At 46.4% G+C, this 144,179-nt stretch overlaps 1 protein-coding gene across 1 annotated transcript; it reads left to right on the top strand.

Annotated features, from left to right (window-relative positions):
- The first annotated feature begins 24,788 nt into the window (after positions 1-24,788).
- Positions 24,789-68,166, top strand: LOC141176149 (uncharacterized). Its single transcript, XM_073660146.1, has 7 exons — positions 24,789-24,849; positions 52,750-52,899; positions 53,030-53,209; positions 53,294-53,417; positions 53,501-53,598; positions 53,796-53,886; positions 63,660-68,166. Exons 2-7 carry the CDS (start codon positions 52,807-52,809, stop codon positions 64,994-64,996), a joined length of 1,923 nt encoding a protein of 640 aa, XP_073516247.1. The 5' UTR covers positions 24,789-24,849; positions 52,750-52,806; the 3' UTR covers positions 64,997-68,166.
- The last annotated feature ends 76,013 nt before the right edge of the window (positions 68,167-144,179 follow it).

Genomic DNA, 144,179 nt, shown 5'->3' on the forward strand with positions numbered 1-144,179 from the left:
TGAACACTCCTGGTTAAGTCTCCATCTCTTGGGTTGTTTGTACTGGATGAGATGTGGGTCTCATTTACACTGTTTCTACTGTAGTGAAATTGATTAGACTTTGCTGGCGTCTGCAGCTAATTTTTGGAAATGTGGGGAATCCTGAATGGGTCTCTATCCATTGGGTTGACTGTAGTGGAAGAGGTTTTGGTCTCCATGCATTTCTATAGTTATACTGTAGTGAAGTTGAGCATTTGGTGCAGATATTATTCTCCTCAAATGGGTACACAAACATGATAAACTCTAAATTGATTTTCAATAAACAACCATCAGCCGCCCCATCAAACACCTCTGCTGCTTCTTCCTCCTTCTCTGTTACCGTGCCAAGTTGTGTCACGCAGGTATCCGACAGAACCAGCTGTATACCCGCTGCAGTTAGGCTGAGTGACAGCCCGTCAGCTGTAAGTGAAGTGGACATGCCTGTTGTGTTTGTTTCCCTGAGCACACCACACGCTTCTCAATCCAATGTAACATCTCCGCCCGCACCTCACTCACGGTCTATCGGTTTGTCCGTTTCACAGTACTCTGCCCTCTCTCAGCACTGCAGCCAGCCCTCAATCCCGCTGTTGTGGTCACGTAAGAGATTGTTTCATCCTACACATGACAAAGCTAAGAGTTTGAACTCCACCATCTCCAATCTGTTGGCCACGGAAATGGTGGTCTTAGGCCCTATTTTTTTAAATGTAAATACTTCCGATTGAGTCTGCATCTCCTGGGTTGGCTGTAGTGGGACAAGTATGGGTCTGCGTTAAACTACTTGTAGTCTGATGATATTTTTGCCACTTCGGTGGTGTTAGGCCCTCATTTAGGGTAATGTGAACACTCCTGGTTAGGTCTTCATCTCCGTGGTTGTTAGAACTCTCCTGTTAGTTTTTTTCTATTTTGCTGGTCACATGACCTTTTTGCCTATTTAATCCTGCTCCGCCCTTCTGGCCTTGCTGGACTTCATTGTAATTTCTACTCTTAAGCTAGCCAGGTGCTTAGTTACCTTTCTCTGTCAGTTTAGCTTGGTCTTTTGACCTCTATGTTCTATGTTGTTTGTTTGTCTTTTTACTGCTACAATTTCTGCTAGGAGGTGTCCATCTTTCTCCCAGTCCCTAGTTCTTGTAGGGATCCCTCCCTCACATCTATAGGTCTTCGTTCAGACTAGCTGAGGACTTTAGCGGGTCTGATCGCAGGATCAGGTTCCCCGTTACATCGTAGGGATCTAGCGTAGTTCTATTGTAGGGACAGATCTCCTGTCTTTCCTTAGTGCTTGTAGCAAATCATAACAGTAAGTCCAGCCCAAAAATATCTCTAAGGAAAGACCTCCAGTTTCCATCATGGTGTCGGTTCAGGATTTGGCTCAACGCCTGCAGGGACTCTCTCTGGAGGTGGCCGAGCTCCAACAACATGTGAGTAGCTGTTCTGGAGCGCATTTTGTGGAGCCAAAGGTACGATTGCCGGATTTATTTTTTGGTGAACAGCAAGATTTTTTTTCCTTTAAAAATGCTTGTTTATTGTATTTTCGTTTGAGACCCAGATCCTCTGGTGATGAATCACAGCGCATAGGGTTCATAATGTCTCTTTTGCGCAAAGAACCTCAGGGATGGGCCTTTTCTCTCCAACCTAGTGATCCATGCTTTAGATCAGTGGATAGTTTTTTTTCTGCTTTGGGGTTGTTGTATGATGATCCTGATCATGTCTCATCAGCTGAGATGGAATTGAGATTTTTGAGGCAGGGATCAGGTAATGTGGAAAATTATTGTACTCACTTCCGTCGGTGGTCTGCTCAGGTGGGGTGGAACGATTCAGCTTTGAAAAGTTTGTTTCTTGCTGGGCTAGGTGAAAGGTTTAAGGATCTGCTGATTGCTTATCCTACACCTGGAAACTTGCAGAAGGCTATGCAATTAGCTATACGGGTGGACAGGAGACTGCGTGCAAGGGTTAATGAGAGTAAATCCTTTGCCATGTCAGCTCCGAGTCTTGAGAGGGTCTGTACTGACATTGGAGAGCCGATGGAGATTGGGGCGATGTCACCCCGCTCTCAGGAAAAAGACCGCAGGTTTTCTGAAGGTTTGTGCTGTTATTGCGGAAAATCTGACCATTTCATTAAGAACTGTGTGCTTCGTATGAACTAAGAAAAAAAAAAAGGTCAGTTACTCCCGTATAGCCTGTTTAAACACTAAGGGGGTATTTCTTTCTGCTACTACTGCAGCTCAAGAAGAATTAATTGAATTTCGGGTATTTGTGGATTGTGGTTCTACTCTGAATGTGATTGATGGGGGATTCTTGGAAAAACTTAAATTAAAACCCAAACCTTTCTCATCCCCTATTGCCGTGGTTTCTGTCGATGGCTCTCCCTTGAACTGTGTTACTCACAAGGTTTATTAATTTCCCCTCACTGTTAATGGTATTCACCAAGAAAATTTGGATTTGGTGGTATTAAATAATTTGCCTTCTCCAGTAGTTTTGGGGTTACCCTGGTTAAAATTGCACAATCCTGTACTGGATTGGTCTACTAATGAAATTAAGTCCTGGAGCCCTAAGTGTTAAGACAAGTGTTGTAACGGGCGCATTGCTGCTGTGGATAAAGGGGAATTACCTGTACCTATTCAGGATTTTTGGAAAGTTTTTTCTGAGGAGGAGTCGCAAATTTTGCCTCCCCATAGAGACTATGATTGTACCATTGAATTTGTCCCTGGAGCGACTCTTCCTAAAAGTCGTTTATTTAATCTTACTATTCCTGAGAGAAAGGCTTTGGAGGAATACATACAGACAAGCTTGGCCGCCGGTCATATCAGACCCTCTAAGTCACCTGTGGCTGTTGGATTTTTTTTTGTTAAAAAAAAAGGACGGCGGTTTACGTCCCTGTCTGGACTTTCGCGAGATTAATAAAATTACTGTACGCAATCCCTACCCACTGCCATTGATTCCTGATTTGTTTAACCAGTTAGTGGGGGCCAAGTGGTTCTCTAAAATTGATCTCCGGGGGGCATACAATTTGTTGCGCATGAAGGAGGGTGATGAATGGAAGACTGCTTTTAACACTCCTGTGGGTCATTTTGAGAATCTGGTTATGCCTTTTGGTCTTACCAATGCACCAGCATTTTTTCAGAATCTTATTAATGACATCCTTAGACCATTGATTGGCAAAAATGTGTTTGTGTATTTGGATGACATTTTGATTTATTCGCCTGATCTGGAGTGTCATTGGCGGAGCGTATGTGAGGTATTACAGTTATTAATTGACAATTCGCTTTTTGCTAAGCTAGAGAAATGCGAGTTCGCTGTACAGAGAATTAGTTTTTTGGGATACATTATCTCCAGCGAGGGTTTTGAAATGGACCCGGTGAAAGTTCAAGCTGTGCAGGAATGGCCTACGCCTATTGGTTTGAAATCGATACAGAGGTTTTTGGGTTTCGCCAATTATTACAGAAAATTCATTAAAAAATTTTCTATTATTGTTAAACCACTGACCGATCTCACCAGGAAAGGTGCTAATACGGTTCAGTGGACTACTGAGGCCATTGAAGCTTTTGTGTTTCTAAAGGAGAGGTTCAGCTCTCCCCCCATCCTTATGCAGCCTGATGTGACTAAGCCGTTTTTGGTTGAGGTTGATGCTTCTTCTGTGGGGGTCGGTGCGGTGTTGTCTCAGGAAATCAAGGATGGAGTACATCCCTGTGCCTTTTTTTCAAAAAATTTTTCTGAGACTGAACTTAATTACGATATTGGTAATCGGGAATTGCTGGCTATTAAACTCGCATTTGAACACTGGCGTCATCTCTTGGAAGGTGCTGAATTTCCCATTCAGGTTTTCACTGATCATAAAAATCTGATCTATCTTGATGCTGCCAAGCGCTTGAATGCCCGTCAGGCTAGGTGGGCACTTTTTTTTTCGCAGTTTAATTTTTCCGTTACTTACATCCCGGGTACCAAGAATGTTAAAGCTGATGCTTTGTCTCGCAGCTTTTCTCCCATGGTCGGTGCTGAGGAGGAGGAAGCATTTTACAAGAAGGTGTTGTGATTGCTGCATTGGACTCCGTTTTGGAAGATGAGATTCTTAAAGCACAGGAGAATGCCCCATCTAACACTCCCCATGGGAGGTTGTTTGTGTCTAGGACCTTTAGGAGAGATTTGTTTGTTGAGTGTCATGAGTCTCGGTTGGCAGGTCATCCAGGAATTTCTGAGACCAAGAGACTTATGGGTCGCAGTTTTTGGTGGCCTGGATGGCAGAAGGAAGTCATCAAGTGGGTGCGTCAATGTACTGTGTTTGCTAGATCTAAGTCTTCTCATACTCCTGCTGCGGGGTTGCTTTGCCCTCTGGAGGTTCCTAGTGCACCTTGGACACATCTGGCTATGGACTTTATTACTGACCTTCCCTCCTCTAAGGGTTTCACGGTCATCTGGGTGGTTGTGGACCTTTTTAGCAAGATGTATCACTTGGTTCCCTTCATCAAACTGCCCTGCGCTAAGACACTCGCTAAGGCTTTTGTTAAGGAAATTGTCAGACTCCATGATGTTCCTACTGACATTGTTTCTGATAGGGGACCTCAGTTCGTGGCTCGTTTTTGGCGTGCCTTTTGTGACAGGTTTGGGAGTTCAGTTGTCGTTTTCATCTGGATATCATCCTGAGTCTAATGGCCAGACAGAAAGGAAGAATCAGGATGTTGAGCAGTTCTTGCGTTGTTTTGTGGCAGACAATCGAGGGGTGGTCTGAGTTTCTGCCGCTTGCTGAATTTGCTCTTAACAACCATACATCCTCTTCTGCTGGATGTTCGCCTTTTTTTTGTTGTTCTGGGAGACATCCGTCTTTTGGGTCATTCTTCAAATTGGTATCGGCTGTGCCTGAGGAGGAGAGTTTTTCCGGTGATTTGGAGAGAGTTTGGACGGATGTGCGTGGTAATCTTCAGGAGGCTAACAAAAAATCTAAGAGGTACTTTGACAGGAAACGTCAAGAGGTTTTGCTTACGGTTGGTGACATGGTTTGGTTGTCCTCTAAGAATCTGCGGTTGAGGATTCCTTCTAAAAAATTGGGTCCCAAGTTTGTAGGGCCCTTTAAGGTGCTTCAGGTAGTTAACCAATCTGCTGTTAGGTTGGAGGTTCCCACCTCCTGGAAGATTAATCCGGTGTTTCATGTTTCTCTTTTGAAAAAAGCTGATGTATCAGATAGAGACGCCACTGCCACTGTTCCTCCGGTGGTGGAGGACGGGGAATATGAGATTTCCCGCATCCTTAATTCTAGACGGTATAGGGGGAGTTTGCAGTATCTCGTCGCTTGGAAGGGTTTCGGTCCAGAGTATAACTCATGGATGAGGGCGGATGATGTTTCTGCTTCCAGACTTGTCAGAGCGTTTCACAAGAGGTTTCCTGATAAGCCTGGGATCCTCATAGAAGAGGGGGTACTGTTAGAACTCTCCTGTTAGGTTTTTTCTATTTTGCTGGTCACATGACCTTTTTGCCTATTTAAGCCTGCTCCGCCCTTCTGGCCTTGCTGGACTTCATTGTAATTTCAATTTCTACTCTTAAGCTAGCCAGGTGCTTAGTTACCTTTCTCTGTCAGTTTAGCTTGGTCTTTTGACCTCTATGTTCTATGTTGTTTGTTTGTCTTTTTACTGCTACAATTTCTGCTAGGAGGTGTCCATCTTTCTCCCAGTCCCTAGTTCTTGTAGGGATCCCTCCCTCACATCTATAGGTCTTCGTTCAGACTAGCTGAGGACTTTAGCGGGTCTGATCGCAGGATCAGGTTCCCCGTTACATCGTAGGGATCTAGCGTAGTTCTAATGTAGGGACAGATCTCCTGTCTTTCCTTAGCGCTTGTAGCAGATCATAACAGTGGTTGGCTGTACTGGAAGAGGTGTGGGTCTTATTTACACTATTTCTACAGTAGTGAAATTGATGCCACTTTGCTGGCATCTGCCACTAATTTTTTTAAATCTGGGGAATCCTGATTGGGTCTCCATCTACTGGGCTGGTTGTAGTGGAACCTTCCTGTTCTGCAGTCTAAGTTGTGTAAGGTTGCGTACCAGTCCTTGCTGCGCTCCTCATACAGACTCTGCCTGCTGCGCTCCTCATACAGACTCTGCCTGCTGCGCTCCTCATACAGACTCTGCCTGCTGCGCTCCTCATACAGACTCTGCCTGCTGCGCTCCTCATACAGACTCTGCCTGCTGCGCTCCTCATACAGACTCTGCCTGCTGCACCATCTAGTCTGTCCTATTGGATCCAGCTGCTGCGTGTCCGTTGGTCTGTCCTGAAGTGGCACCTGGCGTTCATCGGGAGCCAAGTCTAACCTCACCATCAGATGCTCTAGTGAACAGTCTGGCGCTCGCTTGGTAACACCCCTCCAAGCTCTCTGGGGTCCGTGGCACAGTGGTTCTACAAACCACATCCGTGACAGTGCGACCTCGCAGGCGGGGTCCTCTCTCCTGTTGTACCAGTCGGTGACCCCTTTTAACATGTAAAGCGCAACTGAATAAATGTCGCTGTCACAGTAATAATAATTATAGTACTTATACTCTGGGTCAATTGATGGCACTTCCCTGGTTTTTACAACTAATTTGATGTGTTTTGGCAGCTTTTTGGTCCTGTTTCTAGGTGTTGTATATGCATTTTTTTGGTCCCCCCCCCATTGACTCCTATGGGATTCGGAAATGTTCGACAAACATTCAGTGAATAAATTTGGCGAATATCAATTTGTTCAGCGAACTTTTCCTAACCAAACATTGAAATGTTCGCTCATGCCTACTGTTGATGTGGCGGATATTTTAACAATTTTTGGCCTTCTTCTCAATATGGGTCTGATAAAAAAAACCATCATCAGATCATATTGGTCAACTGATGTCCTGTACGAAACCCCTATGTGCAGAGAGGTAATGGCCCGGCGACGACTTGAGAACATTCTGTGATTTCTACATTTCGCATAAAACGCAAATTGCCCCCCTCTCAATGACTCCAGCTATGACTTTACAAAATCAGGCCCCTGATGAATTACGTTAGCAATAAATTTTCCCAGACATATGCCTCCGAAAAAAATATCTTTATGGATGAGTCTCTGGTCCTTTTCAAGGGCAGGCTGCATTTCAAGAAGTACTTGCCGAATAAAAGGTCCCGATTCAGACTGAAAATATAAAAGCTGTGTGAAAGCGACAATGGCTACACATACAAATTCTGGGTGTATGAGGGAAAAGACACCCAGATTGTTCCTCTCGAATGCCTTCCCCCCTAAACGTAGCTGGGAAAATTGTCTGGCACCTGGTCCATCCCCTTTTAGATAAGGGCTACAACTTGTATGTAGATAACTACTATACAAGTGTACCCCTGTTCAGGTGCCGGTCTGCCAAAAAAAGTGGCTTGTGGAACCTTACGCCGGAACCAAAGAGCGTTGCCCAAGACTCTTGTCACCCAAAAATTAAAGGCAAATTAAATTAAGGCACTCTGTAATGAGGACATGCTGCTTGTCAAATTTCATGTTAAAAAAGATTTCCTCATGCTGTTATCAATACATGCTGACAGAAGCAGCCCTGTCTCTGTACGCGGGACAAGTTATACTATCCGGAAGCCCGTCTGCATACAGGACTACAATAAGTTCATGGGTGGTGTGGACCTTGTGGACCAGATGCTGCAGCTCTACAGGGCTGTTCACAAATCTCCCGTATGGTAAAAAAAAACTTGTGGTACACCTTGTCCAAGTGGCTTTATATACTGTAATTCTTTTGTACTATAAGGAAAAACTGGGAACAAAGGATCTTATCTTGAGTTCCAGGAAAAAGTGAGAAAACATTTGATAGTTCGAGACCAAGGGAGGCTGGGGGGAGAAACATCTAGCGAGGCCAGCAGAATAATTCCCAGTCAGCATTTTCCCTCACAAGTGCCACCAACAACCAAATAAGGCCGACTTAAAAAGAGATGCAGGGTGTGTTTATAAAGATGGAGTTAACAGGGAAACCATTTACCAGTGTGACACTTGTCCTGATCAGCCTGGCCTCTGCATTAGGGAATATTTCCTTCGCTATCAAACATCCCTAGAATAAGTGGATTTATTTTTTTTGTTTTTACCCTTGCCACCTTCTGTCATTTTCCCTCAATTCACTTTTTATTTCTTCATCACCCATTAATAAATTGGAGTACAAAAAAAAAAAAATGAAAAAGTTAATGAGCCAAAAAAAGAGAATGGACAGCACCTCCAAAAACATACGTTGATCTAATGCCTCTCGGCAAAAATATATAAAGCTGAACATGAGGTTCTTAGTTTAACATTCTGATCAGACTGTATGAAGCCCACTGCCACGTCACGTCAAACCTCGTAGTGGGTCCTAATATTTCCTGCCTGAACGGGAGTGGAGCCGTGTGCCAACAACAGCCACAGCGACCATGCACCAGCAGGGCGGGCGGCCTGGTGCCTCACAGCACCCATACTGCAAGACCGAGTCCCCATGACTCCAGGCCGCGCCGCCCCACGAACACAAAGCCACAGCAACAATGGACGACACACTGCACTAGCACCATATGAAAGGAGCATTGTGACTCACCTTCCACAAGCTCTCAAGTGAGAGCAAAAATAGGCTAGACCCTCTTTGCAGTCTCCTGCTAATTAAAATCTCCTGTGCCAAATGGGAGGAGTGCACATCCGAAAAAAAAGGACATCATGCACTGAGCCAAAAAAAGAGAATGGACAGCACCTCCAAAAATATACGTTGATCTAATGCCTCTCGGCAAAAATATATAAAACTGAACATGAGGTTCTTAGTTTAACATTCTGATCAGACTGTATGAAGCCCACTGCCACGTCACGGCAAACCTTGTAGTGAGTCCTAACATTTCCTGCCTGAACGGGAGCGGAGCCGTGTGCCAACCACCGCCACAGCGACCATGCACCAGCAGGATGGGCGGCCTGGTGCCTCACAGCACACATACTGCAAGACCGAGTCCCCATGACTCCAGGCCACGCCGCCCCACAAGCACACAACTATAGCAACAATGGCCAACACAGTGCACCAACACGACAAGAAACTGAGTACTGTACACTGATGAAGGTCATATGCGACCGAAACGTTTGTGTTTTGTACTGTAATTTACTTAATTAAAATCAAGTAAAAATATTTGAGTCTTCGAGTGCCGAGCTTTGTTATATATTGATATTTGGCTTGGTACCTTACCCGTGCACCAACCTATACCAGGGGTGCGATAGTTTATTTACTTCTACAGCAGTGACATCACCAATCACTGATGTCACTGCTGTAGAAGACAGCAATGTATACTGACAGGGTGTAAAATCACTCCTGTCAGTGTACATTGCTGCTGCAGGAGGTCACTGGGGTTCATTAGCTGAAGATCAGCTGATCAGCCCCAGTGAGCTCACCACCATGGGGACATTCTTGAGAGCACGCTCCCTGCAGTGTACCCCCAGCCGCCGGGAGGAGAACGTCGCTGGGGGGCATTGGGAGGACATCGGGGGCACCGGACAGGTGAGTATAGTGTTTTTTTTCTTCTTTTTTTTAACTGCTGGTGGTTCCCCGCTCGGCTGAGGAGAACTACTGCTCTTCTCAGCTGCACCGCTGACACTGTTATGAGCCTGAACGGCGGTCGGATGAGAGGAGTAGTAGTCCTCCCCAGCCAACCTGGGTACCACTCGCAGTGCGTTTCCGGAGCATTTTCCGCCCATTGGCTTTAATTGAAACGCAGCAAATCCGCCAGTATAAATTGCATACGTGCGGATTTGCTGCGTTTCAATTAAAGTCAATGGGCGCAAAATGATTCGGAAACTCTAGGCATAATGGTCATGCTGCGTTTTTTTACGCAAATGGTAATCCTGAGTGGATATTTCCGCATCATGTGCACAGCATATCAGGATTACCATTGCAATTGCTGTCAGAGTGTTTTTGATGCATTTTCGCACTAAAAAAACGCAGTAAAAACGCATTAAAAATGCTACGTGTGCACTTAACTTTAGTGTGTCAGCATCACATGGCACATCCGTCCCTCATATAGGGATTGATGTACAACTAGTCCCTTTTGTTACGAGAGTGGCAGTAGCCCTGGATGTTCTTCTATACAGTGAACGTGCTCACGTGTAACATTGTTACACTCCTTCATTTTGAAACATGTTGCCTTTCATTTCAATGCAATTTTTTCCAGCACTAATGAAATAACTGTGGTATGCTCTGTGAGTATAGTCATATTTACTGGCAAATGTGATGCTGGGGACATTGTACCCCATACAGTGCTGGCCAAAAGTATTGGCACCCTCGCTTCCGATAACCATCAATGAGTTTCTTACAATGCTCTGCTGGAATTGTAGACCATTCTTCTTTGGCAAACTGCTCCAGGTCCCTGATATTTGAAGGGTGCCTTCTCCAAACTGCCATTTTGAGATCTCTCCACAGGTGTTCTATGGGATTTAGGTCTGGACTCATTGCTGGCCACCTTAGAAGTCTCCAGTGCTTTCTCTAAAACCATTTTATAGTGCTTTTGGAAGTGTATTTTGGGTCATTGTCCTGCTGGAAGACCCATGACCTCTGAGGGAGACCCAGCTTTCTCACACTGGGCCCTACATTATGCTGCAAAATTTGTTGGTAGTCTTCAGACTTCATAATGCCATGCATACGGTCAAGCAGTCCAGTGCCAGAGGCAATAAAGCAACCCCAAAACATCAGGGAACCTCCGCCATGTTTGACTGTAGGGACCGTGTTCTTTTCTTTGAATGCCTCTTTTTTTTTCCTGTACACTCTATGTTGATGCTTTTTCCCAAAAAGCTCTACTTTTGTCTCATCTGACCAGAGAACATTCTTCCAAAACGTTTTAGGCTTTCTCAGGTAAGTTTTGGCAAACTCCAGCGTGGCTTTTTTATGTCTCGGGGTAAGAAGTGGGGTCTTCCTGTGTATCCTACCATACAGTCCCTTTTCATTCAGACGCCAATGGATAGTATGGGTTGACACTGTTGTACCCTCGGACAGCAGGGCAGCTTGAACTTGTTTGGATGTTAGTCGAGGTTCCTTATCCACCATCCGCACAATCTTGCGTTGAAATCTCTCGTCAATTTTTATTTTCCAACACATCTAGGGAGGTTAGCCACAGTGCCGTGGGCTTTAAACTTCTTGATGACACTGCGCACGGAAGACACAGGAACATTCAGGTCTTTGGAGATGGACTTGTAGCCTTGAGATTGCTCATGCTTCCTCACAATTTGGTTTCTCAAGTCCTCAGACAGTTTTTTGGTCTTCTTTCTTTTCTCCATGCTCAATGTGACACACACAAGGACACAGGTTGAGTCAACTTTAATCCATGTTAACTGGCTGCAAGTGTGATTTAGTTATTGCCAACACCTGTTAGGTGCCACAGGTAAGTTACAGGTGCTGTTAATTACACGAATTAGAGAAGCTTCACATGATTTTTCAAAGGGTGCCAATACTTTTGTCCACCCCCTTTTTTAGGTTTGGTGTGGAATTATATCCAATTTGGCTTTAGGACAATTCTTTTTGTGTTTTTTTCATTGAAGACAAATTAAATGAAGAGAATAATACCAAAGAATTTGTGATTGCAATCATTTTCAGGAAGAAACTGAGTATTATCTGACAGAATTGCAGGGGTGCCAATACTTTTGGCCAGCACTGTTTATATGAATTTATGACCTAAAAAGACTGGGTGCTCCATCCCTTTTGGGTCCGATCATTCAGTCAAACTATGCTAATGGGATTACGTTTGAGCACAAGAGGAATATGAATTTTGGAGTCTACTTTCTCACCTCTCACTACTATGTATTGAAAATTTGTCCTAAAAAATTACACTTTGTGAAAAAAAAATATATATATTTTTTTCACAGTTTTTGAAGTAAATCCTTTAACAAAATGTGGGTTCAAAACACTTATTATATCCAATGAATTCATAAGGTGGTGCAGTTTAGAAAATGGGGTCAATTGTGGAGTCTTTGCTGTTTTGGCATGTAAAGACCTCTATTTCAGCCAAATTTGTGTTCTAAAATTCAAATAGTGCTTCTTCCGTTTGCAGCCCTGCCGTTTGTCCAAACAGTGTGTTTTGACCACATGTGGAGTATTGCCACACTCAGAAGAAAGTGGGTAACAAACTGAGTGGTCCATTTTTTTCATGTTACCTCTTGCAAAAGTGTAAAAATTGGGGCTAACAAAACATTTTTGTGAAAAAATTGAAATATTTCTAGATGACGATCTAATATCACATTGTGTGCAGTACCTGTGGATTCAAAATGCTCACTATACCCCTGGATAAAAATGGTATCACTTATGGAGAGTTTCTTTTTTGCCAAATTTCCATTTTTTTTTCACAAATCAACTGAAATCATGTCGAAGAAATTTTACCACTGTCATGAAGTCCAATATGTCACGAAAAAACATTCTCAGAATCAGGGGCATCCGTTGAAGCATTCCAGAGTTATTACCTCATAAACAATGGTCAGAATTGAAAAAAATTGGCCTGGTCAATAATCTACAAAGTTGCTCGGTCCTTAAGGGGTTAAACGGAGTATAATTATTATTATTATTTATTATTATAGTGCCACTAATTCCATGGCGCTTTACATGTGAAAAAGGGTATACATAGCAAACAACGAGTACAATAATTTGAACAAACAAGAGTCACCGACTGGCACAGGAGGAGAAAGAACCCTGCCGGCAAGGGCTCACAATCTACAAGGGATGGGTGAGTACAGTAGGTGAGGGAATATTTGACACGTTCCCTAAAAATTTCTGGACTAGTATTGCAGTAATATCTGATACATATGACAACCACGGTTTTGGGTACTGGCCTTGTAGTATGGTATTGGTCAGCGACCAAATGTGAATAGTTTGGAACAACACACAACTGCCAGACTTTAAATGGAGTATAAAGTACGCCTCGTAAACACACAGCTTCGCTCCGTACACCTCGTACACACAAGGCTCTGCTACATACGCCTTGTACACGCACAGCTACGCACACCTCATACACGCATGGCTCCGTTCCGTACCCCTTGTACATGCTGTGACGCATCAGCTCTTGGGTAGGCGCAGGTTCACACAGGAATGCAGCCCGCAGGTTCAAAAACAAACTGGTGATTTATTAAATGTCCATAAACTAACCAGGAAAACAAAACATAACAGCCTTTTTTCTGGTACAATAAGGTATAACAGAACAAAACTCAAAATAACCAGTCCATATGCAGCACGGCAAGCTTGGTACTTCGGGGACACATACCTCCCGTCCACGACCTGTCCGGTAGCAATCTTACATACCTCCCCCTCTGCCCAAAGCCGGGGGCTTGGCACCTTCTGACACCATACAATAGACCCTTGACAGGGCATCAGCATTCCCATGTTGTTTCCCACACCTATGCTCTACCTGGAAACTAAAATCTTGTATGGCTAGAAACCATCTAGTTACTCGGGCATTGTTCCCCTTCTTTTCTCGCATCCACCTCAGTGGGGCATTGTCCGACACTAACTTGAATCTTCTACCTAACAGGTAATATCTCAGAGTGTCTAACGCCCACTTGATGGCTAAACATTCTTTTTCCACTATGGAGTAGTTCTTCTCGCATGTGGACAGTTTCTGACTGAGGTACATTATAGGGTGTTCCTCTCTGTTAATCTCCTGGGACAAGACTGCTCCCAGCCCGACATCCGATGCATCCGTCTGGACGACAAACTCTTTGGAGAAGTTGGGCACCACCAAAACTGGCTGTTTACAGAGGGCCAGTTTCAATTCCTGGAAGGCCGCTTCAGCTTCTGGAGACCACTTGGCCATAGCCGACTTCGTCCCTATGGCTGTCAGCGGGGCTGCTATCAGGGCAAAGTTAGGGACAAATCTTCGACAGTAGCCAACGATGCCTAGAAATGCCCTAACCTGCTTCTTCGAGAGGGGCTGTGGCCAGTTCAGGATCGCCTCGACCTTATTTATTTGTGGTTTTATTTCCCCTCTACCAACCACGTAGCCCAGATACTTGGCTTCCTCAATCCCCATGGCACATTTTTTCGGGTTGATGGTAAAGCCCGCCTTCCTTAGGGCGTCAAGTATGGCTTGAACTTTTCCAAGAATACTTTCCCAGTCCTGGCCGAATATGACGATGTCATCTAGGTAGGCCGCTGCATACTTTTTGTGGGGTGGTAAGATCTGGTCCATGGCTCTCTGGAAGGTGGCCGGAGCTCCCTGAATCCAAACGGCATCCTGACGTATTGATAACATCCATCTGGCATCGAGAAGGCCGTCTTCTCCTTGGCCTCTTTGGACAGGGTAATTTGCCAATATCCTTTAGTGAGGTCCAGGGTGGTGATGTATCGAGCGGGTCCTAGCCTTTCGATAAGCTCATCTACCCTAGGCATTGGGAAGGCGTCGAATTTCGAGACCTCATTCAGCTTCCTATAGTCATTGCAAAACTGCAATTCTCCATCTGGTTTCGGCACTAAGACTATAGGACTGGACCAGCCACTCTTGGACTCCTCAATGACTCCCAGGTTCAGCATCCGCTTCACTTCTTTCGAGATCATCTCTCTGTGGGTCTCTGGGCTCCGATATGGTTTTAGGGTGACATGAACATGAGGCTCTGTGAGTACTTCATGCTCTATGAACTGAGTAAGTCCTGGCAACTCCGAAAACAGGTCTTTATTTCGCTGTAGCAACTCTTTGCACTGTTGCTTTTGGGCACGTGACAGCGACTCTGCCACCATGACCGCTTTTACATCAGCGTCAGGCTCAGCCACTAAACACGAATCTTTCACGGGCTCCCTATCTCGCTATGGCTTAATCAAGTTGACGTGGTACACCTGGTAGGGCTTCCTTCTCCCTGGCTGGTGGACTTTATAGTTGATCTCATCAACCTTTTCAACTATTTCGTAGGGGCCCTGCCACTTCGCCAGGAATTTGCTATCCACTGTATGTACCAGCATCAGTACCTGATCCCCAGGGTTACCTTGCCGATCTCTTGTGCTTGGAGGAGGTGCTCTATCACGATGGGCATCACCCTGGCAATTTTCTCTTGCATTTGGGCCACATGTTCGATTACACTCCTGTAGGGTGTAGACTCCGCCTTCCAGGTCTCCTTTGCCACATCCAGGAGTCCTCGGGGTGTCAGCCATACAACAGTTCAAAAGGGGAAAATCCAGTAGAGGACTGTGGTACCTCTCTGATGGAGAAGAGAAGGTACAGAAGTAGGCAGTCCCAGTCTTGGCAGTCCTTCTCTACGACCTTCTTTAACATGGCCTTCAAGGTTTTGTTGAACCTTTCCACCAAGCCATCCGTCTGTGGATGGTAGACTGAGGTCCGTAGTGTGATTTGCAGAGTTTTGCACAACTCTCTTATCACCTTTGACATAAATGGGGTCCCTTGATCCATTAGGATCTCCTTAAGCAACCCCGTTTTAGAAAAAAATGGACCAACTCCCGGTCTATACACTTGGAGTAGGAGTTATGTAGCGGCACAGACTTCGGATACTGTGTCGCAAAGTCGAGTACCGCCAGGATATACTAATGCATTCTGGCGGACTTGACCAGGGGCCCCACCAGATCCATGGCTATGCGATCAAAAGGCACCTCAATGATAGGTAACAGCACTAAGGGGCTCCAGAGACGTGTCACCGGGGAGGTCAGCTGGCCGGTGGGACAGAACCTAGAATAATTTACAATTTCTCGGTGACAACTGGGACAATAGAACCTCTGGAGGATTCGTTCCTGTGTTTTTTCTATCCCCAGGTGACCACCTAAGACATGTGCATGGGCCATGTCTAACACCTTACACCTGTATGTTCACCAGCAACTGCTCGACAAGCTCCCCTCTCACCTTGGTGCCTCAGTATAACAAGTCTCCATTGACGGCAAAGTATGGGTATCTGGTGTCACCCCCAGCTCTTGAGCAACACCGTTAAGTACAGACATATTATCAAATGCCCCATTAAGAGTTAAATCCCTGAGTTGGGTAGTTCCAACCGCAATTCATCTGCCTCTTGGCACTTTGGACGAACGCCCAGTGAAGATTTAGTCCCCTTCTTTTGGGAGCCCCAGAAAGGTGACCTAACCCCTGCTTGACCACCCAGGGAACACTCTACCGCCCGATACCTCTCTACTAGGCCCACCAGGTCATCTGCATTTTGGGGATCTCCCTGGGCAACCCAGGACTGAATCGGCTTTGGCAGAGAGTGGATAAACCGATCCATGACCACTCTCTCAACCATCTGGACTGGGGAACTAGTCTCTGGCTGCAGCCACTTCTGTACCAGGTACATTTGTGACCAAGGAGGTTTGTCTCTGTGGAAGTCCCAGAGGTGGACTTGTTGTGCTCTGACTGCCAGGCTTAGGCCCAGCCGTGCCAGTATCTCCGCATTAATCTTGCTATACTCCTTAGCATGCTGCAGTGCCAGATCAAAATACGCCTTCTGTGGTTCCACGGTCATATATGGCACTAGAACCTCTGCCCACTGTTGCGGTGGTAGTCTCTCATGGTCACCACCCTCTCAAACACGGCTAGGAACGCCTCAACGTCATCCCCCGGAGTCATCTTTTGCAACGCCCTCTCACGTTTTTCCTCACTTGGGTCTCGTCGCTTCGGCCTGGAGGTGGTGCGGCTTCTCTGACATGGAAGGACCTCTGCCAGGAGCGTCATCTGTTCCTACTGCTGTCGCTGCTGCATCTATTGCTGTTGAAACTGGAACTGTTGTACTAACAATTTGTTAGTCTCCTGCTGAGCTTGCTGCTGATGCATATTCGCCTGCACCAGTTGCTTTATCAGCTCTGTTACGCTCGTGCCCGGACTGACTGGCGTGAGCGTGATTAGTGATCCCACTGTACCATGAACCGAGGAGTGCCTGGAGGGGCGTAACTAAGTATCAACCCGATCCGACCAAGGTCGCACGGCGGTTAACGACTCCATGAATCAAGGAGGAACCGAGCAGAGGGATCAGGTGCTACTCCAGGTCAGACCCCGGTCACAGCTGTTGACCCACACCGGGGAATGCAGGAACAGGCAGGTTAGGCTGGCATACAGACAAGTGGGTATTGGCCGGCACGGCTGGTATGCAGACAGGTGGGTACTGGTAAGCACGGCTGGTATGCAGACAGGAAACTACTGGCAAGCACGGCTGGAGTGCAGACAGGTAGGTACTAGCAGGTTGGAGCGCAGGCTGGATAGAGTCCAGTACAGACTGGGAGACAGGAACAGAGCCACAGATGCGGTAGACAAGCAGAGTAAAGTGAAACCGCCGGAGCGGAGGACAAGGCAGAGCAGAGCGGAACCGCAGGTGCGGTGGACAAGGCAGAGCAGAGCGAAACCGCCGGAGCGGTGGACAAGGCAGAGCAGAGAGGAACCGCCGGAGCGGAAGGCTAGGCAGAGCAGAGAGGAACCGCCGGACCGGTGGGCTAGGCAGAGCAGAGGGGAACTGCCAGAGCGATGAGCAAGCAGAGCAGAACTAAACCGCAGGTGCGGAGAACAAGGCAGAGAGGAGAGGAACCGCCGGAGCAGTGGGCTAGGCAGAGCAGAGGGGAACCGCCGGAGCGGTGAGCAAGCAGAGCAGAACTAAACCGCAGGTGCGGTGAACAAGGCAGAGCAGAGGGGAACCGCCGGAGCGGTGGGCTAGGCAGAGCAGAACAGAGCTGACGGTGCAGGCAGAGAGGACAGGGCTCTGTTCACATGGAACAGACTGAAAGATACAGGAAGATGGCTAGAACACAGGAGGTAGATACGGAGGAAGGGAAAAGGGACAAGCAGAACCAGATACACACAAGGTACTTACAATGAAGTAGTGAGTGGACACAAAACTCACAAACAGAAGTATAGAGACAACGAGTAGGAGTTAGGTGCTGGTTCAGACACTGCAGGAAAAGGGAGGGTATGGACATAGAGACAAAACAGGTAACAGGCTAAGAGACAGTTCAGACAGGAACTGATACTGCAACGAGTTACAGGAACGAGCCTGGGTATACGGCCCCCAGGGTGGCGGAAATGGACTAGAAGTCACAGATACAGGCAACAGGCCTGGGTATACAGCCCCCAGGGTGGCAGAACAGACTAGAAGTCAGAGATACAGGTAACAGGCCTGGGTATACAGCCCCCAGGGTGGCAGAACAGACTAGAAGTCAGAGATACAGGTAACAGGCCTGGGTATACGGCCCCCAGGGTGGCAGAAACAGACTAGATACAGGACAAGACCTGGCAATTCAGTTGCAAAGACAAACTGAGTGAAGGTGTTGCTCAGGCACCTCATTCTGGGTGGAGGGGGTTTAAATATCCTGTGACTCACAGCAATAGGCTGGAGACGCATTAGGGGTGCGCCCACAGCAGCTATAAGAATCAGGAAGTAACCGGGCCGCCGCCCTAAGCAGTCAGTCAAGAGACATGCACACAGCATGAATTGGAGCAAGGTTTGCAGGCTGGACTGATGGGTAAGATTGCGTTCTTGCATGGTTGGTGGTGGTGCACTATGCAAGCACGCCGCCAGGGATGTTACAGTACCCCCCCCTTTTACGCCCCCTCTTCTTCAGGCCTGCAAGGGTCTTCTGCAGAGAATTTGGAGGCCAATCCTTCTCTTCAAGAGGATTACCTCTTCTGTCCATTAGAGGAAACGAAACTGGTCTCATCATCTTGGTGACTAGGATGCTTCCTCCTATCAAGCCATCCTCAGCAACAGATGAAGTGGGTGAAGTACCAGGAACAGCACACTGGAAAGTCTCTCTCCATTTGTTATCAGGTAGCACCCTGGTGGATTCAGGAGACAACTGGAGGTCTTCCGCCTGGTTGGAGGGGTGCAGAAACTCGGGAGTAACCACCGCCTTGATGTACACTTTGCCAAGCTTACTGGAAGAAGTGGGCGGCGTACCAGGTACCGGGTGTAGGAAAGGATCTCTCCGTTTATCATGTAGCACCCCGGGGAATTCAGGAGACAACTGGAGGTTCTCCGCCTGGTTGGAGGGGTGCAGAAACTCGGGAGTAACCACCGCCTTGACGTACACTTTGCCAAGCTTACTGGAAGAAGTGGGCGGCGTACCAGGTACCGGGTGCAGGAAAGTCTCTCTCCATTTATCAGGTAGCACCCCGGGGAATTTAGGAAACAACTGGACGTCCTCCGCCTGGTTGGAGGGGTGCAGAGACTCAGGGGTAATCACCGCTTCAAGGTACACTTTGCCAGGCTTACTGGATGAAGTGGGTGAAGTACCAGGTACAGTATGTAGGAAAGTCTCTCTCCATTTGTTATCAGATAGCACCCCGGAGGATTCAGGAGGCAACTGGGGTTCCTCCACCTGGTTGGAGGGGTGCAGAGACTTGGAGGTAGCCACCGCCTTTATGGACTTGAGACCAGATTTATTAGAGATGGAGGGTCCTTGCTTTGGGACCATCTTCAATCTGGTTTCAGAGATGACATGTCTGTGAGGCGGAGCGGTACCTGAAGCCAGATCATTGGTACAATCGTCGAGACTGTGTGGGGACATCGCCTCCGCTTCTCTTCCTTCGGAGACTTCAGCGCACAGCGAGTCAGCGACTAGCAGATCTGGTGAAGAAGAAGAAGAAACTGCTGACTGTCCTGAAGATATGGGGACTGGACACCCCTTGTACCTTAGCAGTCCCCCAGAATACACCATGCAGGATCTCCAGACCTGAGCGGGCACTAGATCTCTTGGCTCTGGACGACCTGTGGGTAAGCCAGTCAGCACCTGGAATGTGAACTTCTTCATGTCTAATGCTCCAATCTGGAGCTTAATTTGTACAGACATCTTTTGACTGTTTCTGAGTAGGGCTCTTCCTTCTGCTGACAATGCCCAAACCGGCTTCTGGAGTTGTCGGACGGGAATCAGACACCGACTCTTCAAGGCTTTAAGCCCGAAACTTCCGGTTAACTGGATGCCTTCACTTGCCACGGAGACAGTCATGGTCATCTGTGGAGAGGAAACACTAACGCCAAGGGCAGCCTCTCCTACAGGCCTAATGTCTTGGGATTCTCCAACCTTAGCAGGACAAAGACCATCAGGGGGTCCCAAACAACCGCAGCGGGACCGCAATCCGATTTTGTGACTGAGTTCTGGCCTCAGCTTTGCCTGGCGAACATAGTCATCCTTCACGGACTCAGTGCAGATAGCTGCCTTTACAGGCTGGGAAACAGGAGGTCTTTGGGAGGACAGAACCTGGCGTGATGGTTTACCTCTACGCCTTGCACGTCTGGACTGCCTCTTGAGGTTGGGAAGAGAAGTATTCTGTGGAGCATAGTCATCCTGTGTGGATTCTGGGTGGGCAGCAGTCTCTTCAGGCTGGAGGACTGGTAGGCTACCTACACACATTACCCATCGGGGCTGCTCCGGGATATTGGGAAGGGAAGCTTTAGCAGAGGCTTCAGGATTAGGGTCATCAAAAACCATTAGAAAGGCCACCAGTAAGGCCTGCAAGTCGAAGACGATAGGATCCCATGCTTCCCATAGGAGGGTGATCCATTTCAAGGCATCACCCGCTAGATAGGACATAATAAATGCCACTTTAACCCGATCGATAGGAAAATAGTGAACATAGAACTTGAAATGCAGCATGCATTGCTCCACAAACGCACGGCTACGTTTTGGATCCCCATAGTACCGTGGTGGATCCGCAGGAACGAGTGCTGATAGATCCATTTGGGCTGGTGCGTAAATCGCCTGGGCCACAGTTTGAGAAAAAAAATTTTCTTGGTGCACGTATTTGCCAGACAAGGATTCAAAATGTCTCTTAGAGCGAAGGGCCGTGGGGCTCAACGGGAACCATTGCCTGAGCAAACTGTTACGCTCGCGCCCGGACTGACTGGCGTGAGCGTGATTAGTGATCCCACTGTACCATGAACCGAGGAGTGCCTGGAGGGGTGTAACTAAGTATCAACCCGATCTGACCAAGGTCGCATGGCGGCTAACGACTCCGTGAACCAAGGAGGAACCGAGCAGAGGGACCAGGTGCTACTCCAGGTCAGACCCCGGTCACAGCTGTTGACCCACACCGGAGAATACAGGAACAGGCAGGTTAGGCTGGCATACAGACAGGTGGGTATTGGCAGGCACGGCTGGTATGCAGACAGGTGGATATTGGTAAGCACGGCTAGTATGCAGACAAGAAACTACTGGCAAGCACGGCTGGAGTGCAGACAGGTAGGTACTAGCAGGTTGGAGCGCAGGCTGGATAGAGTCCAGTACAGACTGGGAGACAGGAACAGAGCCGCAGATGCGGTAGACAAGCAGAGTAAAGTGAAACCGCAGGCGCGGTGAGCAAGCCGAGCGGAGCAAAACCGCAGGTGTGGTGAACAAGGCAGAGCAGAGAGGAACCGCCGGAGCGGTAGGCTAGGCAGAGCAGAGAGGAACCGCCGGAGCGGTGGGCTAGGCAGAGCAGAGAGGAACCGCCGGAGCGGTGGGCTAGGCAGAGCAGAGGGGAACCGCCAGAGCGGTGAGCAAGCGGAGCAGAACTAAACCGCAGGTGCGGTGAACAAGGCAGAGCAGAGAGGAACCGCCGGAGCGGTGGGCTAGGCAGAGCAGAGGGGAATCGCCGGAGCGGTGAGCAAGCAGAGCAGAACTAAACCGCAGGTGCGGTGAACAAGGCAGAGCAGAGAGGAGGGCTAGGCAGAGCAGAGGGGAACCGCCGGAGCGGTGAGCAAGCAGAGCAGAACTAAACCGCAGGTGCGGTGAACAAGGCAGAGCAGAGAGGAACCGCCGGAGCGGTGGGCAAGGCACAGCAGAACAGAGCTGACGGTGCAGGCAGAGAGGACAGGGCTCTGTTCACATGGAACAGACTGAAAGATACAGGAAGATGGCTAGAACACAGGAGGTAGATACGAAGGAAGGGAAAAGGGACAAGCAGAACCAGATACACACAAGGTACTTACAATGAAGTAGCGAGTGGACACAAAACTCACAAACAGAAGTACAGAGACAACGAGTAGGAGTTAGGTGCTGGTTCAGACACTGCAGGAAAAGGGAGGGTACGGACATAGAGACAAAACAGGTAACAGGCTAACAGACAGTTCAGACAGGAACTGATACTGCAACGAGATACAGAAACGAGCCTGGGTATACGGCCCCCAGGGTGGCGGAAATGGACTAGAAGTCACAGTTACAGGCCTGGGTATACAGCCCCCAGGGTGGCAGAACAGACTAGAAGTCAGAGATACAGGTAACAGGCCTGGGTATACAGCCCCCAGGGCGGCAGAAACAGACTAGATACAGGACAAGACCTGGCAATTCAGTTGCAAAGACAAACTGAGTGAAGGTGTTGCTCAGTCACCTCCTTCTGGGTGGAGGGGGTTTAAATATCCAGTGATTCACAGCAATAGTCTGGAGACGCATTAGGGGTGCACCCACAGCAGCTATAAGAATCAGGAAGAAACCGGGCTGCCGCCCTAAGCAGTCAGTCAAGAGACATGCACACAGCATGAACTGGAGCAAGGTTAGCAGGCTGGACTGATGGGTAAGATTGCAGTCTTGCATGGTGAGAGGTGGTGCACTATACAAGCATGCCGCCAGGGATGTTACAAGCTCCTCCATGCTGCCGGACGAACCTTGCTGGCTGGCGGCCTTCACCCAGGACATATACGTTTTCCTGTAGCAGTCACACTGCCCCTTGAGATTTGTGCCCGCATTCTCCACCAATTTGTGACGGTTCAGTTCTCGGGTAGGCGCAGGTTGTAAGAAAGTCCTTACTAGGAGCTGAAAGAGCCTCAGAAAACAGTGTAGACAATTCTTCAAAGCAGAGAATGAAGTTTATTCAGAGGTACGCGGCAGAACAGTTCAGAAAGCAGGCAGGGAAAATACACTTGACACTCGCAGGTGTCTAGATAAGTAAAGCGGCATAGAGATATCTAGCGATGGTCTGGCCATGTTGTGGCTTCAGTCTGGCGATGGTGTGGCCTTGGCGGTGGACGGCCTGTAGACTGGTGATAGAATGGTGATGGAATGGCGATGGAATGGCGATGGAATGGCCCTGAAGAACAGTATCAGAGCCTTTTTATGCATAGCTTCAACAAAGGAACTGCATATTGCGGCAAAAGGCGTATACATGATAACATCATACTGCAGGGAGGATGTGCATTTTAAAACAACAATGTGATAATGCAAAATGACAATATTCATGAGTAGTTTTACCAAACTCCATTAAATCCATAAATCCCTATGTCCTTACTTAAGAAATGACATATTGACAACTATATTGTCCTAATTTCTATACCACAATTACAATAACATTATTTACTACACTATAACACCACTTATTTACTCTCACATTGACCTGCAGCTGCTGCTATTAACCTTTGTGTATACCACTATACCTGCTAATGGCAGTGACATCATTTTAACTCTTCATTGTGATTAGGACATGTGTAGGACATGCATCTCATTAGCTGCAAAACTGAATTCTCAAACTTCTCAACAAGATGGCTGCTAGGTTTAACATGGCTGCTCAGAATATTAGGACTTCTCGTTCTCTTACAAGGTTCACACAGGAATGCAGTCCGCAGGTACCAAAACAAACTGGTGGTTTATTTAATGTCCATAAACCAACCAGGAAAACAAAACATAACAGCCTTTTTCTGGCACAAAAAGGTATAACAGGATAAAACTCAAAATAACCCGTCCATATGCAGCACAGCTTCAGCCGTTTAAATGTAATGCTTTTCTCTGCCTCCAGCAGACTCTGAGCAGCACATGCAGTCTGCTCACCTTGCACAACACACAGAACACTGAGACAGGTGCAGCTGTCTTAAATCAGGCCTTCCAAGTCCTGGACTGGAGGTAAGTGAGCAGCTGATCCCCCCCCCCCCCCCCCCCCAGCTCTTTCAGCTGCTCGTAAAACCAGGCCCTTTAATCCGGGCCCATTAACTCCCTCTCAGCACTATGTGTGCTGGAGCCTGCTTCTCCGAGTCCTACATCACCGAAGCTTGGTACTTTGGGGTCACATAACTCCTGTCCACGACCTGTCTGGCAGCAACCTTACAGCGCACAGATACATACACTTCGTACACGCACGGCTCTGCTCCGTACACCTCGTACACGTGCGGCTCCGCTCCTTAAGCCTCATACACACACGGCTCCGCACCTTAAGCCTCGTACACACACGGCTCCTCTCCGTACACCCCGTACACACGCGGCTCCGCTCCGTACAACTCGTACAAGCGCGGCTCCGCTCCGTACACCTCGTACACACGCGGCTCCACTCCGTACACCTCGTACACACGCGGCTCCGCTCCGTACACCCCGTACAAACGCGGCTCCGCTCCGTACACCCCGTACAAACGCGGCTCCCCTCCGTACACAAGGCTCCCCTCCGTACACACACGGCTCCGCTCCGTACACCTCGTACACGCACGGCTCCGCTCCGTACGCCTCGTACACGCACGGCTCCGCTCCGTACGCCTCGTACACGCACGGCTCCGCTCCGTACGCCTCGTACACGCGCGGCTCCGCTCCGTACGCCTCGTACACGCGCGGCTCCGCTCAGTACGCCTCGTACACGCGCGGCCCCGCTCCGTACGCCTCGTACAAGCGCGGCTCCGCTCCGTACGCCTCGTACACGCGCGGCTCCGCTCCGTACGCCTCGTACACGCGCGGCTCCGCTCAGTACGCCTCGTACACGCGCGGCTCTGCTCCGTACACCTCGTACACGCGCGGCTCTGCTCCGTACACCTCGTACACAAGCGGCTCTGCTACATCTACACTGTAAACCCCTCCTGACCCCACACATAAACTTCAGCTCATCCAGCACCATGACAACCAGCACAGCAGAGTCCTGCATCCACTGAGGCCCCTGATCATGTGACCCCTGACTCCTCCCCTCCTGTGACCTCATCACAGCTCCTGTGCGCACAGAGCAGCCATATATGTGGTGGCGGCTCTGCAGGTGGAGGTATGTGGAGACCCCATTACTGGGCGCAGGGGGCATTAACCCCTTCAGCACGGAGACTCTTTTGGGGTCTTGTGTTGCCCCTTTATGAGAATCATAAGGGTTTTGTTCTGTTTCCTGTAATAGATACATACGACCCAACTATGGAGATAGGAAGGGAGGAAACGTATTGTTCTCATAGTACAGGACCCCTTTACTGACCCCACGGTGTAATGCCCCCATTATGCCCCTTATGCAGGATGTATGATGCCCCCACACAGTGTAATGCCCCCATTATGCCCCTTATGCAGGATGTATGATGCCCCCCACAGAGTAATGCCCCCATTATGCCCCTTATGCAGTATGTATGATGCCCCCACACAGTGTAATGCCCCCATTATGCCCCTTATGCAGTATGTATGATGCCCCACACAGTGTAATACTCCCATTATGCCCCTTATGCAGGATGTATGATGTCCCGCACACAGTGTAATGCCCCCATTATGCCCCTTATGTAGTATGTATGATGACCCCACAGTGTAATGCCCCCATTATGCCCCTTATGCAGTATGATGCCCCCACACAGTGTAATGCCCCCATTATGCCCCTTATGCAGGATGTATGATGCCCCACACAGTGTAATACTCCCATTATGCCCCTTATGCAGGATGTATGATGCCCCCACACAGTGTAATGCCCCCATTATGCCCCTTATGTAGTATGTATGATGCCCCCCACAGTGTAATGCCCCCATTATGCCCCTTATGCAGTATGATGCCCCCACACAGTGTAATGCCCCCATTATGCCCCTTATGCAGGATGTATGATGCCCCCCACACAGTGTAATGCCCCCATTATGCCACTTATGCAGGATGTATGATGCCCCCACACAGTGTAATGCCCCCATTATGCCCCTTATGCAGGATGTATGATGCCCCCACACAGTGTAATGCCCCCATTATGCCCCTTATGCAGGATGTATGATGCCCGCACACAGTGTAATGCCCCTTATACAGTATGTATGATGCCCCCACACAGTGTAATGCCCCCATTATGCCCCTTATGCAGTATGATGCCCCCACACAGTGTAATGCCCCCATTATGCCCCTTATGCAGGATGTATGATGCCCCACACAGTGTAATACTCCCATTATGCCCCTTATGCAGGATGTATGATGCCCCCACACAGTGTAATGCCCCCATTATGCCCCTTATGTAGTATGTATGATGCCCCCCACAGTGTAATGCCCCCATTATGCCCCTTATGCAGTATGATGCCCCCACACAGTGTAATGCCCCCATTATGCCCCTTATGCAGGATGTATGATGCCCCCCACACAGTGTAATGCCCCCATTATGCCCCTTATGCAGGATGTATGATGCCCCCACACAGTGTAATGCCCCCATTATGCCCCTTATGCAGGATGTATGATGCCCCCACACAGTGTAATGCCCCCATTATGCCCCTTATGCAGGATGTATGATGCCCGCACACAGTGTAATGCCCCTTATACAGTATGTATGATGCCCCCACACAGTGTAATGCCCCCATTATGCTCCTTATGCAGGATGTATGATGCCCCCACACAGTGTAATGCCCCCATTATGCCCCTTATGCAGGATGTATGATGCCCCCACACAGTGTAATGCCCCCATTATGTCCCTTATGCAGGATGTATGATGCCCGCACACAGTGTAATGCCCCTTATGCAGTATGTATGATGCCCCCACACAGTGTAATGCCCCCATTATGCTCCTTATGCAGGATGTATGATGCCCCCCACAGTGTAATGCCCCCATTATGCCCCTTATGCAGGATGTATGATGCCCCCACACAGTGTAATGCCCCCATTATGCCCCTTATGCAGGATGTATGATGCCCCCACACAGTGTAATGCCCCCATTATGCCCCTTATGCAGGATGTATGATGCCCCCACACAGTGTAATGCCCCCATTATGCCCCTTATGCAGGATGTATGCTGCCCCCACACAGTGTAATGCCCCCATTATGCCCCTTATACAGGATGTATGATGCCCCCATTATGCCCCTTATACAGGATGTATGATCCCCCTACAGTGTAATGCCCCTTATGCACGATGTATGATGCTCCCCACAGTGTAATACCCCCATTATGCCCCTTATGCAGGATGTATGATCCCCCTACAGTGTAATGCCCCCATTATGCCCCTTATGCAGGATGTATGATGCCCCCCACAGTGTAATACCCCTATTATGCCCCTTATGCAGGATGTATGATGCCCCCACACAGTGTAATGCCTCCATTATGCCCCTTATGCAGGATGTATGATGCCCCCACACAGTGTAATGCCTCCATTATGCCCCTTATGCAGGATGTATGATGCCCCCACACAGTGTAATGCCCCCATTATGCCCCTTATGCAGGATGTATGATGCCCCCACACAGTGTAATGCCCCCATTATGCCCCTTATGCAGGATGTATGATGTCCTCACACAGTGTAATGCCCCCATTATACCCCTTATGCAGGATGTATGATGCCCCCCACACAGTGTAATGCCCCCATTATGCCCCTTATGCAGGATGTATGATGCCCCCATTATGCCCCTTATGCAGGATGTATGATGCCCCCCACAGTGTAATACCCCTATTATGCCCCTTATGCAGTATGTATGCTGCCCCCACACAGTGTAATGCCCCCATTATGCTCCTTATGCAGGATGTATGATCCCCCTACAGTGTAATGCCCCCATTATGCCCCTTATGCACGATGTATGATGCTCCCCACAGTGTAATACCCCCATTATGCCCCTTATGCAGGATGTATGATCCCCCTACAGTGTAATGCCCCCATTATGCCCCTTATGCAGGATGTATGATGCCCCCACAAAGTGTAATGCCCCCATTATGCCCCTTATGCAGGATGTATGATGCCCCCACACAGTGTAATGTCCCCATTATGCCCCTTATGCAGTATGTATGATGCGCCCAGCACGTTTTGTGGAAAAAAAAAAAAACGACGCAAGATTGACACTTTGGGTTTTTTCTTTGTGTGTTTTTGGGCATACAGAGTGGGTCAATCAGAACTTGGAGACATGCCTCAGGTGTTTTGTCTCCGAAAATCAGGAGGATTGGGCATCCTACTTACCGCTGACAGAATTTGCCATCACCGTTTTTCGGTGCATACGGTTATCATTCACAGTTTGGTACTTTCAGTGGGGGAGGAGCTTCTGGATTTCCTGAAGAGGAACTGTTTGCTTTGTCGCTCTCCTCGGTGTGGCAGGGTGTTCTGTGTAATTTGAAGACCATGGGTGACAGGTATAAACGTATGGCTGACCGAAAACACTTGCCAGGTCTGGACCTCAATGTGAATGAGTTTGTGTGGTTGTCTACCAAGAATATAAGATTGAAAGTTCCTTCTTGGAAGCTGGGACCTAGGTTTATTGGTCCCTACAAAATTACCGCCGCCATTAACCCAGCAACATTTCATCTTGAATTTCCTCGGGCCCTTAAAGTTCACAATGTGTTCCACAGGTCCTTACTCAAAAGGTACGTAGAACCTCTTGAGACCTCACCTCTACCACCACCCCCAGTAATGGTTGATGGTAATTTAGAGTTCGAGAATAGTAGAGTCTCGTCTTCATCGTCATTCTCTACAATACGTGGGTTTCAGCGTCGGAGGTGAACGCTCCCAGATTGGTTCGCTCTTTTCACACCTCTTTTCCTGAGAAACCCAGTCCTGAGTGTCTGGAGGCCAGTCATGGGGCGGGGGGGGTACTGTCACGGGTGTGTCAGAGGTGACATACAATGAAAAAACAAAGTAGCACTCTAACGCTGAGTATGTGAATATAAAGTATGAAATATTAATAGCATTACTGCTGTAGAAAATGTAATGAAAATTATTTGAAAATTTTTTTAGAAAAATTTTTTGCGCGTGTGAATATGAAGTATGAAATATGAATAGCATTGCTGCTGTAGAATATAGAAATAAATGAGAAATCTTAGCGTATAAATTGGCCAATTCATGTGTACCTGACAGCCGCGATAAGGCGTTTCTCGATGTCAGGACCTAACAATGTGAATACCTCTCTAAGGGACATCCGTCTGCTTATGTGTGGGAAAGTAAGATCCTGATGCAATTAAAACCACCTGCGGCATGGGGGTGGAGTGCTGCTGAGGTGACATACAGTCGCCCTGCAGAGGTTTGCAGGAGATCTCCACGTTTGGCAATGCAGACAGCTGCCTAGATGGGAGGCTGTGTTTAGGACCCAGATTCTACCTCCCTTTAGTCTGGGTGTATATATACCTGGTGTGTCTAGGTTGGCGTCGCCGGGTATACTCTTTTCTACTTGGAACTTGGCTGAAGCAGCATCACGTCCTCTTTAGAGTCTTGAGGCCGTGTGCCCTGTTTGAAGTTTCTTCTAAAGCGAAGTTGTAATTCCCCTGTGTTGTCTTCCCCCTTTGTTTTTTGAGTGCCAGCGGAGGTTGACTAGTGTTCATCTCCTTCCACCCCCAGCTATAGCCTTACGCCAGGGATAGTTGGGCGAGGCACGTGATGGGCGACAGCTGCGGAGGCTGTATAGCGACGTTAGGGGGAGACAGGGTGATGCTAGTCCGGATTAGGAGGTCACCTCTTCCCCCTTTTCCCTAGTGTCTGGGCTCCCTTTCCCCTCTGTGTTGCACTCACACCTGGCGTGACATCGGGACACCCCATTAGTGAGACACATGAACAGTGCACATTGAGGTGAAACAAGAGACATCTCCTTTTGCATCATTGAGGTGGTTAAACCCAATGTGTGAGGTGGTGATCTCAATAGATGTATCCTCAAAAAGTGAGTGGATTTCCAGACTGGATTCACTAGCCCCTAAGGGACTGAATGGGCAAATTTCCTATGCCTGTTTTGTATGAACACAGACTAGTGTTGAGCGAGCATGCTCGACACTGCTCGGTACTCGCCCGAGCATCTCACTAGTGTAGGGTCTCTAAAGCCTGCCAAATCAAACAAACAGTCCTTCTCAGGACTAATATCCATCCCAGATACCAGGCAGGCAGGCAGGCTGTATAGGAGACACAGTGGTTATACCAACAAACACTGCATTACAGTCCTGTGTGCTGCTGCTGGTCAAATTGCTCGACTTATCCCCAGGTCTCAGGGGCCAGGAAAAATCCTTTTTTTTTAATCTAAATCCTGTTGTTTTTTTTCCCTCAGTCAGACTGTACAAATACCCGTCTTATTAACCTTTTGGTATTCCCCCCACCCTCCCCCCCAAAAAAAAATTGGGTGTGTCTGTGAGTGTTCAGACACAAATATATTTGTTTAAAAGAGTCTGGTGTAGGCCAGATGACTAGAAGGCTATGTGCCCACGATGCAGAAATACTCAGGATTTTTTCCTGAGCGTTTCTGCATCTTCCGGAAAACGCATGCGGATTGTACATGCGTTTTCCTGCCAGGAACATTCGGAAGTGAAGCGTTCTTCACTTGCATTTCCGCATGCGGGTTGACAAGCACTTTCCAAGCGATTTTAGCATCACTTGGAAAGTGCTTGTCATCTTGGTCACACTGTATAAATCCATGCAAACGGCATGGATTTATATAGTGTGACCGTAAAGAATGGTAAAAAAGAAAAAAATAAATATATACTTACCCTCTGATGGCCCCCGTAGTCTTGCTTCGCTCCGTCCTGACTGCTGGCAGCGGTACACTGAAGGACCTGCCGACATCAGCGTCGCGTGACCCGTCACATGACTATGATGTCAGCGCAGGTCCTTCAGTTCATCGCGATCTGCCGGCATGAGAGGAGGAGTGCAGCCGGGGCCGTCAGAAGGTGAATATAATATTTATTGTTTATTTTATTTTTTTTTACAGGTTCTATGGTACCCGGGTCTGGAGGAGAGTCCTCTCCTCTAGACTTGGGTACCATCCGCACATTAGAAAGCGTGTATTCCGCATGTCCTTATCTAGTGAAGCGGAATGCATGCGTTCTAATGCAAGTCAATGGCGGCGAAAACGCAGCACTTCCGCAAAATAATTGGTAGTGCTGCGTTTTTTTCCACAAAGATAATCCGCAGCGAAAATTTGCGCAGCATGTGCACAGCACATGCGGATTATCATTGGGGAACATTGCAGGCCTTCTACCATGCGTTTAAGCGTTTCTGCAGCGTTTTTGCCGCTGCGGAAACGCTTAAAAAACGCATCGTGGGCATACAGCCGAATTATGTTATTCCTCTTCCATGTTTCAAATCTGGGTGTAATCCACCTTTTTCCATAAAAAAAATCATTTTGGGTGTCTCGCTGACTGTTCAGACACAAATATATCTGTTTAAAAGATTCTGGTGTAGGCCAGATAACTAGAACTGTGTTTTTCCTGTTCCACGGTTCAAATCTGGGTGTAATCCACCTTTTTGCATAAAAAAAAAAACATTTTGAGTGTCTCGCTGACTGTTCAGACACAAATGTATCTGTTTAAAAGATTCTGGTGTAGGCCAGATAACTAGAACTGTGGTTTTCCTCTTCCACGGTTCAAATCTCCTTTTTGTTACCCTTTTGCCATTGATAGTGCTAGCGTAAGCTATTTTACTTCATTTACAAAGGGCAAGGCGCGTGGCAAGAGACGTGGAACTGGACGTTCTGGTGATGGTGCGTGCAGAGGACGGGGCCGTGGCCAAGGTGAAAATGTGCCACAATCAACAGCCACATCTTCTCGCTCCCAGTTCTTGACCGAATTACTAGGGAAGCACACAACAGCACCACTATTGCGAACTGATCAGTGTGAACAGGTTATTAATTGGATAGCAGATAATACTTCCAGTCACCTGGGCACCACCACCTCCGGTCTGTCTTCCACACGGTCAAGTCTTAGTAGCCGTGAGTCTCGACCGCATTCTCCTCCTCACCCTGATGCTACTTCCTCCCACCACGCCGAGTGTCGTCAGACAGCAACTGATCCCACAGTTGGACACTCTGAAGAGCAGTTCACTGGTCCATTTGCATATCTGGGCCCCTCGCCTGCTCCGCTTGAAGTGGTGGAAGAGGAGATCCCATATAGCGATGGCCAAATATTTGAACAGCCACGGCCACAGGAAGGCGACGCTGGCAATTTGTCACAAGAGGTGGACGATGACTAGACACAATTGCCACGAAGTGAGGAGGAGGAGGACCGTGGTCCGGAAGTGGAAGAGGAGGGAGGTGGTGGATGATCTAGTAACTGACCCAACGTGGCAGGAGGACACGCAGAGCGAGGCCAGCAGCACACAGGGCGAGGGAGGCAGAGTACCCAAACAGGCAGGAAGAAGCAGTGTGGTGGCCGCACACAGAAGGCGGGCAACCGTTCCCCGTAACACCAACACGAGGGCCGTTGCCAGTACAACCGGTAGGTCTTCCAGAGTCTGGAATTTTTTTAAAGACTCTGCTGATAACCCCAAAAAGGCCATTTGTACCACCTGCCAGGTCAGCATCAGCAGGGGTGACAAAACTACCAGCCTGACCACCACCAGCATGATCAGGCACATATCAGCAAAGCACCCGACTTTGTGGGGCGAACCCCAGGGTCCACGACCAGTGCCAGCGGGTGTCACCACTGCTTATTCCGCTGTTGTGCGTGTAAGAGAACCCCCTGTTGAGCGTGCAAGGCAATCCCCTGTCCATACTGCCCCCTCCTCTCAGTCTTCACTTGTTATGGCAGTTTCTCAAGAAACAGCATCAACGTTCACGTCCCACCGCAGCGTTCAATTGTCCATATCCCAGACCTTTGAACGAAAGCGCAAGTTCGCAGCCAATGCCCCACAGGCCACAGTCCTAAATTCGCACATTTCACGACTGCTTGCATTGGAAACGCTGCCTTTTAGGCTGGTGGAGACGGAATCCTTCCGCAACCTCATGGCGGTGGCCGTCCCTCGGTACTCGGTCCCCAGCCGACACTATTTTGCCCGGTGTGCCATCCCCGCACTACACAAGCACGTGTCTCAAAACATCTGCCGTTCCCTCAACAACGCAGTTACTGGGAGAGTCCACCTGACAACGGACACATGGACAAGTGCTTGTGGCCAGGGATGGTACATCTCCCTGACGGCACACTGGGTAAACATAGTGGAAGTCGGGACCCAGTCGGACCTTGGGACGGAACACATCCTCCCCACACCGAGGATTGCGGGCCCTATGTCAGTCAGAGTTGCCCCCACAGTGTACAGCTCCTGCTCATCATCCTCCTCCTCATCTTCAGCCTCAATCTCAGATATCACCACATCAGTTACAAGCTGGAAGCACTGCAGTACTGCCTCAGCCAAGCGGCAACAGGTTGTGCTGAAACTCATAAGCTTAGGTGATAAACCTCACACTGCTTGTGAGTTGTGGACACCTGTGAAAGAGCAGGCAGATCTGTGGCTGAGACCGCTGAACCTACATCCAGGCATGGTTGTGTGTGACAATGGCCGTAACCTGGTGGCGGCTCTGAGGCAAGGCGAGATCACACACGTACCATGCCTGGCTCATGTGCTTAACATCGTGGTTCAGCGGTTTCTTAAATCGTACCCCGAGTTGCCAGATCTGCTCGTCAAAGTACGCCGCCTGTCAGCTCATTTTTGGAAGTCGGCTACAGCTTCCGCCGCCCTTGCTGTGTTGCAGCAGCGTTTGCAACTTCCAGCACACCGACTGGTGTGTGATGTCCCCACACATTGGAACTTTTCCCTCCACATTTTGCAAAGGATTTGTGGGCAGAAGAGAGCAGTTGTGGAGTACCAGCTGCAACAAGGCCGTCGATATTCAGGTCAGACTCCACACATAAGACCTCAGGAGTGGACCTGGATGTCTGACATATGTACCATCCTGACAAACTTTGTGGAGTCCACCAATATGGTGAGTGGCGATGACGCCATCATTAGCGTCAGCATCCCACTTGTCTGTCTTTTGCAACGCTCTCTGCAGAGAATTAAAGAGGAGGCAATGCAGCCAGAGTATGATGAGATGGATCAAGAAGCCATAGCAGTCGATTACACACAGCCCAGCCTCATCTCATCCCAACGTGCATTGGGGGACAATGAGGGAGAGGAGGAGGAAGAACAGGAGCTGGTATCATGCGGTGTAGATGGTAGTACCTGTACAACTGTCATACTGTCGGTTCAGCGTGGGTGGCATGAGGACAGGGGGGAGGAGGAGAGCATGGTCAGTCGTCATCTTGGTGAGGACACGGAAGTCTTGCCCGTTACCAGTCTGGCACACATGACTGACTTTGTTACGCTGCCTTAACCGTGACCTTCACGTTGTCAGTATGTTGGGTGACAGTCATTACTGGTTGGTGACACTTTTAGACCCCTGCTACAAGGAGAACTTTCACTCTCTTATTCCTGAGGTGGAGAGGTCTAAAAAAAGGGGGCAGTACCAGAAGGCCCTTGCTGCAGAACTGTTAAAAAAAATTCCCATCTGAACACGCTAGCGGCAGAGGTCACAGTTCGTTGCCCAACCAAGGCGTACAGGCGAGAGAGGCGCAACTCCAATTCAGCAGAGGCTGGGGAACACTGTCAACGTTCTGGGACAGTTTTCTGAGACCAGCCCAACTTGCAGGCCCTGAGGCACGGGGTACTCTCACAAGGAGTGGAAAGTTTCAAAAGATGGTGAGCGAGTACCTTGCCGACCGTACCAGCGTCCTCCGTGATTCCTCTGTGCCTTTTAATTATTGGGTATCCAAGCTGGACACTTGGAATGAACTCGCTCTGTACGCCTTGGAAGTCCTGGCCTACCCTGCCGCTAGCGTGTTATCGGAGCGTGTTTTTAGTGCCGCTGGGGGAATTATAACTGATAAGAGCACTCGCCTGTCAACTGACAATGCTGAAAAGCTGACCCTTATCAAAGTGAACAAGGGCTGGATTGGGCCAGACTTCTCATCACCACCAAATGACAGCAGAGAAACATAAAGTCAAATCCACTTTTTTGTTTCGGGAGGTGTATTCCCATGCACCGCTTCACACCCGCACATGGGTATACGCTTCCTCATTTTGGCTGTTTTTTGCTCTTCTCCTTATCCCCAGCCTCCACCACCACTATACCACCTGGGTAACCGTGGTCCGTGTTGCCAGCATTGCAAGTTCCTCTGTCCTAATTTTTGGCAGCTTTTGCTTGGAAGGCATGGGCAAAGACTATGGGAGACCCACTCCCCAATAATGGGAATAATGTTTTTAAGATGCTGTACTGCATGGCTCTTGTACGGGGTATTGCAAGTTCCTCCGTCCTAATCTTTGGCAGCTTTTGCTTGGAAGGCATAGGCAAAGACTATGGGAGACCCACTCCCCAATAATGGGAATAATGTTTTTAATATGCTGTACTCCATGGCTCTTGTACGGGGCACTGCAAGATCCTCCGTCCTAATTTTTGGCAGCTTTTGCTTGGAAGGCATAGGCAAAGACTATGGGAGTCCCACTCCCCAATAATGGGAATAATGTTTTTAATATGCTGTACTGCATGGCTCTTGTACGGGGCATTGCAAGATCCTCCGTCCTAATTTTTGGCAGCTTTTGCTTGGAAGGCATAGGCAAAGACTATGGGAGACCCATTCCCCAATAATGGAAATAATGTTTTTAATATGCTGCACTGCACGGCTCTTGTAAGGGGCAATAAAACCGTCTTGTTAAGCTACTGTGACCTCCACGTCTCTTCCAAGGGGCATTAAAACCGTCTTGTTAAGCTACTGTGACCTCCACGTCTCTTCCAAGGGGCATTGATATTGTCTTTTTATTCCACTGGGATCTCCACCACCCTTCCAAGGTGCATTAAAACCGTCTCGTTAAACCACTCTGGACTCCACGTCTCTTCCAAGGGGCATTAAAACAGTCTTGTTAAGCTACTGTGACCTCCACGTCTCTTCCATCCAAAGGGCATTAAAACCGTCTTGTTAAGCTACTGTGACCTCCACCTCTCTTCCAAGGGGCATTAAAACCGTCTTGTTAAACCACTCTGAACTCCACAGCTCTTCCAAGGGGCATTGAAATGTTGTTTTTAATTACCTCTAACCTCCTCGACTCTTCCAACGGGCATTGCATTTCCTCCTAATTTTAGTCAGCTTTTGCTTTTCAATGCATAGGCGAACACTAAGGGAGACCCACTCCCCAATAATGGGTAGAAGGTTTTTAGTACGCTGTAATCCACGTCTGTTCCAAGGGGCATTGCAGTTCCTCATAATTTTTGGAAAGCCTTCCATTCACTGCTTAGGCCAACTGTGTACAGGAGACCCAGTTGCTGTAAATGGAAAAAACGGTTTAGTTAAGGCCCTCTGACCTCCATGTCACTTCCTAGGGGCATCGGAGTGCCTCCAAATATTTGGTAGGCATTGCACTCACTGTATGCCCTATAACTGTGTAGCTGTGTACTCCTTTTGGTACAGAAACATATCCTAAAAGACGTGTGGTTGACTGGCCTAATATTGATGTGAATGGTCCCTGTTCCTCCTGCTCTTTTTCCTTTGCCACCACTTCATCCATCATTCATCACCTGAAGCTTTGTTTTAACTTCATAGAACTGGGATAGTAGCAGGAAAACATCCAGCAATCCTCGGAGGAGGTAGGATATGCGCCAAAACGCTGACCACCTCAGGCCTAGCCGCTACTACATACATGAGCTTGCATTCCAAGGAACAGAAAGCTAAGGAGATGGATGACCTCATGATCATGAATAATTTACTCGTTGTGTAGGAGGCCGACCACTGCTGCTGTCTACCTTCTGAACTTTGTGTTGAAGCCTGATTGACCCAGGACACGCAATCCTCTATGTCGGGAGGACGTGTTGCATCCCAGTGTCCAACTGTGTCCCGGCTTCCACAATATTAACCCAGTGTGAAGGCGTCAGTGAGATGGACCATCCCTGGCCACATTCACTTGTACATGTGTTTGTGGTTAGGCTGTCCTTCCCATTAAATGCACTGGGGAGGGCACAGGTAATGTTTTGGTATACGCGCTTGTGTATAAGGCGCACCGGGACAAATAGGGGTGGCTGGAGACCGTTTATGGTCACCCGGCTGCCCCCAGACAGCTGGGGACCGTGTGTGGGCACCCGGCCGCGGGGTGGCTGGAGACCGAGTATGGACACCGGCCGCCCCCTGGTGGCTGGAGACCAAGCGTGGCCACCTGGCCACCGGGCGGCTGGGGACTGAGTATGGATAACAGGCCGCCAACGCAGCCATGACGTAGTGGCCAGATTCCGCCTCCACATGCCTAAAAGGCCCAATTTCAAGTGCAAGCAAGCAAGCAGTATGGTATTGCAGCCTGGGGGTGGGTGGGTGGCAGGCTGCATATTTGCGCTTGCATTGCAAGGAATGGAGGAGGGTACAATTGAACACTGCCCTGGGACAAGGACTTGCACAGGGATAGTTGCAAGTCTGCATCTTCTGATGCGGCAAGGATCACTTCTGATGGGCACATTTTTAGGCAGTGACCTGGGTGTCATATGCTTCCAGGGGTCTTCCCCATGCTGTTCCCATGTCTTTTCAGCACTGTATGCATGTGTCACACAGCACATGGCCAGATAAGGTTGTAAAATGTTAAAATTACATTTCCTGGTGAATGCATTTGTCACGGTTGAAAGCAATACAAAAGTGCAAAAATGCATAAAAAATGCTACTTGTAAACATAGCCCAAGGTGTGGAGGAGTATTTTTGTTTTTGGTTTTTACCTTCTACACAAGTCTTTACCCTGGAAAGGATGTTCCTTAACATATTTCACAGGAAAGCAGTTTGTTTCGTTTTTGAACGTTTTATTGTGAGCCCGTAAAAGTGGCTTAATACCTCTGATCACGTTGTTGACAGCAGTGACCTGGGGGTCAGAAATGCTTCCTGGGGCGATCCCCATGCTGTCCCCATGTCATTTGAGCACTGTCACTATTGTTTTGGGCAATCAGTTTATCTGGTGTTTCAGCATAAATCACGTCACTTCCGGACATGCACACTAGGTGATGGACATTATCGAACCTCTACCTCATGAGAAGTAGCATAGGCGCAGTATATTATTGTAGACAGACTCTATTCTGTATATCCTGTGACAATTCACCTCTAGGAATGGGAATGGGCCTCCTAGTCTGGGAGGGGTTTTGGATGAAGTGGGATATTTAAACATGGACAGCTGGCTGTTAGGCACACTATGCTGAACATCATGAATTATCATCTCTCTATCAAGCCTCCTAATGAACCTGTTGGGAAAATGCATTGAGGCGGATTATTGAAACATTCTGTGAGTACCATACCCTTTCCTTTATACATATTGTAGGGGTTTTACTCACTGGGGCACAATGGGAGGAAAACGGGAGGCATGTTCGTTTAAAATTTCATGTGGGTTTATTACTTCATAAACCCAGAAGCCAAACAGAAAAGCAAATAGATCAGGCAAACAAAGTAAATTTCCTTAGCAGGTCTCTGCTCAGCCAGGCCTGTGTGGCACACAAGGTGGGGTAGCGTCCAGTGTCCTGGCTTGGTCTGAAGACAAACATACACAGTAAGCCTTCTACCTCCAAACACACAGACCATGTGCCAAACAACAGCCTCCATTTTATAGGCTGTTAACCACACCCAGAGGTGAGGTATGTGGGTAGCTGGACACGCCCATTCTCTCCTAGCTACCCGTAACCCGGCTCCCAGGTGCACCAAACGATCCTCTTAGTGCTTATATGCCCTAGAGAAACACTCCGGGTTACATCACAGAGACCAGCCATCTCTGTGACACATACCTCAACTACGCGACCATTAGCCACCTTACATACCTCCTCCCTCTGCCTAAAGCCGTGGGCTTGGCACCTTTTACTACCAGACAGGGGATTCTCGAGAGAGCATCAGCATTACCATGTAGCTTCCCTTCTCTATGTTCTACAGGGAAGTAGGAGTCCTGTAGGGCTAAAAACCCGAGGGTGACTGGCATTTTTTCACTTTTTTTCCCTCATCCATCTGAGTGGAGCATAGTCGGATAATAATCTAAATTTTCAACCTAGCCAAGCATGCCTTCTCTATGACCGAATAATTTTTCTCGCAGGAGGACAGCTTTCTACTCGGGTAGAGGACAGGGTGCTCCTCCCCGTGTATCTCCTGGGAAAGGACTGCTCCTAAATCGACATCTGAGACATCTGTCTGGAGTATAAACTCTTTCTTGAAGTCCGGGGCAACCAGGACCGGTTGTCTACACAGAGCCAGTTTCATCTCTTGAAAGGCCGTTTCCGCCTCTGCAGTCCACTTGGCCTTGGCTGATTTTGTCCCTTTAAGGAGGTCAGTCAGGGGTGCGGCCATCATAGCGAAGTTTGGGATGAATTTCCTGTAGTATCCCACGATTCCCAGGAAGGCTCTGACTTGCTTTTTTCGACACCGGTCTCAGCCAATTTTGGATTGCTTCTACTTTAGTTATTTGGGGTTTTATCTCGACTCTACCCACTATATATCCGAAGTACTTGGCTTCTTATTTCCCCATGCCACGTTTCTCCGAGTTTATTGAAAACCCCACCTTCCTCAGAGCATCAAACACAGCCTTTTGCAGATGACTCTCCCAGTCTGGACTGAAGATAATAATATTGTCCAGGTATGTTGATGCAATCCATAGCTCTCTGGAATTTTGCAGGGGCCCCCTGCAGTCCAAACAGCATCCGGGCATACTGGAAGCATCCGTCCGGCGTAGAAAAAGCAGTCTTTTCTTTGGCTACCTGTGCCATGGGGATCTGCCAATATCCCTTCGTCAGATCCAAGGTGGAAAGTGCTTGACAACTTGGTCACACTATATAAATCCATGCAACCGGCATGGAATTATATAGTGTGACCGAAAGAATGGTAAAAAATAAAAAAATTAAATATATACTTACCTTCTGATGGCCCCCGGTGTCTTTATCCGATGCGTCCTGGCTTGCCGGCAGCTTGCGACAAACTAAAGGACCTACCGACGTCAGGGGTCGCGTGACCAGTCACATGACTAACTGACGTCATGGCAGGTCCTTTTCAGACCCTCGCGAGTTGCCAGCAAGCCGAGATGCATCGCTAAGGACACCGGGGGCCATCAGAAGGTAAGTATAATGTATATTTTTTATTTTATTCTTTTTTTTTTTTTTTTACAGGTTCTATGGTTCCCGGGTCCGGAGAAGAGTCTCCTCTTCTCCAAACCCGGGTACCATCCGCACATTGAAACGCATGGATTCCGCATCTGCAGATGCAATGATGCAGATTTCATGCGTTCCAATGCAAGTCAATGGCGGCGAAAATGCCGCGCTTTGGCAAAATAATTGGTAGTGCTGCGGATTTTTCTGCAATGATAATCCGCAGCGGAAATTTCCGCAGCATGTGCACAGCACATGGGATTATCATTGGCGAATATGGCAGACCTTCTACCAAGAATTTTTTAAGCGTTTCTGCAGCGGAATTGCTGCTGCGGAAACACTTAAAAAACGCATAGTGGGCACACAGCCTTACTGTGATGTATTTTGAAATTATGTCCAATGTTCACCATTTTTAATGTTTAGTGTTAGGACTCGCAAGTATGAGGACCCTTGACGTTTGGGTTGCGAGCTTGTGTATTTTGGCCAAAATATCGACCAATATCTCATGTGGTGTATTTATCTTCTACACTATTTTTCATCTTTTTTTCACATTTTTTGAAGGATGCAGCCAGGCCTCTTTAGTGTTGGCTGGGTGAATTGGGGCGTCTGTCTTGTGGGGGTGCACGTATATAGTGCTGGGCAGCCCGCCTGATCTAACAGTATGGGCGTCATCAACAAGCTGCAAGCCAGAAACTGTGCATCACACATATCTGTGTGACCGGCGCCCTATGCAGACTCCATCGATGTGCATGTATAATACTACACAGCCACCCCCTCCATGAATTGGTAGGTTAGTGAGTGGCTGTCTGCATCAGTATTTTGCACATGTGCTGGCCCCGCCTTTATCATGGAGGCTTGCTGCACCTGGTGTTGGTAAGGCATTATCTTTTACATAGGTTCTATTGGCGCAGATGTCACCGAGAAATATTTAAGGTTTTGCACGTCTTGCACTACGTGCCAGTTAACCGCCCCCACCTCTCACTTTTGAAGTCCCCTCGTGCCATTGCCCATTATTGAAGTGCCGTTCGAGAGAATTGCTATGGACTTGGTCAGTCCCCTGGTTGAATCTGCTTGTGGGCATCAATTTATATTGGTTATCCTGGACTATGTCACACGCTATCCTGAAGCGATTCCACTGAGAAACTCCTCCGCAAAGAGTATATCCCGTGAGTTGGTCCACGTTTTATCCCCAACTGTCTTTATGACAGAAAATACCCAAAAGTGACACCATTCTAAAAACTGCACCCCTCAAGGTGCTCAAAACCACATTCAAGAACGTTATTAACCCTTCAGGTGCTTCACAGGAATTTTTGGAATGTGGAAGAAAAAAATGAACATTTAACTTTTTTCACAAAAATGTTACTTTAGACCCAATTTTTTTTATTTTCACAGGGGTATCAAGAAAAAAATGTTGTGCAATTTCCCCTGGGCACGCAGATACCCCATATGTGGGGAAAAACCACTGTTTGGGCGCACGGCAGGGTTCGGAAGGGAAGGAGCGCCATTTGACTTTTTGATTGTAAAATTTGCTTGAATAATTAGCGGACGCCATGTTGCGTTTGGAGAGCCCCTGTGTGCCTAAACATTGGAGCTCCCCAACAAGTGACCCCATTTTGGAAACTAGACCCCCCCAATGCACCTATCTAGATTCATAGTGAGCTCTTGGAACCCCTAGGTGCTTCACAAATTGATCGTAAAAATGAAAAAGTATATTTTTTTTCACTCTTTCATTTTTACGAATCAATTTGTGAAGCACCTGGGGGTTTCAAGTGCTCACTATGCATCTAGATAGGTGCCTTGGGGGGGTCTAGTTTCCAAAATGGGGTCACTTGTGGGGGAGCTCCAATGTTTAGGCACACAGGGGCTCTCCAAACGCGACATGGTGTCCGCTAACAAATTGAATGGAAAATCGGCTCAAATTGTTAGCGGACACCATGTTGCGTTTGGAGAGCCCCTGTGTGCCTAAACAGTGGAAACCCCCCACAAGTGACCCCATTTTGGAAACTAGACCCCTCAAGGATTTTATCAAGGGGTATAGTGAACATTTTGAACCCAGAGGTACGACACAGAATTTGATAACATTAGGTCATCATATTGAATATGTTGTCATTAGTCTTGAGCGCAAGTGCTCGCTACTTGAGTTTGCATCGGGTATTCAGGTATGCACCATGTACTGCATGTGCTCGAGTGACATGCTCGAGTCCCTGCCCCGCATGTTTCACGGTTATTAGACACCCAAAAAAAAACATGCGGGGATCGCTCGTGCATGGCAGGCAATCCCCGCAAAGTGTTTTTGGCCGCGAAGCATATGGGGCGGAGACTCGAGCATGTCACTCAAATACCCACGATACTCCATGCATACCAGAGCACCCGATGCAAACTCAAGTAGCGAGCACTTGCTCTCAAGACTAATAACAACTTATTCAATATGATGACATAATGTTATCAAATTCTGTGTCGTACCTCCGGGTTCAACACTAGTCGCCATATCTTCATCTTTTTTTCTTACTTTTGAAAAAAATCACAACCCCATCACAACCCTAACCCCAGCCCTAACCCTAGCCAACCCTAACCGTAGCACAACCCTAACCCGAGAGTTTATTTTTTACGCCGTTCCTCGTGCGGTGTAAGTGATTAGACGACTTTATTCTTCGGGTCGGTGCGATTACAGCGATACCAGAATCATATCGGGTTTTTATGATTGACAGATGTCACACACTAAAAGACGCATTTTTTGTAAAATCTAGTTTTTGCATCGCCATATTTTGAGAGCTATCATTTTTCCAGATTTTGGCAGACAGAGTCATGTGATGGCTTGTTTTTTGCGGGATGAGTTGACATTTATATTGGTGCCATTTTCAGGCACGTGACATTTTTTGATCGCATTCTATTCCGATTTTTGGGAGGCAGAATAAACAAAAACCAACAATTCAGGAATTGTTTTTTTTTTTTTTCTGTTCTGCGTGTGGTAAAATTGATAAGGCAGCTTTATTCTTCGGGTCAGTACGTTTACAACGGTACCACATTTATATTGTTTTTCTATGTTTTGCACTTTTACATAATAAAAGCAATTTTATAGAAAAAATTATTTTTTAGCATCGCTTTATTCTGAGAGCTATAACTTTTTTATTTTTCGGCTGATGGAGCTGTATGGCGGCTTATTTTTTGTGGGACGAGATGACGTTTTCAGCGTTACCAATTTTATTTATATTCGTCTTTTTTATCGCGTGTTATTCCATTTTTTGTTTGGCGGTATGGTGATAAAGCATTGTTTTTTGCTTAGTTTCTTATTTATTTTTTTACCGTGTTCACTGAAGGGGTTAACTAGTGGGACAGTTTTATAGGTCAGGTCATTCCGGACACAGCGATACCAAATATGTGTACTTTTATTGTTTGTTTGTTTTTTTTTCATAATATTTATTGATGGGTACATTATATTTTTATTTTTGGTGGATTATTTTTTTTATATTTTTACAATTTTTTTTTTTTTTTTTCACTTTGACAGTTTTTTTACTTTTTTCGTTTGTCCCACTCTATGGGACTTTCACTTTTTTTACTCTGATCGCCTGCATGGCACAGGAATGGAGCACCATCCCTGTGCCATGCAGGCTGTCAGCGCTGGACAGGGAGAAGATAGTTTGGAAATGCTCTGCTCATGTCCAAAAAAATCTTCCTGCTGTCTGGTGACCCGGATGTTGTCATGATGACATCGGATCGTCATGGCAACATCCTGGAAGCCGCGGTAGACAGCGCTGGAGGCCGGAAGAGGAGGTGAGTATACCGATCACCTCCCCTTAGCCACCGCAATGCTGCGATCGACTTCTATCGCAGCATTGCGGGGGTTAATGTGCCGGGAGCGGTGCGGAACCGCTCCCTGCACATAGCACCGGGTGTCAGCTGTGACAATCAGCTAACACCCGGCGGCGATCGCGCCCGCACCGCTTGTGTGCGGGCGAAATCGCCAGGGCGTATTAATACGTATCTGGTCCATAAGGCCCAGGGAACAGATACGTATTAATACGCCCTATGTCGTAAAGGGGTTAATCTGACTATTCCTGAAAGAAAGGCCTTGGAGGAGTACATACAGACTAGCTTGGCTGCTGGTCACATTAGACCTTCTAAGTCGCCTGTGGCAGTTGGATTTTTCTTTGTTAAAAAAAAGGACGGCGGTTTACGTCCATGTCTGTATTTTTGTGAAATTAATAAGATTACCGTACGCAATTCCTACCCATTGCCGTTAATTCCTGACTTGTTTAACCAGTTAGTGGGGGCCAAGTGGTTCTCCAAAATTGATCTCCGGGGGGCATACAATTTGTTACAAGTGAAGGAGGGTGATGACTGGAAAACTGCTTTTAACACTCCGGTAGGTCATTTTGAGAATCTAGTGATGCCTTTTGGTCTTACCAATGCACCTGCATTTTTTCATAACCTTATTAATGACATCCTGAGACCTTTGATTGGTAAGAATGTGGTTGTGTATTTGGATGACATTTTGATTTACTCACCAGATCTAGAGTCCTATTGGCAGAGTGTACGTGAAGTTTTGCAGTTATTGAGTGATAATTCACTCTTTGCTAAGCTGGAGAAATGTGAGTTCGCTGTGCAGAAAATCAGTTTTTTGGGCTACATTGTCTCCAGCGAGGGCTTTGAGATGGTTCAGGCTGTGCAGGAATGGCCTAGGCCTATTGGTTTGAAATCTATACAGAGATTTTTGGGTTTTGCCAATTATTACAGGAAATTCGTTAAGAATTTTTCTGTAATTGTTAAAGCTCTAACCGATCTCACAAGGAAAGGTGCCAATACGGCCTAGTGGACTACTGAGGCCATTGAAGCGTTTGAGTATCTCAAAGAGAGGTTCAGTTCTGCCCCTATCCTTATGCTGCCTGATGAGACCAAGCCTTTTTTGGTCGAGGTCGATGCTTCATCGGTGGGGGTCGGAGCAGTTTTGTCTCAGGAGAACAAGGGTGGAGTATATCCTTGTGCCTTCTTTTCGAAAAAAATTTCTTAAACCAAACTGAATTATGATGTTGGAAATTGGGAGTTGCTTGCTATTAAACTTGCGTTTGAACATTGGCGTCATTTTTTGGAAGGCGCTAGATTTCCTAATCAGGTTTTCACAGATCATAAGAATTAGATCTATCTGGATGCTGCCAAGCGCTTGAATGCCCGTCAAGCTAGGTGGGCACTTTTTTTTTCTCGTTTTCATTTTTCTGTTATCCCTGGTACTAAGAATATTAAAGCCAATGCTTTATCTCGCAGCTTCTCTCCTACGGTCAGTGCAGAGGAGGAGGAGAGCATTTTACAGAAAGGAGTTGTGGTGGCGGCATTGGACTCCATTTTGGAGAATGGGATTCTGAAAGCTCAAGATGATGCTTCATCTAACACTCCCCATGGGAGGTTGTTCGTGCCTAGAGCCTTTAGGAGAGATTTATTTGTGGAGTGTCATGAGTCTCGGTTGGCAGGTCATCCAGGAATTTCAGAGACTAAGAGACTTATCAGTCACAGTTTTTGGTGGCCTGGATGGCAGAAGGAAGTCATCAAGTGGGTGCGTCAGTGTATTGTGTGTGTGCTAGGTCAAAAGGCTTCACATACTCCTGCTGCGGGGTTGCTTTGCCCTCTGGAGGTTCCTAGTGCGCCTTGGACGCATCTCACAATGGATTTTATTACTGATCTTCCTGTGTCCAAGGGTTTTACTGTCATCTGGGTGGTCGTGGACCGTTTTAGTAAGATGTCATTTATTTCCATCCATTAAGTTGCCCTGCGCCAAGACACTCGCTAAGGCGTTTGTTAAGGAGATTGTCAAGCTCCATGGCGTTCCCACGGATATTGTTTCTGATAGAGGACCTCAGTTTGTGGCTCGCTTTTAGCGTGCTTTTTGTGACAGGTTGGGAGTCCATTTGTCATTTTTGTCTGGTTATCATCCTGAGTCTAATGGACAGACTGAAAGAAAGAACCAGGATGTTGAACAGTTTTTGCATTGTTTTGTGGCTGACAATCAAGAGGTGTGGTCTGAGTTTCTGCCTCTCGCAGAATTTGCTCTTAACAATCATACATCCTCCTCTGCTGGGTGTTCTCCTTTTATTTTGTTGTACTGGGAGACATCCGTCTTTTGGTTCGTTCTCCAAATTGGGGTCGGGGGTGCCGGAGGAGGAGAATTTTTCCGGTGATTTGGAGAGAGTTTGGACTAATGTACGTTGCAACCTTCAAGAGGCTAACAAGAAGTCCAAGAAGTATTTTGACAGGAAACGTAAGGAGGTTTTGTTTACTGTGGGTGATATGGTTTGGTTGTCCTTGAAGAACCTGCGGTTGAGGATTCCCTCAAAAAAACTGAGCCCTAAGTTTGTGGGTCCATTTTAAGTGCTTCAGGTTGTTAACCCGTCTGCTGTTAGGTTGGATGTCCCTACTTCCTGGAAGATTAATCCTGTGTTTCATGTTTCCTTGTTGAAAAAGGCTGATGTATCTGATAGGGACGCCACTGTCACAGCTCCTCCTGTTGTGGAGGACTGCGAATATGAAATTTCTCGTATCTTGAATTCTAGATGGCATAGAGGGAGATTACAGTATCTTGTCTCCTGGAAGGGTTTCGGTCCCGAAGACGACTCCTGGGTAAGGACGGATGATGTCTCTGCCCCTAGGTTTGTTAAAACTTTCCACAGGAGGTTTCCGGATAGGCCTGTGCCTGGAGGATCCGGAGGATCCTCATAAAAGAGGGAGTACTGTTAGAACCCTCCTGTTTGCTTTTTCTATCTTGTGTTTTGCGGTCACTTGACCATCTGCCTTTATATTCCAGCTCCGCCCTTGTGGCTGTGCTGGACTTCAGTGTTTGACTGTCTCTCTAGCCAGGTGCTTCTGTGCCTTTCTCTGTCTAGTTCGCTTGGTCCTCTGGGACCTCTAGTACTTTTTGTCAGTTTGTCTTTTTGTGTTCTGCAACAACTTCTTTGTAGGAGGTGTCCCATTTTTGTCCCAGTCCTTAGTTCTTTTAGGGACCCCTCCCTTAATTTTATAGGTCTTCGCTCAGACTAGCCGAGGACTAAGGCGGGTCTGTTCATTAGGAACAGGCAGCCCGCTACATCGTAGGGATTCAGCTTAGTCTTACTGTAGGGACAGCTTTCCCCTATCTTTCCTTAATACATGTTGCAGATCATAACATTACCAACACCAGGTCAGATTACCAATGCACTGCAGGATGCAGCAAGCCTCCATGATAAAGGCGGGGCCAGCCCATGTGCAAAATACTGATGCAGACAGCCACTCACTAACCTACCATTTCATGGAGGGAGTGGCTGTGTAGTATTATACATGCACACCGATGGAGTCTGCATAGGGAGCCAGTCACACAGATATGTGTGATGCACATTGTCTGGCTTGCAGCCTATTGATGACACCCATACTATTAGATCAGATGGGCTGCCAAGCACTATATACATGCAAGCCCACCAGACAGATGCCCCAATTCACCCAGCCAACACTAAAGAGGCCTGGTGGGGTATTTATCATGTGGTGTATTTATCTTATACACTATTTTTCATCTTTTTTGCACATTTTTTTGCACTGTGCATCACACATATCTGTGTGACTGGCGTCCGCCCTATGCAGACTTCATCGGTGTGCATGTATAATACTACACAGCCACCCCCTCCATGAATTTGATAGGTTAGTGAGTGGCTGTCTGCATCAGTATTTTGCACATGTGCTGGCCCCGCCTTTATCATGGAGGCTTGCTGCATCCTGCAGTGCATTGGCAATCTGACCTGGTGTTGGTAAGGTATTATCTTTTACTGTGATTTTTTTTTAAATTATGTCCAATGTTCACCAATAGAACCTTTGCACGATCCGTTCCTGCGTTTTTTCCACTCCCAGATGTCCCCCCAAGACATGTGAATGGGCCATGTCCAACACCTTCCGTCTAAAGGGGCCCGGCACTATTAACTGCTCCACACTCTCCTCCCTCACTTTCTTGACCCGGTACAACAACTCCTTACTCATCATAAAATGGGGAAACCTTGTGTCAGCCCCCGACTCCTGTGCAACCCCATTTATAATAGTGACATTAATAAAGGCTTCTTTCAGAGTTAGGTCCCTATGTTGGGCAGACCCAAAATTTTCGCTTGTCACCCCTAACTCCGGAATGGCAGACTCAGGGGGAAGCCTGTCTGACTCTGGGTGTGGTGATACCTCATTAGGGTTAATTTTTTTCTTATCTGAGCCAGCGAACCCAAAACCCTTTCCCCACAGATCCCAAAACAAGCAAAAGTCCCAGCCTATAATAATAGGGTGCAACAAGTCCTGAATGACGCCGACCTCATGGGACTCTGTACCCTGGGCCGTTTCAATGTCCACTCTGGCCATAGGGTAGTCTTTAGCATCACCATGAATGCACTGAACGCTGACTTTTTTCCCCGGGATAATTTGGAGAGGAAGCGTGCCCCTCATAAGGGTCACCTGGCTCCCGGAGTCTAGCAGTGCCGTTACCTCCCATCTGTTCACCTTCACTTGACATGCTTGTGGCCTCTCGCTGGGTGGACAGTTCACACTGCTGGCTGGATAAGCATAATATGAACAACGTTGTCCTTTGCTGCCGTCCATCGGCTCAAGGGTCAGGGGACAACGGGCGGCTATATGGCCTGGGCCATGGCACCTCCAGCAACCAACATCACCTGTATGGACCTTGGGCACCACCTCCCTCGTCCATTTGGACCTTGGAAGTGCCACTACCTTTTGGGCCTCCACCCCTCTGTTGGGAACCCCAGTATGTAGTGGGCAGCCTTTCCAAGGAACCTTCAACCCCCTGGTATCTGTCGATCAGTCCGACCAGTTCATCCGCATTCCGGGATCACCCTGGGCAACCCAAAGCTGTATGGGTCTCAGCAGGGAGTGCACAAACCGGTCCATCACTACCCACTCTACCATCTGTGCAGGCATTGAGGACTCCGGCTGCAGCCACTTCTGGACCAGGTGTAGCAGGTCAAACATTTGGGATGGAGGTGGTTTGTTCCGGTGATACAAACCCGCTGTGCCCTGATAGTCATTGTCAACCCCAAGCGTGTGAGAGTCTCAGTTTTTAGCTTGCCATGCTCTTTGGCATCCTGCAAAGCTAAATCATAGTACGCCTTTTGGGCGTACTATGCAAAGCTAAATAGGGCGTCCTGCAAAGCTAAATCATAGTACGCCTACTAGGCGTACTTCTGGGGCTCTCCAAGTCAAGTATGGCGACAGTACCTTTGCCCACTGCTCTTGTGGAAATTTCTCCCTCTCGGCGACCCTTTGAAACACCGTCAGGAAGGTCTCAACGTCATCCCCCGGGGTCATTTTCTGCAAAGCAGATCATACCGCCTTCCGGACATGGGAGTCATCAGTCGGACCTGGGATTGGAGCGCTCATCCTGCCCTGGATGGCGGTTGCCAGAAGCTGCATCTGCTGATGTTGTTCCTGCTAGTGCTGCTGGATCTGCTGTAACTACAGCCTGTTGGTCTCCTGTTGATGCTGCTGCGACTGGACCAGGTGTTTCAGCAGGTCCTCCATTTTGTCTGGCGATGCTTGCTGGCTTGCGACAGACTTCACCCAGTGCATGCAGTCCACCCTGTAGCAGTCACACGTCTCTGCTGGGAATGCTGCCCGCAAGTCTAACACCAATTGTGGAGGTTTTACTCACTTGGGTGTGACGGGAGGAAAACAGGAAGCATGTTCCTTTAAAAGTTCATGTGGGTTTATTGCTTCATAAACCCAGAAGCCAGACAGAAAAGAAAACAGCCTTTAGATCAGGCAAACAAAGTAAATGTCCTTAGCAGGTCTCTGCTCAGCCAGGCCTGTGTGCCACACAAGCTGGGGTAGCGTCCAGTGTCCTGGCTTGGTCTGAAGATAAACATACAGTCATGGCCAAAAGTTTTGAGAATGACACCAAAATTATATTTTCACATGATCTGCTGGCCTCTGGTTTTTATTAGTGTTTGTCTGATGTTTATATCACATACCGAAATATAATTGCAATCATATTATGAGTACCAATAGGTTATATTGACAGTTAGAATGAGTTAATGCAGCAAGTCAATATTTGCAGTGTTGCCCCTTCTTCTTCAAAACCTCTGTAATTCTCCCTGGCATGCTCTCAATCAACTTTTGGACCAAATCCTGACTGATAGCAGTCCATTCTTGCATAATCAATGCTTGCATTTTGCCAGAATTTGTTGGTTTTTGTTTGTCCACCCGTCTCTTGATGATTGACCACAAGTTCTCAATGGGATTAAGATCTGGGGAGTTTCCAGGCCATGGACCCAAAATCTCTATGTTTTGTTCCATGAGCCATTTAGTTATCACCTTTGCTTTATGGCAAGGTGCTCCATCATGCTGGAAAAGGCAGTGTTGGGCGCCAAACTGCTCTTGGACGGTTGGGAGAAGTTGCTCTTGGAGGACATTCTGGTACCATTCTTTATTCATGGCTGTGTTTTTAGGCAAGAGTGTGAGTGAGCCGATTCCCTTGGCTGAGAAGCAACCCCACACATGAATGGTTTCAGGATGCTTTACAGTTGGCATGAGACAAGACTGGTGGTAGCGCTCACCTCTTCTTCTCCGAATAAGCTGTTTTCCAGATGTCCCAAACAATCAAAAAGGGGATTCATCAGAGAAAATGACTTTGCCCCAGTCCTCAGCAGTCCACTCCCTGTACCTTTTGCAGAATATCAGTCGGTCCCTGATGTTTTTTCTGGAGAGAAGTGGCTTCTTTGCTGCCCTCCTTGAAACCAGCCCTTGCTCAAAGAGTCTCCGCCTCACAGTGCCTGCAGAAGCACTCACACCAGCCTGCTGCCATTCCTGAGCAAGCTCGGCACTGCTGGTAGTCCGATCCCGCAGCTGAAACAGTTTTAAGATACGGTCCTGGCGCTTGCTGGTCTTTCTTTGGCGCCCTGGAGCCTTTTTGACAACAATGGAAGCTCTCTCCTTGAAGTTCTTGATGATGCGATAGATTGTTGACTGAGGTGCAATCTTTGTAGCTGTGATACTCTTCCCTGTTAGGCCATTTTTGTGCAGTGCAATGATGGCTGCACGTGTTTCTTTAGAGATAACCATGGTTAACTGAAGAGAAACAATGATACCAAGAACCAGCCTCCTTTTAAAGCGTCCAGTGATGTCATTCTTACTTAATCATGACTGATTGATCGTCCAGTGATGTCATTCTTACTTAATCATGACTGATTGATCGCCAGCCCTGTCCTCATCAACACCCACACCTGTGTTAATGGATCAATCACTAAAACGATGTTAGCTGCACCTTTTAAGGCAGGACTGCAATGATGTTGAAATGTGTTTTGGGGGTTAAAGTTCATTTTCTGGGCAAATATTGACTTTGCAAGTACAGTAATTGCTGTTAAGCTGATCACTCTTTGACATTCAGGAGTATATGCAAATTGCCATTACAAAAAATGAAGCAGTAAACTTTGGAAAAATTACTATTTGTCTCATTCTCAATACTTTTGGCCATGACTGTACACAGGAGGCCTTCTCCCTCCAAACACACAGACCATGTGCCAAACAACAGCCTCCATTTTATAGGCTGTTAACCACACCCAGAGGTGAGGTATGTGGGGGGTAGCTGGACCCGCCCATTATCTCCTAGCCTAACCGTAACCCGGCTCCCAGGTGCACCAAACAATCCTCTTAGTGCTTATGTGCCCTAGAGAAACACTCCGGGTTACATCACAGAGACCAGCCATCTCTGTGACACATACCTCCCATCAACTACGCGACCATTAGCCACCTTACAGTACCTTGATACATATCTGGTTTTATGATTACCCCACACTGATGAAAGGGAATCTATCACCCCCTGGGACTTATCTGACCTCTAATATTGGCATACAGGTGATAGAAATGTGAATCTATACATACCTGAATGCCTCATATTAGAGGTCTGTTTGCTGAGAAATTGCTTTTTATTCAGTGAAGATTCTGATGCTTGCTGGCCGTGGGGTAGTCGGTGGAGTGGATTCCCTTTAATAAATACTCACTTAGCTCCATTCTTCATGCAGATACTAATAAATACAGGACCTATGAGATTTTTACCATATGATAGTTGGATAGTTAGGGGTGTATCATCCATAGCAGCAGCCCACAGGGCCACTATGGTGCCCGTGAAAAAAACACAGAATTTGAGCTTGGTTTAAGTTGGTATCCATGCAGCATATCAATGCATGTTTACTATGGCCATAAATCAGAAAAAAAACCTTTAAGAAGAAAAATGATCATAAACCCTGCTGTAAATAAATAAAAACCAAAAGTGCATTTAAATAAAATAGGGTTCCTAGTAACACTGTTTTTGATCAAAAATAGCATGAAAGCTATCCCACCATGGCAAGATGAACCCATTCGGGATAGTCCTACTCTGTTTAATATTAAAAACCTTACCATGTATCAAAGCCTCAAACTTCTGTGTGTGAATCAGACATGAGATCTAATGTGATAGAAGATTACAGTCCGGGGAAGACGGAAAACATTCATATAGGCGACCGGAGGAGATGTAGTCAGTGAAGAAATCTGGCTAAATATGTTTCTAGAGCCATAGTAGAAGATGAAGATGTTGTCCTCCTCATGAAGTAGTTATTTCTCATGTCAGGTGTAATGAATATCTCCTGCAGTATTGCTAATGCCGATTCCAGTGTCGGTAAATGAGAGAAGAATTAGCGTTATGGAAGATGAGTCTTTGAGAAACGTGTTCAGCTGCAGACTCCGAGGAATAAACTGCTTGTTGTATGTGGCCTAAAATATATAGGTTTTATTACTAGATGTAAAGCAGAAAACGAAATACTGTAAAATAATAAATCTCCTCATATGTTTCCTTTTATTATCTCCAGTAATTGTATTATCACACAGGATTTTTATGATGTTACATCGGCTCATCATCTTCTCATTCAGGTCCCTACAATATCAGATCCTCTCAGTGAAGATTTTCTATTTAAGATAATTTTCCTTATGGACCCATCAAATATGGATATGGACAGAGACAAGATGGCGGAGAGGATATTACACCTCACCCTAGAGATCCTCTTCCGTCTTACTGGAGAGGTGAGAGATTCTGATGACGTCACATTACATCATTCTTATATATGGGAATAACAGATGGACAGAACTGGAGAGGTGAGGACTCTGGAAATGTCTGTAGTGAGATTTATTAATGTGTCTCTCCCATAACCAGGATTACACAGTAGTGAAGAAGACCTCTAGAGAGCGCCGTCAGGACCCTGTGTCTGAGGGATGGAGAAGACCCCTGTGCCCAATCATGGGGCCTCCACCTCACCCCCTGATACATGAGGACATCAATGACCAGAAGATCCTAGAACTCACCTACAAAATGATTGAGCTGCTGACAGGAGAGGTGACACTGCTGGGAATGCTGGGACATTATACTGTAACGCTATGAAGGAATTCGGGAGGATGACTGTATCATTGTATGTGTCAGGTTCCTATAAGATGTCAAGATGTCGCTGTCTATTTCTCCATGGAGGAATGGGAGTATTTAGAAGGACACAAAGATTTGTACAAAGACGTCATGATGGAGGTTCCCCAGCCCCTCACATCACCAGGTAATAGACAGGACTAAATACACACGGCCTATAATTATCTGTATGTAAAGAATGAATTCAGTCCCTGTATGTGTTTCCTCCAGATCTATCCAGTAAGAGGACAACACCAGAGAGATGTCCCCGTCCTCTTCTTCCACAGGACTGTAAACAAGAAGATCCCAATGTTCCTCAGGATCATCAGGTAGATGGAGAGAAGGTGCCATGAGATCTCCCCTATGATGTGTAGACATCTGTGAAGGTCTTGTGTTCAGTCTTGTTTTATCCACCAGTATTATATGTTATATACTTGTGTAATGAGAACGGTGGAGATGGCAGGATTAGAGCTGATCATAGATGTGACTTCTCATCTGTTTGTGACTTTTACAATACTTGTTTCAGAGTGAAGATCTGACCCATATTAATACTATAGAGACATATGTAAGGGGTGATGAGCGGTGTAAGGAGGAGATTCCTACATATGACTACCCAGGTGAGTAGTAACCACTAAATGCAGAGAAGTCACAGATTATTCTCAGTCACCGGCTGTGGCTGCTTTATCGCTGGTGTAGTCCGGCCGTATCACAATCGTGTGATCACCATTTTGCCTCTAGACCACAACATTCTCTTCCACCCAAAACTGTTCAAATGATTTTGGGCATTGAAACCCTTTTCCATAGAAGTTACAACCTGGATTTTCCACCTATTCCCTGTGATTAGGAGACGTTGACCGTTACCTGCCCAGATCTGTAAACCACAAAGCCAGAAAATCACTTGAAGAAAAATATTATGATGGGCCTGTAAGAGAAAGCGGAGGGTAATGATGCTGTTGGCTTCCTAGAACCCTGATATCTTATTGGATGAATCTACCTTCTCTCCCTTCTGTTCTGCTGAATGTGCTCATATGGTCCCTACAAGACCAGGTCCAGTCTTTCTGGCCAAATTTCACATTTATGATCTACAACATTAAATGTGCAGTGAGGGCCAAGTGTGAATTTCTGTACAATAACAACAGAGTTTCCCTTTATCCTGAGTTTTAAATTTCTTTTAAAACCAACTAACTTCAAGCCAGATTGTGATAAACTATACAGAAAACATTACACCTGTGCCATGATATATCTCTCAGCTAAATTTAAGACGTCTCATCTCTGCACTATTATAAAAAGTTCTCTTTGAATTTGTAATATTTCTTCTTGAAACTCATCTGACAGAAAATATTGGCCCTTATGATAGTTTAGATTGCCAAGAGTAGTGTTGAGCGAATTTGTTCGGCGAATGTTCGAAAGTTTCAAATTCGGCACGAATATGGCACATTCGGATTCAAGATCGCAAAGGCGAGCAAATTTTCTTAAAATCGAAAAAGTTAGATGAATTTGCACTGGACCGCGAATACAGGGCAACCACGGCGTTTTGAACAGTTTTGTTAGCATAGTGCAAGTGTATGATGGGCGGTGACATGTGCCAGGTGAGTGTGGAGAGCTTAGAACAGGTCAGATCAGCGGCCCAATGTTTTTTGTTTTTTTCTGTGGGCGGTAACTTTAACTGAGGAAAGCGCAGCCAGCCAATCATAGCGCAGGAATCATCTACACTGTCCAGACATAAGGGCTTCTGCAATTGGCTGCAGAAATCACATGTCCTCTCAATATAAAAAGCGGCCATGTTCCCTCAGTGCCATTATATCCATGTCACTGCTGGAGACAGACGCAGCTCAGAGTTCTCCTGTGTAATGAGAGATATTAGCTAGATAGATGGGCGCTTGTATCGTAGTCAGATAGTGTAGATAATTCCTGGCCTGTGTACCTCTGCAACCTATGGTGCAGCACATTTTTGGTGTTCCTGTGCAAGTACTGAGATTCTGACAGAAACAGATGGCCCATGCCATACAATAGTGCTGTGCACCGCTGGTATAGAGCTCCATGTCTCAGGATACCTTGAATCTTTTTTTGCAATTGCTAATGTGATCAAGCAAGCGCAGCGCACCTTTTCATTTAGTGGGGTTGAAATTGTGCTCTGCACAGTCTGCAGAGCTTCATATTGCAGAGTACAAAATCTGTTTTTTTCTGTTGCTATTGTGATATTGAAAGCTGTGTGCACTAAAGTTTTTTTTAGTGTCTGAAACCAACTCAAGTTCAACTCCGCTAAAATAGTATCTGAGTAAAAAAATACATTTTTCCAGCTGGACGCAGAGCTTATGCAGTGTAACCCAAAAATATTTTTTGCTCTGAGTAAAGTGATACAGCTGGCTAGATCTGAGTTTGAAACATTTTGGAGCATATATTCTATGTTATATTGGCCTCATCCACATTCAAAAAAATAATTCTTCTGTTCCTAAAGTAATACAGTAGGGGACATCTCAGTTTGAAATTGTTTGGAGAATATCTTGTAGGTTTTATCGGCCTCATGCACACTAACAAATTTCTTTTGTCTGTTAGTAACCTTATACGGCAGGCCATATCTTACCTTGTCATTTAGTGTCGCTGAAATTTAGGTGTGTGCTGTGTTATTGCACAGGAAAAAACATATTTTTTTTTAGTTAACTGCGTGCTCCTACCACTGTATCTGACCAACATGAGTGGGAAAAAGAGAGGGCGTGGTGGAAGGGGAATAGGCTTGGTGTTCAATGTGTACGTGGGGTACGTGGTAATGTTAGTGAAAGCACCACATCACAACTGCCCAACTGACTGTAGCGAACGACAGATGGGCGAGTCTGTAGAACTCTTCACCCATTCTACTGCATGGACATAAGAAGTGTACTCCAAACAGTCACAGAGTAAAGAGGAGGAAAGCATCTGCACCGATGCCCAAAATTTTTTTAGCTTGAATTCGGGGCAGGATGAAGTAGGGTCCGAGCAGGTTCCTGACCCTCGTCACCAGACGTTAACCGCAGGGGAGGGAGGTGATCCCGATGAGACTCGGATACCTGAGGCTCATGCGGACTGTACTGTGCTGTCAGGGCAACAAGAGGAGAGGGGTCACTCTGAGGTCTGAGGGCGAGGAATGGGATAACACATTGGATGATGACGAGGTTGAAGATCCTACTTGGTGTGAACCCATAGTCACGCAGCCGAGTAGCTCATCTGAGGAGGTGGAGTAGGATGACGAGGAGGTTACATTTCGCCCTACGGCGCAGACATGGAGTGATGCAAGCACGAGGAGCACTGCATCCTTAGCCACAACCGTGGCTGTGGCCAGCAGCTGTCATGGGTCTGCAGCTCGCAGTGGCAGCAAGGGTTGCCTAGTATGGGCCTTTTTGGTCACTGCAAAAGGATGAGCCAACTCACGTTTTTTGCAAACTTTGCGATAAAAAACTCAGTAAATTTGACTACTACATGCATGAACGTTCACATGCTCAAACAACATTCTTTACCCTGCGAATCTTACTGCGCTGAAATGCGGAACAGCGCACCTCAACAACCATCATCTGCCCCAGCAAACGCATCCGCTGCTTCTTCCTCCTTCTCTGTTACCATGCCAAGTATTGTCACGCAGGTCTCCCATCGCAGAAACTCTGGTTCTTTACCCGCTCCAGTCAGGCTGAGTGACAGCCCTTCAGCTCTAATGGAAGCGGACACACCTGCTGTGTTCGTTTCAATGAACACACCGCATGTTTCTAAATCCACCGTAACATCTGCACCTCACTCACACTCCACCAGTTTTTCTGGTTCACCATACTCCGCTCTCTCAGCACCTTAGCCAGCCCTCGGTCCCGCAGTTGTGGTCACGTAAAAGATTGTTTCATTCTACGCATGACAAAGCTAAGAGGTTGAACACCACCATCTCCAATCTGTTGGCCACGTAAATGCTGCCTTTCTGCCTGGTAGATACAGACGGTTTCCGAAAAATGATGGCCGTCGCAGTCCCCCAGTACCAGTTGCCCAGTCGCCATTACTTCTCTAAGAAAGCTGTGCCTGCGCTATACCAGCATGTCGCAGACAACATCACCCGTTCCTTGTCTAAATCTATGTGTGCCAGGGTGCATTTCACCTCAGACACCTGGATGAGTAAGCAAGGCCAAGGGCTTTACATCTCGCTGACTAGGCACTGGGTGACTCTGGTGGCTGTGGGGGCAGGCGGGGAAGGAGCTGCTCCACAAATCTTGGAATCCCCAAGGCTTGCAGGAGAAACCTCTGTATTTCCCACTTCCTCCACTGCTTTTGCATCCTCCACCTCCTCTAGGGCCTCCACCTGCGCACTCAACCTCTGCCTTAACAAGACACCGCGTTCCAAGGTGCGGAGCGAATACACACCACCTCCTTACTGCGCAGTCAGGGCTCTCCATAATCAGGCAGTCTTCAAATTAATATGCTTTGGAGATCTCAATCATACAGGTGAAGAGTTGTGGGCAGCTCTCCAGGCTCAGTTTGAGCAATGGCTGTCTCCGCTGAACCTAGAACCAGGGAAGGCCGTGTGCGATAACGGTGCGAACCTGTTATTGGCCCTAGGCCTAGGCAAGATCGCACACGTGTCTTGCATGGCTCACGTCCTCAACCTGGTGGTACAGCGATTTCTCCGCCACTATCCTGGCCTGGATGAGCTGCTTCACAAAGTACGGAAGCTGTGTGCTCACTTCCGACGTTCGCACCCCTCATGTCATCGACTTGCATCGATACAGAGGTCTTTGTCCGTGCCAGTTAACAGGTTGATCTTCGATGGCCGACGCGGTGGAATTCCACTCTGCACATGTTGCAGCAACTGTGCCAGCAGCAACGAGCTCTGGCACAGTATGTCATGACGTATAGCTTGGGGCAACACAGTACGGACTTGGAGCATATCACGTTTGTGGAGTGGGAACAGATTAGGGACCTCTGCACATTCTGCACGGTTTTGAAATGGCTACTAAACTGGTTAGCACTGACGATGCCATCATCAACATCACTATTCCGGACATATACATGATGGAGCAAACTTTGAATAACCTGCAGCAGGAGGTGCTGGCCCCAGAACAAGAGGAGGATGCGGAAGGGATACCAATGTCTCAAATTTCCAGACTGTCGTCACACAGGCTTATGCCAAGTGACGCTGGATTACAGCGATCGAGGGGGTTTGGTGATACCAGGCAAACTGTTAGTGAAGGTGCAAGAGCCGAAGAACTAATGGAGGAGGAGGTGATGGGCGAGCAGCTGTCAGAGGATGATGAGGATAATCATCCCCTCTTGTTTGAACGTGGTTGGCTGGAGGGGACGTAGGAAACAAGCATCAGTGTTACGCAGCCCACAATACAGCCTGGCTTTGGACCTCCTGGAAGAGCCCGACATATAAGTGCCTTCTTGATGCACTATCTGCAACATGATCCCTGTATAGCTAGGATTCGAAATAATGCTGACTACTGGGTTGCCACTCTGTTATAACGTGGATCTGAGTCAATTTTGCCAGATGCTTCCCGCCCTGAAAAGGGACCCGCTTATGTTGGAGTATCGAAACAAGCTTTTAAGCAACCTTTAATAGAGGTTTTCCCCAAGATAACAGTGAGGCACACAGTGTGCGTCGCAGCTGTAGTCTTTCAACCTCCGGCACGTCAGCTCGTCAACGCCAAAACATTAGCAACAGCAGCAGAGTAAGTGGCAGAAGCAATTTCTGGGAGTCCTTTCACACATTTTTTGCACAAGCTCGTGATGACATTGATGCCACTTCGGTGATGTTAGGCCCTCATTTAGGGCAATGTGAACACTCCTGGTTAGGTCTCCATCTCCTGGGTTGGCTGTACTGGAAGAGGTGTGGGTTTTATTTACACTATTTCTACTGTAGTGAAATTGATTAGACGTTGCTAGTGTCTGCCACAAATTTTTTTGAAATATGGAGAATCATGATTGGGTCTCCATCTATTGGGTTGGCTGTAGAGGAACTAGTTTTGGCCTCCTTTGCAATACTTATACTCTAGTGAAATTGATGCCACTTCGGTGGTGTTAGGCCCTCATTTAGGGCAATGTGAACACTCCTGGTTAAGTCTCCATCTCTTGGGTTGTTTGTACTGGATGAGATGTGGGCCGCTAATTTTTGGAAATATGGGGAATCCTGAATGGTTCTCCATCCATTGGGTTGACTGTAGTGGAAGAGGTTTTGGTCTCCATGCATTTCTATAGTTATGGAGTGAATGTAGTGAAATTGAGCATTTGGTGCAGATATTGTTCTCCCCAAACGGGTACGCAAACATAATAAACTCAAAATAGATTTTCAAAAAGCAACCATCAGCCGCCCCATCAAACACCTCTGCTGCTTCTTCCTCCTCCTCTGTTACCGTGCCAAGTTGTCACGCAGGTGTCCGACAGAACCAGCTGTATACCCACTGCAGTTAGGCTGAGTGACAGCCAGTCAGCTGTAAGTGAAACGGACATGCCTGCTGTGTTTGTTTCTCTGAGCACACCACACGTTTCTTAATCCACCGTAACATATCCACATGCACCTCACTCACGGTCTATCGGTTTGTCCGTTTCACCATACTCTGCCCTTTCTCAGTACTGCAGCCAGCCCTCAATCCCGCTGTTGTAGTCACGTAAAAGACTGTTTCATCCCACACACGACAAAGCTAAGAGGTTGAACTCCACATTCTCCAATCTGTTGGCCATGGAAAGGGTGATCTTAGGCCCTATTTTTTTAAATGTAAACACTTCCGATTGAATCTGCATCTCTTGCGTTGGCTGTAGTGGGACAGGTATGGGTCTGCGTTAAACTACTTGTAGTCTGATGACATTGGTGCCACTTCGGTGGTGTTAGGCCCTCATTTAAGGCAATGTGAACACTCCTGGTTAGGTCCCCATCTTCTGGGTTGGCTATACTGGAAGAGGTGTGGGTCTTATTTACACTATTTCTACTGTAGTGAAATTGATGCCACTTTGCTGACGTCTGCCACTAATTTTTTTAAATGTGGGGAATCCTAATTGGGTCTCCATCTATTGGGTTGGCTGTAGTGGAACCTTCCTGTTCTGCAGTCTAAGTTGTGTAAGGTTGTGTACCAGTCCTTGCTGCACTCCTGATACAGACTCTGCCTGCTGCACTCCTGATACAGACTCTGCCTGCTGCACTCCTGATAAAGACTCTGCCTGCTGCTCTCCTGATACAGACTCTGCCTGCTGCACTCCCGATACAGACTCTGCCTGCTGCACTCCCGATACAGACTCTGCCTGCTGCACTCCCGATACAGACTCTGCCTGCTGCACTCCCGATACAGACTCTGCCTGCTGCACTCCTGATACAGACTCTGCCTGCTGCACTCCCGATACAGGCTCTGCCTGCTGCACTCCCGATACAGGCTCTGCCTGCTGCACTCCCGATACAGACTCTGCCTGCTGCACTCCCGATACAGACTCTGCCTGCTGCACTCCCGATACAGACTCTGCCTGCTGCACTCCCGATACAGACTCTGCCTGCTGCACTCCCGATACAGACTCTGCCTGCTGCACTCCCGATACAGACTCTGCCTGCACCGCCATCTAGTCTGTTCTACTGGGTCCAGCTGCTGAGCGTCCGTTGGTCTGTCCTGGAGTGGCACCTGGCGTTCACCGGGAGCCAAGTCTAACCTCACCATCAGAGGCTCTAGTGAACAGTCCGGTGCTCGCTTAGTCACGCCCCTCCAGGCTCTCCGGGTTCCCTGGCACAGTGGATCCACAAACCATGTCCGTGCCTGTGCGCCCTCGCAGGCATGGTCCTCTCTCCTGTTGTACCAGTCGGTGACCCCTTTTGACATGTAAAGCGCAACTGAATAAATTTCGCTGCCACAGTAATAATAATTACAGTACTTGTACTCTGGGTCAATTGATGGCACTTCCCTAATTTGATGTGTTTTCGCAGCTTTTGGTCCCGTTTCTAGGTGTTCCCTATGCATTTTTTTGGTCCCCCCATTGACTCCTATGGGATTCGGAAATGTTTGACGAATATTCGACTAATAAATTCTGCGAATATCAATTTGTTCTGCTAACTTTTCAGAACCGAACATTGAAATGTTCGCTCATGCCTAGCCAAGAGCCACCGAGCACCATACTCCAATTACCACAGAGAGGTTTCACCACTAATTACTCACTACTTACTGATGGAGACTGTTGAGATTGATCATTTCAGTAGATGTTATTGTCTATACTCATAGTTTTGACTATAGTAGTTAGTGCCCAAAATACTGTGATTTAACCCCGTCCTGCAGCCAGTTTTGTGTTCCTATCTGGGCCCATTTTTCAAATCTGACGCGTGTCACTTTATATGGTGATAACTTTGAGATTCTTCACAAAGGATAATAAGAAACAAATGGACCTTACAAATTATATTCCAACTTCTCTTGAATCCGACAATACCCGATATACGGTTGTACACTACTGTGTGGGCACATGGCAGGTTAAGAAGGGAAGGAGCGCCATTTAGCTATTTGAATGCAGATTTTGCTGGGATAGTTTGCAGACACAATGTATTGGGGACGCTGTTCACTGTCACCTGGCAGCTCAACATATGGCTACCACAAACAGGCTTGGCGCTATCTACTCCATTTTCCAGATCCCAGGGTTTGCCTTGCTCATCACCCTTTAACCCCTCTACATGGATTTGGACTTAGACAGAGACCCCTAGGCTTGGGCCACAGTGTTACCTAATGTTCTGTGGTGTGAGATGGCAAGAAGAGTAGTCAGATAGCCGGGTCAGAACATGGAGGTCAGAGAAAATACAAAATCAGAAGACACAAAAGTAGTCAGTAAACGGGCCGAGGTCACAACAGGGAACAAATACACAAGCCCGGGAGCTGAGCACAGAGGACTGAACCAGAGGAGAACAAGGCTGTATCTGGCAGCTTCCGGCAATATGCTTCCAGCTTTAGTAGGGTGCGGTGCTTTCCAAATGCAGGGAGCAGATTACTCCAGCTGGACAGCACACACACCCATACTGCCAGACTGGATGGTACTACTGGTCCCAGCAACCCTAATCTTAGTGGCTGGACAGAGACTGCGCCGCCCAGAGCTTCTGGTTCTGACGTCTCCTCCATCACCAGCGCCACCTGCCGGATGAATAAGGCGGCTCCTGGTGAGAGAAGCAGACGTCACAGGAGCAGATCCCAGAGGAGATGGGACCCACCATTTACAGAAGCCCTAATGTGACCAAATTGCAGAAATCCAGAGCAGTAGAAATCCCCATAAAGTGACTCCATTTTGGAAATTATAACCCTCAGTAAAATAATCTATAGGAGTAGTGACTATTTTGACTCCACAGGCACTTTCCGGAAATTAGCACGCAGTGGATGTTGGAGAGTGAAAATTACAAATTTATAATTTCATTACCCAACACATAGTGTCCAGATTGTGCTCCAGGAGACACACACCATAAATTAAGTAGGTTCTTCTCAGTATAGTAATGCCAAATACATGGATGCTAAATGTGTTTTGGGCGCACTGCAAGGCTCAGAAGTGAGGGGGAGATTTGACTTTGGGAGAGTGGATATTGCTGGATTGGTTTATGGAAGCCATGTTGCTTTTCAAAAGCCTTTGAGCCACTAATAATGTGGAAACCTCTGTTTTTCCATTGACAGATGATGGACCTGAGTGGGGACTTGTTTTTTGTGAGATGAGTAGAAGTTTTTATTGATATTATTTCACCTACATAACATTGTTTGGTGGCTTTTTATTCCATATTTGGGAGGCAGAATTAACAAACAGTTGGACACCACGCTCTACTGCTCCATCCTATGAGGTTTTCTATTAGACTGTGAACTGTTATTGTCTTGGTGAATAATGACGGCTAACATAGGGCAAAATGTAAAAAAAATCACAGAAAAAGAGATACAGCTTTACTAACACCAAATCATATAACAAATGTACTAGCAGGATGCCGCAGACCCCCATGATAAAGGTGGGGGCAGCGCAGGTGCAAAATACTGATGGAGCAACCACTCACAAACCTACCAATTCATGGAGGGGGTGGCTGCCTAGTATTAAAGATGCGCACAGATGAAGCTTGCATAGGACGCCAGTCACACAGGTAGGTTTGATGCACAGTGTCTGGCTTACAGCCTATTGATGATGCCAATACTATTAGATCAGGAGGACTGCCCAGCACTATATAAGTGCACCCCACATGGACAGACACCCCAGTACACCCAACCAACACTAAAATGCTAATGCATTTGTTACCTGATTTGGTGTTGGTAAGGCTGATTTTTTTCTGTGATATGTTTTCTTGGTAAATAATGATACTTTTACATAAAGTACATTTTTATGGAGAGTTTAAGTAGAAATATTCAACAATATAAATTTTAAGGATATGTTATTCATAAATAATAATTGGTTTTATTCTTGGCAGATGACTGTACCAGGAGATCAGAGGGACAGCTGACATCTTCAATTTTTAAATCAGATGATCTTGAGATCAAACAAGATACAATTGAAGTGAATGCCATTACTCCAGATATACCATCATCCATTCACAGCAAAGATCTGGCATCTGATCCTTTGAAACACGTCCTGTCTTCTGATTCATTGCTGATTACCAAGGAAAATCAAAGTCACAAAATAAGCATTAAAAAACAAACTGCTCCTAAAGCAAAGAAGCCATTTTCATGTTCAGAATATGGAAATAGTTTTTCCCTCGAAAAGTCTTTTCTTAAACATCAAAGCATTCACACAGCAGAGAATAGATTTTTTTGTTTCAAGTGTGGGAAATTGTTTAACCAGAAATCAGATCTTTTTAATCACCAGCGAAGTCACACAGGAGAGAAGCCATTTTCTTGTTCAGAAAGTGGAAATTGTTTTACAGAGAAATCAAGTTTAATCAAATATCAGAGAACTCACACAGGGGAGAAGCCTTATTCATGTTCAGAATGTGGGAAGTGTTTTAACGATAAATCAAATTTTGTTAAGCACCAAAGAACTCACACAGGGGAGAAGCCTTTTTCCTGTTCAGAATGTGGAAAATGTTTTAGCCGGAAATCATATTTGGTTGAGCATAACAGTACTCACACAGGGGAGAAGCCTTTTTCCTGTTCAGAATGTGGAAAATGTTTTAGCCGGAAATCATATTTGGTTGAGCATAACAGTACTCACACAGGGGAGAAGCCTTTTTTCTGTTCAGAATGTGGAAAATGTTTTAGCCGGAAATCAAATTTGGTTGAGCATAACAGTACTCACACAGGGGAGAAGCCTTTTTCCTGTTCAGAATGTGGAAAATGTTTTAGCCGGAAATCAGATTTGGTTAATCACCAGAGAACTCACACAGAGGAGAAGCCTTTTTCCTGTTCAGAATGTGGGAAATGTTTTAGATTGAAATCAAGTTTTATCAAACATCAGAGAACTCACACAGGGGAGAAGCCTTTTTCCTGTTCAGAATGTGGAAAATGTTTTAGCCGGAAATCAGATTTGGTTAAGCACCAGAGAATTCACACAGGGGAGATGCCTCTTTCCTGTTCAGAATGTGGAAAATGTTTAAGCCGGAAAATAGATTTGGTTGAGCACCAGAGAACTCACACAGGGGAGAAGCCTTTTTTCTGTTCAGAATGTGGAAAATGTTTTGGCTGGAAATCAGGTTTTCTTAAGCACCAGAGAACTCACACAGGGGAGAAACCTTTTTCCTGTTCAGAATGTGGGAAATGTTTTATCGAGAAATCAGTTTTGGTTGAGCACCAGAGAACTCACACAGGGTAAAAGCCTTTTTGCTGTTCAGAATGTGGGAAATGTTTTAGCTGGAAATCAGATTTGGTTATACACCAGAGAAATCACACAGGGGAGAAGCCTTTTTCCTGTTCAGAATGTGGTAAATGTTTTGTGAAGAAATCATCACTTCTTAGTCACCAAAGTACTCACACAGACGAGAATCCATTTTCATGTTCTTAATGTGGGAAATGTTTTGCACGGAAATCAACTCTTAACAAACTTCAGAGAAGTCACACAGGGGAGAAGCCTTTTTCATTTTTAACCGAAAATTGTATCTTCATAAAGGGGTTGTCCACTACTAGGACAACTCCTTCTCATTCCTCATGTTTGGCCTTGTTAAAATAAAAACACTCATACGCACTTCCTGTTCTGGTGCCGTTCCATTGGTGTCACAACTCGCGTTTCCGTAAGGATGTTACATCACACAAGATTGTTACATCACACAATCCTGCTGCCTTCAGACGTATTGTACATCAACAGGAAGGACATGGCCTGGACATAGCACCAAGAGAATGCACACACTGAGAGTATTCTCTTCAGACCGTGTTCCTGGGGGAATTATAAGCAATTTACAGCCTCAAACATGACTTTCGATATGGGAAAGAAAGAAGAAATCAGAGGTTAATCTGAGGTCCTCCACCTCCGTCAGCATGTCTGGTATGCAGCGTTTCTTATGGAAGGTCTTATCTTCCTGCTTCGGAGCTATTACTGCCTCACTTCAACGTGGTAAAAGAAGCAGTCTTAACCCTCATGATGCCAGACAGCTCCAGGCTGTAAGTCCTGCACCAACTTCTTTCTTAATGTAAGCCTCACAAGAAAACAGCCCCACAAATCTCCCTGTACTCTCACCAAAGCACATACTGAGCAGTGCTTGCTTCACCGGGTCATTTACCCCCCAGCCACAGGTTATTCTGATATGGGGAACAACATAACTTATTTGTATATCAGATTGCGTCTATCCCTACTAAAGAAGATATGGAGCAATATATTCAGAGGCTGGAGACCACATACAATACTGAAACATGTCCCCTCACTTCTATCCTGTCACAGCTTACTGACGAGGTACAGAGATTAGAGGATAATGTCGTCCAAGTTAGAGGCCATCATAATGCTCAGAAACTAACACTGGATCTTCACAGCCAGTAAATAAACCATCTGTTTAATATGGTTGATGATCAAGAAAATGGCAATAATATCTGGATAAGGGGTATACCTGAAAGCATCAATGCACAAGTGATTATGCCAACACTGCGATCATTATTCACTAATATCCTTGGTGATCCTATTGATAAGGAGCTGGAGATTTAAAAGGCGCACCGTACAATAAGCAATCATGGCCCAGATCCTGAGCGTCCAAGGGACATTATCTGTCGCATATTTTTTTCAATGTAAAAGAGGCCATTGTGAGGAAAGCAGAGGAGTTGGGTCCTGGTGATTTCAATGGAAAACGCATATAGTTGCTCACATATCTATCCTGAATGACACTTGCTAAAAGAAGGGTATTGCAACCACTACTTAATGCCATCCGGGAAAATGGCCTGATGTAGTCCTGGGGGTACCCATTCCAGCTGTATATTTTCAAAGATCCAATCAACATGAGACCTTTCTGTGATGCCCTGGACATTCCATATATCTGACTGGCCACCTGCTCCACCATTGCCACAGAGAGTTCCAGCACGTCACAGAAGGCGTTCAATGGATCAGGAACTTGATGGTGATGCACCCAGATGGGAAAGGAACCTGCCAATCATATGAGCTCCTGAAATGAATCTTGTCTTCCCTGATGAGAGACAGTTTGCCGATGCTTACTTATTTCTTTAAGCATATAATTAGATATATCTAAATAGAGCATTAGGTGCCACTCTTCCACTATATAGAATGTCTAAGTTCATATAAGATCTTAGACCAGGATATAAGTTGAGTTCACATGATACTACTGTAATATCAGGCTGTATTACATTACTTGCTTTATATTCCATGGTTCCACCTAATAGGAATCCTAGAACTGAAAGTTTGACTTAAGCCTGTAAAGACAACCTCCAGTTAGGGACTTGCATTGGGATCTGCTTGTTTCGCAATTTCCTACTGTTTTGATATATTCATAATCTATACTTCTTAGACACTGAGAGGTAGACATTACTATCTACCATCTATAAATCCTCTTTTCTCTTAACCTTTTTCTCTTCCATTCCCCCTTTTTTTTCATATAATATGGCACAACTCAAAACTTGTTCATTGAATGTCAGAGGACTTAATGTTCCAGAGAAAGGAGCTCAAGTGTTTTATCGTAGGCATAAACAGCACGTACATTTTCTCTTTCTTCAGGAGTCACACTTTAGAGGGGATCATATACTGTACCTCAGATTACTAATAGATATTATTCATCTTGGCGTCCCAGAAAAATGCAGTTTTGAAGTCTAAGGTGCTGAGTATAGGCCGCCACAGATCACTGGCGCATACTATTGTAGAAACACTGTCTGACACGAAGAGGAGGTATGCGTTTGTTAAGATCTCCATCTACTCCAAAATTTTGACTTTGGAAAAGTTCTATCTCCCTAATTGTGACCAAATTAAGATATACCGTCATTACTTAAACATACTAAAATATTTTGCGGAGGACCTTATCATTGGAGGTGACTTTAATTTTGTCTTGGATCCTTCTTTAGACGCGTCCCTGGGCCAGAGTCACCAATCTAAAACACAAACAAAAGCTTTGCTAATTGTGCTTTGGTCTCAACCGGGCGATGTATGGAGGATACTACATCCAGACTTAAAGGATTATACCTATTATTCTCCTTTACACAATATGCATAGCAGTATAGTCCTTTTCTTAATTAGCCGTCACTTGCCTACATGGCAACCTACATCTCAGGTAGGAACTGCTGTATGGTCAGATCATGCTCCTGTATATTGTAATCTGACTATACCTGACCAAGGCTTCAGATGTTGGAACTTAAATGATAATCTGCTGAAAGACTCACTCTGTGTCCCAGACTTTCTTGAGACTAGACTGCTTCAAATATATGAGCATGATGAAATGCCTTACCATTTAAATAGGAAGCACTCACATGCGTCCTCAGAGGGATAATAATAAAAAATACAGTACAGACCAAAAGTTTGGACACACCTTCTCATTTAAAGGTTTTCCTGTATTTTCATGACTATGAAAATTGTACATTCACAATGAAGGCATCAAAACTATGAATTCACACATGTGGAATTATATACTTAACAAAAAAGTGTGAAACAACTGAAAATATGTCTTATGTTCTAGGTTCTTCAAAGTAACAACCTTTTGCTTTGATGACTGCTTTGCACACTCTTGGCATTCTCTTGATGAGCTTCAAGAGATAGTCACCGGAAATGGTTTTCACTTCACAGGTGTGCCCTGTCAGGTTTAATAAGTGGGATTTCTTGCCTTATAAATGGGGTTGGGACCATCAGTTATGTTGTGCAGAAGTCAGGTGGATACACAGCTGATAGTCCTACTGAATAGACTGTTAGAATTTGTATTATGGCAAGAAAAAAGCAGCTAAGTAAAGAAAAACGAGTGGCCATCATTACTTAAAGAAATGAAGGTCAGTCAGTCCGAAAAATTGGGCAAACTTTGCAAGTGTCCCCAAGTGCAGTTGCAAAAACCATCAAGCGCTACAAAGAAACTGGCTCACATGAGGACCGCCCCAGGAAAGGAAGACCAAGAGTCACCTCTGCTTCTGAGGATAAGTTTATCCGAGTCACCAGCCTCAGAAATCTCAGGTTAACAGCAGCTGAGATTAGAGACCAGGTCAATGCCACACAGAGTTCTAGCAGCAGACACATCTCTTCAGCAACTGTTAAGAGGAGACTTTGTGCAGCAGGCCTTCATGGTAAAATAGCTGCTAGGAAACCACTGCTAAGGACAGGCAACAAGCAGAAGAGACTTGTTTGGGCTAAAGAACACAAGGAATGGACATTAGACAAGTGGAAATCTGTGCTTTGGTCTGATGAGTCCAAATGTAAGATCTTTGGTTCCAACCACCGTTTCTTTGTACGACGCAGAAAAAGTGAACGGATGGACTCTACATGCCTGGTTCCCTTGTGAAGCATGGAGGAGGAGGTGTGATGGTGTGGGGGTGCTTTGCTGGTGACACTGTTGGGGATTTATTCAAAATTGAAGGCATACTGAACCAGCATGGCTACCCCAGCATCTTGCAGCGGCATGCTGTTCCATCCGGTTTGCGTTTAGTTGGACCATCATTTATTTTTCAACAAGACAATGACCCCAAACGCACCTCCAGGCTGTATAAGGGCTATTTGACCAAGAAGGAGAGTGATGGGGTGCTACGCCAGATGACCTGGCCTCCACAGTCACCAGACCTGAACCCAATCGAGATGGTTTGGGGTGAGCTGGACCGCAGAGTGAAGGCAAAAGGGCCAACAAGTGCTAAGCATCTCTGGGAACTCCTTCAAGATTGTCGGAAGACCTTTTCCAGTGAGTACCTCTTGAAGCTCGTCAAGAGAATGCCAAGTGTGTGCAAAGCAGTCATCAAAGCAAAAGGTGGCTACTTTGAAGAACCTGGAATATAAGACATATTTTCAGTTGTTTCACACTTTTTTGTTAAGTATATAATTCCACGTGTTAATTCATAGTGTTGATGCCTTCAGTGTGAATGTACAATTTTCATAGTTATGAAAATACAGAAATTTCTTTAAATGAGAAGGTGTGTCCAAACTTTTGGTCTATACTGTAGATAAAGGCTAAAAAAAGGAGAGAACAGCTAAAGTCTCCCATTTGCTTGAACAGATTGATCTCCTTGACAAACAACATAAACGATCTGCTTCCCTCCAGGTATACGCAGACCTGCTTAACGCTAGAAGGGAGCTAAAGTAGTTTTATGGATGGGGTATTCGCAAATATTGTGTAATTTCAGGGCACCTACTTATGGAAGAAACCAAGTGGAAACTTCCATTCTCGGTACTAGATATGGGGCCTCCTCTTGAAAATTGCTTAAAATGTACACTAAAGTTAATATATAAGGCGTGGGATAGGGGTAAAATTATTCTGGGGATTGGAACGTACTATAACTTACCAGAGCTACATAAACTAAAAAATGTTAGTGAGTGGAAGGATAGGGGTATATGTTTGGTGTCACAACTCTTGAGGGATGGATTATTCAAGATGTTTGAACAAATAAAGGCAGATTTTAACCTCCCGCATAGGGTGTTTTATCAATATCTGCAAATACATCTTGCATATAGTACACAACTAGAATAAACGCCATACTGATTGACATTACCCAATAGATACCATTACTACATCGATGGATACAAAAGGTCTAATAGCCCTTATTTATAGGCAGTTACTGGCCCTACATTTGGATAAATATCCTTTGATAGTTAAGACAAAATGGGAGGAGGATGTGGGTCCCTTATCTGAGGAGCATTGGGGGAAATACTGGATTTGACACCGAAACTTTCATTTTCGGAGTCACAAAGATTGTCCCGAATTCTTCTGATTCATAGGGTATATAGATCCCCAAGTATTTTATTTAAAATTGAAATACAAACGGATGACACATGTCCTAGATGTGGTCAAAAGGACGCCCACTTGATGCGTATGACGTGGGAATGTGTAAATATTGGCTACTAATGGAACATGGTGATCGCTCTTGTACTATCTGTATTTGGGATACAAGTTCAGTTGGAACCTAAAATCTGTATCCTAGGACTCCAGGGAGAGGACGTAGACCCAGACTCCATATGGCAATAGGTGGCTCAAGAATATTATTCCAAGCCAGAAAGTTGTTGGCCCTACATTGGATAGACAATTCTCCCCCAACGATAACAGAACTAAAATCCAGGATAAATAACACTCTATGCTTGGAAAGTGGAGCTTATATTAAAGGAACGCTGTCAAGAAACTCATACACATATGAGGGCAATGGTTAATTACCCCAGGTATTGCTTCAGAAATACTATACTGGACCATTTGTACATATCCCTGCAGTAAACCAGGAATTTATATCCTTATACGGAAATAATAATTGTCTCAGTCCACACAATTGCCCCTTCTTAGATATATACTTTTCCTTTTGACGTCCCAATAGGGAAAAAAAAGCAGGAAGTATTCAGATATTTATGTACAAATGTAAAATTACTATTCCAAAACCTTGTACTATAGAGCGATATTGGGTTTTATATCATTGTAAACCGGTTCTTGTATTGTTTACTGGTTTTTCTTTCTTTTTATTGTTTTTGTCACAATGTTTGTATGACAAAAAGAAAATGTTGGTAATTCTTTTGTTAAATAAAAATGATCTGATTGAAAAAAAGAAAGGAGCGAAGGTCTTTACTAGATCAAACGTATACAAAATATCAAGATCGCATGCGAAGGTACTCGTATGAATTCACAGATAAATGTGGTCTCTCATTGACAAGGAAGTTACATCCACGGATACAAAGGACATACGGCTCCGGCAAAAATTAAGAGACCACTGAACAGTTTTCTATTGGAAAGCATGGAAAGACTGGTGGAAAGCATGGCAAGAGGAATGAAAGCTGTGATTAAAAATCATGGTTAGTCCACCAAATATTGATTTCACATTTAAAACATGAGTAATTTGAGGTCTGAAAGCACTGTTTCTTTTTTAGTATTTTGACACTTTATCATTTGCTGCAAATAAATTCAAAATTTTTAGCTTTGAATTTTGGAGACCTGTTGTCAGTAGTTTATGGACTAAAACAACAATGTACATTTTACTCAAAAATATACCTATAAAGAGAAAAATCAGAGAAACTGAAAATTTTGCAGTGGTCTCTTAATTTTTGCCAGAGCTGTATGTATCCAAAACAAAAGGAGCCCCACTGCTATAAATTCATAACCCCACTGACATAGCTGACGCATTTCATTGCTGTTATAGCTCACTTCATAATTGTAGCATCGGCGTCTCTGCCCCCTGCTAGGCAGAGACGCCGTTCCCCTCACCTCTCTGCTCCGTGCTCGGCATCCTCCTCCCGCGCTGCTGGCAGCGCGCGCTGCTTCCCAGGCACTGTGCTTAGGGCGCGCGTGTGCGCGCTCCCTCTCTCTTAAAGGGGCCGCGCGCGCCGTCCTAAGGAGTCCCCGGCCAATTGCCGGAGGATCTCCCATATATAAGGCACCTCCTCCAAAATGGAGGTGCCCAAGCAAAGTTGTTTGCACTGTGTCTTCCTGTGCTTCAGCCCTCAGGTCCTCCTGCTAGCCTGACTTCTCGTCCTGCCTGCCAGCCTGTTATTCGCCAGTTACCTGCCCGTTACCTGCTTTGTCTGTCAGACCGCTCACCTGGGAGCGTCCACCAGTTACCTGCCTGCCACCTGCCTTGTCTGTCAGACCGCTCACCTGGGAGCGTCCACCAGTTACCTACCTGTCACCTGCCTCGTCTGTCAGACCGCTCACCTGGGAGCGTCCACCAGTTACCTGCCTGTCACCTGCCTCGTCTGTCAGACCGCTCACCTGGGAGCGTCCACCAGTTACCTGCCTGTTACCTGCTGTCTCCGTCAGCCCGCTCACCTGGGAGCGTCCGCCAGTTACCTGTCAGATATCCGCCTTGTCTGTCTGCCCGCTCTCCTGGGAGCACCTGCTTGCTTTCTGCCAGCCTGCCTGGAGATCCTGCCGTCACTTGCCGTGACCTCCTGCCTGTCTACCCAGAGACTGTCCCCGTCACTTGCCGTGACCACCTGCCTGTCTACCCAGAGACTGTCCCCGTCACTTGCCGTGACCACCTGCCTGCTTACCCAGAGACTGTCCCCGTCACTTGCTGTGGCTACCTGCTTGCCTTCCCTGGGAGTCACCCGCTTCCTTACAAGGACTTCCCCTTTGTATTGCAGCTCAGAGGTTCCACCTTCCGCCCCCGTTACAGTTTGCTCGGGCCATGGAACCTGGTGGCACCCAAGCTCCCTCACTCTCGGACCTATGCCATGAACTATCCCGTCAGAGGTCCCAACAGGAGTCCATCCTGAGTCACCTGCGTAGTGTTAACTCCCGCCTGGACACACTGACTGCCTCATCGGGAGCTGCTTCCACTCACACAACTACTACCCCGGCAGCGTCGCTGCCCATCAATACCATGGCATCCCTTCCCGGTCCCCTCCTTTCCGCCCCGCCTCGTTTTGGTGGAGACCCCTGCCTGGCACGGGGCTTCATTAACCAGTGCACCCTGCACTTCGAACTTTTGGCACACCAGTTCACCACCGACCGAGCCAAGGTGGCCTTCATCATGTCCCATCTCACTGGGGAGGCACTGGCCTGGCTAAATCCTCTATGGGAGATAGGAGACCCCCTGGTGTCCAACTTGCCAGCCTTTCTCACGGCTTTCCGGAAAGTCTTCGACGAACCAGGACGAAAGACCTCTTCTGCCTCCTCTCTGCTACGCCTCCGCCAAGGGAGTCTCACCGTGGGCCAATATGCCATACAGTTCCATACCCTTGCTTCCGAACTTGCCTGGGATAACGAGCCCCTGGTGTCCGTCTTCTGGGAGGGCCTATCCGGTCGGATTAATGATGAACTTGCCGGTCGGGACATTCCAACCACCCTGGATGACTGGGTGACACTTGCCACCCGGATTGACATCCGGTTCCAGGAGCGTACCAAAGAGGTCACCCGTGAGAGGAAGTTTCCCTGCCTTAGAATCATAGAATCATAGAATGGTAGAGTTGGAAGGGACCTCCTGGGTCATCTGGTCCAACCCCCTGCTCAAAGCAGGATTCACTAGATCATCTCAGACAGATGTCTGTCCAGCCTCTGTTTGAAGACGTCCATTGAAGGGGAACTCACCACCTCTCGTGGCAGCCTGTTCCACTCATTAATCACCCTAACTGTCAAAAAGTTTTTTCTAATATCTAATCTGTGTCTCCTCCCATTTAGTTTCATCCCATTGCTTCTAGTCTTTCCTTGTGCAAATGAGAATAAAGATGATCCTTCTACAATGTGACAGCCCTTGACATATTTGTAGACAGCTATTAAGTCTCCTCTCAGTCTTCTTTTTTGCAAGCTAAACATTCCCAAATCCTGCAACCGTTCCTCATAGGACATGGTTTGCAGACCAGTCACCATTCTGGTCGCTCTTCTCTGAACTTGCTCCAGTTTGTCTATGTCTTTTTTAAAATGTGGTGCCCAAAACTGTACACAGTATTCCAGATGAGGTCTGACCAAAGAGGAGTAAAGACCGATAATGACTTCACGTGATCTAGACTGTATGCTTCTGTTAGTACATCCCAGAATTGTATTTGCCTTTTTTGCTGCTGCATCACACTGTTGACTCATGTTCAGTCTATGATCTATTAGTATACCTAAGTCTTTTTCACATGTACTGTTGCTTAGCTCTATTCCTCCCATTCTGTATATGTTTTTTTCATTTTTATTGCCCAGATGTAGTACTTTGCCTTGCTCCTACTTTCCAGAGACCCGTCTCTTCATCTGTAACTCCCTGGGCGCACTTTCCAGAGCCCATGCAGGTCGACCAGACCAAGATGGTCAAAACCCGTCAAGAGTCACGCCGTGCTGAGGGGAGCTGTTTCTACTGTGGCAGTAAGGAGCACTGGATCCGTGCCTGCCCAGAGAGGCCGGGAAACGCCTGTGTCTAGGATCGCTCAGAGAGGTCGTCCTAGACAAGAGTAAACCCTCTCCATCTCTGATGCTGTCAGTCTCTATCATCTGCGGGGAGAACCGTTACTTTGAACTAGCTCAACTTGATTCTGGAGCTGCCGGAAATCTCATTTCTCAGTCCCTGGTAGAGAAATACCGCATTCCCACTAAACCTCTGGCTGAACCCTTATCTGTCGCCTCGGTGGATGGGGGCCTCTTACCGCAAACCATCCAACTCATCACCGAACCCATAACTCTGCAGGTGGGAATGCTGCACTCTGAGAGGATCTTCTTCCATGTTCTACCTGGACTCTCTCACGCCCTTTTGTTAGGCCTACCTTGGCTCCAGAGACATGCACCCGTGCTGAATTGGCAGACCGGAGAAGTCCTATGCTGGGGGCAGGACTGCCATAAGACTTGTTTAGTTCCTGTTCATCCTGCTCGTCCCTCTCCTTCTCCAGCCAATCTAACCGGCCTACCGGTCCCTTATTGGTCTTATGCTGATGTTTTCAACAAGAAAGAAGCAGAGACATTACCCCCTCATAGACCATACGATTGCCCAATCGACCTGGTACCCGGCGCTACTCCACCCCGTGGGCGTATTTACCCGTTGCCCGCTGCCGAGACCCGGGCCATGTCTGAATATATTGAGGAAAATCTGGCCCGGGGATTTATCCGGAAAACTACCTCCCCGGCGGGAGCAGGCTTCTTCTTCGTTAAAAAAAAAGGATGGTTCACTCCGTCCCTGTATTGACTATAGAGGTCTTAACCGGATCACGGTGAAGAATAAATACCCCCTTCCGCTCATTCCTGAATTATTTGACCGTCTAAGTGGTGCCAGAATCTTCACCAAGCTGGATCTCCATGGGGCGTATAACCTGGTCCGTATCTGTCGGGGGGATGAATGGAAGACAGCATTCAACACCCGGGACGGCCACTGTGAATACCTCGTAATGCCCTTCGGCCTCTGTAATTCTCCCGCCGTCTTTCAAGAGTTGGTCAATGACATCTTCCGTGACCTTCTCTACTCCTGCGTGGTGGTGTACCTGGACGACATCTTGATCTTCTCTCCGGATCTTCCCACACACCGGAGGGACGTTCATCAAGTCCTGTTCAGGCTCAAGCAAAACCACATCTACGCAAAATTTGAGAAGTGCCTCTTTGAGCAGACCTCGCTTCCATTTCTGGGCTACGTCATCTCCCAGACCGGCCTACGAATGGATCCTGAGAAACTTTCTGCCATCCTGAAGGGGTTGAAGGCTATTCAGCGGTTCCTGGGCTTCGCTAACTACTTCCGCCTCTTCATTCCGCACTTCTCTTCCCGGACTGCCCCTATCTCCGCGCTCACCCGTAAGGGCGCTAGTCCCAAAGAATGGTCGCCCGAGGCAGAGGAGGCCTTCCTTTCTTTGAAACAAGCTTTCTCCTCCGCTTCTGTGCTGCACCGTCCGGACTGCAACAAACAATTCTTCTTAGAAGTAGATGCTTCCTCCTCTGGAGCCGGAGCGGTACTCACCCAAAAGTCGCCATTCGGGAGAATGGTAACCTGCGGCTTCTTCTCCAAACTCTTCTCCTCGTCTGAGCGCAATTATTCTATAGGAGACCGAGAATTGTTAGCCGTTAAGTTGGCACTGGAGGAGTGGCGTTACTTGCTCGAGGGGGCTTTTCATCCGGTAATAATTTATACGGACCACAAAAACTTGGCTTACCTCCAGAGTGCCCAAAGACTTAACCCGCGCCAGGCCCGGTGGTCCTTGTTCTTCGCCCGCTTTGATTTCATTCTTCATTTCCGCCCGGCAGACAAAAATATCAAAGCCGATGCCTTGTCCCGATCCTTTCTGTCCTCCAATCTTGAGGAGGAGCCAAAGCACATCATCAACCCCGCCAAGGTAATGCAGGTGGCCCCCGTGGATCTGAATCGTCTTCCACCCGGTAAGACGTTCGTGACAGTAGCTGATCGTGAGAAGGTTCTGCACTGGGGACATTCGTCTAAGCCAGCCGGCCATGCTGGCCAAAGGAAGACCCTCCAGCTTATTACCCGGCATTACTGGTGGCCTACCCTGCGCAAGGAGGTAATAGACTTTGTCTCGGCCTGTGCGTCCTGCACTCGCAACAAGGTTCCTAGACATCTGCCAGCCGGCCGCCTTCTGCCTCTTCCCGTACCTGCTGCCCGTGGCAGCACATAGCCATGGACTTTATAACGGATCTCCCTGTCTCTGCTGGTTGTACGGTCATTTGGGTGGTCGCTGACTGCTTCTCTAAGATGGCTCACTTCATTCCCCTGCCGGGTCTTCCGTCTGCATCTGAGTTGGCTAAGGACTTTATTCATCATATTTTCCGTCTCCATGGTCTTCCTCTCCACATCATGTCCGATCGAGGGGTCCAGTTCACCTCTCGCTTCTGGAGAGCCACGTGTAAACTGCTGGGGGTCACCTTGGACTTCTCTTCTGCTTATCACCCACAGTCCAATGGTTAAGTAGAGCGGATCAACCAAATTTTAACCAGTTACCTCCGGCACTTTGTTAATGCCCACCATTCCCGCTGGGTGGATCTTTTACCGTGGGCCGAATTCTCCTATAATAATCACGAGAGTGAATCCTCTTCCAAATCCCCGTTTTTTACAGTCTACGGTCAAAATCCCCGGATCCCGTTTCCCGTCTCCACCTCCGTGGACAACCCGGCCGCGGAATCTCTTGTTAGCAAATTCTCCTCCATTTGGGAGAGTACCAGATCCGCACTTCTTCAGTCCTCCGAGCGGATGAAGAACCAGGCTGACAAAAGACGAAGATATAGGAGAGGGAGAAGAGGGGGTCGAGTCCATGTGGGTAGAGATAGAGGGAACTAAAAATAATAATAAAATATTACTGGGGGTCTGCTATAAGCCACCAAATATAACAGAGGAGAATAAGAATCTGCTATTAGGACAAATAGACAAAGTAGCAAAACATAATGAAGTGATTGTAATGGGGGATTTCAACTACCCGGATATTGACTGGGAAACAGAAACCTGTAGATCTCAGAAAGGAAAAAGGTTCTTGACAAATATTAAGGATAATTATCTCTCCCAACTAGTGCAGGAACCAACGAGAGGGAAGGCCGTGTTGGACTTAATATTGACTAATAGGCCTGATAGAATAACTGAGGTACAGATAGGGGGGCACCTAGGTAATAGCGACCATAATATTATCGACTTCAAAATGCCCTTCAGTAGGGTTATCAATAAGGGAACAACAAAAACATTAAACTTTAGGAGGGCGAAGTTTGATCAGCTGAAAGAAAGCCTTCAACTTATTGACTGGGACAAAGTTCTTAATCAAAGGAATACGAATAGTAAATGGGAAACCTTCAAAAGAATTCTGAATACTCAGTGCGAGAGGTATATACCGTATGGGAATAAAAGGGCCAGAAATAAGAGAAAACCAATATGGTTGAACAAGAACGTAAAAGGGGCGTTAAATAGCAAAAAAGAGGCATTCAAGAGATTAAAACAGGAAAACAGTAAGGAAGCACTAATGTGTTACAAGGAAAAAACGAGAACCTGTAAAAAACAAATAAAAATAGCGAAGGAGGAAACAGAGAAACGTATTGCTAGGGAAAGTAGATCAAATCCCAAACTGTTCTTTACATATATAAATAGTAAAAGGATTAAATCGGATAATATTGGACCGATAAAAAGTGAGGAAGGCAAAATCATAGAGAAAGATGAGGATAAAGCTAATCTATTAAATAATGTTTTTTCGACAACTTTCACAAAGGAAATCGAACTAACAGGAGAAATGAGAAGTGACAAACTTAATCCTCCACTAAGCATGACAAATCTAACCCAAGCTGGGGTACAGAAACGCCTCAGTAACATTAAAATAAACAAATCACCAGGACCTGATGGCATACACCCACGGGTACTAAGGGAACTAAGTAATGTGATAGACAGACCGTTATATCTTATATTTAAGGACTCTATTGAGACTGGGTCTGTACCACTTGATTGGCGACAGGCGAATGTAGTGCCAATATTCAAAAAGGGAGCGAAAAGTGACGCCGGAAACTATCGGCCGGTGAGTCTGACGTCCGTTGTGGGCAAAATTTTTGAAAGCTTCATTAAAGAGGCAATTACGGAGCATCTTGATGCTAATAATCTTTTAATCCCGAACCAACATGGATTCATGAGGAATCGCTCCTGCCAAACAAACCTGATTGACTTCTACGAGGAGGTTAGCTCTCGAGTAGATCAGGGGGAACCAGTGGATGTCGTGTATCTCGACTTCTCAAAAGCGTTCGATAGCGTGCCACATAATAGGTTGGTATACAAAATGAGAATGATGGGGCTGGGGGAAAATGTCTGCAAGTGGGTAGCTAACTGGCTAAAGGATAGAAGGCAGAGGGTGGTTATAAATGGAATATACTCAGATTGGGTAAGCGTCACTAGTGGGGTACCACAGGGGTCTGTACTAGGCCCAATGTTATTTAATATCTTTATTAACGACATAGTCAACGGGATAAATAGTAAAATATCAATATTTGCAGATGACACAAAGTTATGTAAAACAATTAATACAAAAGAGGACAGTGCAGACCTACAGAGGGATTTGGATAAGCTGGGTAGGTGGAGCATTAAATGGCAAATGAGGTTTAACGAGGAGAAATGTAAGGTCATACATATGGGAAGGAAAAATGGAAGTCACCAGTACTCACTGAATGGGAAATCATTGGGGAATTCAGAGATGGAGAAGGACTTGGGCATCTTGATTGATAGCAAACTAAATTGGAGTGCCCAAAGTCAGGCCGCTGCTGTAAGGGCAAACAGGGTAATGGGATGTATCAGAAGAGGTATAGCTGCAAAGGATGAGAACATTGTTCTTCCACTGTACAAAGCACTGGTCAGACCACACTTGGAATACTGTGCTCAGTTATGGGCCCCAATATATAGAAAGGATATAAATGAGCTTGAAAAGGTACAAAGGAGGGCAACAAAATTAATAAAGGGAATGGAGGGACTGCAATACCCAGAGAGGTTGGCAAAACTAGGACTATTCAGCCTGGAAAAGAGAAGGTTGAGGGGGGACATAACAAATGTGTACAAATATGTTAGGGGACAGTATAGAGATCTTGCCCGGGATTTGTTCAAAAGGAGGGATATTACGGTAACAAGAGGGCACTCACTAAGACTGGAAGAGAAAAGGTTTCAGCACCAGCATAGGAAGGGGTTCTTTACGGTAAGAGCAGTGAGAATATGGAATTCACTGAGTGAGGAGACGGTAATGTCGGATTCACTACACCAGTTCAAGCGGGGACTGGATGCATTTCTAGATACCAGGCAGATTTCAGCATATACTTAAAAATAAAATAGTAGGTTGATACAGGGATTTATTCTGACTGCTGGTTTCAGAGTCGGGAGGGAATTTTTCCTCAGGTGAAGATTGGCTAAATCATTTGGGGTTTTTGCCCTCCTCTGGATCAACTTTAGCAATTACAGAACTAACAGGTCGAACTTGATGGACTCAAGTCTTTATTCGGCTTTACAAACTATGTTACTATGTTACGTCTGGATCCGCCCCAATTCCGTCCTGGAGATAAAGTCTGGCTCTCGTCCAAATATGTCCGGCTCAAGATTCCTTCCTACAAGTTAGGGCCCTGGTTCATCGGCCCACTGGAAGTTATCAAGCAAATCAACCCGGTGGCCTAAAAATTGAAACTCCCGGCCAACTTGCGGATCCCCAACTCCTTCCATGTATCTCTCCTCAAGCCCATGGTACTTAACTCTTTTTCCAAGTCTACAGGTACGCCTCCTGCTCCGGTCTCCGCTGAAGACGAGTTTGAGGTAGAGAGCATTCTGGCCATCAAGAGGTTAAGAAGAAAGACCTTTTTTCCAGTGGATTGGAAGGGGTTTGGTCCTGAGGAGAGAACATGGGAGCCCCGGGAGAACATCCATGCCCCGCTCATCCTTGATAAATTTCTCTCTGGCCCAAGAAAGGGGGGGTTCTAAAGGGGGGGGTACTGTAGCATCGGCGTCTCTGCCCCCTGCTAGGCAGAGACGCCGTTCCCCTCACTTCTCTGCTCCGTGCTCGGCGTCCTCCTCCCGCGCTGCTTCCCAGGCACTGTGCTTAGGGCGCGCGCGCTCTCTCTCTCTTAAAGGGGCCGCGCTCACCGTCCTAAGGAGTCCCCGGCCAATTGCCGGAGGATCTCCCATATATAAGGCACCTCCTCCAAAATGGAGGTGCCTGAGCAAAGTTGTTTGCACTGTGTCTTCCTGTGCTTCAGCCCTCAGGTCCCGCTGCTAGCCTGACTTCTGTTATCCGCCAGTTACCTGCCTTGTCTGTCAGACCGCTCACCTGGGAGCGTCCACCAGTTACCTACCTGTCACCTGCCTCGTCTGTCAGACCGCTCACCTGGGAGCACCTGCTTGCTTTCTGCCAGCCTGCCTGGAGATCCTGCCGTCACTTGCCGTGACCTCCTGTCTGTCTACCCAGAGACTGTCCCCATCACTTGCCGTGACCACCTGCCTGTCTACCCAGAGACTGTCCCGTCACTTGCCGTGACCACCTGCCTGTCTACCCAGAGACTGTCCCCGTCACTTGCCGTGACTACCTGCCTGCTTACCCAGAGACTGTCCCCGTCACTTACTGTGGCTACCTGCTTGCCTTCCCTGGGAGACACCCGCTTCCTTACAAGGACTTCCCCTTTGTATTGCAGCTCAGAGGTTCCACCTCCCGGCCCCGTTACAATAATATTCATGGAAAATATATACATTTTCTTGAAACAAAAAATTTACAAATATATTATGGACACTGCCGTTCCTTCCTTACAGACCCCTGATCAGGAGGTACTAGACAAAGCTTTCACTGAACAACAGATAGGACAGGCCATTAAATCATTCCCTATCGGGAAGAGCCCTGGGCCAGATGGATTCAATAATAGATTTTATAACATGTTTGCACCTCTGTTATTACCATTGGTGTTCAATAATATCTCAGAAGACTCCCCTTTGTCCCCCAATCACTTGAGGCTCACATAACAGTTTTATCAAAGCCTGGAAAAGAACTAAATACCTGCCCTAATATTCATCCAATATCATTAACTAATATATACATCAAAATATTCTCTAATATAATTGCACCGTGGCTCTCCCACTACCTACCCTCAATTGTTAGCAACGATCAGGTTGGCTTTGTTAAGGGTAGAGAAGTGCGTGATAATACAAATAAAACATTGTTAGTTTTCACTTACAAAAAAAACCAGGGGCTCCCGATGTGCCTTGTTTCTGTGGACGCTGAAAAAGTGTTTGACAGAATGCACTGGACTTTCTTGAAGAGCACCTTACGAAAAATTGGGTTAGGCTCTTTCTTGCTACCTAAAATTCTATCCTACACTGACCCTAAAGCGATAGGGTAAACGGCCTTCTATATGACACATTTTCTGTTAAAAATGAGACAAAGCAAGAGTGTCCCTTATCACCTCTCCTATACACATTGGTGATGGAACATTTTGCGGTAGCATTACAAAAAAATTCAGATATTAATGGAGTTACTATAGGCTCACATCACTATAAACTAGCTCTATACGCAGATGACTTGTTGCTCTGTTTCAAACCCAATTATCTCATTTCCTTCTATACTAAAGGAATTCGAAGAATTTGGCCAAGTAAGCGATTTTAAAGTAAACTACTCTAAATCAGAAGCAATAACATAAGACAACAGCTAATTTTTTACTTTCCCTTTAAATGACAGAAAGACACATCTAAAAACCTCGGTATACAAATTGCAGGGAACATGGATGATCTGTATAGTTTAAATTATATCCCTGTCCTTGAACAAACTCTTCAAAATGTAATGAATTATAAATTCAAACCCTTGTCCTGGTTTGTTTGTATTTATGTGATAAAATGGACATTTTGCCAAAACTTCTTTATATATTCCAGACCGTTCCTGTCTGCGTTCCTCAGACCTTTTTCTCCCATCTCGACAACGCTATTAGGTAGTATGGGGAACGTCGAGGTCTAGGATATGTTTTAAAATATTGTGATGTTCCAAAAATAAAGGGGGGTACCAGTATGCCTGATCTAAATAAAATACCATCAATCTTTGATTCTTATGAGAGCAGTGGACTGGTTCATGTCTGTGGAACATAAGTAATGGGTGAAACTGGAAGAGGACCTCTATCCCTGGATACTCACATCTCTACTTTGGATTGACTAAATACATGTACAAACTAAACAATTACCAATACCCATTCACCACTTTTTGAAAACATGGGATCAAGTCTTAATCTCTTCATCTATACCACGTAGGTTGGGTCCATTAACGCCCTTGTTTGGCAACCCAGATTTTCCCTCTGCTTCAGGTACAGACTCATTTCTAATCTGGGACTGAGCTGATGGGGTTAGATTGAGACACGTTCTCATAAAATCATAGAATGGTAGAGTTGGAAGGGACCTCCTGGGTCATCTGGTCCAACCCCCTGCTCAAAGCAGGATTCACTAAATCATCTCAGACAGATGTCTGTCCAGCCTCTGTTTGAAGACGTCCATTGAAGGAGAACTCACCACCTCTCGTGGCCGCCTGTTCCACTCATTGATCACCCTAACTGTCAAAAAGTTTTTCTAATATCTAATCTGTGTCTCCTCCCATTCAGTTTCATCCCATTGCTTCTAGTCTTTTCTTGTGCAAATGAGAATAAAGATGATCCTTCTTCAATGTGACAGCCCTTTAGATATTTGTAGACAGCTATTAAGTCACCTCTCAGTCTCCTAAGCTATTCAGCTCCTCTTAATAGCTATTAAGGGTATGTGCACACGATGCAGAAATGCTCAGGATTTTTTCCTGAGCGTTTCTGCATCTCTCTGGCAGGAAAAAACGCATGCAGATTGTACATGCGGTTTCCTGCCAGGGACATGCGGAAATGAAGCGGTCTTCACTTTCATTTCCGCATGCGGGTTGACAAGCGCTTCCCAAGCGATTTTAGCATCACTTGGAAAGTGCTTGACAACTTCACACTATATAAATCCATGCAACTGGCATGGATTTATATAGTGTGTGAATGTCAAAAAATAAAAAATAAATATATACTTTACCCTCTGATGCAGGGGCGGACACAGACTGTAGTGGGCCCCTGTGCAAGAAATTTTTGGGGCCCCCCCCTGCCCTTCATAAGGCAACAAAGTTATGTAAACATAACCCCCCCATGTGCATCTCTCATCCCCCCCCATGTGCATCTTTCATCGCCCCCCATGTGCATCTTTCATCGCCCCCCATGTGCATCTCTCATCCCCCCCATGTGCATCTCTCATCCCCCCCCATGTGCATCTCTCACCCCCCCCCATGTGCATCTCTCACCCCCCCCCATGTGCATCTCTCATCCCCCCCGTGCATCTCATCCCCCCCGTTCCTAGTTAATTAATTGTATTTAAAAAAAATAAAACTTGTTATACTTACCCCCATGCGATCCCTGCAGAATCCTGGCGCTCGTCCACGTCGCTGCCACCAGGTTCTCCTGACGTTCGGCCATGTGACGGCGGCACATACATAGCCAGCAGCTTTTGTTTTGGCCAAAAGATTTTTAAAGCCGCCACCACGATAAGGTAGACTCTTCTGGCCGGGCCCTACTCTAACCTATTAAAATTTTCTTAAAACATCCAATACTCTTTTTAGATATATTTTTATTTCGTTTTCTTTAAGGGAATGTGTCATATACATTTTTTTTTAAATGACCAATAATACCACATACAGGGAATACCGCCACACCATGACCAGACCACATATTACCACAACATAGTGACCGAATAATACCACACAGAAGGAAGAAAAACTGCCACACCATGACCAGACCACATATTACCACCACATTACTAATATTACCATAAGTGTCATTATACACGGGAGCTCTATACATGGTATGTATAATTTAAGTGTCCAGGTAATCTAGTGATCACCAGTGACATTATACACAGGAGCTCTGTATATAGTGTCAGTGTACAGGTAATACAGTGATCACCAGTGACATTATACACAGGAGCTCTGTATATAGTGTCAGTGTACAGGTAATACAGTGATCACCAGTGACATTATACACAGGAGCCCGGTACATAGTATATAGTGTAAGTGTACATGTAATACACTGACTCACTGGTGACGTCTCTAGGTGAAGTCCTTCAGCTACGCTTTTCTCCTTCATCCAGCACAGACCGCCATCACGTCTTCCAGCCAGGACTCGTCTCTGCATAAAATAACACAGTTATCTAGAGCACATTCCCCAACTTCTACATTACGCAGCTGAATACAGACGTGCACCCACCATTAATATATAGTTATTATGCCACCCACCATTCCAAATATAAATTGTAATCCACCACGGTGCCTCCATTAACTGTAAATAGGCACTTAATATATAATTTAATTAGAACCTCTACTCTTTCCACCAATTTGTTACCAGTTACACTCCTGCATCCGCAACGCCCCCTACTCTATACTTCCTGCTCCCCGCATTCATTATTTACATGCACCCCCTGCCCCAATTCATTATATCATGTCCGTGCTCTCCCCACCCCATCATCATTTACTCTCCCCCACCCCACATTCATTATGTGCAGCTCATTATCCCCCTACTCCCAATTCCCCCATGTGCAGCTCATTTTCTCCCAATTCCCCCATGTGCAGCTCTCATCCCCCCCATGTGCACATCTCTCATCCCCCTCCCCATGTGCATCTCTCATCCCCCCACATGTGCAGCTCTCACCACCCCCCCCCATGTGCAGCTCTCTCATCCCCCACATGTGCACCTCTCTCATCCCCCTCCCCCACATGTGCACCTCTCTCATCCCCCTCCCCCACATGTGCACCTCTCATCCCCCTCCCCCCATGTGCATCTCCCATTCCCCCCCCATGTGCACCTCTCTCATCCCCCTACCCCCATGTGCATCTCCCATTCCCCCCATGTTCATCTCCCATCCCCCCCCCCATATGTGCATCTCCCATTTCCCCCCCCCTCCATATGTGCATCTCCCATTTCCCCCCCCATATGTGCATCTCCCATTTCCCCCCCCCATATGTGCATCTCCCATTCCCCCCCCCCATATGTGCATCTCCCATTTCCCCCCCCCATATGTGCATCTCCCATTCCCCTTCCCCCCCATGTGCATCTCCCATCCCCCCCCCCATATGTGCATCTCCCATTCCCCTTCCCCCCCATGTGCATCTCCCATTTCCCCCCACTCCTAGTTAATTGTATTTAAAAAAAAAAAATAAAACTTGTTATACTTACCCCCATGCGATCCCTGCAGAATCCTGGCGCTCGTCCAAATCGCTGACACCAGGTTCTCCTGACTTCCGGTCATGTGACGGCGCGGTCACATGACCGGAAGTCAGGGGAATCATAAAGGCGCTGCCGCAGCAGAGCAGCGCAGCGCTGATGTCCCGGACCCGGCGCTTAGCATGGGGCCGGGGGCCCCATGAGGAGAGAGACGCACAAGAGGGGGGGCTCCGAGGGGGCCCCTACCGGCCGGGCCCCATACTGGAGTCAGGGCAGTCATGCCCTGATGGCGGCCCTGCTGGAGGCTGGAGGGGCCCCCTCTCCCTCGGGGCCCCCGTTCAATGAACCGGCTGCACGGTCGGTAGTTCCGCCCCTGCTCTGATGGCCCCCGGTGTCCTGCTTCATCGGTCCCGGCTTCCGGCAGTGAAGACTTTAGGACCTTCCGACGTCAGCGTCACGTGACCCGTCACATGACTCTGACGTCAGCGAAGGTCCTTCTTCATTCAACCCCGAAGTGCCGCGAACCAAGCAGGATCGCTGCGCGGGCCGTCATATATATATTTTTTATTTTATTCTTTTTTTTTAAATGGTACCTGGATCTGGATGAGAGTCCTCTCATCCACACCCGGGTACCATCCGCACATTAGACCGCATGAAAAGCGCATCAACATATACAGTGATGCGGATTCCATGCGGTCTAATGCAAGTCAATGGCGGCAAAAGAGCAGCGTTTCCGCAAAATTAATTGACATGCTGCGGATTTCTGACCGCAGCGTTTACGCTGCGGAAAAATCCGCATCATGGGCACAGCACATGCGGATTTCAATTGGGGAACATTGCTGCCCTTCTACCATGTGTTTTTCATGCGTTTCCGCGGCGTTTACGCAACTGCAAAAACGCCGCGGAAACGCATTAAATACGCATCGTGTGAACTCAGCCTAAGTCTCCTCTCATGGGATCAGGCTTTTTTCCTTCCTTTATAAAACTTCGTGGCTCCTTTCCAATTAGGAGTCTATCCTGTCTGGCTTATTTCCAGCTCAGGTCATTTATAAATTCTCACATGTTACTAGTATAAAAGATGAACTCACTCCGTTTGAACCCATAATCACGCAAGTAGGTCCTTGTACTAAACTTCTATCTTGCATACACAAAGCGACACAAATGGACACCAGCAATGACCCTCTACCCTTTACTGTGTTTGGGAGAAGGAATTGGGTAGTCAAATTTCAGAGAAGGATAGGCAAAAAACATTCATACTCTCCCACAAATTATCTATTACTTGCCGTGCCCAGGAGAAAAACGATAAGATTTTATCTAGATGGCACCATTGTCGCACTATGCTACGTAGCATCTTCGGACTTGTGCTGGCGGTGTGGTGGTGCAGACGGGTCTGTGTTACATATATGGTGAGAATGCCCATCATCGTCGGATTCGGTGGACTACGTTGGACCTGAATGCTTTTTTTTGGGGGGTGGGGTTGATTTAATAAAAAAAAAGTGTTGGGGAGTGTTTATTCAAATTAAGTATTTTTTCGTGGGTGTTTTTATTTTTGATTACTGGGTCAGTGATGGGTTTGTCTGATAGACACCTCTCCATTACTATCACCAGGGTTTGATGCCAGCTGTGATTTTTGACAAACCACAGCTGACATTAACCCCAAGATACTTTACACCAATTGTCAATGCATCTGGGCAATTGGGAAGAACAAAGGCAAAAAGCCATAACTGGTGCATCTCATGTAATGCGCCACTTCTGAGGTGGCTACGAGCTGATATTTTTAGGCTGGGGAGGGCCCAATAACAAGGGACCTTCCCAACTTGATAATATCAGCTCTCAGCTGTCTGCTTTACCTTTGCTGGTTACAAAAAAAAATAGGGGGACCCCATGTTGTTTTTTTTAATTATTTATTAGGTTAAACAAGGCTCAACTCCCTTTAGTTCCACATGAAAGGCTCTAAAGGGTGCAGATTTATAACATATAGGGAGTTGTGAAATTATATATCTGCAGGACATCTATCATGTCTCTATAACTTCTTTCTATCAATATCTGTATATAAGATTGTTTTCTTAGTTTTGTAATCAGCTTTAAGTTACATAGAGGATTATAGTAAGTAAAAGACGATGTTAAAACGCATTGTATATGGATGCAGGCGAGAATGAGATCTCACACTCGCATGACACTCGTCCAATTATTCGGGATGAACATCGGAGCGATTTATAATCGGCTGATGTGAATGAACCCTTAGCCGGACTCTTCTGAATATAGTCAATCAAGGCCTCCCTCCCTGGAAGGGGTTAAACATACGAGATTTCTGCATTTTGCTCCTGGTATGAAGTGGATAGCACAATCATATGCCGCCATATAGTAGACGTCTGGTAACTGGTGATAATCACCTCATGTGTCGTCTATTTGTCTCCAAGCAGAGAAAATCCCACGTTACATTCCTCACATAAAACTGTAGAAAAGGCGGCGCGGGGTAATTGTGCCCGTAGTGAGGGGCAAATAATGCCGGAAATGTCACTGACTACGGAGACGTCTCCATGTAGCGTCTTCACTCCGGATATCACTGTACAGGAGACGCACTGTTCACACTGTGCATTCACTGAGGCCCCTGATCATGTGACCCCTGACTCCTCCCCTCCTGTGACCTCATCACAGCTCCTGTGCGCACAGAACAGCCATATATGTGGTGGCGGCTCTGCAGGTGGAGGTATGTGGAGATCCCCCATTACTGGGCGCAGGGGGCATTAACCCCTTCAGCACAGAGACTCTTTTGGGGTCTCTGTGTGGTGTGAACAGTGAGGTAACAGTTGTGGACAGAATGCGGCTTAGCTGGCTCCCGTCCACATTAGATCCATTCAGATGACTGCAGGATGAAGGACAGAAGCCCAGAGAAGTCCTCACACAACGCCATTATTCCTCTCCTAGTTCCAGCACAGTAATGTAGATAGTAGTGATAACCGTCCACACATAGAGGACGATCCAGGACCTCAAATAACATAAAACTTATATTCCTTCATTTTATAACCTTATGTCACAATAATGATGGGACGTCATCAGAACATTGGAGGAAAGAATCCAGAGAGAATTAAGGTGGAGGTGACGCGTTTCGGAGTGATACTTCTTACCCAGAACCGAAGGTAAGAATGAAACCCGAGCAGGATATAAATGTCTCTGGAGCAGCCGCTCCTGTGCACAGGATGAATGGCGGCATTAATAGATGTAATAGATGTGATACAAAGAAAGACAAGAAACACAATCATCTTACAGTCATCACAATATGGCCCCTTCACTTGTCTGGTAATGTAAGATCAGCTCCGTCCTTCTCTTTATACCCTCCGGTACGATGGATTTGGCCTCAGTGTCCAGGAAGCTTCACGGTTCAGCAATGCTCCTCCGCCACCTCCCCGACACCTGAACGATTTACTCTTTCACTGCCACAAAACTGAAAGTTCTTGAAGTCACCATTGTGTTCTCTTAGGAAATGTGTGGAAACGTTGGAGGGGTTAATGGCCGCGGGATTAGTGGGGTCTCCTATGTGCTCATTAATTCTCATTAATTCTCTGCCTTATTTACGGTAGGTGCAGCCGACATATCTGACATTACATCCCAGACACTGAATACAATGTACTACAAATTCTCTGCTGCAGGTGATATATTGTGTAATGAAATGTTTTATTTAATGTGATTAAATCTATTTCTTGTGTTCGGCATATTTACATGGTGGACATTTATCAATGGCGCATTTGTGAAAACCCAGAGGTGTAAGCCAGGTTCTCGTTATGTGTTTCTCTTGCGATTAAACCAGGAGACAGGAGTTGTGAAAGGGTCGGGGCCGAGAACAAACAACCATCTCCTAAAACCATCAAACCACCATCTTGTGAGAAAGTATTCAGCTACAGACTCCAAGGAAGAAACTGCTTGTTGTCTGTGGCCTAAAATATATAGGTTTTATTACTAGATGTAAAGCAGAAAACTAAATACTGTAAAATAATAAATCTCATATCTTTCCCTTATTATCTCCAGTAATTGTATTATTACACAGGATTTTTATGATGTTACATCGGCTCATCATCTTCTCATTCAGGTCTCTACAATATCGGATCCTCTCAGTGAAGATCTTCTATATAAGAGAATTTTCCTTATGGACCAATCAAAGATGGATATGGACAGAGACAAGATGGTGGAGAGGATATTACACCTCACCCTAGAGATCCTCTTCCAGCTTACTGGAGAGGTGAGAGATTCTGATGACGTCACATTACATCATTCTTATCTATGGGAATAACAGATGGACAGAACTGGAGAGGTGAGGACTCTGGAAATGTCTGGAGTGAGATTTATTACTGTGTCTCTCCATAACCAGGATTACACAGTAGTGAAGAAGACCTCTAGTGAGCGCTGTTAGGATCCTGTGTCTGAGGGATGGGGAAGACCCCTGAGCCCAATCACAGGGCCTCCACCTCACCCCTTCATACATGAGGACATCAATGACCAGAAGATCCTAGAACTCACCTACAAGATGATTGAGCTGCTGACTGGAGAGGTGACACTGCTGGGAATGCTGGGACATTATACAGTAACACTATGAAGGGATCGGGGGGATGACGATATCATTGTATGTGTCAGGTTCCTATAAGGTGTCAGGATGTCACAGTCTATTTCTCCATGGAGGAGTGGGAGTATTTAGAAGGACACAAAGATCTGTACAAGGACATCATGATGGAGGTTCCCCAACCCCTCACATCACCAGGTAATAGACAGAACTAAATACACACGGCCTATAATTATCTGTATGTAAAGAATGAATTCAGTCCCTGTATGTGTTTCCTCCAGATCTATCCAGTAAGAGGACAACACCAGAGAGATGTCCCCGTCCTCTTCTTCCACAGGACTGTAAACAAGAAGACCCCAATGTTCCTCAGGATCATCAGGTAGATGGCGAGAAGGTGTTATGTGATCTCCCCTATGATGTGTAGACGGCTGTGAAGGTCTTGTGCTCAGTCTTGTTTTATCCACCAGTATTATATGTTTTATATTTGTGTAATGAGAACGGTGGAGATGGCAGGATTAGAGCTGATCATAGATGTGACTTCTCCATCTGTCTGTGACTTTTACAATATTTGTTTCAGGGTGAAGATCTGACCCATATTAATACTACAGAGACATATATGAGGGGTGATGAGCGGTGTAATGAGGAGATTCCTACATATGACTACCCAGGTGAGTAGTAACCACTAAATGCAGAGAAGTCACAGATTCTTCTCAGTCACCGGCTGTGGCTGCTTTATCAGTAGTGTTGTCCGGCCGTATCACAATCGTGTGATCACCATTTTGCCTCTAGATCAAAACGTTCTCCTCCACCCAAAACAAAAATGTTCAAATGACTTTGGGCATTGAAAGTCCTTTCTGTGCGGCTGAATGTCCTCATATGGTCCCTACAAAACCAGGTCCAGTCCTTCTGACCAAACTTTGCTTTTATAATTGACAACATTAAATGTGCAGTGAGGGCCAAGTGTGAATTTCTGTACAATAACAACAGAGTTTCCCTTTATCCTGACTTTTCAATTTATTTTAAAAGCAACTAACTTCAAATAGTATTGCGATAAACTACATAAAAACATTTCACCTGCGCCACGATATATCTCTAAGCTAAATTTAAGACGCCTCATCTCTGCAGTATTACAAAAAGTTCACTTTAAATGTGTAATATTTCTTCTTGACACTCATCTGACAGAAAATATTGTCCCTTACGATAGTTTAGATTCCCAAGAGCCCCCGAGCCCCATACTCCATTTACCACAGAGAGGTTTCACCACTAGTTACTCACTACTTACTGATGGAGACTGTTGAGTTTGATCATTTCAGTAGATGTGTTATTGTCTATAGTCAGTTTTTGACTACAGCAGTTAGTTCCCAAAATACTCTGATTAATCCACTTCCCGCTGCCGGTTTTGTGTTCCTATCAGTGCCCATTTTTTATATCTGACGTGTGTCACATTATATGGTGATATCTTTGGAATTCTTCACAAAGGATAATAAGAAACAGATACACCTTACAAATTATTTTACGGTTGTATCCTACTATCTGGGCACATGGCAGGTTAAGAAGGGAAGGAGCGCCATTTAGCTATTTGAATGCAGATCTTGCTGGAATAGTTTGCAGACACAATGTATTGGGGGCGCTGTTCATGGTCACCTGGCAGCTCAAAAGATGGTCACCATGAACAGGCTTGGCGCTATCTACTCTGTTTTCTCCGTATCTGGACTTACACAGAGACCCCTAGGCTTGGGCCATGGTGTTACCTGCTGTTCTGCAGTGTGAGATGGGAAGAAGAATAGTCAGGTAGCCGGGTCAGAACCAGGAGAGCAGAGAAAATGCAAAATCAGAAGACACAAGAGTAGTCAGTAAACGGGCCGAGGTCACAACAGGAAACAAATACACAAGCCGGGAGCTGAGCACAGAGGACTGAACCAGAGGAGAACAAGGCTGTATCTGGCGGCTTCCCGCAATATGCTTCCAGCTTTAGTAGGGTGTGGTGCTTTCCAGTTGGCTGAAGTAGGGAGCAGATTACTTTGCCCGACAGCACACACACCCACACAGCCAGACTGGATGGTACTACAGGTCCCAGGCAATCTAATCTTAGTGGCTGGACAGAGCTTCTGGTTCTGACGTCTCCTCCATCACCAGCGCTGCCTGCAGAATGAATAAGGTGGCGCTTGGTGACAGAAGCTGACGTCACAGGAGCAGATCCCAGAGGAGATGGGACACACCATTTGCAGAAGCCCTTGCTATGACAAAAGGCAGAAAACTAGAGCAGTAGAAATCCCCATAAAGTGACTCCATTTTGGAAATTATAACCGTGAATGAATTAATCTTTAGAAGTAGGGAATATTTTGACTCTACATGTACTTTATCGGAAATTAGCACTCAGTGGATGTTGCAGAGTGAAAATTCTGCATTTGCTATTTTGTTACCCAACACATAGTGCCCAGATTGTGCTCCAGGAGACACATGACTTGCCCAGGGGGATATGGGGGAAACTCGGTACCCGGGCCTTGACCTTCTGTGGGATGTCACGGCAGTCGGCTCCCGGCCCGTACCCTGGGGTCACTCTTTAAAAGGGGGTTGTTAACAGTTTTGTCTCGTGACGCCACCTGTGGTTCCCAGTAATTAGTACCGGCACTGCTGCAGACCTCCGGGGGTGATGGGATGGCAGCTGGAATGTTTCTGCTCCCCACAGGCGGAGCGGGCCCCCAGGGCAGAGTTGATGGAAGGGATGCAAGTGAGAGGTGGCCTGGTCGGGTCAGGGGGAATGATGATCACGCACACAGGGTATTCGCTTCAGTACCTTTACTGGTGTAACGGCAGGTATGGTCCAGGGTACCTAGTAGGAAGGGTGCCCTTCTGGACTCTCCCCAGTGAGCAGGTAGTAGGCCTCCTGGTCCGTTTCTTCCTTTCTCTAAAGCTTCTGGCCAGCCTGGAACTAGGCCTAGCTTCTATGCTGTTTCACTCTCTCACCTGTCTGCTTGGTAATAGAACTTTTCTCCGGCTACCACTATCCCTGGACGCTGGGGCCTTCGTGGTTCCTAGTTCTGTAAAATGATGGTAGCTTCAGGTTGACCAGGGATCTGGAATCCTCCTGGTATGCCGGTTGTCCCTACTGGGTATAGAGGACCCTGTAGGCGCGGACCCGGTGTCCGGCTTGTGTCCTGGGGTGAGCTTCAGATGCTCCTCTGCCCCCTTAACTCCTCTCTCCTCTCTTTGCCTCGGCCACACTCGGGGCTCTCAACACAGCAGCAGACGTGCTGCTCCTTCACTGATCTAAAGTGTCAGCACACTTCGACTACCTAACTCCACCCTCCAATATATATATCCCTAACAGGGCTCCTTCTGGTGGTATGAGGTGGAAGGGTGGAGGTGTCTGTTATGTAATGAGGGCCTCTGGTGGAGAAGTTCGTCCATGCACCCTTTTGGGTCCTGTGGTACCTGTGTGTAGCAGGGTGCCACATTCCCCCCTAGTACAACTCAGTACTTCCGGACTGAAGCATTTCTGTAAAACAGGTAACAACAACAATTACAATAACATATATTAAAGTTACAGTGAGTCCCATGACCAGGTGTCCATCTCAGTGGTGAAGGTGCAACATGAGCAGCATGAGGGACCCTTCTGAAAACCCTCAACGTAGGCCCTGGGCATTGGCTACAGGGCATAAGTGATCCAGGTGTTGGACCACGTCTTCGGCCATGCCAAATGGGTTTTTGTTCAGTGGTCTTTTGATATAAAACCAATAGAGGGCACTTTAACAAGTGCAACTATGTACAAGGGACAGTTCTTTGGTTATTCACTGTCCATAACCTACAGTCTTTATACCCTCACGGGTAACTAAAGGCACACATATAAATTTTCCAGTTCACACACATATAACTGTTTGTACCCTTACAGGTAACTATTTACAGTACTTTTCAGCAGTTCAATAATGGTGCTCACTCCGGGGAAGCACCTGTCCACAATAGGCTGGCCCAGCCGGGTCATCAGCTCTAGGTGGCGAGGGTTTGCTCTCCTCCACCACCCTGTGGACATACGGCAGGGCCATGGGTATCACTGGAGCCATGACCCCTGCTGGTGGGGCGGCCGCTCCGGCCTGAGCAGCGCCGGGCGCGAGTTGAGCATTGGGAGCATTAACCAGTGCTCCTTCGTTTTGCTGGTCGTCGGCCATGGTTGCGCCCCCCTAGTAAACCGTAGCCTACCTTCTTTACTTTTATCAGGTAGGCCGCAGCTCCGCAGATCATGGTCTCCTTCCCGGATCTGACGCTTCCTGGTGCTGTGCCAGAGTGCGAGGCGGGGCTTGAGCTTCGTGAGCTACTAACGGTCACGCCTCTCTGGTTCCCACGGTTACGCACTTCTTCCCGCGCGGCGACGAAGTAATGGCGGCGATGTTCACCACAGTTCAAACACAGTTCAAATACGGCACACAGTACCCAGTGGCAACGGGCACGAAATCCTGTTCGTGATGCCAGGAAGAGCTGACTCGCCCAGGGGGATATGGGGGAAACTCGGTACCCGGGCCTTGACCTTCTGTGGGATGTCACAGCAGTCGGCTCCCAGGCCCGTACCCTGGGGTCACTCTTTAAAAGGGGGTTTGTTAACAGTTTTGTCTCATGACGCCACCTGTGGTTCCCGGTAATGAGTACCGGCGCTGCTGCAGACCTCCGGGGGCGATGGGATGGCAGCTGGGATGTTTCTGCTCCCCACAGGCGGAGCGGGCCCCGGCCTCACTCGGAGCCCTCAACACAGCAGCAGACGTGCTGCTCCTTCACTGATCTAAAGTGTCAGCACACTTCGACTACCTAACTCCACCCTCCAATATATATATTCCTAACAGGGCTCCCTCTGGTGGTATGAGGTGGAAGGGTGGAGGTGTCTGTTATGTAATGAGGGCCTCTGGTGGAGAAGTCCGTCCATGCACCCTTTTGGGTCCTGTGGTACCTGTGTGTAGCAGGGTGCCACACACACACCGTAAATTAAGTGGGTTCTTCTCACTATAGTAATGCCAAATACATGGATGCTAAATGTGGTTTGGGCACACTGCAAGGCTCAAAAGTGAGGGGAGATTTGACTTTGGGAGAGCGGATATTACTGGATTGGTTTATGGAAGCCATGTTGCTCTTCAAGAGCCTTTGAGACACTGATAATGTGGAAACCTCTGTTTTTCCACTGACAGATGATGGGTCTGAGTGGGGACATGTTCTTTGTGGGATGAGTGGAAGTTTTTATTGGTATTATTTTCCCCAACATAACAGGTTCATCCTATGAGGTTTTCTATTAGACTGTGAACTGTCATTGTCTTGCTGAATAATTCATATTTTTACAGAGAGTTTAAGTAGAAATGTTAAAAAATATAAAATTCAAGGATATTTTATTGAAAAATAATAATTGATTTTTATCATAGCAGATGACTGTACCTGGAGATCAGAGGGACAGCTGACATCTTCAATTTTTAAATCAGACGATCTTGAGATCCCACAGGATACAATTGAAGTGAATGTCATTACTCCAGATATACCATCATCCATTCACAGCAAAGATCTGTCATCTGATCCTTTGAAACAGGTCCTGTCTTCTGATACATTACCGACTACTAAGGAAAATCATAGTCACAAACTAAGCATTAAAAAACAAACTGCTCATATAGCAAAGACGCCATACAAAAGTCCTCAGTGCTATCCGTACCAACCTCATTGCGAGACATCACGTGACCTGACGTCACGCGGGTCCTAGCCCGGACGAAAAGGTACTGCCATATCTGGGTGCCCGCCTCCACTGGAGCCTCTGGCCGGGACTCCGTGTACGGCGAGACACCCACACTGCAGAGCGTCATACGCTCCCACCCGCAGGTCAGTAAAGTGACAGGCGCCTGGAACGACCACCGACTACTGCCAGCTAATACCGCTACCACAAGGTACGTGATCGATAAGCTGGCGTCTGTCACGCACGACCTCAACCACATTGCGTGCCACCTTTTACTATCAGTAAACCAACGTTAGTCTAAAGTACTGGCTGCCCATCCCTGTCAGCCATCTACTGACAGACCACCTTGGAGCAGAAAGAACACAATCATTTCATGCTCGTCCTGCATACAAGTGATTAGCAACTCTCAATTTTATCCGCCAATCCGCCAATCCAGGACCTCACAGGATTGCGCTTTCCAGGAGAGAAACGCCACTTACCAACTCAGGGTAATTCACCACATCACCACCCAGTTACCATTCTGAATTTAGTATAATTCCTATTTATAATCTTTTAACCCTTACCCAGATACAGTGTAAAGCCAGCAGTGACCTAATGACCTTGGAGCCAATTACACCTGTGCCTTCACTCCTTCTATAAATCCAGGTAAAACCCTGTTATACCGCTATTAACATATCAACCCTGAGTATGCTCCTCCTTACTTTCTCCTCTGTCCCTACAGACAGCTGACCTACAGCATCCCTACGGATCTGAAGCCACCACTAGAACCGCCCTCTCACACCAAGCTCTAATACTCCACATTAATATTATAACCTATGTAAAAATCAAATAGTGATTAGGGCATCCTCTAACTGCCATTCCCTTTCCTTTCAGGTGATCCTCACCCAACATCAAGCCTCCTACCCACTAACCCCATCTAGCACGTTCCAATCAGGAATTTGTCTACTATGTGGTTTTAAAACGAACTTGGTCAGCCATCTCTAGTCTGACAATTTTATTCTACATGTGCTTTTAGACAAACTACTATTTGAGCCTTTTTAACCATTGAATAAAATAATATAAGTTTTACCTCACCCGCTCATAGCCTGTTTATTAGTACCTAAAGCTGACCAGGACCAGCGCAGGTACTCTATACACTTACTACTTAAACCCTTGCAGTCTTTTTTGATTTACTGCGCGTATCAGCAGCAGGTCACGGTTGTGAGTCCACCAGCGCCCCCTAAATATTATTTATATAATAAAACATCACATTTACAGGATTTAAAAAAACACCCCCAACCCTCCCCACCAGAACCCCCCTTTTCATCCCTTACCCATCTGATTTTGCATAAGACTGTCGTCCCTCCTTGACGTACAAATACCAAATGTATCATGAATTGCACAACATTCTATCCATCCTATTATGTTGCTATTAAACAACTAGCATATCAAATATTATGTCTCTGACCAACTCATCCAACACCACACTTGAGCATTTAACCCAATTCTCCCACTGTTTCCCCAGCTGAAAACTGCTGTTCACAAACGCCCTCCATCCAACCTCACTGAGCTTGAGCTGTTTTGCAAGGAAGAATGGGCAAGAATTTCAGCCTCTCAATGTGCAAAACTGATAGAGACATACCCCAAGCGACATGCAGCTGTAATCGCAGCAAAATGTGGCGCTACAAAGTCTTAACTCAAGGGGGCCGAATAATATTGCACGCCCCACTTTTCAGTTTTAAATTTGTTAAAAAAGTTTAAAATATCCAATAGATTTCGTTCCACTTCACGATTGTGTCCCACTTGTTGTTGATTCTTCCCCAAAAAATTAGAATTTTATATCTTTATGTTTGAAGCCAGAAATGTGGCAAAAGGTAGAAAAGTTCAAGGGGGCCAAATACTTTCACAAGGCACTGTAAGATGCATAATTGTTATAGGGGCACTGCGGCTATTGTGACTGTCAAGTTTTATTATATATATTTTATATTATTTTCTATGGGAAAAATGTGGGCACTGTTTTCTGGGGCACAGTTTTACCATCTAAGGGTACAAAGGAGGCATTTTACTTTGCAAGAGGCACATTGGTGGGCATTATTATGTGAGCAATAAGAGGATCAGGAATAGGGACACAGCAGTGGTTCAGCATTGGGGTGACAGCGGGATGAGGAGTTTGTGCAGGTTGGGAATAGATGGGGACGGTGCTGGAGGTGTGAGAAGTCAAATGTTTCTTTGTTGTAATCTCTGCAGATGTTGCTGGAGAAGTTGTGATATCGGCCCGGCCCAGATGGAAAAGACGGGAAAAGTGAACGACTCCATCAGAAAGAAAACGTCAGCTGTGAGTTAATTTAATATAACATATATGTAGCATCGGCGTCCCTGCCCTCTGCTAGGCAGGGACGCCGTCCCTCTCACCTCCGCGCTCCTCACGTGGGTCCCTCCAGCGCTTCTCTCTCTCGCCCCCCCGGCTCCTGGCGCGGCTTCTCCCTGCGCTCCGTTCCCTGCTGTGGCCGGCGCGCGTCCCTCCTCCAGCAGAGTGCTTAGGGCGCGCGCGCACGCACTCCCCCCCTCTTAAAGGGACTGCGCGCGTCTTCCTAAAAAGTCCCCGGCCAATGGCCAGAGGACTTCCCACATTTAAGGCACCTCCTCCAAAATGGAGGTGCCCGAGCAACAGTTGTCGCACTGTGTCTTCACCTCTGCTTCAGCCCTCTGGTCCCTCCGCTAGCCTGACTAGTCCAGCCTGATTCCTGCCTGTCACCTGTCTGCTACCTGGAAGCACCTGCCAGCACCCGCTGAGTTTATCTACCTGCTTATCCGGAAGCGCCCGCCAGCACCTGCCGCTGCTATCCACCAGCTTACCCGGAAGCACCTGCCAGTACCTGCCGTATCGATCTGCCCGCTGGGTTGAAGGTACCTGCCGTCTACTCAGAGACTGTCCCCGTCACTTGCCGTGACCACCTGCCTGTCTACCCGGAGACTTTCCCCGTCACATGCCGTGACCACCTGCCTGTCTACCCAGAGACTGTCCCCGTCACTTGCCGTGACCACCTGCCGGTCTACCCAGAGACTGTCCCCTGTCACTTGCCGTGACCACCTGCCTGCTTACCCAGAGACTGTCCCCGTCACTTGCTGTGACTACCTGCTTGCCTTCCCTGGGAGTCACCCGCTTCCTTACAAGGACTTCCCCTTTGTATTGAAGCTCAGAGGTTCCACCTCCCGGTCCCGTTACAGTTTGCTCGGGCCATGGAACCCGGTGGCACCCAAGCTCCCTCGCTCTTGGACCTATGCCATGAACTTTACCGTCAGAGGTCCCAACAGGAGTCCATCCTGAGCCACCTGCGTAATGTTAACTCCCACCTGGACACACTGACTGCCTCATCGGGACCTGCTTCCAGTCACACGACTCCTACCCCGGCAGCGTCGCTGCCCATCAATACCATGGCATCCCTTCCCGGTCCCCGCCTATCCGCCCCGCCTCGTTTTGGTGGAGACCCCGGTCTGGCACGAGGCTTCATTAACCAGTGCACCCTGCACTTCGAACTTTTGGCACACCAATTCACCACCGACCGGGCCAAAGTGGCCTTCATCATGTCCCATCTCACTGGGGAGGCACTGGCTTGGCTAAATCCCCTATGGGAAAGAGGAGACCCCCTGGTGTCCAACCTGCCAGCCTTTCTCACGGCTTTCTGGAAAGTCTTCTACGAACCAGGACGAAAGACCTCATGCGCCTCCTCTCTGCTACACCTCCGCCAAGGGAGTCTCACCGTGGGCCAATATGCCATACAGTTCCGTACCCTTGCTTCCGAGCTTACCTGGGATAACGAGGCCCTGGTGTCCGTCTTCTGGGAAGGCCTATCCGGCCAGATTAAAGATGAACTCGCCGGTCGGGACATTCCAACCTCCCTGGATGACTCAGTAACACTTGCCACCCGGATTGACATCCGGTTCCAGGAGCGTACCAAAGAGGTCATCCGTGAGAGGAGGTTTCCCCGCCTTGCTTCCACTTTCCAGAGACCCGTCTCTTCCTCTGTAACTCCCCGGGCGCACTCGCCAGAGTCAATGCAGGTCGACCAGACTAAGATGGTCAGAACCCGTCAAGAGTCACGCCGTGCCAAGGGGAGCTGTTTCTATTGTGGCAGTAAGGATCACCGGATCCGTTCCTGCCCGGAGAGGCCTGGAAACGCCAGTGTCTAGGATCGCTCGGAGAGGTCATCCTAGACAAGAGTAAACACTCTCCATCTCTGATGCTGTCGGTCTCTATCATCTGCGGGGAGAACCGCTACTTTGAACTAGCTCAACTCGATTCTGGAGCTGTCAGAAACCTCATTTCTCAGTCCCTGGTAGAGAAATACCGCATTCCCACTAAACCTTTGGCTGGACCCTTATCTGTCGCCTCCGTGGATGGAGGGCTCTTACCGCTAACCATCCAACTCATCACCGAACCCATAACTCTGCAGGTGGGAATGCTGCACTCTGAGAGGATCTTCTTCCATGTTCTACCTGGACTCTCTCATGCCCTCTTGTTAGGCCTTCCTTGGCTCCAGAGACATGCACCCATGCTGAATTGGCAGACCGGAGAAGTCCTTCTCTGGGGGCAGGACTGTCATAAAACTTGTTTAGTTCCTGTTCGTCCTGCTCGTCCTTCTCCTACTCCAGCCAATCTACCCGGTCTACCGGTTCCTTATTGGTCTTATGCTGATGTTTTCAACAAGAAAGAAGCAGAGACATTATCCCCCCATAGACCATACGATTGCCCAATCGACCTGGTACCCGGCGCTACTCCACCCCGTGGGCGTATTTACCCGTTGTCCGCTGCCGAGACCCGGGCCATGTCTGAATATATCGAGGAAAATCTGGCCCGGGGATTTATCCGGAAATCTACCTCCCCGGCGGGAGCAGGCTTCTTCTTCGTTAAAAAGAAGGATCGCTCACTTCGTCCTTGTATAGACTATAGAGGTCTTAACCAGATCACGGTGAAGAATAAATACCCCCTTCCACTCATTCCTGAATTATTTGACCGTCTGAGGGGTGCCAGAATCTTCACCAAGCTGGATCTCCGTGGGGCATATAACCTCGTCTGTATCGGCCAGGGGGATGAATGGAAGACAGCATTCAACACCCAGGATGGCCACTACGAATACCTCGTAATGCCCTTCGGCCTCTGTAATGCTCCCGCCGTCTTTCAAGAGTTGGTCAATGACATCTTCTGTGACCTTCTCTACTCCTGCGTGGTGGTGTACCTGGACGACATCTTGATCTTCTCTCCGGATCTTCCCACACACCGGAGGGACATTCGTCAGGTCCTGCTCAGGCTCAGGCAGAACCATCTCTACGCAAAATTTGAGAAGTGCCTCTTTGAGCAGACCTCGCTTCCATTTCTGGGCTACGTCATCTCCCAGACCCGCCTACGAATGGATCCTGAGAAACTTTCTGCCATCCTGAAGTGGCCCCGACCGGAGGGGTTGAAGGCTATTCAGCGGTTCCTGGGCTTCGCCAATTACTACCGCCTCTTCATTCCGCACTTCTCTTCCCGGACTGCCCCTATCTCTGCGCTCACCCGTAAGGGCGCTAGTCCCAAAGAATAGCCGCCCGAGGCTGAAGAGGCCTTCCTTTCTTTGAAACAAGCTTTCTCCTCCGCTTCTGTGCTGCACCGTCCGGACTACAACAAACAATTCTTCTTAGAAGTAGATGCTTCCTCCTCCGGAACCGGAGCGGTGCTCACCCAAAAGTCGCCATCCGGGAGAATGGTAACCTGCGGCTTCTTCTCCAAGCTCTTCTCTTCGTCTGAGTTCAATTATTCTATAGGAGACCGAGAATTGTTAGCCGTTAAATTGGCACTGGAGGAGTGGCGTTACCTGCTCGAGGGGGCTCTTCACCCGGAAATAATTTATACGGACCACAAAAACTTGGCTTACCTCCAGAGTGCCCAAAGACTTAACCCGCGCCAGGCCCGGTGGTCCTTGTTCTTCGCCCACTTTGATTTCATTCTTCATTTCCGCCCGGCAGACAAGAATATCAAAGCCGATGCCTTGTCCAAATCCTTTCTGTTCTCCGATCTAGAGGAGGAGCCTAAGCACATCATCGACCCCGCCAAGGTAATGCAGGTGGCTCCCTTGGATCTGAATCGTCTTCCACCCGGTAAGACGTTCGTGACAGTACCTGATCGTGAGAAGATTCTGCACTGGGGACATTCATCTAAGCTAGCCGGCCATGCTGGCCAAAAGAAGACCCTCCAGCTTATTGCCCGGCATTACTGGTGGCCTACCCTGCGCAAGGAGGTAATAGACTTTGTCTCGGCCTGTGCGTCCTGCGCCCATAACAAGGTTCCTAGACATCTGCCAGCCGGCCGCCTTCTGCCTCTTCCCGTACCTGCTGCCCCGGACTTTATAACGGATCTCCCTGTCTCTGCTGGTTGTACGGTCATTTGGGTGGTCGCTGATCGCTTCTCTAAAATGGCTCACTTAATTCCCCTGCCGGCTCTTCCGTCTGCATCTGAGTTGGCTAAGGACTTTATTCATCATATTTTCCGTCTTCCTCTCCACATCGTGTCCGATCGAGGGGTTCAGTTCACCTCTCGCTTCTGGAGAGCCACGTGTAAACTGCTGGGGGTCACCTTGGACTTCTCTTCTGCTTATCACCCACAGTCCAATGGTCAAGTAGAGCAGATCAACCAAATCTTAACCAGTTACCTCCGGCACTTTGTTAATGCCCACCATTCCGATTGGGTGGATCTTTTACCGTGGGCCGAATTCTCCTACAATAATCACGAGAGCGAATCCTCTTCCAAATCCCCGTTTTTTACAGTCTACGGCCAACATCCCCGAATCCCGTTTCCCATCTCCGCCTCGGTGGACAACCCATCCGCGGAATCTCTTGTTAGCGAATTCTCCACCATTTGGGAGAGTACCAGATCCGCACTTCTTCAATCCTCCGAGCGGATGAAGAGACAGGCTGACAAGAGACGTCTGGATCCGCCCCAATTCCGTCCTGGAGATAAGGTCTGTCTCTCGTTCAAATATGTCCGGCTCAAGATTCCTTCCTACAAGTTAGTACCCCGGTTCATCGGCCCACTGGAAATTATCAAGCAAATCAACCCGGTGGCCTATAAATTGAAACTCCCGGCCAACTTGCGGATCCCCAACTCCTTCCATGTATCTCTGCTCAAACCCGTGGTACTTAACTCTTTTTCCAAGACTACAGGTACGCCTCCTGCTCCGGTTTCCGCTGAAAACGAGTTTGAGGTAGAGAGCATTCTGGCCACCAAGAGGGTAAGAGAAAAGACCTTTTTTCTAGTGGATTGGAAGGGGTTTGGTCCTGAGGAAAGAACATGGGAGCCCCGGGAGAACATCCATGCCCCGCTCCTCCTTGATAAATTTCTTTCTGGCCTAAAGAAGAGGGGGCATAAAGGGGGGGTACTGTAGCATCGGCGTCCCTGCCCTCTGCTAGGCAGGGACGCCGTCCCTCTCACCTCCGCGCTCCTCACGTGGGTCCCTCCAGCGCTTCTCTCTCTCGCCCCCGGCTCCTGGCGCGGCTTCTCCCTGCGCTCCGTTCCCTGCTGTGGCCGGTGCGCGTCTCTCCTCCAGCAGAGTGCTTAGGGCGCGCGCGCACTCCCCCCCTCTTAAAGGGACTGCGCGCGTCTTCCTAAAAAGTCCCCGGCCAATGGCCAGAGGACTTCCCACATTTAAGGCACCTCCTCCAAAATGGAGGTGCCCGAGCAACAGTTGTCGCACTGTGTCTTCACCTCTGCTTCAGCCCTCTGGTCCCTCCGCTAGCCTGACTAGTCCAGCCTGATTCCTGCCTGTCACCTGTCTGCTACCTGGAAGCACCTGCCAGCACCCGCTGAGTCTATCTTCCTGCTTACCTGGGAGCACCTGCCAGCACCCGCTGAGTTTATCTACCTGCAGATCCGGAAGCGCCCGCCAGCACCTGCCGCGGCTATCCACCAGCTTACCCGGAAGCACCTGCCAGTACCTGCCGTGTCGATCAGCCCGCTGGGTTGAAGGTACCTGCCGTCTACCCAGAGACTGTCCTCGTCACTTGCCGTGACCACCTGCCTGTCTACCCAGAGACTTTCCCCGTCACTTGCCGTGACCACCTGCCTGTCTACCCAGAGACTGTCCCCGTCACTTGCCGTGACCACCTGCCAGTCTACCCAGAGACTGTCACCGTCACTTGCCGTGACCACCTGCCGGTCTACCCAGAGACTGTCCCCGTCACTTGTCGTGACCACCTGCCTGCTTACCCAGAGACTGTCCCCGTCACTTGCTGTGACTACCTGCTTGCCTTCCCTGGGAGTCACCCGCTTCCTTACAAGGACTTCCCCCTTTGCATTGCAGCTCAGAGGTTCCACCTCCCGGTCCCGTTACAATATATATACAGTTGAAACCAGAAGTTTACATACACTATATAAAAAGACACATCTGCATGTTTTTCTCAATATCTGAAATTAAATCAAAATAAACCTTTCCCGTTTCAGGTTAATTAGGATTACCATAATTTTCAATATTTGCCAAATGCCAGAATAATGAGAGAGAGAATGTTTAAGGCATTTTTATTACTTACTGCAAAGTCAAAAGTTTACATACTTTTCATTAGTATTTGGTACCATTGCCCTTAAACTGAATGACTTGGGTCAAACGTTTGGGATATCCTTCCACAAGCTTCTCACAAATAGTTGGTCGGAATTTGGGCCCATTCCTCCAGACAAAACTGGTGTAACTGATCCAGGGTTGTAGGTTACCTTGCTCCCAGCCTTTTCAGCTTTGCCCATACATTTTCAATAGGATTGAGATCAGGGCTTTTGTGATGACCACTCCAAAACATTGATTTTGTTATCCTTAAGTCACTTTTTTAACATTTTGGCAGTATGCTTTGGGTCATTGTTCATGTGGAAGACCCATCTCCGCCCAAACTTTAACTTCCTGGCTGATGTGTTGAGATGTTGCTTCAGTATTGCCACATAATCTTTTTTTCTCATGATGTCATTGAGACAACACAGCTTTTCTTCTTAATTATGCCAGACATACTTTCTGATGGCAAGAGCAATATACCTTTATTTTTATGTTGACTTTTTAACCTGTGATCTTCTGTGGTTGATTAACACAGACTATTGTTTGAATAATCCTGATTGTTGACACTTGAGTTAAGATGATCTACAACTTATTGTCTGCAAATCTTGCAAGATAGGGTGAGCAATACTGTTTGATAATATGCTGATTACATATTATACCAGCTAAAGGGAGTTGTTGATTTGCCGAGCAATAGAGGACAAACTATTCAAGTTGATTAAATGCACAAACATGAGCTCTTTCCACCTTCATCCCTGACCCTTGACTTGTGAATGATGGCTGCAAGGAAAATTGTGATCTATAAAAAGGGATTCTCTGTCTCTATTCGGTGAGCATGTCAGCTTAGGGGACTTCGGCCCCAGCTGGAGGAATACAGATTGGCTCCATTGACCATTGCTGAACCCTCAGAGACGTCTTAAAGAATCAAGGTTGGGACAAACAGGACACCTGGCCCCAGACCTCACTGCCCTCGGCTAGTTTCCTAAGCTTGTCATTACCTCCTCTCTTTGAGGGCCTGCAAAAAGCGGCGTGCCACTGGTGGGGGTAGTCAGCCCTGGAAGCCCCAAAATCGCGACTGTTCTATCCTAGATGGGCCAGCGGAAGGGTGAGGACTCTGTAACTTGCACCATCTTGGGTACTTGCTGGGACTGTTCTATGTGTTTATTGTCCTGTTTTGTGGTTCAATAAAGTATTGCCACACTGTTTAACCCTCACCCTGTGTTGTCTGAGTAGTGTTACGCCCACGGAAAACCCCGGGTCTTCACGGCCATCTATTTTGTGAATTGCACCAGTCCCTCCTGCAGCAAAACAACCCCACAACATGATGCTTCCACCCCCGTGTTTCACAGTTAGGATGGTGTTTTTAGGCTTACAAGCTTCTCCCTTTTTCCTCCAAACGTACCGATAGTCATTATGCCCAAAAAGTTAAATTTTAGTTTCATCAGACCACAGGACATGTCTCCAAAAATTAAGGTCTATGTTCCTGTGTGCATTTGCAAACATTAATCTGGCTTTTTATATTTCTTTTGGAGCAATGACTTATTCCTGGCAGAGTGGCCTTTCAGCCCATGTTGATACACTACTCATTTCACTGTGGATATTGACACACTCTTAACAGCTTTCGCCATCATCTTCACAATGTCTTTTGCTTTTGTCCTTGTGTTGATATGCAATTATCGGAAAAAAGCATGTTCATATCTGGGACACAGAACCCATCTCCTTCCTCAGCGGTATAATGGCTGGACATTCCCATCTTTTTTGTACTTGCATATAATTGTTTGTACAGATGAACGAGGCACCTTCAGGTATCTTGAAATTGTACCCAAGGATGAGCCAGATTTGTGCAAGTCCACAATTCTCTTCCTGATATCTTGGCTGATTCCTTTACACTTTCCCATGATGCTACACAAAGAAGCAGTGTGTTTCAGGTGTGCATTTAAAAACATCAATAGGTGTGTCTCTAATTAACTCAGATGTTGCCAAAAAAAAAGAAGCTTCCAAACGCTTGACATCATCATATGGGCAGTCCAGAATTGTTTAAAGGCATAATGATCTTAGTGTATGTAAACTTTTGACTTTGCAGTAATAAAAATGCCTTAAAACATTCTCTCTCTCTCTCTTTCTTTCTCTCTCATTATTCTGGCATTTGGCAAATATTAAAAATTATGGTAATCCTAATTGACCTAAAATGGGAAAGGTTTATTCTGATTTCATGTCAGATATTGAGTAAAACATGCAGATGTGTCTTTTTATATAGTGTATGTAAATTTCTGGTTTCAAATGTATATATCCAGAGGTGGGTTAAGGATAGCCAGGCCCTGGGCAGTTCAGACTGTGGACCCCCGACGGGTCACGTGACGGGTCATCATATACCTGAAACAGATTATTTCTGAAAAAAATAGCTGCTGAGTGAAACTATAACCAAAAAAACCATCAATTTATATAAAATTTACCTACAGTTAAAAGATTGTTTAAGCCATAGTATTGAACAGACCAATTGTAATATGTAACAAGTCTTTTTCCAGTTGTCACAAGCTTTTCATATCGATAGTGCAGCACAAACACAGAAAACATTTACAGCATCACATTTCCATCACAATAGAAACATCAGTCATTATATCAATAAAAAAATGTCAAATGTATAATGTAAAATAAATATATATACAGTACAGACCAAAAGTTTGGACACACCTTCTCATTTAAAGATTTTTCTGTATTTTCATTACTATGAAAATTGTACATTCACACTGAAGGCATCAAAACTATGAATTAACACATGTGGAATTATATACTTAGCAAAAAAGTGTGAAACAACTGAAAATATGTCTTATATTCTAGGTTCTTCAAAGTAGCCACCTTTTGCTTTGATGACTGCTTTGCACACTCTTGGCATTCTTTTGATGAGCTTCAAGTGGTAGTCACCAGAAATGGTTTTCACTTCACAGGTGTGCCCTGTCAGGTTTAATAAGTGGGATTTCTTGCCTTATAAATGGGGTTGGGACCATCAGTTGTGTTGTGCAGAAGTCTGGTGGATACACAGCTGATAGTCCTACTGAATAGACTGTTAGAATTTGTATTATGGCAAGAAAAAAGCAGCTAAGTAAAGAAAAACGAGTGGCCATCATTACTTTAAGAAATGAAGGTCAGTCAGTGCGAAAAATTGGGAAAACTTTGAAAGTGTCCCCAGGGGCAGTTGCAAAAACCAGCAAGCGCTACAAAGAAACTGGCTCACATGAGGACCGCCCCAGGAAAGGAAGACCAAGAGTCACCTCTGCTTCTGAGGATAAGTTTATCCGAGTCACCAGCCTCATAAATCGCAGGTTAACAGCAGCTCAGATTAGAGACCAGGTCAATGTCACACAGAGTTCTAGCAGCAGACACATCTCTTCAACAACTGTTAAGAGGAGACTTGTGCAGCAGGCCTTCATGGTAAAATAGCTGCTAGGAAACCACTTCTAAGGACAGGCAACAAGCAGAAGAGACTTGTTTGGGCTAAAGAACACAAGGAATAGACATTAGACCAGTGGAAATCTGTGCTTTTGTCTGATGAGTCTAAATTTGAGATCTTTGGTTCCAACCACCGTGTCTTTGTGCGACGCAGAAAAGGTGAACGGATGGACTCTACATGCCTGGTTCCCACCGTGAAGCATGGAGGAGAAGGTGTGATGGTGTGGGGGTGCATTGCTGGTGACACTGTTGGGGATTTATTCAAAATTGAAGGCATACTGAACCAGCATGGCTACCACAGCATCTTGCAGCGGCATGCTATTCCATCTGGTTTGCGTTTAGTTGGACTATCATTTATTTTTCAACAGGACAATGACCCCAAACACACCTCCAGGCTGTGTAAGGGCTATTTGACTAAGAAGGAGAGTGATGGGGTGCTACGCCAGATGACCTGGCCTCCACAGTCACCAGACATGAACCCAATTGAGATGGTTTGAGGTGAGCTGGTCCGCAGAGTGAAGGCAAAAGGGCCAACAAGTGCTAAGCATCTCTGGGAACTCCTTCAAGATTGTTGGAAGACCATTTCCGGTGACTACCACTTGAAGCTCATCAAGAGAATGCCAAGAGAGTGCAAAGCAGTCATCAAAGCAAAAGGTGGCTACTTTGAAGAACCTAGAATATAAGACATATTTTCAGTTGTTTTACACTTTTTTGTTAAGTATATAATTCCACATGTGTTAATTCATAGTTTTGATGCCTTCAAATGTACAGTTTTCATAGTCATGAAAATACAGAAAAATCTTTAAATGAGAAGGTGTGTCTAAACTTTTGGTCTGTACTGTATATATTTCATAAATCCACCAGAACCATAAACTGTAGAAAGTATCCTCTCACTAAGCCTAAGCTCAAGCACAGCAGATAGTTTGGGGTTTGTTACTTGTTACATTTTATAAGTTAATTTGACCTTCAACCAAGGGGACTTAGTAGAGATTTGTCTCTGGAAGCGTTACCCTTTTCCCCTGTATGATGCTGACCAATCATAAACTGGAGGCAACATGGAGGGAAAAAAAGAAAACACCCCCAGATTAGGTAAGACCTGACCTTTTCTGTGTAATAGAAGACTCGTGTTTGAAGCACTACTCCAGGAACTTCGTTTAGTTGCACCATTCCAGCACTGAAATAAAAAACAAAACACTAGACCGTAGCTTTAACCAGGTCACAAAACTCTCACTAGCGGTGATTACTGTGCAGGGGAGGAGAGCGGAGGAGTGTGACTCCATGTACTGCTCTGTATCTATCCCAGGCTGTGTGGAATAATGTCCTGGGACCTGGGGTAAACGCTGAGCGCTGTATGTGACAGGTGCTGATCGGACACTGCAGCTCTCATCTCAGTCCTGTCTTGCTGCTGTGAGACTAGAGCTGTAGTGTGCGATCAGCATTTATCCCAGGTACCGGGAAGTTATTCCCAAAGCCTGGGACGGATGCAGAGCAGTATATGGAATCTCACATCTCAGCATAGTAATCGCTGGAAGTGAGATTTTTTTAACTAGTTAGACGTGTATTATATCAGATACAGAGAAAGCCAGTTCTGATATTCTCTGGGGGTGTGCTCTTTATCCTCTGCATGACACCTCTTGCATATTATTGGACAACGTCATACAGGGGAAAAGTGAACGCCCCCTTAGTTGAATGGAAAATTGGCGTAAAGTTTACAAGTTGATATCTCTGCAATGGAGATGAGAAATAAAAGAAACCATGTTTTATTCATATCTTCAGTCACTTGAATGTAAAGTAACTAGTTCCTCATTTAAAGGGAATCGTTTAATAATATGAACCTGGCCCAAACCACATATATAGGCATGCAGGTCCTTGAAACCTAAATCCAATGACAACTTTATATATTTTATCTGCTGCTGCATACCCAAGAAATCAGTTTTGTAACTGGACTTGAAATATGATAACTAATGGGTGACTGGTCTGGTGGGCATTGTTTTCCTTAGACTAATTGTTCCACAGTCCCACTAATCATGTTATCATGCCCTGTGGGTTTAAGTGATATTATTTGCAAGAGCGGTGCCACTAACAGCTCTTTGTAAATTTCAGCATCACTGATAATGCACAGTAAGCCAGGTGTCTACCTTGGCTTCATTGGAACACTGAGCATGCCGGGTATGCAGCACGGACGCAGGACAGAGCCAGCTGCGGAATTTGCAGAGAACCGTCTGTGAAGGCTGGCTGTGTCCTGTCATCATTGCCTGCAGTTAATACACTGTGCCCTGATAAAGTTGGGGTGCATACGCCTGGCTGACTGCGCAATGTCAAAGAGCCAGTGGTAACAATGCTCTTGTAAATAATCTGACTCATGCTCACAGGGGTATAACGTGACTAGTGGGACAATTAGTCTGGGAAAACAACACCCCCACAACTAGTCCCCCACTACTTAGCAAATTGCAAGCCATGTTATAAAACTGATTTTATGCATAGGCAGCAATTAATAAGCCCAAAAAAAGCCTTGTAAGAAAGGTATAAAGGGATCAATACCAGGGATTGAAGCTTGAAGAGGACAATTTGCATATTCCAGGTGCCTTCTGGGAAAAGCGAAGAGTCTCCTTCAGCTAGAAGATCGTTGGGTACAGCCGGGGCCAGCTGCTTGGAAAGCATCGCCAAACCAGGGATGGAAGCTTGAAGAGGACAATTTGCATATTGCAGGTGCCTTCTGGGAAAAGCGAAGAGTCTCCTTCAGCTAGAAGATCGTTGGGTACAGTCGGGGCCAGCTGCTTGGAAAGCATCGCCAAACCAGGGATTGAAGCTTGAAGAGGACAATTTGCATATTCCAGGTGCCTTCTGGGAAAAGCGAAGAGTCTCCTTCAGCTAGAAGATCGTTGGGTACAGCCGGGGCCAGCTGCTTGGAAAGTATCGCCAAACCAGGGATTGAAGCTTGAAGAGGACAATTTGCATATTCCAGGTGCCTTCTGGGAAAAGCAAAGAGTCTCCTTCAGCTAGAAGATCGTTGGGTACAGCCGGGGCCAGCTGCTTGGAAAGCATCGCCAAACCAGGGATTGAAGCTTGAAGAGGACAATTTGCATATTCCAGGTGCCTTCTGGGAAAAGCGAAGAGTCTCCTTCAGCTAGAAGATCGTTGGGTACAGCCGGGGCCAGCTGCTTGGAAAGCATCGCCAAACCAGGGATTGAAGCTTGAAGAGGACAATTTGCATATTCCAGGTGCCTTCTGGGAAAAGCGAAGAGTCTCCTTCAGCTAGAAGATCGTTGGGTACAGCCGGGGCGCGAATTTGTTTAATTTGTTTATCCTAGGGTATCACAAGAAAGAAGACAGACATAAAGTTAGCAGGGACAAGGAGCAGCATGGCAGATGTGACAACCTACATGGTGAGCTGCAACATGTGCTACATGTTCACAGATCGACCAGAAGCTGAAACCAACTTCACCTGCCAGAAGTGTAGACTACTGGCTCTTTTAGAAGAAAAGGTGCGGGGACTGGAAGAAAGACTTGTGACATTAAAACTCATTAAGGAAAATGAAGACTTCCTGGACAGAACAGAAGCGTCACTACTGGTCACGGAAAGTGATGGAAGTGTCAGAGAACCTCCAGAGGCAGACAAATGGAGGCGAGTGACCAAAAGAAGCAAGAAGACCATGGAGACACCACCAACCACAGAACTGAGAAACAGATTCCAAGGACTTGTGGAGGACGAAGATGGCACACCTAAGGATGAGGAACTACCAGCAAGCAAAAAAGAAAAGAGTACCCAGAAACACCCAGAAGCGACAAGAAAAAGGACAGCCAAGAAGGGAAGAAGAGTGGTGGTGGTGGGAGACTCACTACTGAGAGGAACAGAAGCAGCTATCTGCAGACCGGACATAACCGCAAGAGAAGTATGCTGCCTCCCAGGGGCGAAGATCAAGGATGTTACCGATAGGATACCGAAGCTCATCAGTTCCAAGGATGTCCACCCATTTCTTCTGATACATGTTGGCACCAATGACACGGCAAAGAAGGACCTACCGACAATCTGCAAGGACTTTGAAGCATTGAGGAAGAAAGTAAAAGAACTGGATGCGCAGGTAGTTTTTTCTTCTATCCTTCCAGTAGACGGGCATGGCGTCAGGAGATGGAACAGGATCCTTGATGTGAACAACTGGCTGAGACGATGGTGCAGACAACAAGGATTTGGATTCCTGGACCACGGTGTGAATTACCTCTATGACGGACTCCTTGCCAGAGACGGACTACACCTCAACAAACCCGGGAAACACACATTCGCCAGGAGACTCGCAACACTCATCAGGAGGGTGTTAAACTAGAAGAAGAGGGGATGTGAAGAAAAACGCCGGACACGAACATGCAACCAGAGAACATACTAATGAAAGATATGAAGTGCGACAAAGAAGGTCCAAGACAAGATACTTGGAAGGGAGGTAAGAAAATTTCTAATACAATCCACAGGGAGAAGATTGAAACAAAACAAAATCGTGTAAACTGCGTGCTAGCAAATGCCAGGAGCCTGACAAACAAGATGGATGAACTGGAAGCAGAAATATCTACAGGTAACTATGACATAGTGGGAATAACCGAGACATGGTTAGATGAAAGCTATGACTGGGCAGTTAACTTACAGGGTTACAGTCTGTTTAGAAGGGATCGAAGAAATCAGAAAGGGGGTGGAGTCTGTCTATATGTAAAGACGAGTCTAAAGCCTACAATACGGGAGGATGTATGGGAGGGAAATGAGGAGGTTGAGTCCTTATGGGTGGAGATACATGGGGCAAAAAACAATAATAAAATTATCATAGGAGTCTGTTATAAACCACCAAATAGAGCAGAAGCCACGGAAAGTCTATTAATGAGACAAATAGACGAAGTAGCAAAAAATAACGAGGTGATTATTATGGGGGACTTCAACTACCCCGATATAGACTGGGAAACCGAAAGCTGTAGATCTCAGAAAGGAAACAGGTTTCTGTCAATTATCAAAGACAATTATTTGTCACAACTTGTGCAGGAACCAACTAGAGGGATGGCCCTTTTAGACTTAATATTAACTAACAGGCCAGACAGAATAACTGAGGTGCAGGTCGGGGGGCACCTGGGAAATAGTGACCACAACATTATACAATTCCACATGTGCTTCAGTACGGTGCCCAGCAGGGGAGTCACAAAAACACTGAACTTCAGGAGGGCAAAGTTTGATCAGCTAAGAGATGCCCTTCACCTTATAGACTGGGATAGTATCTTCAGTAATAGGAGCACGGATAGAAAATGGGAAATTTTCAAAACAGTCCTACATAGTCACTGTAGAAGGTACATACCTTATGGGAATAAAAGGGCTAGGAATAGGAGGAAGCCAATGTGGCTAAATAAGGAAGTCAAGAGGGCAATGAAAAACAAAAAAAGGGCTTTCGGTAAACTTAAACAAGAAGGCAGCGAGGAAGCGCTAATATCTTATAGGGAAAAAAACTAAATCTGTAAGAAACAAATAAGAATAGCAAAAGAGGAGACAGAGAGACTAATTGCCAAGGAAAGTAAAACGAATCCCAAACTGTTCTTTAACTATATAAACAGTAAAAGGATTAAAACTGATGGCGTTGGCCCATTGAAAAATAACCTTGGTAAAATCATAGAGGGCGATGAGGGTAAAGCAAACCTACTCAATAGCTTCTTCTCCACTGTTTTCACAAAAGAAAACAATTTATCGGAGGAAATGCAGAGTGATAAAGTAAACCCTCCGCTAAATATCACCCACCTAACCCAGGAGGAAGTTCAGAAACGCCTAAATAATATCAAAATAGACAAGTCACCAGGCCCAGATGACATACACCCCCGGGTACTAAAAGAAGTAAGTAATGTGATAGACAGACCGCTGTATCTTATATTCAAGCACTCTTTAGGAACAGGGACTGTCCCACTAGACTGGCGCCAAGCAAATGTGGTACCAATATTCAAAAAGGGGTCTAAAAGTGACCCTGGGAACTATAGACCAGTCAGCTTAACGTCTGTTGTGGGTAAATTGTTTGAAGGATTTCTTAGAGATGCTATTGTAGAATATCTTAATGATAATAACTGTCTAACTCCATATCAACATGGATTCATGAGGGATCGCTCCTGCCAAACAAACCTGATGGCCTTCTACGAGGAGGTGAGCTCACAGCTGGACCGGGGAGAGTCAGTGGATGTTGTATACCTTGACTTCTCCAAAGCGTTTGATACCGTGCCACACAAAAGGTTGGTATATAAAATGAGAATGCTTGGTCTGGGGGATAATGTATGCAAGTGGGTAAATAGCTGGCTGAGTGATAGAAAGCAGAGGGTGGTTATCAATGGAGTAAGCTCAGGGTGTGTCAGGGTTACTAGCGGGGTGCCTCAAGGGTCTGTCTTGGGCCCTATATTATTTAATATATTTATTAATGATCTAGTGGAAGGGTTGCATAGTAAAATAGCAATATTTGCAGATGATACTAAACTTTGTAAAGTAGTTAATACAGATGAGGATAGGGCACAGCTACAGGAGGATTTAGATAAATTGGGGAGTTGGGCCAAAAAATGGCAAATGGGGTTCAATGCCGATAAATGTAAGGTCATGCACATGGGAAAGAAAAACAGCAGTCACCCATACATATTAAATGGGAAACCGTTGGGGAAATCTGACATGGAGAAGGACCTGGGCGTCTTGGTTAATAGCAAATTAAATTGGAGTGCCCAGTGTCAGGCAGCCGCTGCGAAGGCAAATAGAGTCATGGCATGCATCAGAAGAGGAATAGGGGCATATGATGAGAACATTGTTCTTCCTCTGTATAAAGCGCTGGTAAGCCCGCACTTAGAATATTGTGCACAGTTCTGGGCTCCGGTGCTCAGGAAAGACATATTGGAGCTAGAGAGGGTACAAAGGAGGGCGACTAAGGTAATAAAGGGAATGGAGGGACTAGAATACCCAGAGAGGTTGTCAAAATTAGGCCTATTTACATTGGAAAAGAGAAGGCTTAGGGGAGACCTCATAAACATGTATAAATACATCAGGGGGCAGTACAGAGATCTCTCCCATGACCTGTTTATACCAAGGATGGTGACAAAGACGAGGGGGCACACTATGCGTCTGGAGGAAAGGAGGTTCCTGCACCAGCATAGAAGGGGATTCTTTACGGTCAGAGCCGTGAGACTCTGGAACTCTCTGGGAGAGGAAGTGGTGATGTCCAACTCACTTAATGAGTTCAAGAGAGGCCTGGACGCCTTTCTTGAGAACAATAAAATTACATCTTATGCTTAGTGATAGTTAATTAATCCAGGGATTTAATCTGACTGCCAGATTGGTGTCGGGAAGTGAATTTTTCCTCAATGATGTAAATTGGCCTAAACCGCATGGGTTTTTGTTGCCTTCCCCTGGATCAACGCTGCGGAATAGCTGCAGTGCACAAGAAATAGGCTGAACTGGATGGACGCTTGTCTTTTTTCAGCCTTATAAACTATGTAACTATGTAACAAAGTGACAAGGGAACTGTTCAAATTGCTAAAAATTAAACAATTGCGCACCTCGGTGTACCACCCTCAAACCGACGGGCTAGTAGAACGGTTCAATAAAACCCTCAAGTCCATGTTAAAAAAGGTGGTTTCTAAGGACGGAAGGGATTGGGACATGTTGCTACCCTATTTGATGTTCGCCGCCCGTGAGGTACCCCAGGCTTCCACAGGGTTCTCTCCCTTTGAGTTATTGTACGGCAGACACCCTAGGGGTCTGTTGGACGTAGCAAAGAGACATGGGAACAAGAGCCGACTCCACATAGGAGTATAATTGAACACGTGGCTAGCATGCAGGACCGGATCGCGGCGGTCCTGCCCATCGTGAAAGAACATCTGTTAGATGCCCAAGCAGTCCAGAGGCGCACATATAATAAAAGAGCCAGAGTCAAGTCTTTTAACAAGGGCGATCGTGTGTTAGCACTGGTACCCACAGCCGAGAGTAAGCTCATGGCCAAGTAGCAAGGGCCATATGAGGTTCGAGAAAAGGTGGGGGAGGTAAATTACCGGGTATATCAGCTCAGAAGGAGGAAACCTGAGCAGCTTTACCATGTAAACCTGCTAAAGCCTTGGAAAGATCGAGAGTGTTTAGTTACAGACGTCAATCCGGGCATATCGCCAGAGAGTTCTCTACCTTAAGCCAGGGAAGCGTCCGAGGGGGAGGTCAGGATAAATGATGCCCTCACTAAACAGCAGCAATGGGAGGCTCGCTCGCTGGTGCAGCACAATACCAACGTGTTCTCAGAGCTACCGGGTAGGACTACGGTTATCCAACATGACATTGTCACCGAACCTGGGGTAAGGGTGCGAATGAGACCGTACCGGGTACCCGAAGCCCTGAGGCAAGCCATCACGGCTGAGGTAAAACAAATGCTTCAGTTAGGCGTTATAGAGGAATCACGGAGTGAGTGGGCTAGCCCCATCGTACTGATTCCGAAACCAGACGGATCTTTACGCTTCTGTAACGATTTCCGGAAATTGAATGAAGTGTCGAAGTTTGACCTTTATCCAATGCCCAGGGTGGATGAGCTGATTGACAGACTGGGGCAGGCCCAGTACTTTACCACGCTCGATCTCACCAAGGGTTACTGGCAGGTACCTCTCACAAAATCGGCGAAGGAAAAGACTGCCTTCATAACTCCGGAGGGTCTGTATCACTATGTGGTCTTACCTTTTGGGTTACATGGGGCTCCGGCTACATTCCAGAGGTTGTTGGACATAGTGCTCAAGCCTCATCAGGAGTACGCGTCCGCGTATCTAGATGATATTATCATCTTTAGCACCGACTGGCATACGCACCTATCACAGGTACAAGCGGTGCTGGATTCTCTCAGAGCCGCGGGGTTAACGGCAAACCCCAAAAAATGTGCGATAGGGCTAGAGGAAGCCCGATATTTGGGGTATGTGATAGGCTGAGGAGCTATCAAGCCCCAAATCAATAAAGTTGAGGCCATAAAAAACTGGCCTAAACCGTCAAGTACAAAGCAGGTGAGGGCATTCCTTGGCATCCTTGGGTATTACCGCTGGTTTATACCTAATTTTGCTGGGCGAACGGCGGCCCTGACCGATCTCTTGAAAGGGAAAAAAAAAATCGGTAATGGTCCGGTGGAACCCTCAGGCAGAAGAAGCTTTTCTGTCCCTGAAGTTGGCCCTGTGTGGACAGCCGGTCCTCATTAGCCCCAACTTCAAGGAAACCTTCATTGTACAGACAGATGCCTCGGAGGTAAGCCTAGGGGCGGTATTGTCACAAAAAGTGAATGGTGAAGAGCACCCGGTCACTTACTTAAGTAGAAAACTTGTCCCGGTAGAGAAAAACTATAGCGTGGTAGAGAAGGAGTGTTTGGCTATTAAGTGGGCCTTGGAATCGCTACGTTATTATTTACTCGGGCATCAGTTCCTCTTGGTGACGGACCACTCACCTTTGGTATGGGTGAGAAATGCCAAGGAGAGGAATGTGCGAGTCACCAGGTGGTTCCTATCACTGCAAAATTTCAGTTTCTCTGTAGAACATCGCCCCGGGAAGTCACAGGGAAACGCGGATGCCCTGTCCCGGGCACCGTGTATGATGGCAAAGGTTCAACCCCACAAGTTTGAACAGAGGGGGGGGATATGTGAGGCAGTGACCGGGATCGTATACGAGGGACATTATATCTCCCCCAGAATGTGTACAGAGACCTATTAAAACCATTGGAGTGCATTGCATTCATAGACACAGCTGCAATGCAGGAATGAAGGTGAGCATTGACCTTGTCAGACTACCTGGCTAAGGCAGATTAAGTAAAACCTGGAAGGGCCTTCATTTCTTGGAGGAGGTCACAGGAGGCAGTGGGGCGGCCTCCTCCCTCCAACCCGGGTTTTCCAGTGGCTCTTGCCACAGGTCCTTTAAAATCCCTGCACTAAGGATTATTGTTGTTCTATGTTGGAACCTGCTAGGAGCACAGCAGGGGAGCTCAGCAGGATTGAGGGTGGCTGAACCCACTCCTGGGAAGCCTCTGCACCTGTCAGGCTTTGAGCGGCCCGGCGCGGCCGTTGCCCCCGGCAACTTTTTGTTTATGGACTCAAGCTAACCCGGCTGCGAACCGGAGGACTTTCTGTTTACCCGTGAGTTGCTGAATAAAAGCTGTTTATGTTGGACTTGCTTGGGTCACTTCCTCAGTTACTGCACGGTGTGAACACCGCCACCTTACAATACGTAGGCTAGTGCAATGCCTGCACATGAGGTAAGTGACATAGCTAATTAGGAGAACTATACTAAATTTCTAATTTGAGGTATTTGCTAATATTACTATACTTACTACATATTGGGATAGGATCTTAGAGATGGGAATACCCCTTTAATTACATAATGTCCTCCTCTATATACAACACCATCCCTAATTACATAGCATCCTCTCTACCTATGTATAGCATTGTCCCTTATTACATAGCATCCTCTTTAGCTATGTATAGCACCATCACTTATTATGTAGCACCCTCTCTAGCTATGTATGGCGCCGTCCCTTATTATGTAGCATCCTCTCTAGCTATGTATGGTGCCGTCCCTTATTACGTAGCATCCTCTCTAGGTATGTATGGCTTCGTCCCTTATTACGTAGCACCCTCTCTACCTATGTATGACACCTTCCCTTATTACGTAGCACCCTCTCTAGGTATGTATGGCGCTGTCACTTATTATGTAGCAACCTCTCTAGCTATGTATGGGGCCGTCCCTTATTACGTACCATCCTTTCTAGCTACAGTGCCTACAAGTAGTATTCAACCCCCTGCAGATTTAGCTGGTTTGATAAGATGCAAATAAGTTAGAGCCTTCAAACTGCAAACGAGAGTAGGTTTTATGAACAGAAGCATAAATCTTACAAACCAAAAAGTTATGTTGCTCAGTTGAATTTTATAAAATTTTAAACATAAAAGTGTGGATCAATTATTATTCAACCCCTATGTTTAATATTTTGTGGAATAACCCTTGTTTGCAATTACAGCTAATAATCGTCTTTTATAAGACCTGATCAGGCCGGCACAGGTCTGTGGAGTTATCTTGGCCCACTCCTCAATGCAGATCTTCTCCAAGTTATCTAGGTTCTTTGGGTGTCTCATGTGGACTTTATTCTTGAGCTCCTTCCACAAGTTTTCAATTGGGTTAAGGTCAGGAGACTGACTAGGCCACTCCAACACCTTGACTTTTTCCCTCTTGAACCAGGCCTTGGTTTTCTTGGCTGTGTGCTTTGGGTCGTTGTCTTGTTGGAAGATGAAATTACGACCCATCTTAAGATCCTTGATGGAGGAGCGGAGGTTCTTGGCCAAAATCTTCAGGTAGGCCGTGCTATCCATCTTCCCATGGATGCGGACCAGATGGCCAGGCCCCTTGGCAGAGAAACAGCCCCACAGCATGATGCTGCCACCACCATGCTTGACTGTAGGGATGGTATTCTTGGGGTCGTATGCAGTGCCATCCAGTCTCCAAACGTCACGTGTGTGGTTGGCACCAAAGATCTCGATCTTGGTCTCATCAGACCATAGAACCTTGAACCAGTCTGTCTCAGAGTCCTCCAAGTGATCATGAGCAAACTGTAGACGAGCCTTGACATGACGCTTTGAAAGTAAAGGTACCTTACGGGCTCGTCTGGAACGGAGACCATTGCGGTGGAGTACGTTACTTATGGTATTGACTGAAACCAATGTCCCCACTGCCATGAGATCTTCCCGGAGCTCCTTCCTTGTTGTCCTTGGGTTAGCCTTGACTCTTCGGACAAGCCTGGCCTCGGCACGGGAGGACACTTTCAAAGGCTGTCCTGGCCGTGGAAGGCTAACAGTAGTTCCATAAGCCTTCCACTTACGGATGATGCTCCCAACAGTGGAGACAGGTAGGCCCAACTCCTTGGAAAGGGTTTTGTACCCCTTGCCAGCCTTGTGACCCTCCACGATCTTGTCTCTGATGGCCTTGGAATGCTCCTTTGTCTTTCCCATGTTGACCATGTCTGAGTGCTGTTCACAAGTTTGGGGAGGGTCTTAAATAGTCAGAAAAGGCTGGCAAAAGAGATCTTTAATCCACACATGTGAAGCTCATTATTCTTGGTGCCTGAACTACTTCTTAATACTTTAGGGGGACCAAACAGAATTCTTGTGGTTTGAGGGGTTGAATAATAAATGACACTCTGAATTAACTTTTAACGTTTTAAAAAAACAAAAAAACAAAACAAAACAAAAAAATTTGCTGCAGTGCATTTCCCACTTCCAGGCTGATCTACAGTACAAATGTCACAATGCCAAGTTAATTCCGCATGTGTCAACCAGCTAAATCTGCAGGGGGTTGAATACTACTTGTAGGCACTGTATGTATAGCGCTGTCCCTTATAATGCAGCATTCTCTCTAGCAATGTATGTCGCCGTCCCTTATTACGTAGCATCCTCTCTAGCTATGTGTGGTGCATTCCCTTATTACGTAGCATCCTCTCTAGCTATGTGTGGTGCATTCCCTTATTACGTAGCATCCTCTCTAGTAATGTATGGCGCTGTAAATTATTATGTAGCATCTTCTCTAGGTATGTATGGTGCTGAAACATATTACGTAGCATTTACTCTAACTATGTATGGCGCCGTCCCTTATTACATAGCACCCTCTCTAGCTATGTATGGTGCCGTCCCTTATTATGTAGCAACCTCTATAGTTATGTATTGCGCCATCCCTTATTACGTAGCATCCTCTCTAGCTATGTATGACCCTGTCACTTATTACGTAGCACTCTCTCTAGCTACATATAGCGTCTTCCCTTATTATGTAGCATCCTCTCTAGGTACTTATGGCGCTATCACTGATTACGTAGCATCTTCTCTAGGTATGTTTGATGCTTAGACATATTACGTAGCATTCGCTCTATGTATGGCGCCGTCCCTTATTACGTAGTACCCTCTCTAGGTATGTATGGCGCCGTCCCTTATTATGTAGCACTCTCTCTACCTATGTATGATGCCTTCTCTTATTACGTAGCACCCTCTCTAGCTATGTATAGCGCCGTCCATTATTACGTAGCACCCTCTCTAGCTATGTATGGTGCTGTCCCTTAATACTTAACATCCTTTCTAGCTATGTATGGCGCTGTCCCTTATTACGTAGCATCCTCTCTAGCAATGTATAGCGCCACCCCTTATTACGTAGCACCCTCTCTAGCTATGTATGGGGCCGTCCCTTATTACCTAGCATCCTCTCTACCTATGTGTGGTGCATTCCCTTATTACGTAGCATCCTCTCTACCTATGTATGGCGCTGTCACATATTTCGTAGCATCTTTTCTAGGTATGTATGGTGCTGATACATAATACGTAGCATTCGCTCTATGTATGGAGCCGTCCCTTATTACGTAGTACCCTCTCTAGCTATGTATGGTGCTGTCCCTTATTACGCAGCATTCTCTCTAGCAATGTATGGCGCCGTCCCTTATTACGTAGCACCCTCTCTAGGTATGTATGGTGCTGACACATATTACGTAGCATTCGCTCTAACTACATATGGTGCCGTCCCTTATTATGTATCATCCTCTCTAGGTATGTATGGTGCTGTCCCTTATTACAGAGCACCCTCTCTAGCTATGTATGGTGCCTTCCCTTATTACGTATCATCCGCTCTAGGTATGTATGGTGCCGTCCCTTATTATGTAACATCCTCTCTAGATATGTATAGCGCCGTCCCTTATTACGTAGTACCCTCTCTAGCTATGTATGGCTATGGCGCTGTCACTTATTACGTAGCACCCTCTGTAACTATGTAGGATCCTCTCTAGGTATGTATTGCACTGTCGCTTATTATGTAGCATCCTCTCTAGGTATGTATGGCACTGTCACTTATTATGTAGCATCCTCTCTAGGTATGTATGGCGCCGTCCCTTATTACGTAGCACCCTCTCTAGCTATGTATGGCACTCTCACTTATTATGTAGCATCCTCTCTAGCTATGTATGGCTCCATTCTTTATTATATAGCGTCCTGTTATGTTCAGAACCTGATATGTAAAGGACAAGAAAGTGCACCATGTAATATTATGTTACATATACAGGTGCTTCTCACAAAATTAGAATATCATCAACGACTTAATTTATTTCAGTTCTTCAATGCAAAAAGTGAAACTCATATATTATATAGAGTCATTACACACAGAGTGATCTATTTCAAGTGTTTATTTCTGTTAATGTTGATGGTTATGGCTTACAGCCAATGAAAACACAAAAGTCATTATCTCAGTAAATTAGAATACTTTATAACAACAGCTTGAAAAATGTTTTTAAAATCGAAATGTTGGCCTACTGAAATGTATGTTCAGTAAATGCACTCAAGATTTGGTCGGGGCTCCTTTTGCATCAATTACTGCATCAATGCGGCGTGGCATGGAGGCGATCAGCCTGTGGCTGCTGAGGTGTTATGGAAGCCCAGGTTGCTTTGATAGCAGCCTTCAGCTCGTCTGCATTGTTGGGTCTGGTGTCTCTCATCTTCCTCTTGACAATGCCCCATAGATTCTCTATGGGGTTAAGGTCAGGCGAGTTTGCTGGCCAATCAAGCACAGCGATACTGTTGTTTTTAAACCAGGTATTGGTACTTTTGGCCGTGTGGACAGGTGCCAAGTCCTGCTGGAGAATGACATTTCCATCTCCATAAAGCTTGTGGGCAGAGGGAAGCATGAAATGCTCTAAAATTTCCTGGTAGACGGCTGCGCTGACTTGGGTCTTGATAAAACACAGTGGACCTACACCAGCAGATGACATGGCTCTCCAAACCATCACTGATTGTGGAAACTTCACACTAGACCTCAAGCAGCTTGGATTGTGGCCTCTCCACTCTTCCTCCAGACTCTGGGACCTTGATTTCCAAATGAAATGCAGAATTTACTTTCATCTGAAAACAACACCTTGGAGCACTGAGCATCAGTCCAGGTCTTTTTCTCTTTGGCCCAGGTAAGATGCTTCTGGCGTTGTCTATTGGACATGAGGGGCTTGACACAAGCAATGCGACACTTGTAGCCCATGTCCTGGATACGTCTGTGTGTGGTGGCTCTTGAAGCAATGACTCCAGCAGCAGTCCACTCCTTGTGAATCTCCCCCAAATTTTTGAATGGCCTTTTCTTAGCAATCCTTTCAAGGCTGCGGTTATCCCAGTTGCTTGTGCACCTTTTTCTACCACACTTTTTCCTTCCACGTCCATTAATATGCTCGGATACAGCACTCTGTGAACAGCCAGCTTCTTTAGCAATGACCTGTCAACTGGCACATAATAAAAATTAATTATTTTTATATACATACTGACACATGAGGTGATTGATATTACTGCACTGTATACATATGCACTATGCTTTCCTGATGTATAGTGATTAATCACTGATTATGGGGTGTAACCTATTGTGATGTAGCAGACATCCCTTTAATGGTTCAGTGTGTTTGAATGACCATGTACCTTCCCCTTTAATTGACTGGTCACATGACCGTGACATCACACAGGTCCTTATGCACACAGAGGGTGTGGACACAGAAGATCAACCAGCTCAGGTTTCAGGGACAACTGACTTCCAGCTTCTTCACCCTGGATGCTTCCCCTAAGCTGACTCACATCTACAACTTCACAACTTTTCATCTTGACCACCTCCACTTCACCTTTATCTTCCAACACCTTACTCTTAGCTCTCCTCAGGTCCACCTTCTCATGGTCTAAGGGAGTAAGTGCAACTTGTTTGCCTTTTCCCTTTTCCAAGGAGACCTCGTTCACCACGTGACACTTTGCTAGGCGACCTTTGAGCTCTAAAACTTCTCCTTCCAGCTCAGTTACTCGCCTCTCATAAGTCCATCTCTGAAGCTCTTCCTGCTTCAACTGCTCTTCCAGTAGCAGAGCTCTCTCAGACCTCTCCGTCTCCAATGCGCCCACTCGGCTCTCAATAGCCAGTCTCTCACGCTTCTCTTGCGTCCACTGGGCTTGTAGCAACTCCTTGAGCTGCTTGATCTCGGCTCCGACATCCACCGAACCCTCCGAGCCCACATCACTCGAGGAGGTATCTGCTTCATACCTCCCATCACCAGCGGTCAACTCCTGGCACTGGTCTGTGGCTTTTCCGATGGACTCCTCCATCTTCTCTCGCTCAGCTTCCATCTTGCTGTCTGTTTCCTTAAGGTACATCTCCGCCTTCTGGAGAGTATCACAGGACATCTGTAGCTCCTTCACCTGAGCTTCCAGATCTAGGGTCTTTCCCCGGAGATCATCATTCTCCTCACGGATATCTTGCAGAGTGGTCTCAACCACTTGGCGCTCTTGCTCTGCATCCGCCTTATCCTCCTCTAGTTTTTTCTTCACCTTGAGGAGATCCTCATAATCTCTCTTACTCTGTTGCAGTTCCCTACTGCGTTCACCACACTCCTTCCTGAAGTCACACAGCCCCTGGTTGAGCTGTTTGCGCAGTCGTTCTAGGATTTGTTCACGTCCAGAAACACCATCCTGCCGCGCCTCCTTCTCAAGCTTCAACTGCAAAACCTCTTCCTTGATTTTGCGGCGGTCCTCCTTAATTGCGTGGAACATCTCCTTCCATTAATTAACTTCCTCGTTGCTTTCTTCCAGTTCGGTATCGGAGGTTGCTACTGGCAACGTCACCTCCTCTTCTTCCAAAAGAGGATCCAAACTTGCAATAAAGGCACACAGCATTACATTCTCTTTACTTTCACTTTCAGCAAAGACTACAGGAGCAACCCCTCTATGGCCCTCGTGCCATCTACCACGAGAGGTTGACTCTCTCCCCTCGTCTAGCCCCTCCTGACTGACCTCTCCCTCTACTTCCGTAGTGTCACCGTCAGCTACAGGGTCTGTGTCACTCCCCATGATGTTGTGGACTACCAGGTCACCTCCCACTTTGACTTCACCCCCTTCCACGGGAGCTACCCCGTTCTCAACGGTCAAATAGTCATTTCTAGGAGGTACCATCCCACCATCAGCAACAATTTCCAGTTTTCCAAACTCTACGCTCTTGTGAAAATCCGCCCCTTTTTTAGACTCCGCCCCCTTTTTAACAACCACACCGGCAGGGTAATTTTTACAAAAAACATCAGCGACAGTCTTAGGACTCAGCTCACAAGACCTCTTACCACCTCCCCGGGCACTCTGGGACAACACGGCCGCCCCCGGAGAGTCCATAGAATGGTCCACCGCCGCCATTCTATACGGTGCCCACAGCTCCTGCGGTTCCCGCACCATGTCCTGCGAAAGTCTCTCAAATACCTGATCCGGTCCCAACCGGTCCCTCAATCGCTCAACAGCTCCAAACACATCTGCTGCTTTGCTCACAGAAATCACGGTACACTGTTCACACTTGAACTTCACCGCTCTCCCCGAAAAATTTTCGTGGCCCCGCGGAGCCACCGCAACACAGGATTTGAGTGCGATGTCAATCTTCGCAACCCCGCCGAGATGCAGCAAGATGCTTTGAACTTCGTGAGCCCCGCCGAGCCACAGCAAACCAGGTTTGAGTTCGGCGACAACCTTCGCAACCCCGCCGAGTTGCAGCAAGATGCTTTGATTTTTGTGAGCCCCGCCGAGCCACAGCAAACCAGGTTTGAGTGCGACGACGACCTTCACAACCCCGCCGAGTTGTAGCCAGATGCTCCACCACACTCGTCGACCTGTAGTTGCTCCCAGCAACCAGACTGCAATTGCCCCTAGCAACCAGACTGCAATTGCTCCCAGCAACCAGACTGCAGAGTGCCCCTAGCAACCAGACTGCAGTTGCCCCTAGCAACCAGACTGCAGTTGCCCCTAGCAACCAGACTGCAGCTGCCCGCACTCTCAAACCACATGTAAGGCAGCGCTTGTCATTATCCTGGGGGATACTCGCTTTGCTGCGCCAATCACTGCACACCAGCAACTACTTTGCCGTTTTTCACAATATATACCTTGCTTATGCACAGTGAATATTCATGGCTTGAGAAAGGCTCACAGTGTGAAGAGCCGAAACGTCGCACATACATACCGGGCCGCCATCAGGGCATTACTGCCCTTACTGCTGTATGGGGCCCCTTGAGCAGCAGTACAGAGGGGGGGCCCCCTCTTGTGCTTCTGCTCACGGGGCCCCATGCTGTAACAGAGTGCCGAGCGCCGGGGCGCCGCAAGGGAGCACACACCTCGGCGCTAAGTGCCTTACCGGAGCTGCGTGGCTGCATATTTCTCCTGACTGAATAGAGGGTGGGGATGAGGAGAGCACAGACTTGACAATGAATTGGGGTAGAGGGTGCATATAAATATAATGAATCGGGGGAGCAGGAGGTACAGAGTAGGGGGCGTTGAGGATGCAGGAGTGTGACTGGTAATAAATTGGGGGAAAGAGTACAGGTTCTAATTAATTTATATATTTATTAGTTGGGGAAAGTGGCTATTTACAGTTAGTGGGGGGCACAGGGGTGGATTACAATTTATATTTGGAATGGTGGGTTGCATAATAACTAATTATATATTAATGGTGAGTGCACGTCTGTATTCAGCTGTGTAATGTAGAAGTTGGGGAATGTGCTCTAGATAACTGTGTGTTATTTTATGCAGAGACGAGTCCTGGCTGGAAGAAGTGATGGCGGTCTGTGCTGTATGAAGGAGAAAAGCGAAGATGAAGATCTTCACCTAGAGACATCACCGGTGAGTCAGTGTATTACATGTACACTGACACTATACACTGTATACTATGTACAGGGCTCCTGTGTATAATGTCACTGGTGATCACTATATTACCTGTACACTTACATTATACATTGTACCATGTACAGAGCTCCCGTGTATAATGGCACTTATGGTAATATTGTGTTTTTTTTTTATTAATGATCAGTATTGTAGTATTCGGTCACTATATGGTGGTAATATGTGGTCCAGTCGTGGTGTGGCGGTATTTGTCCCTTGTATGTGGTATTATTCGGTGACAATGTGGTGGTAATATGTGGTCTGGTTATGGTGTGGCGGTTTTTGTTCCTTGTATGTGATATTATTTGGGCTCTATGAGGTGGTAATATGTGGTCTGGTCATGGTGTGACGGTATTTGTTTCTGGTATGTGGTATTATTTGATCACTATGTGGTGGTTATATGTGGTGTGGTCATGGTGTGGTGGTATTTGTCTCTTGCATGTGGTATTTTTGGTCATTTTAAAAAATGTATATGACACATTCCCTTAAAGAAAAATAAATAAAAATATACCTAAAAAGAGTATTGGATATTTTAATTTTTTTTAAATAGGTTAGAGTAGAGTAGGGCCCGGCCAGAAGAGTGTACCTTATCGTGGTAAAAATCTTTTGGCCAAAACAAAAGCTGATGGCTATGTGTGTGATCTGGTGTTCACTGGGAACTGGTAATGTGTGGAGTGGAGTTTTTCCAAGAGTTGGCAGTTGGACTGTAGAAGGTTCGAGGGATAGAGGTGGAGCTGGGGTGGAACCCGGGCAGAGTCTCAAGGGGGCCCGAAAATTTTGCCAGTATGGGGCCCTGAAATTCCTGGTGGCAGCCCTGCATACATGGGTGAGTAATGATCAGTTTTCTTCACTATTTCACGTCTGGAGTGCTGCCATTTTATTGCCGTATATCATTATAAATAAATATGTATCTATAACAATCTTTATTCATATGATTACGTTTTTTATATGTAAAACAATAACTGCATACATGCTTCATATATTATACAAACTCGACCAATTGATCAGCAGGATCTATTGGAAAACTTGCAACCTTCTTCGGCTGGTATTCAGACTCATCATCTTGAATGTATGTGGCACTAAATACAAGGGCACACTATTTCTTGACCGGCTGAATATCTTTGCATGACCCTGATCCGATTCCTATGGAGTCCTGTGACTCTTTTTATTCAGCTATACATTACACTATTATTTATTGATGCTGGTTACTCAGTGATTTTGGTCATAGCGCAGGTTGTGCAGCATAATCATTGTAAAATGCTGCTACATGACATGGCAGCAGAAATAAAGTGAGTAGGGTCACATTACGTCCACCCTACATAATGCAGCAAGCAGATAAAAAAAATCAGAACTTGTCACATTACCGCAGGGGTCATAATGTAACCCTACTCACCTGCATCACGCTAACATGTAGCAGCGGCACAGACTGAAGTTTGGCAGCTTGACCTATGTTGTGACCAAACATCGTGTAGCCCCAGCATAGGCTAGACTGTGTGTGTAGGCTAACGTCACTGCCATGCAACGTCTATGCCTGTGAGCTGCTGGCTTCTGATTGGCCGATGATGTGTATTGCGGTGCAGGAACTCAATGTGTCTCTGCACCGTAACACACTTCAGCTGATTGTGCGTCCAGGTGCACATCCAATTGAAGTGGGCACTGGCGTCAGCATAGGTCCAGTAGAAGTTTCTGCCACCGTAAACATTACCCCTTGGTAATGTAGGGGACATGTGATGACTATCAACTTTGTGGATAGGGCGTAAGGTGTAGTGATCGGTGGTGGCACTGCCAAGTGAAATTAAAGAGGAACAAAAGGTCAAAAATCAATTTATTGTGGTGTTTACAAAATTACAAAAATATAATTGGTTGGACAACCTTTTGGTTTCTTGCCAGGTGCTAAAAAGGTTAAATCTTGCTGCCAGGTGGAAAAAAAAGGGTTAAATCTTGCTGCCAGGTGGTAAAAGGGTTAAAGCTTGCTGCCAGGTGGTAAACGGGTTAAATCTTGCTGTCAGGTGGAAATAAGGGGTTAAATCTTGCTGCCAAGTGGAAAAAATAGGATTAAATCTTGCTGCCAGGTGGTAAACGGCTTAAATCTTGCTGACAGGTAGAAAACAGGGTTAAATCTTGCTGCCAGTTGGTAAAAGGGTTAAATCTTGCTGCCAGGTGGTAAAATGGTTAAATCTTGCTTGTCAGGTGATAAACGGGATAAATCTTGCTGCCAGGTGGTAAACGGCTTAAATCTTGCTGCCAGGTAGAAAAAAGGGTGAAATCTTGCTTGCCAGGTGATAAACGGGTTAAATCTTGCTGCCAGGTGGTAAACGGGTTAAATCTTGCTGCCAGGTAGAAAAAAGGGTGAAATCTTGCTTGCCAGGTGATAAACGGGTTAAATCTTGCTGCCAGGTGGTAAACGGGTTAAATCTTGCTGCCACGTAGAAAAAAGGGTTAAATCTTGCTGCCAGGTGGTAAAAGGGTTAAATCTTGCTGCCATGTGGTAAACGGGTTAAATCTTGCTGCCAGGTGGTAAACGGCTTAAATCTTGCTGCCAGGTAGAAAAAAGGGTTAAATCTTGCTGCCAGGTGGTAAACGGGTTAAATCTTGCTGCCAGGTAGTAAACGGGTTAAATCTTGCTGCCATTTGGTAAAAGGGTTAAATCTTGCTGCCAGGTAGTAAACGGCTTAAATCTTGCTGCCAGGTAGTAAATAGGTTAAATCTTGCTTGCCCGTTGGTAAATGGCTTAAATCTTGCTGCCAGGCAGAAAAAAGGGTTAAATCTTGCTGCCAGGTGGTAAACGGGTTAAATCTTGCTGCCAGGTAGTAAACGGGTTAAATCTTGCTGCCATTTGGTAAAAGGGTTAAATCTTGCTGCCAGGTAGTAAACGGGTTAAATCTTGCTGCCAGGTGGTAAAAGGGTTAAATCTTGCTGCCAGGTGCTAAAAGCATTAAATCTTATCTTGCTGCCAGGTGGAAAAAAGGGGTTAAATCTTGCTGCCAGGTGGGAAAAAGTGGTTAAATCTTACTGTCGCGTGGAAAAAAAGGGGTTACATCTTGCTGCCAGATGGAAAAAAGGGGATAAATCTTGCTGCCAGGTGGTAAAAGGGTTAAATCTTGCTGCCAGGTGGAAAAAAGGGGTAAAATCTTGCTTGCCAGGTGGAAAAAAGGGGTTAAATCTTGCTGCCAGGTGGAAAAAAAAGGATTAAATCTTGCTACCAGGTGGGAAAAAAAGGGTTAAATCTTACTGTCGCGTGGGGGAAAAAAAAGGGTTACATCTTGCTGCCAAGTGGAAAAAAGTTGATAAATCTTGCTGCCAGGTGGTAAAAGGGTTAAATCTTGCTGCCACGTGAAAAAAAGAGGTTAAATCTTGCTGCCAGGTGGAAAAAAAAAGGATTAAATCTTGCTGCCAGGTGGTAAACTGCTTAAATCTTGTTGCCAGGTAGTAAACGGGTCAAATCTTGCTGCCAGGTAGTAAACGGGTTAAATCTTGCTGCCAGGTGGTAAGCGGGTTAAATCTTGCTGCCAGGTGGTAAACAGCTTAAATATTGCTGCCAGGTAGTAAACGGGTTAAATCTTGCTGCCAGGTGGTAAAAGGGTTAAATCTTGCTGCCAGGTGGTAAGCGGCTTAAATCTTGCTGCCAGGTAGAAAAAAGGGTTAAATCTTGCTGCCAGGTAGTAAACGGGTTAAATCTTGCTGCCAGGTGGTAAGCTGGTTAAATCTTGCTGCCAGGTGGTAAACAACTTAAATATTGCTGCCAGGTAGTAAACGGGTTAAATCTTGCTGCCAGGTGGTAAAAGGGTTAAATCTTGCTGCCATGTGGTAAGCGGCTTAAATCTTGCTGCCAGGTAGAAAAAAGGGATAAATCTTGCTGCCAGGTGGTAAAAGGGTTAAATCTTGCTGCCAGGTGGTAAAAGGGTTAAATCTTGCTGCCAGGTGGTAAACGGGTTAAATCTTGCTGCCAGGTGGTAAACGGCTTAAATCTTGCTGCCAGGTAGTAAACTGCTTAAATCTTGCTGCCAGGTAGTAAACAGGTTAAATCTTGCTTGCCAGGTGGAAAAAAGGGGTTAAATCTTGCTGCCAGGTGGAAAAAGGGGTTAAATCTTGCTGCCAGGTGGAAAAAAAGGATTAAATCTTGCTACCAGGTGGGAAAAAAAGGTTAAATCTTGCTGCCAGGTGGAAAAAAAGGATTAAATCTTGCTACCAGGTGGGAAAAAGGGTTAAATCTTGCTGCCAGGTAGTAAACGGGTTAAATCTTGCTGCCAGGTACTAAAAGCATTAAATATTGTCTTGCTGCCAGGTTGTAAAAGGGTTAAATCTTGCTGCCAGGTGGTAAACGGCTTAAATCTTGCTGCCAGGTAGAAAAAAGGGTGAAATCTTGCTTGCCAGGTGATAAACGGGTTAAATCTTGCTGCCAGGTGGTAAACGGGTTAAATCTTGCTGCCAGATGGTAAACGGCTTAAATCTTGCTGCCAGGTAGAAAAAAGGGTTAAATCTTGCTGCCAGGTGGTAAACGGGTTAAATCTTGCTGCCAGGTAGTAAACGGGTTAAATCTTGCTGCCATTTGGTAAAAGGGTTAAATCTTGCTGCCAGGTAGTACACGGCTTAAATCTTGCTGCCAGGTAGTAAACGGGTTAAATCTTGCTGCCAGGTGGAAAAAAGGGGTTAAATCTTGCTGCCAGGTGGGAAAAAAAAGGGTTAAATCTTACTGTTGCGTGGAAAAAAAAAGGGTTACATCTTGCTGCCAGGTGGAAAAAAGGGGATAAATCTTGCTGCCAGGTGATAAAAGGGTTAAATCTTGCTGCCAGGTGGAAAAAAGGGGTTAAATCTTGCTGCCAGGTGGTAAAAGGGTTAAATTTTGCTGCCAGGTGGAAAAAAGGGGTTAAATCTTGCTTGCCAGGTGGTAAAAGGCTTAAATCTTGCTGCCAGGGAGTAAACGGGTTAAATCTTGCTACCAGGTGGTAAAAGGCTTAAATCTTGCTGCCAGGTGCTAAAAGCATTAAATCTTGTCTTGCTGCCAGGTTTTAAAAGGGGTTAAATCTTGCTGCAAGGTGGAAAAAAGGGGTTAAATCTTGCTACCAGGTGGGAAAAAAAGGGTTAAATCTTACTGTCGCGTGAAAAAAAAAAGGGTTACATCTTGCTGCCAGGTGGAAAAAAGTTGCTAAATCTTGCTGCCAGGTGGTAAAAGGGTTAAATCTTGCTGCCAGGTGGAAAAAAAAGGATTAAATCTTGCTGCCAGGTGGTAAACGGCTTAAATCTTGCTGCCAGATAGTAAACGGGTTAAATCTTGCTGCCAGGTGGTAAGCGGGTTAAATCTTGCTGCCAGGTGGTAAACAGCTTAAATCTTGCTGCCAGGTAGTAAACGGGTTAAATCTTGCTGCCAGGTAGTAAACGGGTTAAATCTTGCTGCCAGGTGGTAAAAGGGTTAAATCTTGCTGCCAGGTGCTAAAAGCATTAAATCTTGTCTTGCTGCCAGGTTGTAAAAGGGTTAAATCTTGCTGCCAGGTGGAAAAAAAGGGTTAAATCTTGCTGCCAGGTGGAAAAAAGGGGTTAAATCTTGCTGCCAGGTGGAAAAAGGGGTTAAATCTTGCTGCCAGGTGGAAAAAAAGGATTAAATCTTGCTACCAGGTGGGAAAAAAAGGGTTACATCTTGCTACCAGGTGGGAAAAAAAGGGTTACATCTTGCTGCCAGGTGGAAAAAAGGGGTTAAATCTTGCTGCCAGGTGGTAAACGGGTTAAATCTTGCTGCCACGTAGAAAAAAGGGTTAAATCTTGCTGCCAGGTGGTAAAAGGGTTAAATCTTGCTGCCATGTGGTAAACGGGTTAAATCTTGCTGCCAGGTGGTAAGCGGCTTAAATCTTGCTGCCAGGTAGAAAAAAGGGTTAAATCTTGCTGCCAGGTAGTAAACGGGTTAAATCTTGCTGCCAGGTGGTAAGCTAGTTAAATCTTGCTGCCAGGTGGTAAACAGCTTAAATATTGCTGCCAGGTAGTAAACGGGTTAAATCTTGCTGCCAGGTGGTAAAAGGGTTAAATCTTGCTGCCATGTGGTAAGCGGCTTAAATCTTGCTGCCAGGTAGATAAAAGGGTTAAATCTTGCTGCCAGGTGGTAAAAGGGTTAAATCTTGCTGCCAGGTGGTAAAAGGGTTAAATCTTGCTGCCAGGTGGTAAACGGGTTAAATCTTGCTGCCAGGTGGTAAACGGCTTAAATCTTGCTGCCAGGTAGTAAACTGCTTAAATCTTGCTGCCAGGTAGTAAACAGGTTAAATCTTGCTTGCCAGTTGGTAAACAGGTTAAATCTTGCTTGCCAGTTGGTAAACGGCTTAAATCTTGCTGCCAGGTAGTAAACGGGTTAAATCTTGCTGCCAGGTGGAAAAAAGGGGTTAAATCTTGCTGCCAGGTGGAAAAAGGGGTTAAATCTTGCTGCCAGGTGGAAAAAAAGGATTAAATCTTGCTACCAGGTGGGAAAAAAGGGTTAAATCTTGCTGCCAGGTGGAAAAAAAGGATTAAATCTTGCTACCAGGTGGGAAAAAAGGGTTAAATCTTGCTGCCAGGTAGTAAACGGGTTAAATCTTGCTGCCAGGTGGTAAAAGTGTTAAATCTTGCTGCCAGGTGGTAAAAGGGTTAAATCTTGCTGCCAGGTACTAAAAGCATTAAATATTGTCTTACTGCCAGGTTGTAAAAGGGTTAAATCTTGCTGCCAGGTGGTAAACGGCTTAAATCTTGCTGCCAGGTAGAAAAAAGGGTGAAATCTTGCTTGCCAGGTGATAAACGGGTTAAATCTTGCTGCCAGGTGGTAAACGGGTTAAATCTTGCTGCCAGATGGTAAGCGGCTTAAATCTTGCTGCCACGTAGAAAAAAGGGTTAAATCTTGCTGCCAGGTGGTAAAAGGGTTAAATCTTGCTGCCATGTGGTAAACGGGTTAAATCTTGCTGCCAGGTGGTAAACGGCTTAAATCTTGCTGCCAGGTAGAAAAAAGGGTTAAATCTTGCTGCCAGGTGGTAAACGGGTTAAATCTTTCTGCCAGGTAGTAAACGGGTTAAATCTTGCTGCCATTTGGTAAAAGGGTTAAATCTTGCTGCCAGGTAGTACACGGCTTAAATCTTGCCGCCAGGTAGTAAATAGGTTAAATCTTGCTTGCCCGTTGGTAAACGGCTTAAATCTTGCTGCCAGGTAGTAAACGGGTTAAATCTTGCTGCCAGGTGGAAAAAAGGGGTTAAATCTTGCTGCCAGGTGGGGAAAAAAAGGGTTAAATCTTACTGTCGCGTGGAAAAAAAAAGGGTTACATCTTGCTGCCAGGTGGAAAAAAGGGGATAAATCTTGCTGCCAGGTGATAAAAGGGTTAAATCTTGCTGCCAGGTGGAAAAAAGGGGTTAAATCTTGCTGCCAGGTGGTAAAAGGGTTAAATTTTGCTGCCAGGTGGGAAAAAAAAGGGTTAAATCTTACTGTCGCGTGGAAAAAAAAAAGGGTTACATCTTGCTGCCAGGTGGAAAAAAGGGGATAAATCTTGCTGCCAGGTGATAAAAGGGTTAAATCTTGCTGCCAGGTGGAAAAAAGGGGTTAAATCTTGCTGCCAGGTGGTAAAAGGGTTAAATTTTGCTGCCAGGTGGAAAAAAGGGGTTAAATCTTGCTTGCCAGGTGGTAAAAGGCTTAAATCTTGCTGCCAGGGAGTAAACGGGTTAAATCTTGCTACCAGGTGGTAAAAGGCTTAAATCTTGCTGCCAGGTGCTAAAAGCATTAAATCTTGTCTTGCTGCCAGGTTTTAAAAGGGGTTAAATCTTGCTGCAAGGTGGAAAAAAGGGGTTAAATCTTGCTACCAGGTGGGAAAAAAAGGGTTAAATCTTACTGTCGCGTGAAAAAAAAAGGGTTACATCTTGCTGCCAGGTGGAAAAAAGTTGCTAAATCTTGCTGCCAGGTGGTAAAAGGGTTAAATCTTGCTGCCACGTGAAAAAAAGAGGTTAAATCTTGCTGCCAGGTGGAAAAAAAAGGATTAAATCTTGCTGCCAGATAGTAAACGGGTTAAATCTTGCTGCCAGGTGGTAAGCGGGTTAAATCTTGCTGCCAGGTGGTAAACAGCTTAAATCTTGCTGCCAGGTAGTAAACGGGTTAAATCTTGCTGCCAGGTAGTAAACGGGTTAATTCTTGCTGCCAGGTGGTAAAAGGGTTAAATCTTGCTGCCAGGTGCTAAAAGCATTAAATCTTGTCTTGCTGCCAGGTTGTAAAAGGGTTAAATCTTGCTGCCAGGTGGAAAAAAAGGGTTAAATCTTGCTACCAGGTGGGAAAAAGGGTTACATCTTGCTGCCAGGTGGAAAAAAGGGGTTAAATCTTGCTGCCAGGTGGTAAAAGGGTTAAATCTTGCTGCCAGGTAGTAAACGGGTCAAATCTTGCTGCCAGGTGGTAAAAGGGTTAAATCTTGCTGCCAGGTACTAAAAGCATTAAATATTGTCTTGCTGCCAGGTTGTAAAAGGGTTAAATCTTACTGTCGCGTGGAAAAAAAAAGGGTTACATCTTGCAGTCAGGTGGAAAAAAGGGGATAAATCTTGCTGCCAGGTGGTAAAAGGGTTAAATCTTGCTGCCAGGTGGAGAAAATGGGTTAAATCTTGCTGCCAGGTGGAAAAAAAAAAGGCTTAAATCTTACTGTTTCGTGGGAAAAAAAAGGGTTACATCTTGCTGCCAGGTGGAAAAAAGGGGATAAATCTTGCTGCCAGGTGGTAAAAGGGTTAAATCTTGCTGTCAGGGGGTAAAAGGGTTAAATCTTGCTACCAGGTGGAAAAAAGGGGTTAAATCTTGCTTGCCAGGTGGTAAACGGCTTAAATCTTGCTGCCAGGTAGTAAACGGGTTAAATCTTGCTGCCAGGTGGTAAAAGGGTTAAATCTTGCTGCCAGGTGCTTAAAGCATTAAATCTGGTCTTGCTGCCAGGTTGTAAAAGGGTTAAATCTTGCTGCCAGGTGAAAAAAGGGGTTAAATCTTGCTGCCAGGTGGGAAAAAAAGGATTAAATCTTGCTACCAGGTGGGAAAAAAAGGTTAAATCTTACTGTCGCGTGGAAAAAAAAAGGGTTACATCTTGCTGCCAGGTGGAAAAAAGGGGTTAAATCTTGCTGTCAGGTGGTAAAAGGGTTAAATCTTGCTGCCAGGGGGTAAAAGGGTTAAATCTTGCTGCCAGGTGGAAAAAAGGGGTTAAATCTTGCTTGCCAGGTGGTAAACGGCTTAAATCTTGCTGCCAGGTAGTAAACGAGTTAAATCTTGCTGCCAGGTAGTAAACGGGTTAAATCTTGCTGCCAGGTGGTAAAAGGGTTAAATCTTGCTGCCAGGTGCTAAAAGCATTAAATCTTGTCTTGCTGCCAGGTTGTAAAAGGGTTAAATCTTGCTGCCAGGTGGAAAAAAGTGGTTAAATCTTGCTGCCAGGTGGGAAAAAAAGGTTAAATCTTACTGTCGCGTGGAAAAAAAAAAGGGTTACATCTTGTTGCCAAGTGGAAAAAAGTTGATAAATCTTGCTGCCAGGTGGAAAAAAAAGAATTAAATCTTGCTGCCAGGTGGTTAACGGCTTAAATCTTGCTGCCAGGTAGTAAACGGGTTAAATTTTGCTGCCAGGTGGTAAAAGGGTTAAATCTTGCTGCCAGGTGGTAAACGGGTTAAATCTTGCTGCCAGGTGGTAAACAGCTTAAATCTTGCTGCCAGGTAGTTTGCGGGTTAAATCTTGCTGCCAGGTGGTAAAAGGGTTAAATCTTGCTGCCGGGTGGTAAACGGGTTAAATCTTGCTGCCAGGTAGTAAAAGGGTTAAATCTTGCTGCCAGGTGGTAAAAGGGTTAAATCTTGCTGCCAGTTGGTAAACGGGTTAAATCTTGCTGCCAGGTAGAAAAAAGGGTAGAAAAAAGGGTTCAATCTTGCTGCCAGGTGGTAAGTGTTAAATCTTGCTGCTAGGTAAAAAAAGGGTTAAATCTTGCTGCCAGGTAGTAAACAGGTTAAATCTTGCTGCAAGGTGGTAAAAGGGTGGTAAATTGTGCGCTCTGCGAAACCATTATATACTGTGGGGCTGTATTATACTCTATGGGGCTGCAATGTACTCTATGGGGCTGCATTGTACTCTATGGGGCAGCATTATACTCTGTGGCTGTGTTTTACTCTAAGGGATGGCCTGCATTATACTCTATGGGGTAGCTGCATTATACTCTATGAGGGGGGCTGATTTATACTCTATGTGGGGCTGCATTATGCTCTATGGGGCGGCATTATACTCTATGCGGTGGCATTATACTCTATGGGGCGGCATTGTATGATATACGGCGGCATTATACTGTATGGGGCGGCATTGTACTCTCTGAGGCAGCATTGTTTTCTATGGGGCTGCATTGTACTCTGTGGGGCGGAATTATACTCTGTGGGGCTGAATTATACACTATGGGGCAGCATTATACTTTATGGTGGGATGGCAATATACTGTATGGGGCTGCATTGTACTCTATGGGGCGGCATTGTACTCTATGGAGCTGCATTGTATTCTATGGGACGGATTTATACTCTGTGGGGCGGCATTGTACTCTATGGGGCAGTATTGTACTCTATGGGGCAGCATTATACTCTGTGGGGCAGCATTATACCCTATGGGGCTGTATTATACCCTGTGGGGCTGCATTGTACCCTGTGGGGCTGCATTGTACTCTATGGGGCTGCATTGTACTCTATGGGGCGGCATTATACTCTATGGGGCGGCATTGTACTCTATGGTGGAACGACATTATACAGTATGGGGCTGTATTATACTCTATGGGGCCGCAGTTTACTCTAGGGGGCTGCATTGTACCCTATGGGGCGGCATTATTCTGTATGGGGCTGTATTATACTCTATATGGCGTAATTGTACTCTATGGGGCTGCATTGTTCTCTATGGGGCTGCACAGTACTCTATGGCGAGGCACTGTAATCTGTGGGATGGCCTGCATTATACTCTTTGAGGAGCTGCATTGTGCTCTATGAGGGGGGCTGCATTATACTCTTTGGGGCTGCATTGTACTCTGTGGGGCTGGATTATACACTGTGGGGCTGCATTATACTTTATGGTGGGATGTCAATATACTGTATGGGGCTGCATTGTACTCTATGGGGCGGCATTGTACTCTATGAGGCGGCATTATACTCTTTGGGGCGGCATTATACTCTGTGGGGCGGCATTGTACTCTATGGGGCAGCATTGTATTCTATGGGACGGATATATACTTTGTGGGGCGGCATTGTACTCTATGGGTCTGCATTGTACACTATGCGGCGGCATTATACTCTATGGGGCAGCATTATACTCTGTGGGGCTGGATTATACACTATGGGGCTGCATTATACTTTATGGGGAGGCATTATACTCTATGGGGCGGCATTATACTCTGTGGGGCAGTATTATACTCTATGGGGCGGTATTGTACTCTATGGGGCGGTATTGTACTCTATGGGGCTGTATTATACTCTATGGGGCTGCATTGTACTCTACGGGGCTGCATTGTACTCTACGGGGCTGCATTGTACTCTACGGGGCTGCATTGTACTCTACGGGGCTGCATTGTACTCTACGGGGCTGCATTGTACTCTACGGGGCTGCATTGTACTCTATGGGGCTGCATTGTATTCTATGGTGGGGCGGCATTATACTGTATGGGGCTGTATTATGCTCTATATGGCGGAATTGTACTCTATGGGGCGGAATTGTACTCTATGGGGCTGCACTGTACTCTATGTGGATGCACTGTAATCTATGGGATGGCCTGAATTATACGCTATGGGGTAGCTGCTTTTTGCTCTATGAGGGGGGGCTGCATTATACTCTTTGGGGTGGCTATATTATACTCTATGGGGTAGAATTATACACTATGGGGTGGCATTGTACTCTATAAGTCTGCATTGTATGCTATGCGGAAGCATCATACGCTAAGCGGCAGCATTGTATGCTACGCGGCAGCATTGTACTCTGTGGGGCAGCATTGTACTCTGTGGGGCAGCATTGTACTCTTTGGGGCAGCATTGTAGTCTGTGGGGCTGCATTGTACTCTATGGGATGGGCTGCATTATTAGCTATCGGTTAGTTGTATTATACTCTATGAGGGCGGCATTGTACCCTATGGGGCAGCATTGTACCCTATGGGGCGGCATTATACTCTATGGGGCGGCATTATACTCTATGGGGTGGCATTATACTCTGTAGGGCAGCATTGTACTCTATGGGGCTGCATTGTACTCTATGGCATTCTATGGGGTAACATTATATTGTATGGGGCGGCATTGTACTCTATGGGGCGGCATTGTACTCTATGGGGCTGCATTGTACTCTATGGCATTCTATGGGGTAACATTATATTGTATGGGGCGGCATTGTACCCTATGGGTTGGCATTGTACCCTATGGGGCGGCATTGTACCCTATGGGGCGGCATTGTACTCTATGGGGTGGCCTGCATTATACTCTATGGGGTGGCCTGCATTATACTCTATGGGGTGGCCTGCATTATACTCTATGGGGTGGCCTGCATTATACTCTATGTGGCGGCATCATACTCTGTGGCTGCATTATACTTTATGGTTGGGAGGCATTATACTGTATGAGGCTGTATTATATTCTATGTGGCGGCATTGTACTCTATGGGCCTGCATTATACTCTATGGGGTAGCTGCATTATGCTCTGAGGGGGTTTGAATTATACTCTTTGGAGTGGCTGCATTATACTCTATGGGGTGGCTGGTTTATACTTTATGGGGCAGAATTGTACTCTATAGGTCTGCATTGTATGCTATGCTATGTGGCGGCATCATACTCTATTGGGCAGCATTATACTCTATGTGACTGCATTATACTTTATGGTGGGGTGGCATTGTACTGTATGAGGCTGTATTATATTCTATGGGGCTGAATTGTACACTATGGGGCTGCATTATACTCAATGGGGCGGCATTATACTCTATGGTGGGGCAGTATTGTACTGTGTGGGGCGGCATTGTACTCTATGGGGCGGCATTGTACTCTATGCGGCGGCATTGTACTCTATGGGGCGACTTTGTACTCTATGGGGCGACATTGTACTCTATGGGGCGACATTGTACTCTATGGGGCGGCACTGTACTCTATGGGGCGGCATTGTACTCTAAGGGGCGGCATTGTACTCTATGGGATGGCATTATACTTTTTGGAGCGCCATTATACTGTATGGGGCTGTACTATATTGTATGGGGCAGCACTGAACTCTATGGGGCGGCATTGTACCCTGTGGGGTGGCATTGTACCCTGTGGGGCGGCATTGTACCCTGTGGGGCGGCATTGTACCCTGTGGGGCGGCATTGTACCCTGTGGGGCGGCATTGTACCCTGTGGGGCGGCATTGTACTCTGTGGGGCAGCAGTGTACTCTACTGGGCTGCAGTGTACACTATTGGGCTGCAGTGTACTATATATGTACTATATGGGGCTGCATTATACTGTATGGAGGACTATGTGGAATGCATTATAGTATACGAAGGACTATGGGATGCATTATACTATATTGAGGACTATGGGGAGTGTATTATACTATATGGAGGACTATGGGATGCATTATACTATATTGAGGACTATGGGGAGTGTATTATACTATATGGAGGACTATGGGTTGTGCATTATACTGTATGGAGGCCTATGGGCTGTGTATTATACTATATGGAGGACTATGGGGAGTGCATTATACTATGTGGAGTACTATGGGCTGTGTATTATACTATATGGAGGACTATGGGGTGCATTATACTATGTGGAGTACTATGGGGAGTGTATTATACTATGTGGAGTACTATGGGCTGTGCATTATACTATGTGGAGTACTATGGGCTGTGCATTATACTATATGGAGGACTATGGGCTGTGCATTATACTATGTGGAGTACTATGGGCTGTGCATTATACTATATGGAGGACTATGAGGAGGGGTGTATTATACTATATGGAGGACTATGGAGTGTATTATACTATATGGAGGACTATGGGGTGTATTATACTATATGGAGGACTATGGAATGTATTATACTATATGGAGGATTATGGGGTGTATTATACTCTATGGAGGACTATGGGGTGTATTATACTATATGGAGGACTATGGAGTGTATTATACTATATGGAGGACTATGGGGTGTATTATACTATATGGAGGACTATGGAATGTATTATACTATACGGAGGACTATGGAGTGTATTATACTATGCGGAGGACTATGGGGTGTATTATACTATATGGAGGAATATGGGCTGTGCATTATACTATACGGAGGACTATGGAGTGTATTATACTATGCGGAGGACTATGGGGAGTGTATTATACTATGTGGAGTACTATGGGCTGTGCATTATACTATATGGAGGACTATGGGGAGTGCATTATGCTATGTGTAGTACTATGGGGAGTGTATTATACTATGTGGAGTACTATGGGCTGTGCATTATACTATATGGAGGACTATGGAGTGTATTATACTATGCGGAGGACTATGGGGTGTATTATACTATACGGAGGACTATGGGGAGTGCATTATACTATGTGGAGTACTATGGGGAGTGTATTATACTATGTGGAGTACTATGGGCTGTGCATTATACTATATGGAGGACTATGGGCTGTGTATGATACTATATGGAGGACTATGGGCTGTGCATTATACTATATGGAGGACTATGGAGTGTATTATACTATATGGAGGACTATGGGGTGTATTATACTATATGGAGGACTATGGAATGTATTATACTATACGGAGGGCTATGGAGTGTATTATACTATGCGGAGGACTATGGGGTGTATTATACTATATGGAGGAATATGGGCTGTGCATTATACTATACGGAGGACTATGGAGTGTATTATACTATGCGGAGGACTATGGGGAGTGTATTATACTATGTGGAGTACTATGGGCTGTGCATTATACTATATGGAGGACTATGGGGAGTGCATTATGCTATGTGTAGTACTATGGGGAGTGTATTATACTATGTGGAGTACTATGGGCTGTGCATTATACTATATGGAGGACTATGGAGTGTATTATACTATGCGGAGGACTATGGGGTGTATTATACTATACGGAGGACTATGGGGAGTGCATTATACTATGTGGAGTACTATGGGGAGTGTATTATACTATGTGGAGTACTATGGGCTGTGCATTATACTATATGGAGGACTATGGGCTGTGTATGATACTATATGGAGGACTATGGGCTGTGCATTATACTATATGGAGGACTATGGAGTGTATTATACTATATGGAGGACTATGGGGTGTATTATACTATATGGAGGACTATGGAATGTATTATACTATACGGAGGGCTATGGAGTGTATTATACTATGCGGAGGACTATGGGGTGTATTATACTATATGGAGGAATATGGGCTGTGCATTATACTATACGGAGGACTATGGAGTGTATTATACTATGCGGAGGACTATGGGGAGTGTATTATACTATGTGGAGTACTATGGGCTGTGCATTATACTATATGGAGGACTATGGGGAGTGCATTATGCTATGTGGAGTACTATGGCGAGTGTATTATACTATGTGGAGTACTATGGGTTGTGCATTATACTATATGGAGGACTATGGGGAGTGCATTATGCTATGTGTAGTACTATGGGGAGTGTATTATACTATGTGGAGTACTATGGGCTGTGCATTATACTATATGGAGGACTATGGGGAGTGCATTATGCTATGTGTAGTACTATGGGGAGTGTATTATACTATGTGGAGTACTATGGGCTGTGCATTATACTATGCGGAGGACTATGGGGAGTGTATTATACTATGCCGAGGACTATGGGGAGTGTATTATACTATGCGGAGGACTATGGGGAGTGTATTATACTATGCCGAGGACTTTGGGGAGTGTATTATACTATGTGGAGTACTATGGGCTGTGCATTATACTATGCGGAGGACTATGGAGTGTATTATACTATGCGGAGGACTATGGGGAGTGCATTATACTATGTGGAGTACTATGGGGAGTGTATTATACTATGTGGAGTACTATGGGCTGTGCATTATACTATATGGAGGACTATGGGCTGTGTATGATACTATATGGAGGACTATGGGCTGTGTATGATACTATATGGAGGACTATGGGCTGTGCATTATACTATATGGAGGACTATGGAGTGTATTATACTATGCGGAGGACTATGGGGTGTATTATACTATGTGGAGTACTATGGGCTGTGCATTATACTATATGGAGGACTATGGGCTGTGCATTATACTATATGGAGGACTATGGGCTGTGCATTATACTATATGGAGGACTATGGGCTGTGCATTATACTATATGGAGGACTATGGAGTGTATTATACTATGTGGAGTACTATGGGGAGTGCATTATACTATATGGAGGACTATGGGCTGTGCATTATACTATATGGAGGACTATGGGGAGTGCATTATACTATGTGGAGTACTATGGGCTGAGTATTATACTATATGGAGTACTATGGGCTGTGCATTATACTATATGGAGGACTATGGGGAGTGTATTATACTATATGGAGGACTATGGAGTGTATTATACTATGTGGAGTACTATGGGGAGTGCATTATACTATATGGAGGACTATGGGCTGTGCATTATACTATATGGAGGACTATGGGTTGTGCATTACACTAAACAATCAAAATGCTGCCTATTCATTCAGTGACTGGATTGTTTATGCCGGTACAAAAATCATTGTTCTCTGCAGCACATCGCTCAGAGAAAAGTTCAGATATGCTGCTGATAACATGATACTGTATGGGGACAGATTGATCTATCAGTGATTGTGTCCATCGTTCTTCCTCAGTCGGTGTAAAGAGGTCGGGAAACAATGGTTGAACGACTTCAATATTGTTGATCGCGCTCGTTTAACGGCCTGAACTCAGCGCATGTGAATACAACTGAAATGTTTCTGTGTGATGCTGCAATATGTGAACATTGGGGGCCCCACTTTAAACTTTTGCCCAGAGCCCACTTTGTCTAAAACCGGCCCTGTGCGCACCACACCACTGTACAGTGAGAGGAAGGACTTTTACCTGTGATTTACACTTGCATCTGAAAACACAAACAATAGTTTAGAATTAGATTTACTGAAGTATTTAATAAAAGTCACTCAGTTGGGCGACTTATTTTTAGGCCATATTCACACGTGATTTTTTTTCTCATCTGCACAAAAGCAAACAATCTAATTTTCATTAGTGTGCGGCTTCCGATTTTCATCTTTTTTTTTTTGGTCCATGTGTCCATTTTTACCATCAGTATGTCATCCATTTATCTTTGTATGAAAAAATAAAAAAGCTGATGGAAATTTCCCAAGTTTTTCCTAATAGTCAATGGGTGAGTGTGATCCACAATTCACCCCAAACCT

Source organism: Phyllobates terribilis, unplaced genomic scaffold (assembly GCF_046119375.1).
Source record: "Phyllobates terribilis strain yellow unplaced genomic scaffold, ASM4611937v1 Scaffold_17__1_contigs__length_24005725, whole genome shotgun sequence".
Lineage (NCBI taxonomy): Eukaryota > Metazoa > Chordata > Amphibia > Anura > Dendrobatidae > Phyllobates > Phyllobates terribilis.

Bases quoted from the DNA above. Each gene is read 5' to 3' on its own strand.
- LOC141176149 (XM_073660146.1), top strand. From the start codon at position 52,807: ATGGACCCATCAAATATGGATATGGACAGAGACAAGATGGCGGAGAGG. The intron at 53,210-53,293 runs GTGACACTGCTG...TGTATGTGTCAG, and splicing joins TTGAGCTGCTGACAGGAGAG to GTTCCTATAAGATGTCAAGA. The intron at 53,599-53,795 runs GTAGATGGAGAG...TACTTGTTTCAG, and splicing joins ATGTTCCTCAGGATCATCAG to AGTGAAGATCTGACCCATAT.